The 144,179-nt window shown below is 39.5% G+C and overlaps 1 long non-coding RNA gene and 1 pseudogene across 1 annotated transcript; one reads left to right on the top strand and one right to left on the bottom strand.

The window, feature by feature from the left end:
• Positions 1 to 65,824: 65,824 nt before the first annotated feature.
• On the bottom strand, positions 65,825 to 138,134 carry LOC104002008 (uncharacterized). The gene is made up of 3 exons (XR_001709105.1): positions 136,921 to 138,134; positions 131,778 to 131,952; positions 65,825 to 66,399 (listed from the first exon to the last, which is right to left on the bottom strand). It is a non-coding gene; the product is annotated as an uncharacterized LOC104002008 (long non-coding RNA).
• On the top strand, positions 75,054 to 76,268 carry LOC100608004 (interleukin enhancer-binding factor 2-like; annotated as a pseudogene).
• Positions 138,135 to 144,179: the final 6,045 nt, after the last annotated feature.

Genomic DNA, 144,179 nt, shown 5'->3' with positions numbered 1-144,179 from the left:
GACTTTTATTTTCATCTCTGTCCCCTTTTATACAGAAGTTTTATGTTTCAGTGTATCAGAATGTATTAATTTTTCCTTTTGTGTTTTCTCTAAGAATTATATCTTAGGAGTAAGTTCAAGAGAGCTATTGTACAACATGGTTGTATAGTTAATAACATTTTGAAAATCACTGACTAGATTGTTTTTACCACAAAAAATGATAAGTACATGATGTAATGTATGTGTTAATTAGCTCAATTGAGCCATTCCACAATGTATACGTATTTCAAAACAATGTTGTACACAATAAGTATATAAATATATGCAATTTCTATTGTTCAATTAAAAATATATTTTACTAAAGGCATAAAAATATTCTCCCATTTTTTGGTTGAAAGTTTTAGAGCTTTGCTGATCACGTTTAGGTCTTTAAGCTATCTGGAATGTATTTTTGTGAATGATGTGATATAGCAATCTTATTTTATCTTGTACTATATAATGGCCAAGTTCCTCAGCATCATTTATTGATGATTTTATCCCCTTTCTCATATAAAAAACTCCCAAGTATACATTGGTCTGTCTTCTGTCTCTTCTTTATCAGTCAATTTGTCTAGCTGGGAAAGTATCTCACAGTTTTAAATGAGGTTTCGTATTACTGCCGAGAATCTGGTAAAATGATTCATCACATTTTGTTCTTTTCTCAAGTTACCTTGGCTAAGGGCTTAGGCTTTTGTATCCCTGTCCCTCCAATCAGTCAGCATTGACTGCAGGCTGCCCCCAGGGTAGGAGGGCCTAACTTCCCAAGCATTTCTGAGCAAGGTGGCTCCCAGGGGCCAAAGGCAATTCTCTGGAGAAGAGTGCAACTGTAAGCCATAAGCAGCCAACAGTCACAGTAGCAGGAAGACAGGTACACTGGCCTGGTAGAAGGGATCTGGGTGGGGTGCCAACAGCTTCCAGTACAGGATCCAAAAGGAAAACAGATGGCACACTCAAATTAGGATAATTTAAAGATAGTATATTTGCAAAGGACTAGTGATAAAGGCGTGCTTGGGGTTGGGTAAACTACAAGAGATGGAACTGTTACTATTTCTAGAGCTGGGGGATGAAGGGATAGCGTGGCTGCTGGAACCAAGAATGAGAGGGTCATGTAGAAAGAGCTACCTTGGGAGAAGAAATGACCTTCAGTCAAGAACTACAATCAGCCAAGGTGACCACTGAGGAGAGTGGAGCAGAGAAAGAAATATCCCAGTCTCACTCTCCTTCCACCCTCTGATCTCCTGCTGGGCTCCTCATTTGCTAAGCCCAATGAGAAGCCAGAGAAAGTGTTTGTCGCAGTGTCTATGGGCCAGCCTCCCAGAGAGGAGCTCTGTGGGAAGGGCAGAGAGTGAACCTAGAGGGGCAAATGCACAATCTCCTGCACGGAGGCAAATAAAAGGTATTTCCGACAAACAAATGTCACCTCTTCTGAGCAGTCTTACCAACCATGCTGTCTAAAATAATGTGCCCCCAACCTCTGTCCTTTGTTGGTTCTCCAAACTCTTACCCTGCTATTTGGCTTCAAAGCACTATATTCACATGAAATGATATTAAAAACTTCCACACAATAACGAAGAAAGCCAAGCACATGAATAGAAAGATGAGCAAAGATGAACAAAAATAAGCAATTTGCCAAAGAAAAGTGTAATGTTTAATTACATTTGTAGTCAAAAACATAAAATATATTATAAAATACATGATATAGTTTCCACCCATCAAATTGACAAATATTTTAAAATAATTTCCAATGTTAGGGTTTGAGGAAAACACACTAAGATTGAAATAAAAAATTGGTGTAATGTTTCTGAAGAGTAATTCGAGAATTTATATTAAAAATTTATGCTATTTTATCCAGCCATTTTACTTTTAGGGATGTATTCTAGGAAATGATTCAAGATGTTCTCCAAGATGAGAATTATTTATAAAGGCTAAAAACTGCAAACAATTTGTATGTCCAACAAAAGACAATAGCTTGCCAATGTTTCCCCAACTGTGTTCCTTAGGGCACTAGTTTCATGAAATTCTGCTTGAAAAACTGTTCCACAGTCAACTAAATGTGGAAATACCCTTGGAATGAAAGGTAAACTTTATAATGTAGCCTAACGTAGTGTAACCTGTGATCAGGACAAAAGCTAAGCAACTACTTGGCTTCATAAGTGGGTCAAAAATTATAAACTTAGCCTCATTAGCCCTGTGTTCCAACCACCAGGACTCATTAGTCTGAGTTCAGTTTAATTATCGTTTTAACTTAAATTTATGTTATAAATGAGGTAGTTCACTGTTTATCATTCATTGTGTAACAGATAACCCCACATTTAGAAGCTGAAAACAGTGAAAATTTATTATCTCACATTTTCTGTGGGTCAGGAACCTGGGCATAGCTTAGCTGGATGTCTCTGGCTCAAGGTCTCTCATGAAATTCCAGGGAAGCTGTCATTTAGGTCTGTGTTCTCATCTGAAGGTTTAACAGAGGAGGATCAGCTTCTAAGCTTAGTCATGTCATTAGCATGCTTTGGCTCTTCACTGGCTGTTGGTCAAAGGCTTCCTTCTGTTCCCTTCCATAGGACAACTCAAAATGACAGCCAGTCTCCCTCAGACAGAGCAAGCCAGTGAGAGAGTGAGAGAGAGCCTAAAAAAGAAGCCATGGTCTTTTTGCAACCTAATCTCAGAAGTGGTATCTCATCATATTTGTCATATTCTATTTGTTAGAAGCAAGTCACTAGTTCCAGCCACACTCAAGCAGAAGGAATGACACACAGGGACAAACACCAGGAAGTAGGGATCACTAGGGGCCATATTAGCAGCTGCCGACCACAGTCACAGTATGAAGGCCCTTGAAATTCTCAAGTGACAAAGACTTGCTAAGTAAGAGCTTCTCTAATCACAATGGAGGTCTGTCTGACAGAAGGGGTGTGCCAAAATGAGAAGCTGAAATTATAAAGTAAATGAGCAAATAGCCAACATCAGTTTCTTTCCAATTTAGTTTGGTGAATATTCTGGCTGACTAGGTGGGGTTCCGGGGTTCTTGGGTCCCAGGGTGGAAAAGCAGGGGGTAGGTGGGGACTAACAGGAGAGAGAAAGGGTGGAGAAAAGGATGGAAATGTCTCCAAAACCAGGAGAAGCGACAAGAAGGACTGCTCCACAATTTTGCCAAGGGCGAATTCAGCTTTATTACTACAATGTCACTTCAACCTTTGAGGGATAAGGGGTTCATTTCTGATGTAAATTATCTAGGCCTCTTATGTCTCATCAGCTTCTTCCTGATTTTATGTACATTTTTGCTATTTCTTGCTTCTTCTCATTGCCTCTGGAAAATTTAGGAAGGAAAGGAGAAGTAGTAAAATTCAAGTAAAATTCAACAAGCCATTGTTATATTACATTTTATCTCCAGAGAGAATATCATTTTCCTCTCAATGCTTATGTACTGACCCACATAACTGGATACATTAGTAGGAAAACCCTACTTGATTTGATTGCATAATTCAGCACAATCAATTTAGGGAATGTTACAAATTTCTTTTGATCTTAAAGTCCTCAAACATGGGACCTCAGTCAATAAATTTGTCAATAAATTGCTACCCCTCTTTTTCAACATTTGTAGAAATACTGTTTTTCCTCCTGAGTTGACACAAACAATCTCATCCTCCCTCCGAGAAATTACTCCGTGAGGCATGTGAAGACAGTGGCCTATTTTGGACTCCCCAAGAAAAGCTGCATTAGGATATAATCTTTTTCTTTGCCCTTCCTGGGATGGGCTAGGTGACATAGGAAGTCTTTTCTATTTCCAATTTTACAACTCCTCTCAGCAAACAGCAGGTAAACAATTTTAATACAAGGCCATTTTCATTATGTGTCTACTAGAGAACATGCCCCTGCATTAAAATAAACAGTAGTAATACAAAAAAAAAAAAGTTTGCTCATACAGTAATAGCAACCTTCCAGAATTACAGTGATTGTGCTGCCCAGCAGTATAATACAAAATGTGGTTTTTATCCCAGAAGACACAGAATTTATTATTTTCCTCCTACCTGGCTTTTTAAAGCAATTGGAGCCAGATTTCCGAAAGAACAATTCACTACCTTAGCTCTCAAATACAAAAAAAATACATTTTCAGCATTGAAATGAGTCATTTAAAGCAGCACTTCAACAAAATGCTGTCCACCCTGCCCTGGTAATTATGTCATGTCTGGTGTGTACTAATTTACACAGTGTATTCCTGCATAATTAAGGCTATTAAGCCAAATTCAGAGGCTGTGATATACCTACAGTCTTTAATTAATTAAACAAGCACACAGAGAAGTTACTGACAGGGTCAGAGCCTGGTCTTCATGCTCCTGGTGGGAAAGATGCTAAAGAAATGGGTGAGAAGCATTGTCACCTGGAATGTTCCTTCATTAACAATTTTGGATTCATAGAGATTTGAATAGAAGGGGTGGGAGGGACCCAATCCAAAGTCATTTCCCAGAAAGTAGACATTTTCATTCAGTCCTTCACAACCACTTGCCATTAAACCATCAAACGTGAGAAAGTATTTAAAAACAAAAGCAGGTAATAAAATTGACCACCACTTCCAATAATTTCATTGAAGTGAAGGATTTTCCAATATACTTACTTTGGGCTACCTTTACACCAGGGGTGTCCAATCTTTTGGCTTCCCTGGGTCACATTTGAAGAAGAATTGTCTTGGGCCACACATAAAACATACTAATACTAATGATAGCTGATGAGCTTAAAAAAAAAATCCTAATGTTTTAAGGAAGTTTACGGATTTGTGTTGAGCCACATTCAAAGCTGCCTGGGAAGCATGTGGCCCACAGGCTGCAGGTTAAACAAGCTTTCATTAGATAGTACCGTGGGTCATAAACTATATTAAATCTGGGAAAGATGATTTCTCCAGACTTTTCATTCTCTTTGAAGCCACCAAAAAACACCATATTCATCCAGCCCACTAGATCTAAGCATTCTGTGAGTCAGCCACTAGCAACCACTAACACATAAGAGAAAATCTCAATTGGTGTGGGTTTTAAGGTCCTAAAAAAAATCATAACACTTCTACTTTCTTTGGAATTTCACCCAATACCAGTACTGTGCTTTGTACCCAATGCACCTGTGGCCGGTTGACCGCCCCAAAGGCAAGGAAGGGATACCCAAGAGCATTGATCTTGAATATCTTTTCTTCATAGTTATAATGTGGTCTTTTTCAAGCATGTCCTCAAAAACTTTCTTAAAAATCTTTAAACATATCTTTTAAAATTCTCCATTTAAAAAGAAACTTTATATAAATGCAGATTTCTATTGCAAAACAAAGGTGTATTGGGTATTTCACAATGACTTCATTTCTGGCAAATTTTACTTCCCTCTTTCACTACTCCTAGTGATTATCTTACTGGTGCAACCTATGTTCCTGAACACAGACGCTCTGTCAAGAGAAGAGAGGAACCCACTGTAGAGAGAAATGCTATCAACCAAGTGCCAGTATACGGTACTATTCTGTGTATGTTCCTGCAATGTAATTAGGAGCTAAGTATAAGAAGATTCAGAACTCTGAGGGCAGTTCCAAGATGGCCAAATAGGAACAGCTCCAGTCTACAGCTCCCAGCGTGAGTGACACAGAAGAAGGGTGATTTCTGCATTTCCAACTGAGGTACCGGGTTCATCTCACTGGGGTGTGTCGGACAGTGGGTGCAGGACAGTGGGTGCAGCCCACCGAGCAAGAGCCAAACCAGAAGCTCAAGGGGTCAGGGAATTCCCTTTCCTAGCCAAGGGAAGCCGTGACAGACAGCACCTGGAAAATCGGGTCACTCCCACCCTAATACTGCACTTTTCCAATGGTCTTAGCAAACGGCACACCAGGAGATTATATCCCATGCATGGCCTGGAGGGTCCTACGCCCACGGAGCCTCGCTCATTGCTAGCACAGCAGTCTGAGATCAAACTGCAAGGTGGCAGCGAGTCTGGGAGAGGGGCACCCACCATTGCTGAGGCTTGAGTAGGTAAACAAAGCAGCAGGGAAGCTCAAACTGGGTGGAGCCCACCTCAGCTCAAGGAGGCCTGCCTGCCTCTGTAGACTCCACCTCTGGGGGCAGGGCATAGCCAAACAAAAGGCAGCAGAAACCTCTGCAGATTTAAATGTCCCTTTCTGACAGCATTGAAGACAGTAGTGGTTCTCTCAGTGCGGAATTTAAGATCTGAGAACGGAGAGACTGCCTCCTCAAGTGGGTCCCTGACCCCCAAGTAGCCTAAATGGGAGACACCCCCCAGTACGGGCAGACTGACACCACACACGGCTGGGTACCCCTCTGAGATCAAGCTTCCAGAGGAAGGATCAGGCAGCAACATTTGCTGTTCAGCAATATTTCCTGTTCTGCAGCCTCCCCTGCTGATACCCAGGCAAACAGGGTCTGGAGTGGACCTCCAGCAAACTCCAACAGACCTGCAGCTGAGGGTCCTGACTGTTAGAAGGAAAACTAACAAACAAAAAGGACATCCAGACCAAAACCCCATCTGTATGTCACCATCATCAAAGACCAAAGGTAGACAAAACCACAAAGATGGAGAAAAAACAGAACAGAAAAGCTGAAAATTCTAAAAATCAGAGTGCCTCTCCCCCTCCAAAGGAATGCAGCTCCTCGCCAGCAATGGAACAAAGCTGGATGGAGAATGACTTTGACAAGTTGAGAGAAGAAGGCTTCAGACGATCAAACTACTCCAAGCTACAGGAGGAAGTTGGAACCCATCACAAAGAAGCTAAAAACCTTGAGAAAAGATTAGACGAATGGCTAACCAGAATAACCAGTGTAGAGGAGTCCTTAAATGACCTGACGGAGCTGAAAACCATGGCACGAGAACTACGTGATGAATGCGCAAGCTTCAGTAACCGATTCGATCAACTGGAAGAAACGGTATCAGTGATTGAAGATCAAATGAATGAAATGAAGCGAGATGAGAAGTTTAGAGAAAAAAGAGTAAAAAGAAATGAACAAAGCCTCCAAGAAATATGGGACTATGTGAAAAGACCAAATCCACACCTCATTGGTGTACCTGAAAGTGAGGGGGAGAATGGAACCAAGTTGGAAAACACTGCAGGATATTATCCAGGAGAACTTCCCCAATCTAGCAAGGCAGGCCAAAATTCAAATTCAGGAAATACAGAGAACGCCACAAAGTACTCCTCAAGAAGAGCAACTCCAAGACACATAATTGTCAGATTCATCGAAGTTGAAATGAAGGAAAAAATGTTAAGGGCAGCTAGAGAGAAAGATTGGGTTACCCACAAAGGGAAGCTCATCAGACTAACAGCGGATCTCTCAGCAGAAACTCTACAAGCCAGAAGAGAGTGGGGGCCAATATTCAACATTCTTAAAGAAAAGAATTTTCAACCCAGAATTTCATATCCAGCCAAACTAAGCTTCATAAGTGAAGGAGAAATAAAATCCTTTACAGACAAGCAAATGCTGAGAGATTTTCTCACCACCAGGACTGCCCTACAGAGGTCCTGAAGGAAGCACTAAACATGGAAAGGAACAACCGGTACCAGCCACTGCAAAAACATGCCAAATTGTGAAGACCATCGAGGCTAGGAAGAAACTGCATCAACTAATGAGCAAAATAACCAGCTAACATCATAATGACAGGATCAAATTCAAACATAACAATATTAACCTTAAATGTAAATGGGCTCAATGCTCCAATTAAAAGACACAGACTGGCAAATTGGATAAAGAGTCAAGACCCATCAGTGTGCTGTATTCAGGAGACCCATCTCACATGCAGAGACACACATAGGCTCAAAAAAAGGGATGGAGGAAGATCTACCAAGCAAATGTAAAACAAAAAAAAAGCAGGAGTTCCAATCCCAGTCTCTGATAAAACAGACTTTAAACCAACAAAGATCAAAAGAGACAAAGAAGGCAAAAAAGAGACAAAGAGACAAAAAAAAAAAAAAATCATTGAATCCAGGAGCTGGTTTCTTGAAAAGATCAACAAAATTGATAGACCACTAGCAAGATTAATAAAAAGAAAAGAAAGAAGAATCAAATAGATGCAACAAAAAATGATAAAGGGGATACCACCACCAGTCCCACAGAAATACAAACTACCATCAGAGAATATTATAAACACCTCTACACACAAATAAACTAGAAAATCTAGAAGAAATGGATAAATTCCTGGACACATACACCCTCCCAAGACTAAACCAGGAAGAACTTGAATCCCTGAATAGACCAATAACAGGCTCTGAAATTGAGGCAATAATTAATAGCCTACCAACCAAAAAAAGTCCAGGACCAGATGGATTCACAGCCGAATTCTACCAGAGGTACAAGGAGGAGCTACTACCATTCCTTCTGAAACTATTCCAATGAATAGAAAAAGAGGGAATCCTCCCTAACTCATTTTATGAGGTCAGCATCATCCTGATACCAAAGCCTGGCAGAGACACAACAAAAAAAGAGAATTTTAGACCAATATCCCTGATGAACATCAATGCAAAAATCTTCAATAAAATACTGGCAAACAAAATCCAGCAGCACATCAAAAAGCTTTTCCACCATGATCAAGTTGGCTTCATCCCTCGCATGCAAGGCTGGTTCAACATACACAAATCAATAAATGTAATCCAGCATATAAACAGAGCCAAAGACAAAAACCACATGATTATCTCAATAGATGCAGAAAAGACCTTCAGTAGAATTCAACACCCCTTCATGCTAAAAACTCTCAATAAATTAGGTATGGATGGGACATATCTCAAAATAATAAGAGCTATCTATGACAAACCCACAGCCAATATCATACTGAATGGACAAAAACTGGAAGCATTCCCTTTGAAAACTGGCACAAGACAGGGATGCCCTCTCTCACCACTCCTATTCAACATAGTGTTGGAAGTTCTGGCCAGGGCAATCAAGAAGGAGAAAGAAATAAAGGGTATTCGATTAGGAAAAGAGGAAGTCAAATTGTCCCTGTTTGCAGATGACATGATTGTATATTTAGAAAACCCCACTGTCTCAGCCCAAAATCTCCTTAAGCTGATAAGCAACTTCAGTAAAGTCTCAGGATACAAAATCAATGTGCAAAAATCACAAGCATTCTTATACACCAATAACAGACAAACAGAGAGCCAAATCATGAGTGAACTCCCATTCACAATTGCTTCAAAGAGAATAAAATACCTAGGAATCCAACTTATAAGGGATGTGAAGGACCTCTTCAAGGAGAACTACAAACCACTGCTCAAGGAAATAAAAGAGGATACAAACAAATGGAAGAACATTCCATGCTCGTGGATAGGAAGAATCAATATTTATAGATTCAATGCCATCCCCACCAATGACTTTCTTCATGGAACTGGAAAAAACTACTTTAAAGTTCATATGGAACCAAAAAAGAGCCCACATTGTCAAGTCAATCCTAAGCCAAAAGAACAAAGCTGGAGACATCAGACTACCTGACTTCAAACTATACTACAAGGCTACAGTAACCAAAACAGCATGGTACTGGTACCAAAACAGAGATATAGACCAATGGAACAAAACAGAGCCCTCAGAAATAATACCACACATCTACACCCATCTGATCTTTGACAAACCTGACAAAAACAAGAAATGGGGAAAGGATTCCCTATTTAATAAATGGTGCTGGGAAAACAGGCTAGCCATATGTAGAAAGCTGAAACTGGATCCCTTCCTTACACCTTATACAAAAATTAATTCAAGATGGATTAAAGACTTAAATGTTAGACCTAAAACCATAAAAACCCTAGAAGAAAACCTAGGCAATACCATTCAGGACATAGGCATGGGCAAGGACTTCATGTCTAAAACACCAAAAGCAATGGCAACAAAAGCCAAAACTGACAAATGGGATCTAATTAAACTAAAGAGCTTCTGCACAGCAAAAGAAACTACCATCAGAGTGAACAGGCAACCTACAGAATGGGAGAAAATTTTTGCAATCTACTCATCTGACAAAGGGCTAATATCCAGAATCTACAATGAACTCAAACAAATCTGCAAGAAAAAAACAACCCCATCAAAAAGTGGGCAAAGGATATAAACAGACACTTCTCAAAAGAAGACATTTATGCAGCCAACAGACACATGAAAAAATGCTCATCATCACTGGCCATTAGAGAAATGCAAATCAAAACCACAATGAGATATCATCTCACACCAGTTAGAATGGCGATCATTAAAAAGTCAGTAAACAACAGGTGCTGGAGAGGATGTGGAGAAATAGGAACACTTTTACACTGTTGGTGGGACTATAAACTAGTTCAACCATTGTGGAAGACAGTGTGGCGATTCCTCAAGGATCTAGAACTAGAAATACCATTAGACCCAGCCATCCCATTCCTGGGTATATACCCAAAAGATTATAAATCATGCTGCTATAAAGACACATGCACACGTATGTTTACTGTGGCACTATTCACAATAGCAAAGACTTGGAACCAACCCAAATGTCCATCAATGATGGACTAGATTAAGAAAATGTGGCACATATACACCATGGAATACTATGCAGCCATAAAAGAGGATGAGTTTACGTCCTTTGTAGGGACATGGATGAAGCGGGAAACCATCATTCTGAGCAAACTATCGTAAGGACAGAAAACCAAACACCACATGTTCTCACTCCTAGATGGGAACTGAGCAATGAGAACACTTGGACACAGGAAGGGGAACATCACACACCAGGGCCTGTCGTGGGGTGGGGGGAGGGGGGAGGGATAGCATTAGGAGATATACCTAATGTAAATGACGAGTTACTGGGTGTAGCACACCAACACGGCACATGTATACATATGTAACAAACCTGCACATTGTGCACATGTACCCTAGAACTTAAAGTATAAAAAAAAAGAAGATTCAGAATTCTTTAATGCACTTAAAATTGCTGTCATGAGGCAATGGATGGCATATTTGCATGTGAAAGGACTGTGAACAGCACGTAGGAAGAATTGTGAAATTACTATAGTATTTATTATTATAACTTGGTGTCATGCTAGTCTCATTTTAGAATGAACTATAAGAATAGATTAAATTAGTGCCATTTTCTTTCCTTGTTAACATCTTTGTCACAAGAACAAGCTGTCAGAATTTTCGTATCTAAAATAGTCCATGGATTATTCCTCATGATACTTGGCCATTTCCAAACCCTGGGTTTTGATTGGTTGCTCTCAGCCCTGTCCTTTGAGACATGTGGGTTGAACACAGGGAAATAATAATATTTTAAGCAACTAATCAGGTTGCAGACAACCTGATAAAGGTAGGACAGACAGTATGTTACAATTTTAAAACAGAATTTGATCAGAAAACATTCTCTCTTAAGAAAATGCTTTTGACCACTGCTGAAAAATATTTTTTGATGTGTGACTTCAGAATAGAGACTACTGAGAGATATGTAATCTTATTAGTGTCTGTCTGAGTTTTTTCACGGTCATAACGTACAATGAACATTTCTCTGAGGCATCGGGAGCACCATAGTCTCGTCAACCTTGAGACAAGTCGTGATCAGAAGTCTATGATCTGTTACTTCACATGTCTGTAACTCGCTGGTTCTCTGGCCTCAGTTTCTATATCTAACATGGATTCCTCTTTCCACCGTGATTTTTCCTCAACTACTATTCTCCATAACCAGATGACTGCTTGGTCCTGGTGTGCCCGAGGCTGCCCCACTTTATGTCTGTGGTCTTAGCATAATTATTAAAAGCATCTTCTTTCACTCTCAGAGTGTGCCAGTTTAGACAATACTTGATAGTATCACTCTACCCATCATGCTTCCTCAGAGCCTCTCTAGGATGTGTCACTGTTTATGATATAGTACTAAGTTATAAATACGTCTTAGCAGCCCTGCTAAACTATGACTTGAGGGAGAAATTTGGTCTCACTCATCTTTTTGGTTCTTACAGGACCTTGAACAGAGCAGGTACTCAATAAATTTTTTTAAATTTATGAAATCACAGAGTGCTTAATTGCCTCAATGCCCAAACTACAGTCATTAAGTCTTTTGAAGATTCATATTAGAACTGTGGTGTCTAGAAGAAGGTAGTTTTACTTTTTACTGAGATCAAACCCACTCAAAACATCATATATAGCAGGTGACAGGGCTGCTGTGTAGAATTTATAATATGGACTTTGTGTGAGGTCACCCAGCCCAGGGAGGGAGCGCCTGAAATTCAACTAGTTCATGTGTCATGCCATGTGCTACGTGGATTAGTGGAGATCCTGCCTGATCTCTAGATGCAAATCCAGATTTTAGGGAGCTTATACAATTGGTGTAGAGAAAAGGGATTTCTTTAAGAAAAATACTTATAAGGAGAAAATTAGATATGAAAGTAGATTTTTTTTAGAATAAGAAATATTAAATTTGGAAAAGTTACCAAGGTACCACAAAATCCATTATAATAACATAATATTTATATTACATAAGGCCTCGATACACCTCTACAATACTTTTCCACCTATTTACTGCCTGAAGAATACTTTAGTGGTACTTTGGCATATGGGTGCTCAGTTTTCCTAGAACTATCTGTTGAAGAAACCATTGAATGGTCTTGTTGCTCCTGTTGGAAACCAATTACCACATATGTGAGGGTTTGTTTCTAAGTTCTCAATTCTATTTCATTGGTTTATGTCTCTCCTTACGCCATTGCTACACTGTTTGACTACTGTAGCTTTGTAATAAGTTTTGAAATCAAGAAATGTGAGTCTTCCAACTTTCTTCTTTATCAAGACTGTTTTGGCTATTCAGGATTCCTTGGAATTTCATGTTTCATTTCAAATTTCAAATCAGGATTACAGTAGCTGGAATAACTTAAGTATATGCAGAAGTGACTGCAAGCCACATAAACGGATCCCACTGAATCCAGACAATATGCATGTCCAAATCCATTTTCCCTTAGTCGCACCCCAGAAATGTTCAAGGCCATCATGACAATACTCTACCTGAGGGGAAGTGTGACCAATGGGAACTCCAAGTGGAAAGGGAAAGCACTTTTACAAAGATATATGCCCATGTGAGCACATCTCTAGGGCCCTATGTGAGTGAGGTACCTTAAAATTTAGCTTCACTATAAATTTGCCTCTTATGGTCTTCATGTTTTACAGTAGTGGGAAATATGAAATAAAGCCAAATGAATTAGAAGAGAGAAGACCTTATGGGGACCTGAAAACAGCCTTCAAATACCCAAGTGACATCATATAGAAATTGAATAAAGATTTAACTGAGTGGAACAATTCTGAAGATATTGAATGTATTTGTTTCAAACTCTCAGCATGATTGACTTCATAATCTGTATCCTGGGGTCTTCACACTAAAGCAGATTTTTGGAAGGTGAGAAATAAATCCAGTCAATTATCCAAAAACCAAAGCTCAATTGACTATAGCAACTCCACAGTCCTGAATACTGGATGTGTAAACAGAGCTTGTGGCTCCTCAGCATGGAATACCATCAGTGAAGAAACTCCATTTTTGCATCTGTTTATGTATTTGTCTCTCCCCACTATTCTTGAGCTTATTAAGACGATGAATTTTTCACCTTTTTATCTCCAACACCTAGCTCAGAGCCTGGCAGCATACAGTAGTTCCAAATATATGTTTTCTGAGTCAATCAAAGGATGAATAAATGTTTAGAGTATCAATCCATAATTTTTATTTAGTGCTTACTATACACAAAGCATTATACAGAAAAACTTCTTGTCCCCCAAGGAATCACATGCCATTGAAGAAAATAAGAATTATGGGAGGACGTGACGCAATTCAAAAGTAATTGAATGGTTCTAAGTAAAATAATAAACAATCAGAAAATGTTGACCATCAGTTTCTGGCTAATGCACATGTGCTCAAGTTTATCTAAAGCCTATAGAGAGCAGACACTCCAGGCCTCCTTTAGTTAAAGAAGAATTTTGCCATCGATAATAACTTGTGTGTCTACTGGTTGTTAGGTACTATGCTCTGCCCCTAGGAACACAGTCAGATTGACACCCTCCCTTCCATGTGGAACTTACAGTCCAGCTGAACTTTGAAAGATGCATGCAATCACAATCACGAGGTGGCGCTGACATTCAGCTGTGCCATTTGAACCATCTAATGTTCTTTCACTGTTAAGTTGCTGAGGTCTGTATCTCATGGAGTTTTCAGGTGGCAGTAGATGCCCAGGTAAAATCTGAGATCCCATCTAGGAATGAGCTATGAATACCAGACAGTGCCACCAGCCTGTTCTACTTGGGTGCTGACTGAAGACCCAAAAGGCAGAACAATGTGGTTGAATTCTTCTCAAATTTTCTTTAATTTCACCTTTTTTAACTGTCAAATTTTGTCCTTCAAATATTAACCATATTTGGTCAGTAGACATTACTTTTATAAATAAGGACAAATAAAATATTAAAAACCGAAGATCAATTGACTATATAGCAAGTTCAAACCAAGTATCAGATATACTAAGAGTAAGATTAAGAAGGATAAACAATAGAAGAATAAAGCAACATAAAAATGAAAGTTGACTATTTGGGTTAAGCCGAAAAGAGACGGTATTATTAAATTCCCTAAAATAAATTTGATATATTCAGTAAAACAGAATTTTAAGAACCTTAGTACTGTAAACCTCAATAGTTTAAAGAGAAAATTTTAATGTGTAGCATAAAAAAAAGATGTTTGTTAAGTTTAATTGAAACAAGAAGAGGCAGGTGTTATTGGAGTTTAGAACAAAAAGTGCCCTCAGTGGTAGCTCGTAAGGCCAAGAGGATGTGTGCAGGCTTTGGCAAAATACAACCTGGGCGGGAATCCTGGCTCAGCCCCTTTCTAACTATTAGTTTCAGCATGTAATTTAACCTCCCTGTGCCTCAATTTCCTCATCTGCATAGTGAGGAGGAAGGAAGATAATAATATCTGGACTCCATATTACTATATGTAATCTCCTCTTTCTATTTTCATATGCTCATATGGTGTTGTGAGGAGCAACTTAGTTCATGCTATCTGCCTGGCACGGTACCTGGCTGGCACTTAATATAGACACTCAAGAAACTCTCAAAAGAAAATCTGTCAGATTTTACTGATATTTTCATCTGGTTCTACAAACTCAAAGTTTTACTTTTCTGAAATGAATTTTAAAAGACCACCATTATTATCAGAAATATTGAGTGCCTATCAGTACATTATAAAGTAGGGAAGAGCATCTGAGTACACTAGACACCAACGTTCAGCATCTTATCCAGATGAGGACTCCCAGACTCTCTTGCAATTTTCTCAGTATAGTAATTTGTTATTAGGTTCATCTGGAGGCACAATTTGTGGGACCCCCACACAACAAAATCATTAATCAGAATTAATCACGCAAGTAAGATAAAAGCACACGGCCAGCCCTGGGCGAGAGCAGCCTATTACACGATCAGAATGCATTAAAACCATGGACACTACAATTTTTTTAAAGCCCGGGGGTAGGGGCAAGAAGCAGACATGTTTTAAAGATCACAGACAATACACTCTTCAAATGAACCGAACTTAATGCCTCTTGCAAGGTCAGATCAAGGGTGAAGAAATGAGAATTGACCAAACACTAGAGCAATTTCCAGCTAAATAAAAAGCCAGATATTCTTTTCTTCACTGACAACAGAAAACACACTGGGAGACGAGAAGGGTTGATCATTGATGCCAAAAATGTACTCTCCATTCTTTGAGGCTTGTAAAGTCTCTCCTTTTATCCATTTTCTATTTTTCCTCGTATTGCCATTCTCGGTTTTTGTCAATGACCTTTCTTCAATCCAACACAGCCTCTGTCTAATGGCCTGAAGAGGACTTCTTCACTTGATGGAAAGCTTCAGATTTAAGATCCCCCTCCTTCATTAGAGGGAAAAGTGAACAGCCTCTATGTGCCGGGTGTTAATGAATGTGAAGAAAGATTTTTTTGTATGTGTTTTACACATTATGTTCTTGACTCCTAGAGGTGCTACAATAAATTGCCGCGCTTCATTTACAAGGAGCCATAACAGGAGAAAAATGAGAATCTGGCGACAAATTGCTTCTCAGTCACCCTGGGTCAGGCTGTTGGGGCTAATGAGAAGAGGGGCTCTAATTTTAAACTCCTCCTCAACCAAGCCATTCCTGCATTAATGTTCACTGTTGTGAATTGTAAAGTCAAATGAAGGAGCACTGTTGAAAATTAACCAGTATTTTTATCTTTCGAGTACTAAATAGAGCATATTTTGGCTTCTGTAGCTGGTGGTTATCAAAGGCAGCTCAGCCTACACCGGGGTGCCAGCTCCTCAGTAGAGTACCCCCTCCCCACACAACAGCACTCTTCTAATTTCTTCTCCTTTGACACCAAAGCCTTCCTTCTACCTTCACAAAGAAAAAACAGCCGGCAGAAGGAAGTAGCGCAGGTTTTCAACAAGATTAGAATTCGGCCCATAGGAGCAGTGTTTGAGACCAGCCCCTTTGTGGGTACAGTTAACAAGATACTGTATACAGGCATTAAAAGTCAGAGAATCATACTATCCAGTTAGGCCTGCTGCATGCTTAATGATCCATACTTGTGTATGTGGAGGAAGAGCCAGTAAATCACTGACCCCGTGAGGGCAGGAAGCACTTTGTCACTGGAAGCCTAAAGCAGGATTTGAGCAAATAATGAGAAACCAATGTAACACCTGCCTCTCACAAAATACTCTCCTAATTCCACATTTTGCCAGTTTATAAAAGCAGGCGGCAGGCAAAAACAGGGGCAAGAGAAAGGAAGATGTTTTATTAAACTGGGCAGAATTTTGGTCCCACATGGATGTCCAGGAAATAACTCAAATTTCAAGGTGGGATTTTTTGGGGAGTTTTGGTAATGTGTTTTAAGTATGTATGAATGAAACGAAGTTCCTCTTGTGTGTAATGTGTCTGTCCGGGTGCATTCTTCCATGGAATCACTACATAAAATACAAATTAACCACACTACCCTAGTCTAATCATTGTAATCAGTTATGTTTTCATGTGTACATTACTGATATATAAGGCTGTTGTAGTTCTTGTGTGTGGTTTAATTGCTTGTTTTTGCATATCTTGTGTGATTGATGATGTTCTAGAAATCTTTTCCCCTAAAGGAGACTTTGTAAATTACTTTGTTTAGATGCTAATGATTGTATTTCATTAGTGGCCCTCTCATCCAGAATCATCTTTAAATGAATGAATATGCCATAATTAAAAATCTGAATTATGAATTACTTTGAAAGGAGACAACATTGTCCCGATTTCCCACTGCGACACAGTGTTATTTCAATTATGTAAATATGTTTAATCATTCCCCTTTTGTTTTTCTAATTATTTAATATTAATGTTGCTTTACCCCTTTATTGCTACAAGAAGGGATATGGCATCTTAAATGAGAGTACTTAGACAAGTGATACACAGATGACTAGATTAAAGCAGACATTTATCAGAATGCATAACCCATTTCAAAAACAAACATGCTATTAACATTCATACTAATATAGCAATACTAGCTATAATTGCACTTCATGAATGTTTTGTCTGTAGAAATCTAATGTATTCACAATGAACAATTTCCAATTATTGTTTTTTTTTCTTATAGAAAGTCCAAAACCCCTGGTGAAAGTTTCAATTATCTTGAGGTGTACATCTGAACCATCCACAAGACCATCATTTTTTTCTATAGTAGGAAATTTGCAGCTGCTCAAGTACTATGAAATGTGACATATTTGACTTTCACCTCTCCACTTTTGAACCTTCCAAAAATATCTGCAAAAAAGAAATGTTTTAAGCCCCTCCCCACCCCACCTACCCCCCCCTTTTTTTTTAACTCTCTACCTGAAGCAGGAGAAATATTAGGAAATTTACCCTCACTCTCAACAGCTCTCACACAAGCCTTCAAGAAGCTACATTTATAAGAGAAGCATGAACTGAGCACTGGAGAGCTGCAGAGGTCACGGTGTATGACAGTCAACTTTATACATTCACACTTCAGGCATCTTATTCTAACTAACTGCATAAGCCTGATTGGTTCCTTAGAAAACATGGCACCGACTTTAACTGAGACATTTCTATTTTAGTGCAGGCAGACTACATGGGAGTCTGTTCCTCTACCATTTAGTAATTTAGATACTTTCAGTATTATTGCTAACTGACTCTTGAGGTATAAGAGCCTTAATTATGTTGGTTTAATATTTTATGCTTAAATATTGTTATTTATAAACTAACAGTGGGAAATGCTACAACTTCCCTGTGTTTCTTTTTTATTTCAATGCTATAATAAAATATGATATTGTTGATTGAGGGTTACATTTTATTAATGATACTTGTAATTAGGATTATGATTTAAAATATTTAGTCTTTATCTACACATTATAGGAGTGAGCAATCTTTAAAGACCTCTCTTCCCAACCACCATCTTTTTCTAATTTGAACCCATAACTTTAGCAACCACAAAGACGGGGACTAAGGTGTAATATCATATCTGGGTATAACTCGAACACAAACATACAAATTACCTTGTTCATCAAGGGCTATGCCTACAAAACCCTCCATGACATCACAGTATTTAGCATTCTGCATAGACAAAAATAATGTGACATTTATTTGCAAGTTATTAAGAAAAATGTGTAAACTATATGCCACTAACACTTCTATTTCTATTTTTTCCTCAGTGAGAGAAAAAAAAGATTCATACTCAGGTAACTATTGATTTTCCCATAATTTAGATAAATCTTTCTATTAAGAAAATGTTTTATGATTAACAAGATAAAGCTACTGATTGTCAAGATCAAAGAAAGAAAATTCCAAAGTTTTGTGTAAGTGATAAGAAATACAAAGTCTTTTTGTCAATAACACATTGATTTTAATGGCTTTTTGAATAAAGATCCCTGTTGAATTTTACAGATTGGAAGGAGTTTCTAATTGTTTCTAATTAGACACTAATTTAAAATTATTTTTTCCCATACATCTAACTGGAAATCCTGAAATATCATAATACTAATATAGAGAAAATCCAAACAACCCCTTGAAATCAGTGTTTGAAAGCTACTGAAACATTTTGCTTCTGATTAGCTCAATATTCTGTCAATGACCTTGGAATCCACAGGAGGGAAATTCACGGGAGGGGAGTGGGAGATGGAAATTCATGAAAATCTGCAATTTAGTTTTTTAATCATGATTCCAGTGGATTTTTTAAAAAGTAGATGATTAGGATTTAGTCTAAATATTCATTATCAGGAACAAAGATGAGGGAAATATTGGGAAAACTATGCCTACGTTATCACCTAAATTACGTGAATATTGCATTTTAAGCAAAAATGCAGCATAAAAAATAATATGGAAAAGGTTTTCACTGGGAGCTGAGGGCTGCTGCTGCCCAAGACAGAAGACAGGATTGGAGAGGCCTTGAAATAGCATGAGGGTGGCAGGTCCAGGAACTCAGTCATGGCAAACAAACTATGTCCCCTTAAAAGCATATTTTTATTTCACAACACATGAGGAAACCGCATTGCTTTTCACTGGTGAAAGCTTAGAATGCAAATGGTTTTTCCATTCAGATCTTCCTCAGACCAAACTACCCTAGTGCCTTGACTTCAGTAGTTGGATGGATGGACACAGGCAGTTAAAAAACAAAGTTGCACTAAAGCCAAGCCTGTCATTTCAGGAAGGTGAGACTAAGTTACAGACTCTTACCTGCTATGATCTGAATTCAAAACAAAGCCAGAGAAAGCATCCTAACCTCAGATCCCTAAAAAAATTCCTCCCTTAGGAGTAGAAAAGCCATGAAAAATGATTTAGAAAGATACAAGTTCAGACACCCACTCCTTCCCATTCACACTTGAAAAAGTCAGCATGAGGCAGTTATACCCTGATTAATTACCACAGATACGGGAAAGCAAGATAGAGGGAAGTTGTTTTTCTTCCCTAAGTTTTCTTTCATTTATTCAACAAATATACTGCGTATCTACAATGGGGGCAAAGCCCTTTTCTAGGGGCTTTGGAGGCTACATAAATGAAAATAATAACAATTCTAATTCCATTTACAAAACTTACTCTAATAAAATGTAATATGTGCAAGTGTCAGAGATTGGTTGGTATGAATTCTTATGTACATTTGTATCTAATTACGAGGTAGTTTTTCTTGTTGTCACCCTTCAACATATATTTACTTTGCTCAGCACTCAATGTGTACTTTCATTGTGAATACTAATGTCCTTCTTCAATTCTGAAAATTATCAGCTATTATCTCTTTAGCTATGGCCTCTCCACCTTTCACTCCATTCTTTATGTCTGGGCTTCTCACTAGACATGTACTGGAGTCCCTCAACCTATATACTATGTTTCTTCATTTTTATTTCATATTTTTTATCCCCTTATCTGTCTTATGTTTGGGATTAGTTTCTCAGCATCACTTTTCAATTTACTTTCTTTGGGTTTAGTAAAAAATGTATCCCATATGTTGAGTTCTGTTTGTTACAATGACTATCGTTTTTAAAGTGTTCTTGGCCGGGCACGGTGGCTCACATCCGTAATCCCAGCACTTTGGGAGGTCGAGATGGGTGGATCACTTTGAGACCAGCAGTTAGAGACCAACCTGGACAACATGGCAAAACCCCCTTCTCTACAAGAAATACAAATAATTAGGCAGGCGTCGTGGCACACGCCTGTAGTCAGGGCTACTCAAGAGGCTGAGGTGGGAGGACTGCTTGAGCTCAGGTTGATCAAGGCTGCAGTGAGCCATAATCACGTCACTGCACTCCAGCTTGGGCAACACAGCGAGACCTTGTCTCAAAAACAAAAAAAAGTTCTCAAAATAATTATATTCACCTGTTTTCATCATCACCAATTTTCTTTTTGTATTTTCCTTTGAATTTATTTTAAAGCCCATTGTAATGTTTGAGCATTTTATGGTTTATCAAATAAGATGTTTTTAAGTTTTCTTTTTTTGTATTATACTTCAAGTTCTAGGGTACTTGTGCACAACATGCAGGTTTGTTACGTATGTATACATGTGCCATGTTGGTGTGCTGCACCCATTAACTCGTCATTTACATTAGGTATATCTCCTAATGCTCAAATAAGTATTTTTAAGAGCACCTGGGATTCATGTAAAGATATTTTCCCTTTTAGTTGATGTAATAATTGTGCATATTTATGGGAAAAAGAGTGATATTTCAATACATGTATACAACATGTAATGATAAAATCAGGTAATTAGCATATCTGTCACCTCAAACACATAATTTCTTTGTGTTGTGAACGTTCAAAATCCTCTTACTGCCAGTGAATCCAACAGGGCTTAGAGATTTCTCTTTCAGAACGTTTTTAACTACAAATTCAATTACTTCAATGGTTATAGAACTATTGAGGCTACCTATTCATCTGAGGTGAGTTTTGGGAGTTTGTGGTTTTTAAAGGACTAATTCATTTCATCTAATTTGTTGAATTTATGTGAGTAGAACTGTTTGTCGTATTTCTTATTTTCCTTCTAATGTTAGAGTTGATAGTAATGTCCCTTCTTTCATTCCTGATATCAATCATTTGCATTCTCTGTTTTCTTGCTAGAGCTTCACAAATTGCATTGATCTTTTCAAAGAACCAATTTTTAGTTTCTTTGATTTTTCTCTATTTTTTGTTTTCAAGTTCATTGATTTCTGCTTTTGTCTTTATAATTTCCTTCATTCTTATTGATTTGAGTTTAATTTGTTCTTTCTCAAGTGTATCATGGTAGAAGCTTAAGTTCTTTAAGACCATTTTTCTCTTTAAAATATGCATATTTAGTGCTATAAATGTCCCTCTAAACATTTAACTTCATCCTACAATTTGTATTTTGATTTTCATTTACTTCCAACTATTTTCTAATTCCTTTGAGACTTTCTCTTTTGCCCATTATTTTAAAATTTGATGACTAATTGCCAAGAATTTAGAGATATTATCTTTCTGCCATTACTTCTGGTTTAATTTTCTTGTAGCCTCGGAAGATACTTTGTACTATTTCAATGAGGTTCAATTTTTAAGGCTTATTTTATGATCTATGTGATGGTCTGTCTTGGTGAATGTTCCATACACTTGAAAAGAATGTCTATTCTGCTGCTCTTGGGTAGAGTGTTTTGTGACAGATCCAGTTGGTTGAAGCATTCTGCAGTTCTTCTATATTCCTGCTCATTCCCCATCTACTCATTATACCTAATGCTGAGAGAGGAATGTTGAAGCTTCTAATTATAATTATAGATGTGTCTACTTCTCCTTTCATCCCTGTTAGTTTTTACTTTATATATCTTAAAGCTCTATTATTAGTGGCATATACATCTAGTATTTGTATATTCTTCTTGAGTTAATCCTTTTAGCAGTATGTAATAGCACTTTTTATTTCTAGTAATTTTCTTTGCTCTAAAGTCTTCTTTATTTGAAATTAACATAGCTACCCCAGCTTTCTTTATAGTAGTGTTTGCATGGTACATATTTTTCCATTCTTTTACTTTTAACCTACTTATGTATCAAACTGAAGTGAGTTTCTTGTACACAATACGTAAGTTAGGTCATGTTTTAAAATCTATTCTATCTGTCTTTTAATTGGTGCAATTAGATCGTTTACATTTAATGTAACTATTTATATGTTTGGATTTAGGTTCCCATTCTTCAATTTATTTTGTCTTTTTTTTTTTGATTCCTGTGTTTTTTCTGCCTTCTTTTGGTTATTTAAGCCTTTTTAAAATATTTCATTTTAGTGTATCTATTCTTATTTTGTATGGTATTTGTAGTCATTTCACTTGAGATACACATTTAATTTTTTGCGGGTTTTTTAGACTCCATATATCACCATTTCAATTGGAACACAGAAACCCTACCGCTTTGTATATTTCTTTAGCCTGTCCACTTACGCTACGGTTGTCTTGAATTACAACTACATTCATTGAGAACCTCATCACACAAATTCCAATTTTTGCTTTTAACAGCCAAACATATTTTTAAGAACTCAACAGGATAAGAATATTCTATTATTATATTTACCGAGATGTTTTCCACGTCTTTTTAATTCCTGATGTTCTACCTTTCCTTTCAGTATCCTTTCACTTCTGTTTGAAAAGCTTCCTTTAGCAATCCTTTTAGAATAGGTCTTCTGCCTATAAACTCTTTTTTTCTTCATCTGAGAAATTTTCATTTCACCATTAATCCTGAAGAATATTTTAGCTAGAAACAAAATTCTAGGTTGACGCTTCTTTTCTTTCAGTACTTTAAAAATATTGTGCCTCCTCCTCCCTGCCTCCTTGCTTTCTGATGACAGATCCAGTCATTCACATCATCATTCCCCTACATGTTAATGCATTATTTTAATCTGGCTGTTTTAAGACTTTAGCAGTCTGATTACAATGTCTCTACACATGGATTTCTTTGAGTTTATACTGTATGAGGTTTGCCCAACTTCTTAACAAGTATAAACCTAAGTAAGTTTTTGTCTTTTAACAAACTTGCAAGATTTGGGACATCATTTTTTCAAATGTTTTTCAGCATTGCATTTTTCCCTTTCTTTATGAGACTCTGAAGATCAGAAAACTCGATTATTTTTATTGCTCCACAGGTCCCTGAAGCTCTACTAATTCTTTTTCCAGTTGTTCAAAAATCTTTTTCAGATCCAGTAATCTCTATTGATCTATCTTCAAGTTCACTGATTCTTCTTTCATCTCCATTTTGTTATTAAGTCTATCCAGAAAGCCTTTTAATTTTTTTGGTAATTGTATTTTTTAATTCTAAAATTTCCATTTTGTTTTTGTTTATATTATCAATTTCTTTGCTGAGGCTTTCTAATTTAACTGTTGTTGCAAGAGCACGACTGTTCCTTCAAAAATTTTTGAAATAACTGCTTTAGAGTCTTTGTCAGACAACTCTAATGTCTGTATACTTTTGGTATTAACATATATTGGTTGTCTTTTTCCATGTGAGTCAAGATTTTTGTGGTTCTTTGTACACTAAGTAATTTTGGATTACATTCTAGACACTTTGAATATTATATCATGGCACTCTGGGTCTTGTTTAAGTTCTGTGGAGAATATTGATATTTGGTTTTGGCAGGCAATTGACTGAGTATGTACAAGCTACAAGTTTCAGTACACTCTCTATAGACTGTGATGCCAAAGTCAGTTCAATTTTCAAAGCTTCTGTCATGCTTTTTGGATCTTTCCTAAGTGTGTACTGCCAAATGGTCAGTCTGAGACCTGGACAGTCTATTAGTTCAGTTCTCAAAGTCTTTGGTATGCAAATGAGGATCAGACCTATATTTGTGCAGCTTAAAGGTGAGCTTGGTGCTCATGAACAACTTTATAGGGTTGATTTCACAAGCCCCTCCCTTCCCAAGATCTCTCCAGTACTTTCCCGTTCCCTGGGCCTCCCCTACATGGTCCACTAGACAAACACTTGGAGTTCTAGTTACCCTGCTGTGTCACACTCTGTGTCACACACTTTTATGACTAAACCTGTGTCCTGGCCAAAGCAGAAGAACAGAGGCAGGGAATCAACAGGGGTTTGTCCCACTGTCTTGGAACAACAGCTCCACCAAATGGAAAGGAGTGGTCCTCTTCCTCAGAGTTTTGGCTTTTGGGGTTTTCATAGCTGCTGCCACTGCTACCATTCAGAATTGCTTGAGTGGGCTAGGAAATAAAAGAATGAAGAAAAGAAAAGATAGGAAAACAGGAATGAGGGCATTTTCACATTCTCCCTGAGCATTAGGGGCTTCCTTTCCTAGGCTTCAAACCAAGGACAGAGGCTTCTCCTGAAACCCTTTCCATCTGAACTATAGTGCTCACTTCCAGGTTAACAGGCACATTGAGTTCAAGTTGGGGTACATCGAAGAGGGAAAATAGTAAATTCACCACGAATTAGATTATGCTTCAAATTCTGTTTTGTTCCAATCTGCCTGCTCCTATTTACTTTCCAGAATCTTCCAATAATTGCCCTCATGCATTCTATTTGGGTTTTATAGTTATATTCAGTGGGAGAGAAAAGGTGAAACATGTTTACTCCATCTCATCCACAACCATAACTCCAGTTTCAGCCTTTTTTATTAAAATGTCAGACTGAAAGTGATCTAAATAACTTCCTGTCTAGAGAGAAAAAACAGTGTGGTGAATGGGCAGGATTTTTCTCTGCCCTTCTGGTCACTAAAATATTTCATTCTTCTTTCTACACTTAAAACTCTCCAACCCAAAGAAAAAACCTAAAGTCTCAGCCAATTACTGCAACCAGCTTAAAATCTAGGCTCTCCAGTTGGTGTTCAGTCTTTTCCTGGGTGCTCCCCTTGGTCTGATAACCTATGAATTAAAAAAGACAAGTTCCTTGCTTTCACCGCACTTACTATACAATAGAGAAACAAGGACAGGATACTCACGATAATGTTACTATTTAAAATGGGAAATAGGCTGGTGGCGGTGGCTCATGCCTGTGATGCCAGCACTTTGGGAGGCAGAGGCAGGCGGATCACTTGAGGCCAGGAGTTCGAGCCCAGACTGGCCAACGTGGTGAAACCCCATCTCTACTGAAAATACAAAAATTAGCTGGGCTTGGTGGTGCACACCTGTAATCCCAGCTGCTCAGGAGGCTGAGGCAGGAGAATGGCTTGAACCCAGGAGGCAGAGGTTGCAGTGAGCCGAGATTGCGTCATTACACTCCAGCCTGGTGACAAAAGCGAAACTCCCTCTCAACAAAGAAAAAAAAATTAATGGGAAATAATAGGAGATATACAGCATTTTCTGGTCCACAGCAATTCTAAAAAAAAATTGGTAAAAATTGTGAGGCCATTCCACTACCCATCCTGTAGGAAGGGAAAGCTCCTTGTATGGAGCCTAAACTTGCACTCTGAGAAGTGCTCCCTTGTCCATTTTCCTCCATCTCTTTCCAAACTGCAACTTTGGCCAAGTACTTTCTGCAACAGCAGCAGATGGGTTCCAACCCACCAGTATATCATGCTAGAAAGTGAATGGTGTTTGCATTCGCCATTGGTTCCAATTAATCTGAAATAAGACTTCCTTACAGAAGAAATCCTTTATCCTAGTAAAGTGTTCATCTCAACAAGCCAGAGGGAGAGGAATAATGGAGTTGGAAAAATGTATTCTGCATTTCGAAAAATGAGCCAAGTTCTTTTAAGAGTGTGTGTGTGCATGTGCATGTGTGTATCTATATCCTCCAAAGAAGAAATGCATTTGGTTTCAGAAACCTTTCCATAATTTTGAAACTAGCTTTAGGACAGCACTGAAATAATTTAATTCTTTGAAACAAACATTCAAGTGTTCATCTTGATATTCAGGACAAACATTTCTGCTTATAAAATAATTTTATAGTAAAAAGTTCTTCAAAGCTTCGGTTCAGCTTTATGGAGAGTATTTATATCTTGTATTTTTTTCTTTTCTAAATGTGAAATTATGCTATGTATGAGAATTAAGTAAAATAGGTGGATTATCTATTTTCATTTATTACTCTTCATTTATTTTTATGAGTATTTGGAATGAATGTATTCTGTGAATCGTTTCGCTTGTATTTCACATCTTAGTACTCGGCACTATTTACTATGTATTATATCATGTGAGGACTAAACATTAGGAAAAAATTGACTTGGTTTCACAAAATCTATTCCAAATACAAAAGCAAAACAATGTGTAGCAATTACGGATATGGTACTTTTTATATTGTCTTATACTGCCTCTTATGCAAAAACACTAGAAACTTCAGTTTTGTATTTTTTTAACCACATGAGTACAGTTTTACTTCACATGCTACAATCAGGCTGTCACATATACTTAAGATAAAAAGAGAAACCAGATCAAGCAGATCCTGTGAACTGTACTGACTCTTCCATCCACTGACCAATTGTTTTGCTACACAGGTGGGAATGTTGATTAGTCTGCACACATTCCCTTAGCTTAGCTTAGAGCTTGTGAACAGTGAGGTAGGGTATTGATAAAGAGAAAATAGGACAAGGTTTTTGCAACTGGCTAATGTTTTCCTGGTTATATTTTTAAAACTTACAAATAAGTTGCTTATTAATCTCTGTCCTATTCATCAGCCAACCAAGCTTCTAGTGATTTTCTGAATCAGTTGATTAATCTACTCAGCAGTCAAAATGGAGTTGTGTCAGTGGAAAATTAAACTAAATTCAAGTATGTATACAATCATGTAGGAGAAAATAGAAAAAAAGTTATGTCCTAAGAAAGTATTCCTATCACCAAGGTGGAAAATAGTATGATTCCATGGTAGAAATTAGTATGATTCCATCCTCTATTGCTATGGGAAAAATAGTCACATCTTGAACAGAAGATAGTAATAGTAGTTTTTATTTGCCCAGCATTTGATACATTTTCTAGTACTTTTACATATCCTGATAATAATGGTGTGAGGTCAGAAAGAAGACCCTTGGGGTGCACATTCTAGAATATGGTAAACTAAGTAAGGCTCAGGGAGACCAAGTGGCATGTCAAGTCACAGAGGGCCTAAGGTGGCTCCACATTCCACTCGCTGCTGGCTCCCCCCTGCACTCTGATCCCATCCAATCATCCTTCTATCTTAAATGTCAGGCTTTATTTCGAAACAAATCCTAGGATAAAAGTGTGGAAATAAGTTAATTTCCACTTGATAAACTCTATGGCAGTATTCACATTCTCTCTTTTAGATTTGGATTTGTTTTTTTTTTTAATCAAATATGTTCAAAGTTACCATGTATGCCTCAAGTTTTCAACTAAAAAACTGACCATGTTTCAACCATTTGCAGAAACTGAAAACCTGTCTCATTCTCCAGGCCATAGACTTAACTGGCGTGGCATCGGGCCAGTTGCCTAACTCCCTGAAGTCTCGGTGTTCTGACCTGCAAAGTAAAGATCACGATAATAACGCTTCTCATATGGCTGCTGTGGGGTTTAAATGTGATATTGATTGTTAGGCCCTCAGCTCAATGCCTGATGGCAACTGGTACAACTAGGGCTTGATCCAAATTTCTCTTGCTTTCAGTCAAATGCTTAACCTCCACACTCTAGCAGATTTGCAGGGACATATTGAGAAATAAAAATAGAAAAATAAGTTGGAGACAAATTGAGGAGAACATGGCACACTAAGCTAAAATATTTGGGCTTTGATCTGTAGGCGATTAGAGCCATTGCAGATGTTTGAGCAGAAACTAAAATGTTAAATAAGAAATCTAGAAAAATTACTTTGTAGACATGCATAGGATGTATTGAAGAAATGCCGTAAGAACTTTGATTTATTGGAAAGATACTTTTCCACTTTTCTTAATTCCTACTAATACAGTCAAATTGATAATTATGAGCAAATGAAAATTTTTTGTAACATGACAATGTTTTCCTAATATTGTAACAGGTCAAAATTAATTTATAACCTCCCTTAAATATCAATTTTTGCCTTTAGTAGTTAGTCCATGAGTATTCTCTATACCACAAAAAAGCTAAGGAGAGAACAAACAAACACAGAGATATCTCATAAAAAGAAGAACCAAACATAATTTTGGAAATGGCCTTGAGTTAAGAAGCCAGTCTCCATGAGGAATGTAAAAATACAATATAAAACTAGAACATTGATACCTAAAGATCACTTCTATTTTAATAACATTTCTAAAATTAATTTTGTGATAGTTAGAAGATTTAGTTCTCTTTTCACCATTTAAGTATGAGAACCATTTTTTCATATTAAGAATATGTGAAACAATTAGAGTGAAGGTATCTGCTGATAGAGGGAAAGCATAATTATATAAAATTACTGTGAAATTTATTCATGCTACTAAATAAATTGGCATTGTTTTATTTACAGTAGCATCTACATATATTTTTTGAATAGTGTAGATATGTACACATATGTAAAGGCATGTCATCTACTCAATCTACACAAAACGCCAATTTTTTTTTTCTTTTTGAGACTTGCACTGTCCCCCAGGCTGGAGTGCAGTGGTGCACTCTCTACTCACTGCAACCTCCGCCTCCTGGGTTCAAGCGATTCTTCTGCCTCAGCCTCCTGAGTAGCTGGGATTACAGGCGCCTGCCACCACACCCAGCTAATTTTTTGTATTTTTAGTAGAGAAGGGGTTTCACTATGTTGGCCAGGCTGGTCTTGAACTCCTGACCTCGTGATCTGCCCGCCTCAAACTTCCAAAGTGCTGGGATTACAGGCGTGAGCCACCGCGCCTGGCCAATATTTTTATAAATTCAAGAATCCTTTGTGATAAATTCAGGACCACCAGGAGCTTGAAAACTCCAAGTTTTCGTTTGTTTGTTATTTTAAATTGGTGGGGGTTTTGTTTACTTTTGTTTTTTAGAGACACTGTATCACTATGTTGCCCAGGCTGGCCATGAAATCCTGGGCTCAAGCAATTCTCCCGCCTTAGCCTCTCAAATAGCTGGGACTACATGCATGCCCCACCATCCTCCACTTTTATAGAATAATACTGTCTTCAAAAAATATCAAAAGTACCTATCATTGCAGAACTGTGAAAAATATTTAAAAAGCAAACAGAAATCTCTTTCCAACACAATGAAACTATTAAGAATACCAGCAAGTGATATGCTCTCAGAGTTCTTTTCAAATAGCAATATTCTTCACTTATTCTCCCACTCTCATCCCATCTTCCATCAATATTTATTCTGGGGACCAATTAAAAAATCTAAGGATCATTCATTTTATTCATTCTCTGAACATTTACTGTGAGCTTAATACGGGCCAAATAGAGATAATGAGCTAATGCCTCACATGAGATAATGCCTCACAGAGATCACATTCTAGAAGAGACAGACAATAGTCCAAGGATAATACAAATAAATGTTTCTGATAATGCTAGGAACCAAAGTGCAAGGTACTATGAGTGTGTGGAGAAAGAGGACTTGACAGAATTTCAGGTCAGGACTTAGTCAAGGAAGAATTCCCCCAAGTTAAAAAGGAAAAAAAAAAAAAGGAAGGTGGGGGAATAGGGGGAGAGAGTTACTAGAGTGGGAAAAAGCATTACATGATGGAGAAATTAAAAGAAGGTCAGTATGTCTGGCTTCAGTAGTAAGATGGGTTCATAGACAAGAACCAGATCATATGGGATTTTGTAAGGCACATTAAGGTATTTGTTATCCGTCTCAAAAGCAATGAGAAATCATTGAGTCTTGCATTTACTAACCATGGGATCGGGGCAATTTACGCTTTCTGTGACTTCTTTTATTTAAAAAAATAAAAAGTTTATTCTTTTATTAAATAAAACAAATAACTTATATAGCTGTAGTGATGATTAAATGAGACGATATGTGTCTAGCTTTTGGCACAGTGCCAGTTACATAATAAACACCATTACATGTTGGCTTTTTTTCTTTTTTTTTGAGAGGGAGTCTTGCTCTGTTGCCCAGGCTAGAGTGCAGTGGTGCGATCTTGGGTCACTGCAAACTCCACCTTCCAGGTTCAAGCAATTCTCCTGCTTGGCCTCCTGAGTAGCTGGGACTACAGGTGCATGCTACCACACCCAGCTAATTTTTGTATTTTTAGTAGAAACGGGGTTTCACCATGTTGACCAGGCTGGTCTCGAACTCCTGACTTCAGGTGATCCACCCACATCAGCCTCCCAAAGTGCTGGGATTACAGGCATGAGCCACTGCGCCTGGCCATGTTAGCTATTTTTATAAGAGGGCTATGCCTTTTCACACTCTCCTTGCTTATAAGCTAGTTTTGTATACCTTTTTCCAAGGACACCAATGAGATGTTTTCCTTCCATCCTGCTGTATTGAATATTCAGGGATCCACCTTCATGTTCTTTGATTCACAAAAGACCAGGAAACTTCTGTATTTGGGGAGGGAGGAAGTAAGAGAGAGAGGAGTCCAACTTATTTATGTTGGACAGTAACCAGCCAAAGTTTTTATACAGAGAGAGAGATGAGGTCTCACTATGTTGCCCAGGCTGATCCCGAACTCCTGAGCTCAAGTGATCCTCCTGCCTCAGCCTCCCAAAGTGCTGAGATTACAGATGTGAGCCACCACGCCTGGCCCCAGACAGAGTTTTGAAATACAGATGAGTGTCACAGCCAGTCATCTGGGGGGACCTACTGACTACTGGGAAAAGAAAGCGCTCACAATATGCCAATAGGACGGACAATAAACAGCTCTTGTTGAACGGTAAGGCAAAGTTCTCTTAGAAGTAGACTGACTCTGAACATGGTATGCTCACCCCCAATCCCCGTCTCTCAAGCACCACAACCCTTCTATCTCATTTTATCCTCTCTGTTGCTTCTCCTCCCTCCCCCAGACTAAAAATCTCTTACAAGTATCAAGAGGCATATTAATTAGAATTATTAATGATTATTAATGCTAGCCATTGTAACCACAAAAATCTCAGTGGCTTCACATATCAAGGTTTTTTGTTTTTTTTTTTTTTTTTTTTTTCGCTCTTTCACAGTACAGTCCCATATGGGTTATGTGGCTCTCTTGGGTGACTATCCTCCAAGCTCAGGGACCTAAACAGCTTTCATCTTGTGACTACCCCATCTGGAGCATGTGGCTTCCAATGCTACCAGAAAACGGGAAGAGAAGGCTAGCAGTTGATGCAGGATGGTGCTTGTTTGTTTGTTTGTTTTTGAGATGGAGTCTTGCTCTGTCTTCCAGGCTGGAGTGCAGTGGTGCGATCCCTGCTCACTATAACCTCCGCCTCCCAGGTTCAAGCAATTCTCCTGCCTCAGCCTCCTGAGTAGCTGTGATTACAGGCACGTGCCAGCATGCCTGCTAATTTTTGCATTTTTAGTACAGAAGGGATTTCACCATGTTGGCCAGGCTGGTCTTGAACTCCTGACCTCAGGTGATCCACCCACCTCGGCCTCCTAAAGTGCTGGGATTACAGACATGAGCCACTATACCTGGCCAATGCAAGATGTGTTTAAGGATCAAGTCTGGAAATTATATCATCATTTTAACCTACATTTCATTTTCCAAATCATATCATTCCAGCCCTACCCACCTACAAGGAAGGTTAAAAAATGTAATCTTATGTGCCAGGTGTGGTGGCCTCACACCTGTAATCCCAGCACTTTGGGAGGCCAAGGTGGGTGGATCATTTGAGGTGAGGAGTTCGAGACCAGCCTGGCCAATGTGATGAAACCCCATCTCTACTAAAAATATAAAAATTAGGGGTGTGCTGGCACATGCCTGTAATCCCAGCTACTGGAGAGGCTAAGGCAGGAGAATCGCTTGAACCCAGGAGGCAGAGGTTGCAGTGAGCTGAGATCGATCCACTGCGCTCCAGTCTGGGTGACAGAGCAAGACTCTGTCTCAAAAAAATAAAAAATTTTTAAAAATTTATCTTTCTGCATGGTGAGTAAAACACAGTGTAATGAACATTGAACATAGTCTCTGCCTGGTGGGGAGGAAGGCTGGCTCCTACCGAGGATGTTTTGTATATGCCATTTGTCTCTTTATTTCCAGCAAAGCACACTGGGAGAGTCACTAAACAGCCACACCTGTAGCTCACTCTTACCATTCCTTACCCATGACAGATGTTTTATCTCCACTTTAAAAGTGGGAAAATTAAGATTCAGAGAGCAACACAGAGTCAATGGCAGGCCTACACATGTCTGAGGAACCCCAAGTCCTAAGAAGAAAAAGAACCCTAGCCTTCTCCATGAATGGCCATTCTCATTTTCAGAGATCTTTTTGTGTGACAAACTTGATGTCAACTTGATACTTGAATTCCATTTATCCAGTATTTATGGTTTGCCAGCTCTGTCTAAAACCTGTTGGCAACTACAGTTATACAACTGTACATAGGTGAAACATACATAGACAGATATAGTTTAGATATTTGTCCCTGCCCTAATCTCATGTTAGATTGTAATCCCCAGTTCTAGAGGTGGGGCCTGGTGGGAGCTGTTCAGATCACAGGGATGGATCCCTCATGGCTTGGTGCCGTCTTCATGATAGTGAGTTCTCGCGAGATCTGATCATTTAAAAGTGTGTGGCTCCTCCCCACACCCCATCGCCTTTTGCTCTCTTTCTCTCTGTCACTTGCTCCTATTTTCACCATGTGAAGTGCTTGCTCCTACTTTGCCTTCCACCATGAGTAAAAGCTCCCTGAGGCCTCCCGAGATTTCAAGCAGTGTTGGCACCATGCTTGTACAGCCTGCAAAACTGTAAGCCAATTAAACCTCTTTTCTTTATAAATTACCCAGTGTCAGGTAGTTCTTCACAACAATGCAAGAACAACCTAACACATAGACCCTGCCTTCAAGGAATTAATAGTCTAATGGGAGAGACAACATTTAAACAGCTAATGTTTAAAAAAGATTATTTTATCATTATTTAGCTGAAATATTTATTTCTATATTATAATCAGCCAAAAATATACAGAGAAGCGCTTATCTCTAAGGCCTTCAATTTATTGAATATTCTTCAGGGCTCTTGGTAAAAGCTTCATGATAAGGAAATATCTTAAAATAGGAGTACACTTTTTTTAAAAAAAAAACCACCCATCTCTAATTGATATCTAGAATGCAAAGTTGAATTCTACATGACTAGGAGAACAAAGGAGAAGCTCCAGAGTCCCATTAGACATCTATAGAAGGGACGTGAGGGCCCAGGGCCAGCTGAGAACTCATCTGTGAATCTCAGCTTCTCTTCCTTTAAGAAAAGAAAGCTTATCATTGCTAAGTCAGTACCAAAAATGTAAGTTTTATTAAATTCTTCTAAGCTTTGAGTTCCACCAACCAGTGAAAGCATACAGCTGAAACCAAAGAAACTAAAATGCAAATGTCTGTAGGTGCTAGTTCCACAAAGTGTGTCTCTATCCCAGAAGCATCAGCAGCATGTGGGAGCTTGTCACAACTGTATCATCTTGGACCCTGCCCAGGACTTACTGAATCAGAATTGCATTTTAACAAAAATCCCTTTGGTGATTCATAGGTACATTAAACTTTGAGAACCACTGGCATAAAAAAACTATGTCTCTATGGGAATTTTGGATAATTCTTCTAAGAACCTACAGAGATTTATAATCCCCAAACAGGTAGACTGTATTTTGCTTCAATATAGCATTTTGCTTTTGGTGTTTCTCTTCTATTATGAAATAGAATGAGAATTTCCTATACCAATAGACAATATGATTCAATTAAAGTTGGCTAAATTTTAGCATTTCTAAAAGCAAATGGCAAAATAAAAGAAAATATTTTAATTCATGCAAATAGAATCAAATAAAAGCAAGCATATAAACACTAATGAAAATAGAGGATAGTGCTTCCAGGCAGACATAGAAATTTGTGATCTCAAACACTGTATATATTTTAATAAATGTTATTTTTTCCCTTTGATGGTCCTATTTTATTATTAAGGGCACAGACTTTTTAACAAATGCACAACTAATTAACCTTAAGTGTTCAAAATTCCATAGGGATTTGTGGGCGATGGCTGAAAGAGCCTTAAGTTGATAAAATGTTAATGTCTTAAAGCATCTTTCTCTATTGAAGCCATGTACTCAGACAGGATGATGAAAAGGAAAATAAAAGGGAAATGTTTTCAAAGAGAGATTCTTTTTCCGGGGAGAAGAGGGTGAGGGGAGAAGGGAATGGCCAGAAGTGTTGGAGGCCACCGGCCAACAATTTCCGATCCCTTTCATCACACCTCAAAAAGCAGCAGAGATTATGAAGTCGGTAGAGTAGATATTTCTATGGAGGCTTTTTACAACTTACTTCCACCGTCACATTGCCAGCTGAGTTCCTCTTGCTAACATGACACATTTTTTTTTTTAATTAGAGCAATTTGTTTCATAGGATGAGCGGTACCTTTCTCAAGATCCCATTCCTGCTGTTTCTGAGCCTCTTTGCCTTGAGGGCCCTTCTGTACCAGTGAGCCTCCAGTAAGTCTTGCTTTGCAAAGAAGCAGAGTGCTGCATTTCAATACTACAGACTACTTCAAAATCATGTTTTCATTTCCCAGAAAGAGTTTTTTAAAATGCACTACACTTCAGTGGCTGTATCCTGCCAGAGCCCAGCACCAAGGAGCCAAGGAGCACCTAAACAAGCTCTAGAAGGAATTCACTTTCCTCCTTTTGTTGAAAACTAAAGGCAGGTCAAGCCGTGGGCCAGAGTGCGCTCTTGGAGAACACACAGAGTGATCCACATCAGGGAGGTTGTGTCTGGTTCTTTCAGAGGTCCCTGCCTTGCCCCAGCAGCAACTGCAGAAATGGCTAACCCCACCCCACTTTCCACAGCCAATAGGAGCAGAGCCAGGGGACAGCCGCTCTGAGAGCCCCCTATGCACAACTTCTGAAAGAAACCCCCAAATTTCACCCTATCTCCCCTATCTCTCCCACCCCTTTCACCTCTGCCCCAAGGGGATGCCTTAAAATCTTACTTAGGAATAGGCTCTATGGGAATTAAGCCTTACACCTTTAAATAACAAGAGAATGGTGAAATAAAATACTTTCATTCTAAAGAGTCTATAGTGCCTTCAGGTCTATTTTCTTCAATTGCCAGTAGAGATGTTACCATTTAACATTTAGTGGCAGGCAGCCCCGAAAGAAGAAAGCAAGGAGTGAGACAGATCTACATTTTAAATGAAAGAAGGGGCTACTTCAGATTCTCCTGGCTATTATGCCTGTTCGGTAACAGTTTATTTTAGATTCGTGCTTCTTTATTCACAGAGACAGAAATTTACAAAGCATACAGTATTAAAAATTAATCAATTTTTACAAAAGGATTTTCACAGATTTCTTTAAATAGTAAGTTTCTTTAGTAAATATAAACCTTTACAAAATTGTTGAGTATCAAGTAGCAGAGTATAATCTCCCAGCACTGGCAACATCTAAATAAAATCAAATCTAATACAAAATTATAAAGATGTATGTTTTACTTCCAGGTATCTGATCAGCAAAAAGCTATTAAGCACCTACTATATGCCAGGGTTACTTAGATGCCAGAGAAACAAATCTAGTAAGATACCCTCCTGCCTTCAAAGCATTCACAAGGTTATGCGGATTCCCAGCATCTCAAAGGCTGGTACTTCTGAGTGTTGCCAGGTCACCTGTATTGTGTCTACAGCTAGTTTTGAGGGAGAACCACAGCAGCCCAACACACCTGCTCTCTCCCTGGGATCCTTTTCTTCAGGCCTCTCCATCAACACTATAAGTAACGAGTTGAGACACTAGGATAAAGCCCACATGTCCTTTAGGAAAGGAAGTTAACCATTGCACTGCCAGTTCTCTTCACCTCTGGTGCCAGTTGTCTGCCATCTGTTTACTTCATTAGGAAGTTAAAAAGGAGAAAGGGGAAAATAAAAACACCCATATTTATTAATTAGCTTCTACTATAACAAACCTGAGGGTGGGTGTTAGAACTAAGTACTTAACAGTAATTTAGAACGTTAGATTATCGGCGTGGTGCTTCTTTCTGTCATTTATTCGTGATAGTGCACCCTGTAGTTGAGAAACTGCTTCGAAGACCACGGGGTACTGAAAGAACTGTTCTTAAAATGAGGAATTGAACTATATTCAAAATGTGGTACTAGACACCCAAATTCACTAAATTTACCAATTCACTAAAAAAAAAAAAATAACAATTTTAAGCCTTAAAATTAATATTGTCACATTTGTTGAACAAGTATTGTGTGTCAAACTAAGCACTTTACCTACCTTTTAACTGTCATGAGAACTTTCACATATCTCAGTCAGTCTTTATAAGAACCCTATGAGGTAGGTACTATTATGATCTCCATTTTACAAATGAGAAAATCAAGGCACAGAAAGGTTAACTAACTTGCCCCAAGGTACACAGGTAGAGGTTAGTGGAAGATGTTTGGGCCCAACCACGAAGGTATACTGCCACATCATAAAAGAATATTTCTATGGAACCCCAGTGAGTCTGAGATTTGAAATCATCCACAGAAAAATACTGTGAATGCTGCCCTTCACAGAATATCTGAGCAAAGAAAAGCAGAAAATCATCCCTGACATTTGTTGAGCATTTACCATATTCTATGGTAAGCACTTCACATGCTTCATCTCACTTCTTAAAACCCTATTAGAGGCCAGGCACGGTGGCTCAGGCCTGTAATCCCAGCACATTGGGAGGCTGAGGCAGGCGAATCACCTGAGGTCAAGAGTTCAAGACCAGCATGGCCAACGTGGTGAAACCCCGTCTCCAATAAAAATACAAAAAGTTAGCTGAGCATGGTGGCAGGAGCCTGTAATCCCAGCTACTCAGGAGGCTGAGGCAGGAGAATCACTTGAACCCAGGAGGTAGAGGTTACAGCAAGCCAAGATCGTGCCACTGCACTCCAGCCTGGGCGACAGAGCAAGACTATGTCTCAAAAAAAAAAAAAAGAAGAAGAAGAAGAAAGAAAGAAAACCCTATAATGTACTATTATTACTCCAGTACCCATTTTACCAGTAAAGAAACTCAGGTATGGAGAAAGATCTTGGTGGCTCAAGATCACAGGATAGATTTGAACTCAACTCTAACTGAGCCCAGAGCCAGAGGTTTTACCACTGTGCTAAATAACACACCAGAATAAATATTTTAAACCAAAGCATTCGTGAGTATAGATGGTGTTGAGTTTTGGGATATCTCAAACACTCCAAGATTTCCTATACAAACTATTTATGTTTTCTTATTTTTAAACTATTGATACTTACAAGCAATATAATCTCTTCCTTTCTCTTTCATTTAACATTCAAATAACCAGATTATTGCCTTTGGAGAGGCCTCCTATATCTAATAAATATATAAAGACATGTTTTTAAAACAAGAAAGTTGCCTAACCCAAAGTTCCATCTCTGACAAGAGTTCACTGCTGGTTTACAGCACTAACTCCTGTATGTCTGGTCAACACACGGATCTAGAGGCAACAGATTACATCAGAGGCAGAGGCTCTAGAAACAAAGCAGTCTAAGAAGAATGTCTTATTTTTGTTAGGCAATGTTTTTCCTTTAGATAAATTTAACCAAGAACAACACAATCTTTACTTTTTAAATAATATTTAAAGATGATAAAATTCTCACGGAAACATCTAAGCATTGAGTGGATAGAACAGACTCTTATTTCCCCCTAAGTAGCTAGAACAGTCTCTCATGTGAGCACCTAAACACCTATTTAGATCATTTAAATGCTATACACGTCAAAACACTCCAACCTCACACTTCCTTTGAAGTCACGACAATCAGTTTTTTCTTAGTGTCATTTTTTAGCATTGCTATGGCACTTCACTTTTGACAAGTGTTTTATAATTATTTCTACTCTTAGTTAACTCCTAGTTATTCATTTGCATGCAGTTAACTTTCCCAATGAAATACAGATTTTTTGGCAAAAATGAACCTACCCATAACCAAGAGGTTCATACATCAGAATTGCAGATAATTGTGTACCCACAGGATGAATAAGGTAGATAGATAGGTAGGTAGACAGACAGACAGACATAAGAAACTAATTCCAAGGACCAGTAACATTCTTGTATTCTTGTCTTACTGGAATTATCAGTCACATCCCTATGTTGCCAATGAGAACATGAACGAATGAGAGACTGGTATTCACATGTGAATTAATATTGATTGAGGAGTAAGTAACTGGCAGACACTGCTAGTTATCAGCCAGTGCCCATTCTCTTTTTTTCCTTTAAGTAACAGAATCCCCCACTGCCCATCTAGACAGTACGTTTCCCAGCCTCCCTTCCAGCTAGAAGTAGTAACATGAAGTTTAGGCCAACGTAATGTGAATAGAAGTGTTGTGTGTAGCTGCTGAGTCACCTACTTAATGATAAATAAAGCTCCTTGCCATGGACCTCCTCTGCCCTCTTCCCTCTGGCTGAGAAATGTCAATAATTAACACAGCTACCTTGGATGTCTAAAATGGAAGCCACATGTTCAACAGAGCAGAGCTGACTCACCAGCCCAGTCCTCAAATGACCTCATAGGACAGAGCTACTGCATTTCTGGGTCTCTGTTACAGCAATTTAGCCTGTATCACAACTAATGGAGTAAACAAATGAAGAGGGAAAAAATATATAAACACACGCACAAACACATACACTATGAGATTGGTTTGACTAGCTCTTGATAACAAGGGTAGATAATGATTAAGGGGAATTTTAAAGGAAAGTAGCTGGAAACATGACAGAAATTATTCTAGATTAAAGTAAGAACAAACTTCTAACTAAATACAAGTAGAAAGTCCTATAAAATATATTTTATACCATTACAAATGTAAAACAACTTCAAATAAATTAACAATTCTCTACTGAAGCTGAGATGCTCGTAGAACAAATGCACCAGTGTCCAAGATTTCTATCATGTTGATGATAGGTCTGAGCCTGTAAGCTCCCAGAAGGCAGGAATAATATCTTGTTCATTTTTGAATCTTTCCCTTCTTCCTACCTCGACCCTAGTATGTTGGTAAGCACCACCATCTTAGAATCATGTAAGGATTAAAAACAAATGCATGCTCTTCAGAATTCATTGCTGTTAACTTCATCACAATAATCCTCAACTTCTGCCACTTTCTGGTTTTGAGAAACACAAGCATTTTTTTTTAACATTTAGAGCTATTGTAGAATAGCTACAGAACATTAATATTTTTAGATGTAGAATTAACAAACATTTATTCAACATCTAGTTTATGCCTGGCTCTGTGTTTGCTTCCACATAATACTTAAAGTTAACATCATCACCTCCATTTTTAAAAATGAAGAAACGAAGATACAGATTAAAGTGATTTGCCCAAAATGATATAGCCAGTACAAAGCACAGCTTGGACTAGAATTCAGGCTTCCTGAGTTACAGTTTAGTTCTGTTTCTTTCTTTCTTTCTTTTTTTTTTTTTTTTTTTTTGGTTTTGTTTTTTGTTTTTGAGACAGAGTCTCGCTCTGTTGCCCAGGCTGGAGTGCAGTGGCCCAATCTCGGCTCACTGCAAGCTCCGCCTCCTGGGTTCACGCCATTCTCCTGCGTCAGCCTCCTGAGTAGCTGGGACTACAGGCGCCCGCCACCATGCCTGGCTAATTTTTTGTATTTTTAGTAGAGACGGGGTTTCACCGTGTTAGCCAGGATGGTCTCGATGTCCTGACCTTGTGATTCGCCCGCCTCGGCCTCCCTGGGATTACAGGCGTAAGCCACCACGCCCAGCCAGTTTAGTTCTGTTTCTGAGAGGTCTATTCCATTGCCTCATCCTTTTATGATACATTTCTACATATCAAATATTAGACCAAACAACAACAAAACACACACAAACAAAACACCTGCCAGCATAGTAATGACTGCTACGTACTGATGAACAGGAAAACATAGACATATATACTGTCCTAGACAGTATATCAGGATCGGGAAGGACTACAGGTAAACATATCAGAGTAATTCCTCTGAATAAAAATAGGGAAACTTTCCAAGATGAAAATGAGCAACTGGATAGCACCATTAACATTAACATCTTATCCACTTCTGAAAACTATTACTTAATTCAACGTAATTCTTCACTATTGGTCTAACCAGAACCTTTTTGGATTCAAAGATACAACAAATATGATTAAGAATAGATACACCAAGGTTAAGAAGTATCCAGCTATATATTTAGGACTGCAAGTGGTTGAATTAATTGCACATCTTCCCATAAAACTTTACACTTTCTTAAGGAGAGATTCCATGTGCTCAGTTTAAGACCCCTTGATCTGAAAAGGTCCAGGGGTAAGAAAGTTAGCAAGTTTTGAATCTCCAGTTTGATGTTGTTTTGTTTGCTTATTATTTGTTATTTGAATTGGCTGTACTTAAAGCTAAAGAAAGTTAGGCAGAAATGAGACTGAGACAACCAATGCAATGAGTTATTTATTCAGTTCTTGGCCCTGATAATGGAAACATAACAGTATCTAAGAATTTCGGGTGCTAAGTAATTAGCAACTTGGTCTCACATCTCTGAGATTAAACTTCTCACTGTCCAGATAGGAAAATTTGATGTGAGACCACAGGCAAGGCTTCCTAAAGGAAATTAGAGTTGGAGATGTTAAAATCCACGATTCCCAGCAGTGTCATGACATGGCTTATAGCAGTGACTTTCACCCTTTCCTAACAAAAAGCATCACTCTAATCAAGAAGTAATCCCATACCCTTTACCCACTCATGTGCTAAGGGCAAGTCTGCCTTTCACAGAAGAGAGCTTTAAGAATTTTAAATAAACACAATAAAGCATTCCCAGTAGCGAGTTAAATGCAATATTACAGACCTTCCTCCAACTGTGTACTTAAATAAGGGCGGGGCTAGGAGATAAATGTAGGGAAATAGCTGGATCACATGGAAAGACCTATGTGGGAGGCGCTTTGTTTGATGGACCCAGTGAGCACAGAGTCCCCTCCCATTCGGGGTATCTAGAGCACACCCTCGATTCTTAGTGCTTCTGATGAAGTTTCTGCTTCAATGGGACAACGGCTTTCTATCAAAGAGTGTCATAACATCTTATAAAAGACTGTCATAACACAGAACCCTTCTAATTGGTGTGGAGAGCTCTGCAAGAGCACAGTAGTTGTAAGCCATAGCATCACCTCTCTTTAGGGAGAGGGAACAAAATTTAATACACAGGGCGGCAGAGAGATAATTAATTGCCTTCTTGGCAACCTACCACTCTACTGCCAATGGGATCACTGTGACAAGTTATGAAATTCAAGTCAAAATATTTAACTCAGCCACTTACTCAAGTGGTAGACCCAATTTTAGGCACCCCACAGTTAGGGTGCTCATAAAGAAAAGTCTTCTCTTCATTATTCTGCAGTAGCACATGTAACTGTTGGCATCTATGGGTGTTCTGTTGCCTCTATGAAGGATATATCTGTCTGTAAAGTATACTCACATATTTCTATTAGTGTAAGGAAGGAATGAGTAATACAGAGAATTATAATAAGCTGAATAGTTCCAGGAAAATGCAAGAACTAGATCAAAAATGAGAAAAGATTAGTACTGAAAGTCTTCGAAAATAACCTGATACAAAGTGGTCCAATCAAAAGTGTGTAAGAGGATGAATTAGCCAATTTTCCCAAAAGAAATACTGATTACACCAACTAGATCCACAGCTCCTGGAAGATGACGGGCCACTCTAATAAAGTCTAAGGATGTGAATTATACAACCAAGGCAGGAAATTCTGTGACCTAAGATTCAGAGGTCAGAGCAGAGGACAGAGGAGGCCCTAGAGAATGAGTTGGAAGTAGGAAAGGGGAGGAAGGAAGGAAGAAAGTCATGTCTCTGTATTGACTAAGCCAGGGTCTTCACCTCCTCACTGGGTCAAGGCTGACAGAGACAGATTACATGATTTTTTTTTTAAGAGGTAATAGCTCCCTAATGAGAATATACAGAAAGTATTTCCTGCTATGTTTTTAGATTCGCAAACAATAAAATACACTTATTTTGAGTGCACAGTTTGATAAGTTTAGATAAACGTATACATCCATGTAGTCGTCACCACAGTCAAGATATATAACATTCCCATCATTCCAAAAAGTTTCCTCAAGTCCTCTACAGTCCCACCCAAAACCCCTAGGCAACCACTCATCTGCCTTCTGTTACCATCAATCATTGCCTTTTATTGATTTCCATATAAGTGGAGTTCTGCTTTATATACTCTTTTTGTGTCTATCTTCTTTTGTTAAGAAAAATTTTTATATTCATTTGTACTGTTTATAGCAGTAGTTCACTCCTCTGTATCGCTTCATAGTATTTCACTGCATGAATACACTGTAATTTACTTATCCATTTACCTGCTGATGGACACTTCAATTGTTTCCAGATTTTGCTTCCAGATTTTGGCTATTATGAATAGTTACTATGAATATTTGTATACACATCTTTGTATGGACATATGTTTTTATTTCACTTGCCTAGCAGTGGATTGCTGAATCATATGGCAAAAAAAGTAAATATTTTAACTTCATATGAAATTGCCAAGCCATTTCCAAAGTGGCTGAATCATTTTACATTCCCACCAGTGATGTGTGAGAGTTCCCTCACTTCACATCCTTGTCAGCACTCAATATTGTCTGCCTTTAATTTTAGCCATTATAGTGTATGTATGGTAGTACCTCATCATTGGTTTAATTTGCATTTTCTTGACTAATAATGTTGAGCATCTTTTTATATGCTTATTGGCCATGCATATATCTTCTTTTTCTGAAGAGTCTGTTAAAATCTCTTATTTTTTAAATTGAGTTGGTTCTTGCTATGTTGACTTCAACGTTTTTCTAAGAATGACAGCACTTCCCATCAATTTGATTTAGAGCTAGTAATTTGAGGCTCTCTAATGGCACTGCCAGGCTAAAAAATTGCTAGCCAAAGTTCAAGTGAAAGGGTCAAAAATGGATGGAATGCATAAATCAGATCATATCACTCTCCTGCTGAAAAATCTGCCAATGGCTTTCCATGGCAATTAAAATAAAATCTGAACTCTTTATCTTGGTCCCTAAAGCCCCATGTGATTTGACCTCTGCATCCTTCTCCAACTTCATCTCTTGCCATCTCCCCTCACTCACCATGCTCCTGACACCTGCCTTTCTTTTTGTCCCTTAAACACATGTATTTGTTCCTGACGTTATCCCCTCTGTCTGGAATTCTACTCATGTAGAGCTTGATATGCTGCCTCCTTCTAATCATTCAGTCTCAACTTTAATGTCAGGGCTTCCCCACCTAATCCCGATAAACAGCACCCCCCAGTTCCTCTGTATCTTAGCATTTGTCACTACCTGAAATTATTTTATATTTTTATATGTGTTTATTGTCTGTTTCTTCCCAATATAATTCAGGCTTTATGAATACAGAAACTTTGTCTGGGTCATTGTTTCATCCCTGGAACCTATAAGTGATGCCAAGAATATAGTATCAGCTCACTGACTACTTTTTAGGATGTTGGTTCTCTTCCTTCTCAGTTGTTTCTCCTGACAAAAGTTCCCAGCCTCTAGCATCAGAGCAGCCTTTGCTGGAGTCATAGAAGCCATCACTAGAGAATACACCAAATGTATTCAATTTGAAGGCATCATCACCTCCCTCGGCCAATCACAGGTAAGAGCAATTTGACTTGTAAGATGAGATGAGTAAGAGAAAGGGGGGTAGCTTTCGGCCAGAGGAGGGAAAAAGGACATTTCAGATATTATTTTATAGACAATAAGTCATTTTTCTGGATGGCCTCGAGTTTCTGGGGCATTCTCTCTTCTCATTGTGGCAAAAGCTTTCAGTGTTCACAATGTTTTGATCGTTTCCTTTGAACCTCTTCACTAGCAGAAAGCTTCAGCTTGCTTTCCAGGCCAGGTTCCCATCTGTCACTTCTAAACTTCATTTTTATTTCTTCTAATTCACGATCTGATCGCTTTGATCCTTTGTAAAACGCTTTAAACTCCATGTATTTTAATTCAAATTGGAAACGTAGAGCAAACATGGTGTTTTGGTTTTGGTTTCAGTTTTTTCTCCTGTCCCTCTGGGTTTCCCATCTTTTGCTCCTGGTCACTTAAAACTATGATAGATTAAATTGATTGATTGATTGAGACAGACAGAAAGATATCCACATATTATTTGTGTTGCTGTTTGAGAGCACCTTTCAAGGCCCTCATGGCTGGTGACCACACAGAACCACTTTCCTATTTCCTAAGTGTTATTTTTCCAATGCCAGATCTGGAAAGCACACATTCTCTGCCCATATCCCAACTAATGAACAAAGTTTCCTCTGCTTCCAGTTGTTATAATCTCTAGAAAGCCACAGGCCTTCTGTTTATGTGTTTAGTAACAAATCAAAAAGAAAAATTAAATAAAAACCATTCCCAAGTTTTGAGTCAACTTTATGTAACACTCCCTAAATTACATGAAAGCCTTTTCCTTTAAGACCCCCCTCTGTAGCATTCATTTGTGAATTTTATTTATTTATATTTTTTAGATGGAGTCTTGCTCTGTCGCCCAGGCTGGAGTGCAATGGCGCTATCTCAGCTCACTGCAACCTCCGCCTCCTGGGTTCAAGCAATTCTCCTGCCTCAGCCTCCAAGTAGCTGGGATTACAGGCGTGCACCACCACACCGGCTAATTTTTGTATTTTTAGTAGAGACGGGGTTTCACCATGTTGGCCAGGCTGGTCTTGAACTCCTGACCTCAAGTGTTCCACCTGCCTCGGCCTCCCAAAGTGCTGGGATTACAGGCGTGAGCCACTGCACTTGGCTTAATCATCAATTTTATAGGTAGTTAGTGAAAACCTGGCATATGCTAGATGCTGGGTATAGGTAGGAGGGGGAGGCTAACACATTCAAGAAACAGTATATAGTTGCCACCTCTAAAGGCTTTTGTTCTTAATGATGTACTAAATAATTACACATTGTATGTTGTATTAGGGTTTTCCACAAAAACAGAACCAATAGGATGTGTATATAGAGAGAGATTTGAGGAACTGGCTTGCGTGATAGTGGAGGCTGGCAAATCCAAATTCTGCAGGGTTGGCCAGCAGGCTGGAGACTGCAAATGTTTATTAGCCATTTAGATATCCTCTTTTATGAAGTGCCTGCTCAAGTCTTTTGCCCATTTTTCTATTGGGTTACTTTTTCATCAGTTTGGATGAGTTCTTTATATATTTTGGATTTGAGTTTTTTGGAGGGTATGTATTAATATTTTGCAAATATCTTCTCCCACTCTCTGGCTTGCTTTTTCAGCCTCTTTATGTTGCCTTTTGCTGAACAAAAGTTCTTAATTTTAACTTAGTCATATTTATCTATCTTTTCCTTTAGAGTTAGTGCTTTTTAAGTCCTGTTTTTTAAATCCTTGCACTCTCAAGGTCATGAAGATATTCTTCTTTGTTTTCTTCTAGAAGTTTTATTTCTTACTTCTTGCAGATGTTTAATTTTCACATTTATATCTATAATCAACCTGGAATTGACATTTCCATATGATATGAGGTACTCATTATAAAGTAAAACATAGATGCAGAAAATATCACAAGGCAAATGTATAGCTTAATGAATTATTATGAGTCAAACACCACCTACGTCAAGAAATGGAACTTAACAACACATGCACTCATATGTTCATTGCAGCACTATTCACAATAGCAAAGACATGGACTCAACCTAGCTGCCCATCAGCAGTGGATTGGATAAAGAACACGTGGTACGTATACATCATGGAATACTATGCAGCCACCAAAGGAATGAAATCATGTCCTCTGTAGCAACATGGATGCAGCTGGAGGCCACTATCCCAAGCAAATTAACAGAGGAACAGAAGACCAAATACCACATATTCTCACTTACAGAAACATGGCAACAATACATACTGGGAACTACTGGGTGGGGAGGGAAGAAAGGAGACAAGTGTTGAAAAACTAACTGTTGGGCAGTATGCTTACTACCTGGGTGACAGGATCAACTGTACCCCAAACCTCAGCATAATGCAATGTACCCAGTTAACAAAGCTGCACATGTATCCCCTGAATCTAAAATAAAGATTGAAATTATTGGAAGGAAGGAAGGAAGGAAGGAAGGAAGGAAGGAAGGAAGGAAGGAAGGAAGGAAGGAAGGGATGCAGGGAAGGAGGGAGGGAACTTTTAGAATAGATTGTTATGTTGCAATTAAAATTATGTTTATGAAGAGTGGGAAAAAAAAAAGAAATAGAACTTTGCCTGCCAGTACTGGAGCTCCTCCATGTGCCCCTTCCCAATTTCATTCCTCTCCCAGAACCTGACTGTGGAATGCTGTCAGAATTCTCCCATATTGTGCCAAAATGGTCAGGAGTTTATATCTCACCTCATTCCGTCATTGCATGTGGGCTGCCCTGGGAATGTATGATCCCAGGTAAGGCAGCTCTCTGCAGCTGAGACAGCTCCTAAAGTAGCTAACAAGTCCTTGCATCTAGGCAGCTAGTCTTCCCTGGGTGGCCATCTCCATCCCTCACACACCATGTCACCTACTTTTGTTATAAATACTGTCTACTGCAACTTTATTTGAAACCACACTGAATCTACATAGATAAATTTGGAAGAATTTATATCTTTACAATATTTCGTTTTCCAGGCCAGGCACAGTGGCTCATGCCTATAATCCTAGCACTTTGGGAGGCCAAGGTGTGTGGATCACTTGAGATCTGGAATTCGAGACCAGCCTGACTAACATGGTGAAATCCCATCTCTACCAAACATACAAAATTTTGCTGGGCGTGGTAGCGGGCGCCTCTGTAATCCTAGCTACTTGGGAGGCTGAGGCTCAAGAATCATTTGAACCTGGGGGGCAGAGGTTGCAGTGAGCTGAGACTGAGCCACTGCACTCCAGCCTAGGTGACAAAGCAAGACTCTCTGACTCACCAAAAAAAAAAAAAATAGTTTTCCAATACGTAAAAATGACATGTCTCTTCACTTATTTAGTTTTACAGTTTTTATAAAGTTTTATAGAGAAGTCTCACACATCTTTTGCTAGATTTTTCTCCTAGTTATTTAATGTTTTTGATGATATTGTGATATTTTTAAAATTTTATTTTCGAATTGTTTACTGCTGTTTTATATCGACATCATACGTAAGATCCTTTCTAGATTCACTCATTAATTCTTAGCTTTTCTGCAGATTTGTTTGGATTTTCTACACACATAATCATGCCACCTGCAAATAATGAAAGATTTATGTTTATTTATTTTTAATTTGTATAACTTTTATTTCTTTTATTTGCCTTTTTCTCTGTCTAGGATTCCCAGAAAGTGTTGAATAGCAGTGATGAAAAGCAGGCTGTCTCATTCCTGATGTCAAAGAGAAAGCTTTCAGTATTTCACCAATATGTATGAAGCTGCTATAGGGTTTTGTTTTTTTGAGATGGAGTCTTGCTCTATCACCCAGGCTGGAGTGCAGTGGCGCAATCTCAGCTGACTGCAGCCCCCACCTCCCAAGTTCAAGTGATTCTCCTGCCTCAGCCTCCTGAGTAGCTGGGACCATAGGCATGCGCCACCACGCCCAGCTAATTTTTTGTTTTCTGAAGACATATATTTTCAGATTAAAGAAGTTACCTCTATACCTAAGTTTTCTTAATAATCATTGGATCTTGTCAAGTGTTTGTTCTGTATCTTCTAAGATAATCATATTTTTTCTTTATTCTTTCATGTTATAAATTACCTTAATATTAAAGCAACTTTGGTGTAAAAGTAACTTGATTGAGATATATATATATATTGTTTTATAAATCAATAGATTTAATTTGCAAATGTTTTATTTAGAATTTTTGCATCTTAGTTCACAGAAAGATTGAGTATACTTTCTTACAATGTCTTTGTTACGTTTGGGTATGAAGGTTATGTTGGCCTTATAAAACACATTAAGCAGAATTACTCTTTTTCTACTCTCTGGGATAATTTAAGAATGATGCTTTTTTAAATGAAGGTTTGAGCATCTAGGCTTAGCGATTTCCATTTGGGAAGATATTCAACTTATTTTAATGGTTATAAGGCTACTCAGATTTTCCATATCTTGCTGTATTATTTTTGCTAAGCTTTTATTTTCTAGCACTTTGTCCATTTTATCCACCTCTTCAAAATTATTCACATAAAGTTCTTTGTAATATCCTCCTATTTTCTTACTAATTTTGTAGAATCTGCAGTGATGTCCCCTTTTTCATTTCTGATATTAGTAATTTTGTGCCTTCACTCTTTTTCTTTCCCCAATCAGTCTTGCTAGAAGCTTATCAATTTGTTAATCTTTCCAAATAACCAAATTAGGCATTTTTTATTCCGTTGTATGTTTGTTTTTTACTCCTTTAATTTCTGTTTTCATCTTCATTTTTTCCTTTTTTTTTTTTTAACATTCTCTGGGCCCAATTTTCTGTAGCATTTCTAATTTCTTTAAAATGACACTTTGATCATGACTTTTTCAGTGAAATAATATAAGCATTTTAAGGCTAAAAATTTTCCTTTCTGCATGGTTTTAGTTATATTCTACAATAAGTTGTGCTATATCATATTTTCATTATCATTCAGCTGAAAATATTTTCTAGTTTTCATTGTACTGTCTTCTTTGACCTTTGTGTAATTAAGTAGTGTATTTCCAAACATTTGGGCATTTTATTGTTATCGCTCTGTTATTATTTAGCTTAACTGCACTGAGGCCTAAGAACATATCTGTACAATGTTTGTCTTGTAAAATGTGTCAAGAAATGCTATATGGTTCTGCATATGTGCAATATTGATGATGTTCCATGCTCTGCAGTTGCTGGTTACAGTATTCTATCTGTGGATAACATTGATTTTGTTAGTTTCATTAATCATATTAATAAATCTTCTATATACTTAGAGTTTTGTGAGGTTCATCTTTTAGTTCTGTCAATTACTGATGGACTTGTTTTGGAGTTTCTCACTATAATTTTGGAGTTTCTCACTATGATTCCATTTCTCATTTAGTTCTAAAAAATTTGCTTTCTATATTTGAAACCTAGGTTATTAGATGCACACAATTTTATAATTGCTTTATTTTGGGGTTCTTTGACCCTTTATCATTTTAAAATGTCTTTTTTTCATTTATAGTAATGTTTGTTTTTGGTTGATATCAGAATAACTCCTTTTGCTTAGGTTTTCTATGGTGTTTCTTCTAACTTTTTTTTTTTTTTTGGGCGGGGGATGGAGTCTCGCTCTGTTGCCCAGGCTGGAGTGCAATGGCGTGATCTCGGCTCACTGCAACCTCCACCTCCTGGGTTCAAGCAATTCTCCTGCCTCAGCCTCCCAAATAGCTGGGACTACAGGCGTGTGCCACTATGCCTGGCTAATTTTTGTATTTTTAGTAGAGACAGGGTTTCACCATGCTGGCCAGGATGGTCTTGATCTCTTGACCTCGTGATCTGCCTGCCTCAGCCTCCCAAAGTGCTGGGATTACAGGCGTGAGCCACCACACCCAGCCTTCTTTTAACTTTCAATCCTCCTTTGTATTTAAATTCAAGTTGTATCTCTTCTAAGTATAATATAATTGGGCAGAATTCATTTTTAATATGGTTTGGTAACTTTTCTTTTTAAATTGGAGATTTAGTCTATTAATATTGAATGTACTTACAGATAAATTTGGGTTTATATTTACCAACTTGTTTGTTTTCCTGTTTTACTTAACCGTTTCTTCAACTTGTTTTATGTTACTTTTTCTCTTCTTCTTGTCTTTAATGAATTACATATATCGTTGTTCCATTTTCCCCTCTATTAACTTGTTAATTATATATTATTTTACTATTCTTTTAGTTGTTACCCTCCTTGACAGCACGCATTCTTGATTTTTTTTTAGAGTAGAAACTAATTCTTTTATTACTCCCCAGACAATGTTATGTCCTTAGCATACTTTAACTCCATTTAACCCACCACCAACCAACTTTTTAATTATTATTTTCATTGTACATACATTTTAAACCTTATGAGCCCTTTTTTTGTTTATATAGCAAACATTCATTTATATTTGTTCCATTTCCCTCTTCAATCACTCTTCATTTATTCCTATGCTTCTGTGTTTCTGTCTGGAATCATTTTGCTTTTACCTAAAGACCTTCCTCTGGTACTTTATTTTTAGTAAAGCCTGTTTGTGAACAATTCTCCCAGGTTTTTGCCTGGAAATATCTTCATTCCACCTTCTCTTTGAAGGATACTTTTGCTGAGTAAAGAATTCTAGGTTGGCAGTTACTTTCTTCCAGTTCTCCTGGAGATTCTGAAGGCTACCTAAAACTTTAGCTGATTTTAGGCAGAAAGGAATTTATTAAAATGTGTTTTGTTGTCTGCAACTAGGAACTTTGATGACTATAGGGTTGAAAATCACTAGTCAGGTGTTCCATTCAATAATAATTGATGAGTTAATAATAATAATTATGAATTGTAATTACACTTTTATCACATACAAATGTCTTATACATACTAAACTCTGCTTCTGGGTTTCGTATTACATTTTACTTATTATTGTTGCTATGGAAACAAGCTGTTATTTATTTTTAATTTATAATACATTAAATATCTAATAATATACTCTCACTTCACTGCTTTTCTTTTTCAAAATTTTACTTATATATTCCCATCCATTTCTTCTTTCAGGTAATCTTAAGAATTATTCTACAAAGTTTCTATATAAATGTTATTAGGATTTTGATACAAAAGTAACATATTTATAAATTAATTTACACTCAATTTACAATATGTCTTTACTCCAGGAACATGTTGGCTTCTGAATTATAGAAGTTGCATGTCTCTGAGAAGACGTGTGTGTGTGTGTGTGTGTGTGTGTGTGTGTGTGTGTATAGCCTGTACATTGCATCTTATTTTTGTTTATAAGTACAGAAGCTTTTGTAGATATAAATGAAGTAGTTTTCAAAATGTTTGCTAACTGGTTGGCATACAGGAAAGTCACCATGCAGAACTCTCTAGTTATAATCATTTTTCCGTAATCCTTTTGGCTTTTCAAGACACACAATTCTATAATCAGAAAATAAGGATGATTTTACCTTAATTTCCCAAGATTCGTGCTTCTTTTTAAACTAAACTAGTCACAACTTAAAGGAAAATGTTAAATAAATATTGTGAAATATGGTATAATCCCACAATGTAATATTATTCAGCCATAAAAATAATGAAGTACTGATAAATACTATAATCATGGATGAAACTTGCAAACATTAAGTGAAGGAAGCCAGTCACAAAAAAACAAATATTGTATGATTGCATTTATACTTAAGTCCAGAATAAAGAAATCTATGGAGACAGAAAATAGATTAATGGTTGCTTAAGGGTGAGGTAGAGGGAGGAATGTGGCGGGGAAGGGATATGGGATGGAAGGTACAAAGCTTCTTTTTGAGGTGATGTAACTGTCTAAAATTGATTGTGGTTGCACATTATCCACGAATGTATGGTATGTGAACTAGATATCAATACAGCTCAAAAAAATAAGAGTTGTCTACAGAATGAGAGAAAATTTTTGCAAACTATGCATCTGACAAAAGCCTACTATCCAGCATCTATAAGGACCTTAAACAAATTTACAAGAAAAAATCAACCCTATTAAAAAGTGGGCAAAGGACATGAGCAGACACTTTTCAAAAGAAGATACACATGTAGCCAACAAGCATATGAAAAAAAGCTCAACATCACTGATCATTAGAGAAATGCAAATCAAAACCACAATGAGATAGCATTTCACAACAGTCCAAATGGCTATTATTAAAAAGTCAAAAAATAACAGGTGCTGGCAAGGTTGCAGAGAAAAGGGAACACTTATACACTGTTGGTGGGAGTGTAAATTAGTTCAACCATTGTGGAGATAGTGTAGCTACTCCTTAAAGACCTAAAAACAGAATACCATTTGACCCAGCAATCCCATTACTGGGTATATACCCAAAGGAATATAAATCATTGTATCATAAAGATACATGCACTTGTATGTTCGTTGCAGCACTATTCACAATAGCAAAGACATAGAATCAATCTAAGTGCCCATCAATGGTAGACTGGATAAAGAAAATGTGGTACATTTACTGGATAAAGAAAATGTGGCTGCAAGAATACTATGCAGCCATAAAAAAGAATGAGATCATGTCCTTTACAAGAACATGGATGGAGCTGGAGGGCATTATCCTTAGCAAAATAATGCAGGAACAGAAAACCAAATACTGCATGTTCTCACTTATAAGAGCTAAATAATGAGAACACAGGGACATATAGATGGGGCCTCCTGGAGGGTGGAGGGTGGGAGGAGGGAGATGATCAGGAAAAATAACTAATGGGTACTAGGCTTAATACCTGAGTGATGAAATAATCTGTACAACAAACCCCCATGACATGAGTTTACCTATGTAACAAACCCGCACATGTACCCTGGAACTTAAAAAAATAAAAAAAAAAAGAGTTGTGATAACCCGAATCTTTCGCTTGTCCCTGACTTTTAAAAAGCTAGAATTTCAGTTATGTACGGCTTTGGTTATAGGTTTTATATAGCCAATCATTTTGTTCTAAGGCCTCATTCATGACATTTTGTGCTTTGATATTTAAGGAGACAGGAACACCGAAAACTGAATCTTCCAGCCACTCTTCTGGCTGGCTTCCGGTATGTTCTGCCAATGGAAGGCACTGGGAGAAGACTGGAAGACTGGAGGATGGAAGAAGCCATCCTCTTCCTATTTCTGGTTTCTGATGGTATATCTGATAGTGGCAGCAGCTGCAAGGACAGTCTAAACTTGATGCAGCGGCAACAGTAATACCAAAAGCAGCGATAGCCAATAGCAGCAGCAACAGTGGGATGGCAGCTGAGGCACCTGGATTCTTTCCAGCAGCTAACTCTTAAAGCAGGAGCCTCTGCAGCATGATGCCCCTGACTGGGGGAAACCTGTGCCTAGAATACTAGTTGTTTACAGCAGTTACTTTTTTCAGTAAACTTGTCTTCCTCCAGTCCTAGTTCAGATCTCCCAAAAAGCAGAGCCTGATATAGGCACATTAGTACAGTAATCTACTTGAAAGGTAATCCCAGGAAACTGAAGTGAGGGAGTGGAGAGATGAGACAGAGACAGAGGAAAAGACAATAAAGGGTACATTGATGAGCTGATGACTACTGAGGGCAACTGGGGCTCCATTCCCCTTGGGAACCCTCAAAGGAATTGTGTACCATGCACACCGGAATGCCTCCTTATTGAGTTTTAACCCCAGTGGCTGATAGTTCTCTTTGGGGACACTAACTCATCCACACTCCTGGGCTGCTCCTGCACGCAGGCTGACCAAGCTCCCAGGGATTGGGGAAGTCTGAGGCAGAAGAAATGACAGACTGGCTGTGGTTAAGTCAGAACCCACTCTTGCCCCATGGGACGTGGGCAGGGCACTAAGGCATCTTTGTATGGAAGTTTTACATGTTGTTTTCTTTGAGCATCAGAGTGATTATAAAATGCATTGTGAAGCTTTGAAATATTTAAAATAGTATCTCCTTCATTGAAGTTTTAAGGAATTGGCTTGTAAAACTATGAATCCAGTGCTTTTCTGGAGGTAGATCTTTGATGACTTTTTACATTTCAAGATGGGCCTCCTTTTACTGCATTTAAATCAATTACGGAAACAGGATGTGATTAGTCGGAACCAGAATAACTGACCACATAACCAGAGGCTGTAAAAACTGCAATTATTTTTGCATCAACCTAATAAAAAGAAATCACAAAGCAAAATTTTCAACTGGGGTTAGCTGCAGGCAGACATAGATCATAGACATAGATTTGGCTTTTAAATGTGCTCATCTCTATCAAGCAAAAGAATACGGAAAGAGTACCCAGAGATCCTGCCCACCAAAAAGGCCATAAAGAATACCAAATTTCTCAGTTTATAACATTCACTAAGGATAACTGAATTAGTCACGCTTGTTATTTCTGATATAGCACATCAGGGCATATAGCATATTCTCTATATGAATAAATAGAGAAATATACCTGAGGAAAGAGACAGCAAAGGTAGAGGGATCCCTGGGGCACAAACAGAAGATACTTACAGTTAGAGAAAGTTCATTTTGTTTTTCTTATTTAAAAAAACAACTTATTTAAGATTTTGCATGAGATGTTTTGACTTTCCCTTCAGCGCAAAACCATTTTTCCCTCAAATGATTTACCTAATAGACATGAAGAACTGCTATCAAGCCTTTGCCCACGCAGTTATAACAGTGAGAAAATTATTTCACATCAGCTGCTGACAACTAGTCCCCCTCTCAGGGGCACATAATGAGAGAACTGTCAGGCAGATGAGTGTCCAGCGCGGAAATATTTAATTAATGAGCTCTTGTCTTGCCTCTAGGTAATTCTTCACAGTCCTAAGGATAGAGAGCGAGCACCCTCTGATCAATCCAGGGAATTAAAAAAACACACACATTCACTGCTGAAAGAATTTCAGTTTTCATTTTTTTAAAAAATCCAAGTTACCTATAAAATTTCATGGACTTATTCTTTTTAACATGCTTAAATTTTTAAAGGAGGAGACTGCCATATGACCTAGACTTAGCATTTCATATTTTAGATCTTAGGTCTTTAAAAAATATATATAAGAGAAAGCTACTATGAATTCATTCCTTTTATTCATACTTTTAATAACTGTAATTTGGTCATTTAAACAGCACTTCCATAGATTAGAAAACAGTAGCACAATACGTGCGAGGTATTTATTCAGTGCATTCACAGGGTCTGTTGTGTGTTCTAGAGCCACAGATCCCTGTAATCTATTTCCACGATCCCCAATCTTGGAACCACACCATACTTCAGACTGGAACAATGCCAGGCTGCTCTGGAATCCTGCTTTGTTGTATCAAGGCCTTTTGACTCTTTCTTGGAGAATCTTAGCCTCTGAGCTTGCAGCACGTTCCCTTTAAGAATAACGTATAGCATCTTATTCCTAGAAAGAGCCTCTTCCCTCTGATAGACTCTACTAATGCTGTTCTACAACAAAAGAGTGGGGCTTCAGGGCGGGCGGGGGAAGCAGAAACTGAGAAGGTGAGGTGGGGGTGCAGAGTGGAATTCAGGGAGGTGTCAGACTAAAAGCCGGATCTCTGGGCTTCTAATGCAATGCTCCCACCTTTAAACTAAGTAAGCAAAGAAAGCATTAAAAGAGTGACTGGGCCTAAGCGTCTCCAGGATTTTTCCATCACCATTATTCCCCTTGTCCACCAATCCACAAGCACAAAAATTTATTCCACTCCTGGTGAGATTAATAGAGTATTTTATTTTTTTATTTGCGCAAATTTGTGGGGTAGATCAGACATCTTGTTACACATAATGGGTAGTGAGTGACTCAGGGTATTTAGGGTGTCCGTCACCTGAGTACTATACATGTTTGTTAAGTATAATCATCCTACTCTGCTATCAAACATTGAATTTATTCCTTCTCTCTTACTGCATGTTTGTGCCTTTTAGCCCACTTCTCTTCATAACAGCATATTTTAAAGATAGAATACACCATAGTTGTAACTCCTGGAAACTGACTCTGGCTTCTTCTGGTATATTTTTAGCATGTTTAAGTAAAACCAAATTGTAATATCACTCTCGACTTCATCTAATATTCTAGAATTCCTAAAGATTAAAGGTATCCATTTTTGTAATATTAATCAGTTATCTACTTAATACATTTAGAATAATATAAGATAGTCCCATTTAAGTAAAGGCTAGGGATATTAAAATTAATTTTATAAGAGAACATTCTGAAGATTATTCTAAAAAAATGAAGATGATCACCTGACATCACAATGAATTAACCCTGTGTAAAAATATTGGGGGAAAATGGAATTTTATAATTTATTTTAAAAAAAGGTAAGAGAACATTGTATCTTTTAAAGCATTAATGAAAGCCTCCTTAGCAAAATTATATGCCTAAAGAATGCAGGCATATAACTCACAACACAAAAATACTGTAGATCCTGTACCTACTACAAATGGCATCCAGGTGACCAAGGCTGGCTTTCCCAGAATGTCACTGTGGCTGGTGTCTGTTTTGACTGGTCAGCATCCATGCCATGCTAATTATTAAATATTTTAATATTATTCTTGCAAGTCTCCCTAAAATAACCTCAGTATCTGTTCTGTTCCCAATGGTCTTTAGCAAGAGTTGCAAAGCGCCCTCCTGTTACAGTAAAGAATTCTCCTTTATATCAAATCTAAATTACTTCTGTATTAGGCAGAACCCTTTTAATTGCAAGTAACAGAAACTATACAAATTAGCTTAAGCATAAAGGGACTTTATTGGCTTGTGTTCCTGGATAGAGCTGGCCTCCAGAACTCAAAGTACATCATCCAGTCATCCTTGTTCTCTCTCCCCCTTCTCCTTTCCTCTTTCTGCAGCTCTCAGTGAATTGGCTTCCTTGCCTCCTCCTGAAGCCAGGCTTCTCCTAGGTATATGAGTTGGGAGCAGGAGAACCAAATTCCAGATAAGAATCATATCTAGTCAAATCTGGATCACATGACAACCACTCCTATGCAGAAGGTAGAAGGAATGTGATGTGGAAGGTACTGTCTCTGGCAACCCCACACCCAAGCAGGATGAGGAAGGTAAGGAGTCCTGCCACTCCCAGCAGGCCGCACACCAGCAGCATTAGTAGCTGGTTAGAAATGCAGAATCTGGAGCTGCATCCCAGACCCACCAAATCAGAATCCAGAGTTCAACAAGATCCCCAGCGGATTCCATGCACCTTATAAATGGAGAAGGTTTTTCTCCTAGGAAACATGCCGTGAAGGATGACATCATCACAGAAAGGGGAAGGAGAAAAACAACAGATGTTCACTCACACACAACTGTGATATCACACAACTTCCTTTTGCTTAGTCTTCAGTAAAAATGATGAACTAATTATTGTTCTAAGTATCACAAACATCACTACTCATTTTAAAAAACAGGCCAGGTGCAGTGGTTCACCCCTGTAATCCCAGCACTTTGGGAGGCTGAGGCAGGCAGAAAACTTGAGGCCAGGAGTTTGAGACCAGCCTGGCCAACATGATGAAAACCCATCTCTACTAAAAATACAAAAATTAGCTGGGTATGGTGACACACGCCTATAGTCTCAGCTACTCAGAGGTTGAGACATGAGAATCACTTGAATCTGGGAGGCAGATGTTGCAGTGAGCTGAGATCATGCCACTGCACTCCAGCCTGGGAGACAGAGTGAGACTCTGTCTCAAAAACAAACAAACAAAACATCTGTAGGTCTCCCTACAGTTTCTTGTTCTTTATAATTCCTATTCTCCTTTATCAAGGCCAGTAGCTAACTTAGCTATTTTTAGTCTCACTTTTTATTTTAGAAATTATTTGCTATATAATGGCCAGGCACAGTGGCTCACACCTGTAATCCCAGCACTTTGGGAGGCCAAGGCAGGTGGATCACTTGAGGCCAGGAGTTCAAGACCAGCCTGGCCAACATAGTGAAACCCCGTCTCTACTAAAAATACAAAAATTAGCCAGGCATGGTGGCATGCACCTGTGGTCCCAGCTACTCAGGAGGCTGAGGCATGAGAATCGCTTGAACCCAGGAGGTGGAGGCTGAAGTGAGCCGAGATCGTGCCACTGCACTGTAGCCTGGGTGACGGAGTGAGACGCTGTCTCAAAAAATAAAAAGAGAGAGAGAGAGGGAAAGAAAGAAATTATTTGCTATATAAGGATTGTTGTTAGGAGGAAATCAACACTATAACTGTTTGTTTCTGTCTTTGACTCTGGTTAAATTAGTCTACGTCCCGCCAGCATACCTGATTCCTATTGATAGGGGTAGCACAGCCTCGTAGTTATGAGCATGGATCAGAAGCTAGGGGCTGGTTTAAATCTTGATCTGCCACTTACTAGCTATGTTTCTTACCTCTCTGAACCTTGATTTCCTCATCTGTAAAAGGGGCTCATCATAGTTGTGAGGAGAATTAAGTGAACTAATATTTGTGCCTGGTATGCGGTAACCACTATGTATGTTTTTGAAATAAATAAATGTTGTTGGAGTGAAACCTCCCAACACATCTCTAATGCCACCTTGTGACTAGTGGATTAAGTGAGCACTTTGAAAATATGTATTACTTGAGTGATTAAATTGCCAAGCTTCCCCATTTCATTTACATCTTATTTCCATTTCTAGTGAATCATTCCTTCTAAGCACAAGGTTGTGAAAGGAAATCTTGTACACTAATAATAGCATTACAAGCTACTATAACCAGGGCTTGCTTACATGATTATCACCAAAGCTCCAATACATTTCTCAATTTAAATATTAAAAATCAGTCAACGATCTGTTAGCTGGAAAATATCTGGGGTGAAAGAGTGATTACCACTAAAAAGTAGATTGAAGTCATTGCTGCTTTTAGAGCCTAGAAAAATACAAAGATCTGTTATTCTAGGTAAGTTACTTACTCTCTCTGCCTCCTTTATGGGCTGCTGGAAGGATTAAACGATTAATGTGTGAGAAATGCTTAGAACAATGCCTGGCTCAAAGTAAGTAATCAATAAATGCCAGTTCTTATTATCACAGGTATTCTGAATATAGGTTGTGGCGATCAGGATTTATGATGACCATGGCAGGTGGCAATGCCCCAAAGTGCAGAAGATGTCAATTCCTCTTCCATATCCCCAGTCAATACACACATTCCCCTCCACAACCAAGAGAAGTGGGCATTAAAGAAAGGAAGGGCAAGAGGAACGACAATTCTAAAAGATCACCAAGGTGTATAGTCTGAATTATTTGGACTAGTTCTGCTGTGATCTTAGCCAATTGACCCTCTGCCCTAATTTCCCCACCTGAAAAACAAAAGGCCAATTTATTAAGGGTTTCTGATGCGTGGGTGAAAGAGGCTGTTAACACTCGAAAGTATTATAGATTAACAATCTTTCTAACCATTTTAAATATTAGCAAATGTTCCAGCTCACAAAGTGCCATGGTTTTAGTGGCCTGGAAAACGCTGCAATTTGTTCAAACATCAGTGGGTGTTATTTCTGGATGTTAATCAGTACCATTTACCTTGAGAACCTGGAAAATGTGTGGACTGTGCAAGTCCGCCATCTGCTGGTCCTGGAGACTCCGCGCCGCAGGGCAGAGATGCTTGTCCAACGCGGCCGGCACAGGAGCTCCTTGGAGAGCAGCAAACCAGCCAAAGCTGTTCCCACCACCTCAGGTCCTGATGCTGAATTATCACAGTGAACATGTTGCTTTCCCAAAGGGAGGTGATTTGTTTGAGAGGGTATGTGTGTGGTCTTTAAATAGTTTTGTTCTTTGTGCTTACATTATCATCTAGGAAGAAAAGATAATTTATTGCATCTCAGAAATGAAACGACTCTGAGATAGCATCTATTTCAAATGCCTCATTTTACACAAAAGAAAAAATGTGGCCCAAGAGTCAGACAACTTTCCCGAGTTACTCAGCCAGTAGTGGCAGGACAGTATCCCCAAGGCTCCTGCCTGGACACTCTCACTACCTTGGAGAAGGTGAAGGAGGGCAGAGGAATCTGCCAAAACAAAGAAAACTTCCCAGCCAGTGTCCTGGGTCACTGTATATGTCTTACTGACATGGGCACTTTAGCCATAGTTTGTAAAGAGCTTTAACTTCTCTTCTTATATCCATATAAAAATTTCACCTCTGATTGTAGCCAAAAGCCAAAGCCCTTTTATGCCCTATTGCACTTATGAAAGGGGAAAAATGCAAGTAAGGATACTTTATCTTGTGATTATTTTCACTTCCTGAAAAGCCAAAGATCTAGCAGTTTATTCACAAAGTCTGTCCTGTCATTCAGCAGCAGATGCCAGCCTCTTGCCTGGCAGCCACCAGAATAGAAGAACCCTACAGGTCAGAAAGTCTACACTCTTATTTCTCCACCAGAGAGAGGTCTCTCTTAGTTTATACAGGCCAACTATTTTTTTTTTAATTGGTCTTAGTCCAATAATGACATATTTGCCTGGGTCACCTGCCAGCCAACCAGGAGCGCTCATTCAGCTGGGGTGTGGATACAGAGAAATTCTAGTACCATCCAACAGAGGGCAGTAGTGCACAGACACATAACCACCCTGCTCAGCTCTCTCCTATCAGAAAAAAGGGGGTGGGGGACACAGGTGCATATTCTTACTGCTCTGACTCTGTCCTGAGAGTGGAGCCAAACATTTTTCAGATGCCAAAATCAATCTTAAAAGTCAATGATCTGACAAGGACAAATATTAATCGCTAATTCCTGTTTCCCCCACTTCATGACGCTCAGCTTCATACTCCGCCCCTGAGCCTCCCAAACCAAAGTTCTTTTATCACGTGACAGAGACACAAGCCTTGGATCCATCTGAAAACAAGGCTGACAAGTTTCTCACCACCTAGCAACACAAAAAACTCTAAACACAATCCAAAGAATCCCCAAGGGAAACAGCTTCAAGAATCTTGAAAATCATACCTATTTTTGTTTGTAATGTGTGAAATTATTACAAGTATGTTCACCAAGAGGACTATTGATGGATGACTCACAATTTAGCTAAATTCAATGAACCACACACTGTGCCTATCCCAGTAGGTGACTCATGCATTTTTTATTTCAAGTATCAAGTGTTTGCCAAAAACAGTATTTTTAAAAAGTAATGAAAATTGTTCTGAAAGAGCTCATGAATAGGGTAGGACTACCCACCGACAACCTCATTTGTGCTCTGACCACTTACATGGGATTTGGTGGGTCTGCTAGAGCAGTGCTCGACAGAGTGCGCTCCCCACAGCAACGGTGGCAGGCGGAGGGCAGGCTCTGCAACTCACCACACGTGGTTATCTCCCTCAAACCCACATCTCAGCAAGGATTCTAAAGCCCAATGATGTGTATGTGTTGGGGGGGGCAGGTACATATAGGTTTTGCTAAAACATATTAAAAATAAATGCATACATCCATTCAATTCCTGTTTGTCTTCTATTGAGCTTATCATTTCTCCCCCTACCTTTTTTAATTTAAGAAATCTAATTATCAGAGAAAAATGAAGGGAATGAAAGGTCACTGAGCAGAAATAATGAAAATGATTGCTGGTGAGGAACAGTTAAGGGGTGTAGACTTTATTCTGACCATTAGTGTTTTCATGTGCACCTGCTACTAGGCTATTCACAAAACCCTCAGTAAGAGTCCCCCTTTCTCAGCCTGCTTCTCTGACCAGCCAAAGGAAAAGTTTTTAGGTCCCACTGACTTCCAAAAAAACCCTCAAGTTCACTGACCACCTAATAATATCCTTGTAAATCTCAGAAAGACATTACTGATTTGGATGTTTTAATAAATATTTACAGCTTTGTGGTATTTCAAGGGGAAAGGATTTTAACACTTACAAATGCCTTTTCAAAGGATGTGAGGATGAGACAGAGTTCCCAGTGATGTTAGTATTTATTCCTAAAGCTTACTCTTCTTTTAAATCACAAATAATGACCATTTTTCAGGTTGTGTATTGACTTTTTAGTTTGCTGATCATTGCAGGCAAATTATGATGAAGTGTACGCTTTCCTCTTAAGGTCCCAGGAGACTTTCCTCCCCCCACACATTGTGGACATTGCTTCTTTTATAAGCAGGTTCTAAAAAATAAGTGCAGGAGGAACTCAGTTGGCTGACTCAATGCTTTGCATTATATGGTCACTCCTTATAGGTTTCTGATCTCTTGTTGCTTAGCAACATCTACACAGATATAATTTCCATCCGGTAGTGAAATCAAGTACTTTTGGCCTCTGTCAACATCAAGATTAGCTGATCTCTAGAGACCCCACACAGCCAAGGACACTTGTTGCTATTTTAAGAGATAGAAGAGGCTCTCTTCTTCTTGCATGCCTCTTCTCTTTTTCGTTTATCAATTGCTGCGTAACAAACTACCCCCAAAACAGAGTGCCCTAAAAAAACTCCTTATACAGTCTGTAGTTTGCCAAGGCTCGGCTGGATGGCTATGACATTTGATCCTTCATGAAACTGCAGTAAGATGGCAGCAGGAGCTAGAGTCTTCTCAAAGCCAGACTAGGCTGGACATCCAAGATGGCTTCTTCCCTCAAGTGACTGGTGCCTGAGCTGGGATGGCTGGAGCAGCTGGAGACTGGGCAGACATCTCCCTTGCCACATGGCTAGCTTGGGCTTCACAGCATTGGCTTGCAGGAGGCAGGGTGTGTGAAAGAGGCAGTGGGAGTGATCCACTCATGGGAAGGGATATGTTATCGCTGAGCCTTGTTTAGAATTGCTTGTGCATGCTGATAAGAAAAGGAAGACCAACTTTTAGTTGGTTTTAGTAAACTTTTTAAATTCTTTATAGACAATGCATCCCTTTAATCTCTGTACTTTTAAGTGGACCATTCCCACTGCCCCCAGCCTTGGTACACCACTTCCTCACAGCATGGCTGTTTCCAGAGAGTTGGACTTTTTGCCTCCTGACTAGCCTCCCCCAGAGCCTTCCAGGAAGAAAGGCAAAATCTGTGAGCCTTCTTATGACCTAGCCTCAGAAGCCACAGAGCTTTGCATCCCCTGCACTCTGTGGGGGCAAAAGCAAGTTGGAGGACCATCCTGGATTCATGGAGAGAAGACCAAACAAGTGTGAGTGCTGGAAAGGAGACTTCCCTGTGGGCCAGCTTTGGAGATGAGTGACCACATTCTCCATTACCATTTGCTCCACGTGGTTCAGAAACACATGATTATTTAACCAAAGCTGGGGTTGACTACACTTCAACTAACTGGAACCTACTATAACGGTAAGTGACTTTGCTGAAAGAGATTTTGAATTCAGAATTTCATTGAGCCTTAGGATCCTCTGATGAATTTTCTTTAACTATTTCTTGCTGAAATAACAGAACTTCTAGTACATAGGGCTAGACTATTGCCACGACTTCTGAGTCAATCAATGTAACTCATCTTAGCCTCAGGCCAAAATTTTTGCAAATGGCTATATTCGTACTCAATTCCATTTCTCACATGTACTCATCTGACCAATTGGAAACTTTCCAGAGCCAGCTCTGGAGTCATAACTCAAAACTTTTCACAGAGGTCCTAGGCCAGGTGTGAATAGAATCTTCAGGTTTCCTGAACCCACAAACTATAGCCAACCTGGATGTCAAGACCCTATAGGCTTAACTATTTCTTAAAATAGCAATAGCAAGCCCTTCTTATGTGCCAGACACTGTTCTCTGCTTTACCAATAGTAACTCATCTAAAACTCATAACAACACTATGGGTAGTAACCCTTATTATTATTATTTACAGATGAGGAAACTAAGACCCAAAGAGGTTAAGGAATGTGTCTCAGATTCCAAAGATAGCAAGTAGAAGAAATGTTATAGTCAGATTCCAGAAACCAAGCTCTTAATCATCATGCTATTATACTTCATAAGTTGTACAGTCAGTATTGCTGGCAATAAAGGACATTCATATAATTATGTACCATATCCTTGAAAAAAGTTATTTCAGTCAACAATTAAATCAGCCAAATGTCTTACACATTGTTTTAGTCCATTCAGGCTGCTATCACAAAATACTATAAAAGGGCTGGCTTATAACAACAGGAATTTCTCACAGTTCTGGAGGTTAGGATGTCCAAGGTCAAGGGACTGGTAGATTCAGTGTCTGCTGAGGGTCTGCTTCCTGGTTCATAGATAGCACATTCTCACCGCATCCTCACGTGGTGGAAGGGATGAATGAGTTCCCTTGGGCCTATTGTATAAGATCGTTAATCCCATTCACAAGGGTTCTACCCTCATGACCCAATCACCTCCCGAAAGGCCCCACCTCCTAATATTATCACCTTGAGGGATAGAATTTCCAGATATAAATTTGTAGGGGAGGAGACACAAACATTCAGACCATAGCAGATGTACTAAGGGATACTAATGATATGACTTGCTCCCCCAACACAAACAGTTCAGTATGTTCTGAGAGAGGCAAGACTGACACCCAAACAGTAAATGAACAGTATCAAATGCCACCATATGGAAATAAGACCTGAACTGTGTGGTGATTTAGACTGCAATATTCAGCTGAAGTCAGAAAAGGTATTGTGACACTGGACACAGCACTTTTCCATTCAGCCAAATCACAAAACTCATATTTTCTTTTCACACATGCAATGTCATTCATGCCTTATGGTCTCTGTATAACGACATGATTAATACAGACAGAGTGGTCCACAGAAAAATCAGATCCATGGCATTACACAGCAGCCTGCCTTCAATAGACTTCCCTCACGAAGAGGCTATCACTCTGTACTCTTAGGAGGCCATGAAGCAATAACAAAGATGAATATGTTTTTTAGATGTTTTCACAGGGGTCGTGACTTACTGTCCCAGAGAGCAGGTTTCTTGCAGAGGAAAAGCTGAGCCCTCAGTTGATTCCTTTACTGAGGTAGAAGTGTGGATTGGCTCAGGGAATAAAGCACCCTAAGGGCTATCAGATTCCAAGCTCCAAATCTGGCTCTTACCTTAGGCTAGTCACTTAACCTGCAGACAGAGCAAAAAACTAAGGGTAAAGAACCCACAGGTAAATAACAACATTCAAAACATATTATTCTATGGTACAAAAATACTAAACAGACACTGCATTTGGGTGAAAGCTATCTTTCAAGAGAACAGACCTACTCAAATGTATCTACTTAAAGGAATGTTCCGGGTTCAGAATTGAGTGTGTTTTAAATTAGGACACATATTTTTACTAATGAAGCACGAACTGAAAAAAACAGCATTGGGAAGAGAAAAATCAGATGTGTAGCATGCACGAAGACTGCTTTGCTGCCTCTGTGGGGGAAATAAAGTTATGAGCATCATGATAAAATTAAGTTAATTCATTCCTATCACATCTAATAGGACTACTTAAAGATAAATCATAAAGTGTCAAAAAAAGTGTCAGCAAATAATGATTCTTACTTCAATGGTAAATAAATACCTGTCACAATGATATTAAATTGCTTAAGACTAGACTCTGAGAGCATGATAAATTGTTACAGATCTTAAACTTTGAGCAAGAGCATATTTCAAAGAAATACCTTCTTTTAGGAGGAGATATAAAAGAATCAGTTATATTAACTGAGACTTCCTTTAAAATGAATTTAGCAAATGCTAAATTGTTCTCTGAATATCTGATTAGCATGGACAGTTAACAGTCAAAATTCAAAATTCATCAACAGTTTTTTATGACAACAGCTATCTTAACAGCAGATCTTCTAATATTATATCTTTGATGGCTTTTATGAAAATCCCCAGTTACTGAAAAAGATATACTATTTTTCATGCGATTAATTTAACAAAAGTCTGTCTCAACATTTTTGAAACATTAAACGCTTTCTCACAAAGAAATCAGGATAAAACTGTTGCAAAAACGATAAAAATATCTATAAGATCACTTAACCTATTAAACAACTACGTAATTGCATAATTTCTTAGTATAATAAACATAATTATATGTTCTTGATGCCATTAATTGTGTCAGCCCCATTAATTAACACTAAATACTATAGGGAAAACAATCTATTTATATTAAAATTTATAAAAGAACAAAAATCTTATTTTAAATCCCCAATAAACACCACACATCCTCAGTCACAGAGTTCCAATGGTCTTAATTGACCTAGTTTTAGTTAAAAGTCAAAACTACACTTAGGTTCAACCACAGAAAAGAAGAGGCCGCTTTTCTAGATTAATTATTATGCTTCAGTTATCTGGGAGCTGTTAGTTCAGCTCTCATAATTCTAGGAAAGAGTCCTAACACCGTGTCACAGAAACCTTAAATTATATTCTAGTCCACGCTTAGAACTGTCTTACTGTCCCTTCCATACTTTTAAAAGCTGCATTCAACACTTGTCTGTGTGGTCTTTTGCTAAGGATCCAGGAGGCCCACAGGTCTGAACAAACACATTGTGGTCTTCCAACTGGTACCTGGTTTCTGCTCCTGGATTTACCAAGTGACTCCTCCTGTGACTCTGGAAGCCTTGAAAAACTTGGCATCATTCCTTCCTCTGTAGATTAACAATAACTTTACCCATCTTCTTTCCCACAACTATGGAAAGGCTCTGAAAAAAAACAGAAATCATAACTTTGTACCTAATTTGTGATTCCTCGTGGAAGGAGGTAAAGTTCTCTGGGAAAATTAGAGATTGCACGGTCTTTCAAATACTAATAATCATAATCTCAACAATCTCTTTGCTATATTAAAAAACTTACAGGAATTTAGAATGCCTCAAACTGGAAACAAATGTCCATCAACAGGAATGTAGATTCATACAATGGAATATTCAAGCATAAAAAGTATGAACTACTAATACATAAAACAACATGGACAAATCTCAAAAACATTATGTTGAATGAAAGAAGCCAGACTCATAAGAGTACTCATTATATAATTCCATTCCTATGAAAGCCAAATACAGGTAAACAAATCTATGGAGCTAGAAATGAGATCATGGTTGCAGAAGTAGGGTAATTTTCTAGAAAATTGCACAAGGAAAATGGTGGAGGGTGGAAATGTTCCATATCTTTTTAAGGGGTGATGTTACACAGGTATCAAAACTCATCTGTGAGCACTTAAAATCTGTGCATTTTATTGTATGTTACTTATATATATGTTAATAAAAGAATCTTAGCAAAATGTCTCCTACAGGAGTTACAATTTGCTAAGGACTCTTCCTCAGACCATAAGAATTTAGTTAGAACTAATAATAGTATTAGTCTCTGGGGGAAAGAAATGGGGACCAGGATTAGAGGTATTGGTCAAAGGGGGCTCTAGCTTTATCTGTAATATTTTTCATCACTTTAGCAGCTTGCTCTTTTCCCTTTTATCTAGGAGATGAATTTATATTGGTATATGGAGCTGCTGCATTATTTTTTTTTTTTTTTTTTTTTTTTTTTTTGAGACGGAGTCTCGCTCTGTCGCCCAGGCTGGACTGCAGTGGCGCGATCTCGGCTCACTGCAAGCTCCGCCTCCCGGGTTCATGCCATTCTCCTGCCTCAGCCTCCCGAGTAGCTGGGACTACAGGCGCCCGCTACCACACCCGGCTAATTTTTTGTATTTTTAGTAGAGACGGGGTTTCACCGTGTTAGCCAGGATGGTCTCGATCTCCTGACCTCGTGATCCGCCCGCCTCGGCCTCCCAAAGTGCTGGGATTACAGGCGTGAGCCACCGCGCCCGGCCAGCTGCATTATTTTTTAAGGTCATGTAGTTGTATCAGCCAGAGTTTATCAGGGAGGCAAAACCACTTAAAGTTATGGGCTGAGAGAGACAGTATACAAATTAGACCTTGTACAAGTGTTGGGGGAGCTGGGGAAGTAAAGATCTGGGAGGGAGAGTTTGACATTTCTGAAGAGTTGCTAGTCAATATGAGAAGCCCCTACAGTACTTCAGGCCACAAAGCGGATCAACAAAGGGGAAGCTGGGGGGAATCTATGGGAGGCTGTTTCCTCTGTGGGTCTCCAGCAAGGTGCCAGTCAGGAGGAGAAGTTGAACATGGGGCAAAGAAGAGTGAGGGCTTGCCAGCAACCACCAGCCTCTCTGAGTCTGTCTCCCATCCAATCTCCATGCCTTTAAGAGAGAAACAGGTACTGTTCACTTCCACCTTTCAAATGTCCCACTAATTCCTCTTTTGGCCAATTATCACTTAGAATCCTACAGGAAAGGGGTTCTGGGAAATGTACTTCTAAGTTTACCCAGTTAACCTGGTACTGGTACAAATGACCATGATACGGCTTTACCGTATCTTTGTATTTTTTGTACGGCTTTACCGTAATTTAATCAGTCACCTATTGATGAGCACTTGGGTTGTTACTGAGCTTTTGCTATCATAAATGGTGTTGCAATGAATATCCCTGTCAATTCCCTCCCTCCACACATGCAGGAAGGCATCTGTAGAATACAATCCAGGTGAGGATTGGTCCAACTTGATCCAAATGTCCATACCGAGTCCCCCAAAATTGGACCCAGCCTTGTGGGTGCTCACTGTAAGAGTCAGAGAGCAGGTACTGTGGTTTGCTCTGAAGGTATTATGTAGGCACTATGACTTACATAGTATATACTATGACTACTAGGTAATTTGGGCTCCCCCAAAATTATACCATTCAAGTGATGGAAAACAGTCCCCAAAAGCAAAATAAACAGTTTTTATAGATTGGGGTTTTTCAGCCTCGGTGCTATTGACATTTAGAGCTGAATAATTCTTTGTTATCACAACAAAAATAGCTTCTGAAAGGCAAACTCATACGTACACCACCACCCACCAATTGAGAAGCACTGGAAAAACAACAGATTTTAAAATTGAGAAGTAGAGCTAAGTCATTTTGCATAAAAAAGGAAGAAAGGACTGGGGTTTGGGGGTGATAACCTAGGTAAAAAGGGGACTGAGCATGGTGGCTCCCCTCCTGTAATCCCAGCACTTTGGGAGGCCAAGGAGGGCAGATCACTTGAGGCCAAGAGTTCGAGGCTGGCCTGGCCAACATGGCAAAACCCCTCTACTAAAAATACAAAAATAAGCTGAGAGTAGTGGCGGACACCTGTAATTCCAGCTACTTGGGAGGCTGAGGCAGTAGAATCACTTGAACCCGGGAGGCGGAGGTTGCAGTGAGCTGAGATTGCACCACTGGACTCCAGCCTGGGCAACAGAGGGAGACTCTGTCTCAAAAAAAGTGGAGGGGTGGGGGTTAAGAATATTAAACAAGGAAAAAAGTAATTGAGAGGAGTCAGAGACAAAGCAGCTCACAAGATAGGAGAGTAATATTGGGAGTTGGAATGTGTCCAAAGAGGAACTATTTTTAAATTTTTGACATTTTAATTTTCCCTCAGGGTCTAAGAACAATCATTTCAAACACTGTGTTAATTTTTTTCCTAATTGTAATTATCTTCCTTATCCTCAGATCTTCAGGAAAAGTTCTCTACATATAACCAATTTATCTGTGTTAGTGGTACATTGAGGAGGTGTCCAGAGACAAAGAGACAAGATAGCAAATGAATGGACAAGATGCTGTGAGGGAGTAGGATTCAGAAGAATGTCCCAGAGCACAACACAGCCGGGAATTCACAGAAATACTGGGGAAAAGGCACAGTGGACTTCCCACTTTCCGTGGATGGGGTCTCGACCCATTTTAAGAGGCTATTAAAGGAAAAATTGACTGCAGGAGGCAGGTCAACTTGGAAACATGGGATATATTTTTTTTAATTTTAGGCATGGAGATATGGAAGGATGCATAGAGGCCTGGTATATAACTAAGAGCAGGGACTCTGGAGTCCGAGGGTCTGTGTTGGAATCCCAACTTTGCCACTTATAACCATGTACTTTTGCGCAAGTTATTAAAGCCTCTGAGACTCCATTTCCTTCTCTGTAAATAGGGAAATAATAACACCTCATAGGGTTGTCAAGAGGAGTAAATGAAGCACAATTGTAAAGTGGATGGACAGGAGCTTAGTGTATACAAATTGCTGTACAAGAGCTTGTTAAATAATATAAATAAATATGCATCAAAATGTTAAGTGTTTTTTGACGAATATAATTATGGGAGTTTTGAATTGTTTAAATTTAATATTCACCTCTGAAGTGTTTAAATTTCCTACAAAGAGAATGTGTTACTTATAAAATCAGGAAAAAATAATAAAAAGATTTCCATTTAGGAAAAAATGCAAAGAATCCATAAGAATCTTCATGATAAGCATCAGAAGCAAATTCTTTTCTACAACAAATGATAACAATCCACTGATTATAAAGTTTTCTGTTAAAATATAACCCCTATGTTTTAAAGAAGTTCAAATCTGGACATGTGTCCAGCTCAAGATTCAGCTTTTCTATCATCAGAAGACAAGACTAATGAACACATTTGTTCAGGCTCTGGTTCAATGATAAGAGTCTATTACCTTCATAGGATTCATTAGTGTCTGCCTGTAAGAGAGAATATGCTTGAATCATACAAATCTTGCATTTCTTAAGTAGGGACCAGGTTCATTCATTATGGGTGAATAATTAAAACTGCTGTAGCTGTGTCTTTACGAAGAGTATCATATGTCTATTATAGATCTACAATAGAATTACCAATAAATAGGACTCTGCCCTCTTATTTACACTTGGAAACAATAGCAATGTGCATACTGCATGCAAAATGCTCACATTTGAGGAACTTTAAAAATCACAATGTAACTCAGCTACATCTCTTTTATTTTTATACAGGTTAAACTTGGTTTAACATCAGATCTATAAATATGTGTTACACTTTCATGCTGTGTAAGAACCGTATTCAGAGATTCCCAGGATTTAAAGGCATGCATGCTATTGTTCTTGCCTCCTGGGTGGCTTGCAGTCTACTTGTGAGGACCACACATGTTCCTTGGCTGGTGAGGGCAGACAGGAGGGAGGAGTAGGAAGGGGACTTGTATTAGGAGACGCTCAAATCTTCTCCTGCACCTACTGCAAATACCATCTGTCAGCCTGTCCTTTCCCTCTTCTGTAACTCAGGCTAATCGATTACAAAAGCAGTAATAGACCCACCACATAGACAACTGTGGGGCCCAGGAAACACAGGCAGTTTTGTTTTCTAAGGAGTAGACAGTGCAAGACCCCTGCAGCTTATATCATAGGACTATAGAACACCTAGCATAGAATTCCCAACCTGCTGTAAGCAGTAGAGGGGCAAGGAGAATTAAAGCAAGGATAGGGTGCTACTCCAAACTATCTTATGGACCAACACATTGGGAGTCCTTGCCCAGCCACTGGCCTCCATCTTTTAGCAAATGTATTCCTCCCTCATGTTCAATTAATTTCCCCCTTCCCAACTCCAACCATGTGGTTACAGGAAAATGCGGCATGTTCTTATCTGATCCTGCCCTCCTAGTCACAGCTGGCATCCAAGGCTGAGCAGCCACCTGACCCGGCCACCCAGAGTTCTCCCCTAGCCTTTTAAAAAAATTAATCTGGGAGAGTCAGTCTGTCTCTCTGATAGAAAAAGTTGTAAAAGAACTCCCATGCAAGGTGTCAACAGCCCCATTAACTGCCAAGTGGAGAAAGCTGGTCTGCAGTGGGAGAAAATAGAGCCGGCACCAAGAGAAGTAAAAACCAAAAAGAGAGACAAAGTCCTGACAAGCTGGTTCCTGGTTTGAGGGTTCCTGAGGCCCCGCTGCATTCCTTCCTGCCCGGCTGGTGACTTGGTCATCCTACTCTTCTTTCAGTCATGTCGGCTACCCCAAGATCCTTCCATTAAATATCCCTTTTGCCTAAACGAGTTAAATATGGACTTCTGACACTTATCTAAAGTCTAGTGACTCAAATTAGTTTTTCTCAACCAAAATAAACTATGGAATAATCCTTAAATATGGCTTGGGTACAGACAGCATATTTCTTTACAAAACAAATTCAGAGGTATGTTGATATTCTATTAGATTGATTGTTGTAATGGATTTCTCTAATTTGCAGAGATTTCATACCAAATTTGTGTGACAGATTCTTATTACTGAGTTATTAGATTACCCTGAAGGACAAATGCTTGTATCTGTATTTTCTCTTCTTTCTTTTCAATGATATTGTCTTACATTAGTTGGCAAGCAAAAAACCTCAGGAACAACTTGCTCGACTTCATTTTCCAAGTGTAAATTGTCCTGTGTGTACATTACTCTTGGTCATATTTCATGAGGTTATAGTGTTTTAGAACTGGAAGGAATCTCATTATCTGTATAAACCTTTTGTTAGAAGCCAACTGGAGTCTGGTAAAAATCTTGAAGAATCAAATAAGTATATATTCAATCAATACAACCTCTTGAGAACACTTCTAAATTACTACTGTCAGTCCAAAAAACAATAATACTATTTTCAATATTAATACTTACATTCAGTTTGGGAACCTTAATATCCCTTCTTTCTCAGTCCTTTAAGACAGAGACCAATCTGCCTTACTATAAAAGGAACAATAACAATATTAAAACAAATTGGTAGCATAAATAAAAACCATACAACCTCATTATCTTTGTGGAGTAAGTGATTACAGTGCTGCTGGTTACCTGCAGAGGCAAAATGCTACCAGCGGCAATTTTGGTGAATTAACTGGGGTTTATTGGCATACTGTCAAGAATTTAGAATGACTCATGGAATGAGTGTTAATGGAGTGAAACCTTCATTCCATCTATTTGGCAAATGGCAAGGCAATCTAATTGTTTTTCCCTAAAGCAACACAACAATCAGATATTTAGACAGCACATTACTTCCTTTCCTACTGGAAGAAACAGGAGTCATGAGATAAGAGAAGAGATCTAAAAAGCACTGAGATTTTTCTTTGAGTTTTATTAGATTTGCTGAACCTGCACTACATGTTTGAAATGCAGGACTGAACAAAAACGACTGCATTTCTAAGGTAAGCAGAGTATCCAAGGGAGAAACTTGACGTGAATAAACAAATGTTACTGAGTACCCACTGTGGACTCAGCTCTGTGCTAGATACTTCTCAATCGTATTACCTAATAAGAAAACAACTATGAAAAAAAAAAGTATGAGACCATAATTAAAACTAGTTTGTAGAGTGCTCATATCACGGAGGCACGTAAGTCATACAACCCCTTACCGCTCAAAGGGTGGTCTGCTGACCCTACCATCGCCATCGCCTTTGAGCCTGTTAGCAATGCAGAATCTCAAGCCCTGCCCCGACCCATGAAATCAGAGCTACGTTTTAACAATCTCTCCATTTGCACATTAAAGTTTAAGAAGCACTGATTTAACCAACTGTCTTGGCTTATAATTGAGAAAAATAAGGCTCAGGGTGGTTAAGTGATGTGTCTGACCAAACAGCTAGTTAGGAACCCAGCTGGGACTCCCAGGTCTCTCAGCCCGCAGGCCAGTGGAACTCAGGATACTGCAGGATTTCAGACAAGAGGGATTTAAGTGTGTGTCATTCCCTCAAATGACCATTGATTGTTCCCATCTTCTCTGTGCAAAGCACATACGTACAGAGAGCCTGAGTGAGCCCAATCATCCTGCCTCCTCCCAACACCTCCTCCCACTAATACTCCTGCACAGTCCTCCCTGGAGGGACTTCCCCTTTGCCTGTCCTCATTCTAACCTTTTCCGAGGCCCTGTTAAAGAACCAGCTGGCCCATGAAGCCTTCCCTAATGACTCCAGTCCTCTTCAGTTTCTGCATTTTTAATTCAGATTTGCTTCTACATTCTGCATAGGGCATTCTAAAAAGTTACTTATTACACCCTGACACATTTTCTAATACTATGTACTAGACATATTGGCATATGGTTACATAACAATAATATAGATGCAATCTTTTTCTCTATTGTGCTTTTCAATAATTGTATCTATGTCTCCTTTCCAAAATAGATTACTTGCATTTTATCATATTAGACCATCACTTAACACAATAACAGAAATAATACGAAACCCTTGGTGGTGGAAGGGATCCTCTCTAAAACATCCCTAAGACATAGACATGCAGTTTTTTACTTGCATGCTTCCTGTGTTAGGAGGCTCACTACTTTTTAAAAAACAGTACTCTTTTAATTCTGAAATTTAGTTATTAGAAAATTCTAAGCCAAAATCTACTTCCCACTAACTTCTACCAGTGTCCTCAGTTCTGCCCTTAGAGGTAGTTTTGAACTGGCTGAATCCGTCTTCTACAGGAAAGCACTGCAAGTATTTGAACTAACTTAACAAAAATAATTTGGAGACACAGAAGGTCTAGCAGTTAGGAGCAATGAAGACCTAAGCCTGTATTCTGCATTTCCTGTCTGTATGCTTCTTAATGAATTCATGGTATCCATAAATTTTTGTTGAACACCTACTATGTGCCGGACTGTATGGAGCACAGGCCTTGTGGAGAGATTATAGGACAGAGGAAAGATGACAAGATCACACATACCCCTGAAGCTGCAGAATGGAAACAATTTCACAATGGAAGCTTGAGATCATTTCATCTGACCTTCCATTTCACCCAGGTCTTCCTAAGCTGCCAAAGTATAAGCCTCTCTAGTCATCCCACCCCTCCCACACACGCACTCCAATTTGGTTCTACGTTCTTCCTTAGCAAATCACCTTCCTATAGCTGCTCTTCTAGAATTCCAACTCCCAAGTTCATAAACTCTGCTGAACTCTCAGTCTTTTCCCAGAACACTAACTCCAACTGCATGGCAGGATTTCCACTGAGGATGCTGCCTTCCCCTCTACTAAAGTGAAGGCTGCTTATTTTCCCAATGATGACTCACAGCAGAGCCAGAGAAGGAGCTGCCATTCTTTAAGCCTCCCAATGGCTTTTTAGATTCCTCACTTATTCATTCATTCATTCATTCAAACTAGGATCCCTCGCCCAGTATACAAACACCTCTTCTAAGGCTAATGCATTCTAGTTACAGGAATAACTAGAGAATCTTGTAACAGACCCTCTCAGCTCCAAAGGCAATTTGCCCTCTCTGGACAATTGTAACACTGAATCAGGAATGGCTGAGCTGAGGACAGATTCTAGACTGTATTTCTGAATTCCATATTTCTTCCAAGGGGAGAAAAGTGAGATCTTTTCTGCTATTTCATCATCACATTACAATTTGGAGAGGAAAATTCTACCTTCATAAATGCTAGAGAATGAAAGATAAACAATGGAATGTGTAATGCTAAAGGCTTATAAAGTTTAAGCCTACCATGATTTAAAATGAGGTATCTGAGAGGAAAGGGGTGGTTAGTGCAGCCTCCAGTGTGGGGGATTTAAGGTGCCATGAGAGATGACAGAGGCCATGGTCGTGGTGGGCGCTTTGCTTCCAGAAGAGGCCCAGGAGGAGGGTTCAGGCTCTTTGTGCCACATATCCCATTTGATTTCCATCTGTGTGAAATGGCCTTCCCAGGGGTCAAGCCAGCACCTGATGAAATGTCCTTCAGTGAGGCCTTGCTGAAGAGAGATCAGTACCTGGCTCCCAACTCTGCTGAACAGGACAGTGTCCTTTCTCTGGTGACAAAAATAAACAACATGACTGATCATTTGATTGTGGCTCTAATTTGAAGTGCAAATTCAAGAAGTCTGACAGGTGGGATCGTACTAAAAGAGAAAGATGGCTACAGGCCACAGTGCAGCTGCCCTGGTGGTAATACTAAAAACTCTGCCAACACTGGAAGCTGTTACTGCCCTGGGGAACAAAGCCTTGGAAAGCCTCAGAGCACAAGATCCTTCTGAAGTTTTGACCGTGCTGACCAACAAAACTGGCTTGAAATCAGTTCTTCTGATGCTCCAGTGAAGATTCTCATTACAATAGTGTCACTCAATCTTGGAAAACTGGACCCCAAAGTCTATTTGGATAGCAAGGTATTGCAGAATGCCTTGGCAGTCATCTGCCCTGCCTGCTGGATTGAGAGAAGTGCCTCTCAGTCCATAAAGTTCTCATCAGACTACTCAAGGACTTGAGGATTTGTTTTCCTGGCTTTGAGCCACTCACATTTTGGATCCTTGACCTACTGGGTCATTCTGCTGTGATGAACAACCTCACCAGACAGCCTTTGGCCCTAAATGTTGCATATGAGCATTGCTTGCAAATTCTGGCTGCAGGACAGTTCCCGCCAGGGTCACTGGGTGTCACTGACCCCTGTGAGAGTACACACAGTCATGACCATGCAACTGCAGGACATGGTCTGCCACACAGCTCTGACTCTGGTCTGAATCCTCTGGTGGCTTTAGGAAGATCCTTGGCCAGGAGGATGATGCCAGCCATCTTGCTTCCAAAATATCTACCTGGGATGGAGTGATAGTAACACCTTCAGAAAAGGCTTAAGAGAAGCTGCCAGAGAAACAGGGAGGAGAGGAAGAAAAGGAGAAGACAGAAGAACCACCTCAAGGAGAGAAAGAGGAAAGCATGGAAACTCAGGAGTGGCCTTCCCTTCACTCCCTTTCCTACCCAAGGGGGGAAGACTGGAGCCTAAGCTAGCTGCCAGTGGGCTTTACATGGTGGCAGGCATTTCCGTGGGACAGGAAGACAACAGGAAGGAAAATAAACTCTGTAGAAGGAAATGCCAGTCCAGTGGGTTTTTATATTGGCTTAGCAGCCAGAGTCTCCCATTTATGACCTATGCCATCCATCTATAATGAAGCGGGATACCAACATTTCTTCCTCATACTCTAGAATCCCCAACTCCTGAAAAGCCTTCTCTCAACTAATAACTTTGCTGTTGAAATGTTGTGAGCTGTTAGTGTCTGGAAAACTTTTTCTAAGAAAAACAATGAAAATACTTCCTAATAGGGCATAAATAAATAAATATAAAAGGAGATACCTGAGAGCAAACACTGCTTTGAAGATCTACAAATTTCTGCTTTTTCCTTAGAGATTTAACTCCCAATAAAGCTGTTGTTTATAGATTTTCCTTTCATTAATTTGGATGAAATGAGCCCGAAGACTAAGGGACTCGGTAGAGAAAGAGAGCAATGACTATTGATGACTTTTTGTGGACTTTGCAAATTAACAAAGCCATCTGGTGACAGAGAACCCCACTGGCTGACACTCAGGCCATGTCAACTCCTATCTTTAACCAAGCTTTCACAACTTAAGAGGTCTTCCAGCCTAACCTCACTGCCCGACCTGGACTTCAGAAAGTATAGCTATGTAATTTGTTTATTGCATTCTATTTCATATTCTATTTTTATCCCCAAATAGACCTGCCTGAGAACAGAAACTGTTCTTCCTACTTCTTTTGCCTACAAAAAAAGGCACAAAATTAATACATGTTGAGACCTTTTGTACTTTCCTCATCAGAATATACAGTGTTTTAAGAACAGACTGCAAATTTTATCAGTGGAGTGTTACATATCAAGGAGGCCCTCTTTTCTCTCACCTAAGATAGGGCTACATTAAAACAAGCACTTGATAAATGCCTTTTAATGACAGTATAATAAAAAATCATTATAACATTTAATAGCTGCTTGTCACATGTACAAATATATACAGCAGTTTTAAAACAGTAGGTACAAAATAGAAAAGTTCCCATATCTTACCAAGTTGATAGCTAGCTTTTAAATAACTGCAGCACACTGGTAGACATTATGTAAGTGAATCTGTACTTCCAAATAGGCATGTTTTACACTTCTGAATATGTGAATAAAGGAATTGTTCTAAGGTATTCACTACACACACATGTGGACGCACACACACACACACACACACATTTTCATCATTGGCAACTTTTTCCTGGATTCCTCAGGCTTGAGTCAAGTGTGTTCACCCGCTCTGCCTTTCACCACTGCCATCTCTTCATACACCCGTAACTATCTGGCACAGGGTGAAATCATGATTTAGCAAAAGGGCAAGTAGGAGGCAAAATGGAGTGCTATCTTCCCTAATTGCTATTTAAAGGAAACAATAAAAAGGATGAAACAAATTAAATTAGCAAAGAAGCAAGAGCATCCCAATGAACTGGCCAAGATAATCAACTTGGAAAATTAGCTATTAAACCTTCATGCATACTCATTTTCATAATTTTTTGTGTGTGCTTCTGAAACGCAACCCCCCATTGAAATGGCTGGGATGAAGTTGCTTCATTTCTCTGAGATAAGTCATTTGCAATTGGTCTTAATGAAATTAGAAGTGAGGTTTTTTAAATGCCCTGGTTCATCATTTCCCATTTCAGTACTGGAGTGTTCTGATTGGAGTTGGGAAAGTATGTAAAGGAGGTGAGAAGCTGGCTCAGACTAGTCACCTTTCTGAATTCTTCCACTTTATTTTATTATCTTTTCCAAATGTATGTGCAGAGTATGGATTTTGGTTTTTATTGTCATTACCTTTATGTATCATCATCATCACCATATCATCATCCTCATCATCATTTAAAAGACCTGATTTTTACTTATTTGCAGACTATCTTCCTTAAATGTTTAAGGGTGAGAATTTCTATGCATATTTTTTATCTTTTAATCTCATCATCTTGTGCTCTCAATGTTAGTCCTTCTTATGTACAGGTCTTCAACCTCGTAAAAGGCTAATCTTTATTACTCACAGCAGTCATTGAAAAGACCACAAGCATTAATAAAATCTATAAAGAATAAATATTCACACTTACTTTTACCAAATAATTCTAATTTTTCAGTCTGTGAGCTGTTACTAAAGTACAAAATAAGTAGCCAAATGCATTTATTTAAGAGTCTTCTTTGGAACTTCCTTTCTACTCATGGGTTTGCTAAATTGCTACCTGGGGCAAAACAGGAATTAGAGCACATATTTAAACAGGACAAATTTTAATAGGAAGAGAAGCAATGAATTTGGATTATTCATCATCAAAAATTGTGAGAGCCAATGTCCTGAAGATTAGCTATTCACATATGAATGTTTCAATTGAAGATTAAGAACATACCTTTATATAGTGGATTATTAGTGTGGTCTACTCCTCTTTTCCTTGATTTCGCTTTTTTTAAAATAAATATTTTAATCTACTGCTGAAGGAAATAATTTCTATAAACCCTTTTCTCCACATGTGAACAGTGAGTGGCACTTCTGAACTCAGGCAAGATTTAATAATCCCAGAACTCTCAGACCAGAATTTCAGAGGCCCCTAGATGTGTTATGAGGCAGCTTAACAATATGATTTCACAGGCCTTGGGTGGCAGAAGGAAATCCAAATGTATGCTTGGTACCTAAAAGGCCAATGTTCAAGCTAACTAGTGCTCTGCATGTTCAGTCTTATTTATTCTTTATTTCTGAGAAAGAAATAAAAGACCAAAAGAGAAACTCTAAATCAGGGGTGTCCAATCTTTTGGCTTCTCCGAGCCACATTGGAAGAAGAAGAATTGTCTTAGGCCATACATAAAATACACTAGCACCAACAATAGAGGATGAGCTAAAAAATAAAAATAAAAATCACAAAAAAATTCTTGAGGTTATAAGAAAGTTTACTAATTTGTGTTGGGCCATATTCAAAGCCATGTTGGACTGCATGTGGCCCGTGGGCCGCAAGTGGGACGCGGCTGCTCTAAATCAAACTAAGTAGATGGAACTTCAGGCCAAGTATTTGATATTCGTGTTAACTTTAGCTAACTTTAGCTAAATGGAAAATGCCTGATGGCATACAATTAGATTAAAATACATTTTCACTAGAAAGACAAAGAGGTCTTACCTTTTGAGGTGCCAATCAATAGCCCTTGGTAGATATACATCTTCATAATTGTGCATTAATATTAACTTTGTATATTTTAAATTTATCAGAATAGGATGATGTGTGCCCCTTGTTTACAATTGTGTTAAAACATTTAAAATGAAAAACACATGTATTAAACTGTCACACCACCTGATCCATTTTTTCCTTTGTTAGGAATCAACACGTTAGATTTTCAAGTTGTTTTCTTGCCTGTTAAATTTCATTCCTGAAACATTTTTGAGTGCCTACTATTTCCCAGGTTACTGTATTTACTCTGGGAATTCAGTATAAGGGATGAATTAGACATAGGCCCTGCCCCTACTAAAAAAAACCACAGATATGGAGTTTGATGACAGACAAGGAAATGTTACTACGCAACTTGGAAAATGAAATGTTTATGCTGTAAAAGATAAAGTAGACTATTTGGGTTTTATTGTTTTTCTGTTTTTTGTTTTTGTTTTTGAGATGGAGTCTTACTCTATCGCCCAGGCTGGAACGCTGGGGCACGATCTCGGCTCACTGCAACCTCCACCTCCTGGGTTCAAGCAATTCTCCTGCATCAGCCTCCCAAGTAGCTGAGATTACAGGCACATACCACCACACCTGGCTAATTTTTGTATTTTTAGTAGAGATGGAGTTTTGCCATGTTGGCCAGGCTGGTCTTGAACTCTTGACCTCAAACAATTCACTTGCCTCGGCCTCCAAAAGTGCTGGGATTACAGCTATGAGCCACCATGCCCAACCGATAAAGTAGAATATTTGCACTTAGAAACAATCCATTTTGTTCTTCTGGGTTTTATTTGTTTATTTATTTAGAGACAGGGTCTTACATTGTTGTCCAGGCTGGAGTGCTATGGCCAATCATAGCTCACTGCAGCCTGGGGCTCCTGGGATCCAGGAACCCTTCCACCTCAGCCTTCCAAAGCACTGAGGTTACAGGCATGAACCACTGCCCCTGGCCAAATTCTTTGTTCTTTTTTTTTTTTTTTTTTTTTTTTTTGAGAAGGGATCTCACTAAGGCACCCAGACTTGAGTATAGTGGCATAATCATGGCTCACTGCAGCCTCAACTTCCCAGGCTCAATCAATCCTCCCACATTAGCCTCCCTAGTAGCTGGGACTATGGGCACACACCACCATGCCTGGTTAATATTTATATTTTTTGTAGAGACGGGTTTTGCTTAAGTGGTCCTCCTGCCTCAGCCTCCTAAAATGCTGGGATTATAGGCGTAAGCCACCACACCTGGCCCTAATTCTTTGTTTGTTAAATCTTATGGTTGCTTAAAGCAAAAGGAAAAATGACAAACATATATAGAATCCCAACTCTGTTCTAGGGATTTTATATTTTAAAATAATGCACCCTTGTCTCAAAGAATCATAAACCATAAGAGTTGAAAGAAAACGTTTTTTAAAAGTTAAGCTTTTGGCCAGGTGCGGTGGCTCGCACCTGTCATCCCAACACTTTAGGAGGCTGAGGCTGGCAGATTGCTTGAGGCCAGGAGTTCAAGACCAGTCTAGGCAACATGGCGAAACCCCATCTCTACCAAAAAAAAAAAAAAAAAAATTAGCCAGTATGGTGGTGAGCGCCTGTAGTCCCAGCTACTCAGGAGGCTGAGGCACGAGAATCGCTTGAACCCAGGAGGTCAAGGCTGCAGTGAGCTATGATCATGCCCCTGTGCTCCAGCCTGGGCAACAGAGCAACACCCTATCTCTAAAAAGAAAAAGTAAGATTTAAATTAAAACTAACCTGATATAGGAAGAGGTTAAACATAAGTTTTGAGGAACATTAATCTAGGTCACATGGTAAATAAGTGGGCTTTTATGGTCTATTTGGGGTACCTGTGGTAGATTAAGGATGACTGCAAATTCTTTGCCACTCTTTCCACTGAGAAGCAGAGCACCTCTCCTTGGATCTAAATGGCCTCTATCACAATTTTGACAAACAGAAATAACACTGTACTAGTTTTCCAGGCCCAGACCATAAGAAATTGGCAGCTTCGACTTTATATCTCTTGGAACACTCACTCATGGAATCCAGCCACCATCCTGTGAGGAAGCCTAAGCAGGCCCACAGAAAGCCCCTTGTCGAGAAGAACCAAGGACCGTGGCCAACAGCCTCCATCCGGTTCCCAGCTGACAGCCAACACCAAGTTGCCAGCCATGTGAGCCCTGTTGGAAGTGAATCCCCCAGCCTCAGTCTACAGCTGACACCAGGTAGGACAAATGTAAACTGCCCGGATGTGCCCTTTCTAAATTCCTGACCCATAAAATTGTGAGTAAAAAAAAAATTTGGCAGGCAGAAGAGGGTAGATTGTTATACGATAACAGATAATCAGAACAGAATCTAATTATGATTAATACCATCAACTCTATGTACAAAGTAATAATACAGGTTCTAGAGTCAAACTGCCTGGAATCCAGCTGTGTCACCTTGAACAATTTAATCTCTCTGAGCCTCATTCTTCTGCAAAATTAGGTTAACTATAATCTAAGTCACAGGATTTTTGAAAGAATTAAATGAGACAATTCACATAAGCACTTAGAAAGGGCCTAGCCCATAGCTAACATTATTGAGAATTCACTATTATCATTGCAGGAAAATGTGCTGAAAAGTTAGAGACTACCAATTTTAAATGGACTTTGAAAACACATGTATTCACAGCTTGAGACTTGTCTATCTATCGGATTTTTCAGCTTTACTCTCCTCAGCTTCCCATATAAAATCATGAACATGTCAATGACTGTCTCCCTCAGGGTTAATTTGGTGTTATCCCAAGCTCTTATATTTCACGTACTGTGAAAATATTGTTTCAAGAAATGGTCCGCTCATCAAAATCGTGTATCTCAATTGTGTTAAGTATATAATGACTTGCCATGTTAGCAAGATAAATCCAGGGTTAATTTAATGTGAGTATTTGAGATTTGTTTTATTTTTTCTGGTTCTGGGAACTTAAACATTTATTCCACTTGATTTTTTTTCTCCCTTGTTTTTAGTTAGAAGCAGCATTCCAACAAGCAGATCCACAGGATGAATTTGCAAATAGCAGTTTCCAAACTTTTGAATTGTTCAACCTGAGCAACAGTTCCATCTCCATGAATACTTCACATATTGTTTATCCTGCTCTTAAACGTTACCTGATTCTGCTACTACAAATCAATCAAAGAACTGGTGATTTGTCTTGGGGTCTTAAATTAATTTTGAGCAGCTCTGCAAGCTGTGTCCCATGAGAGAGCTTGTGGGGAGGAAAATCAAAGAAAAGCTAAAAAAAAAAAAAGAAAAGGAGAACAAAAACAAAAGAACACCCACAGGTTTGCAAATTGAGGTCTGAATAATACACCAGTCCCATTAAATTATGTTGTTAATCCCAAGACAATTAGTCTTCCTGTGAGAAGTGTATGTAGGAGCACATTCTAAGTACATAGATGGTTGTCTGAAACTCAGAATAGTATCGCATATCAACCCAAAATGATCTCTCCACAGATCATAAATGACATTACTTGAAATATCTTAATTTGTATATCAGGTTCTTTGACATGGGAAAATTCCCTGAATATTTATGCAAAATGAAAGCAAAGAACACTATAAATTGAAATGCAATAAAAGGAGTTTATTTCCAAGCCACAGCTTGGAATCATCTCCGTTTTGAATGTTGCTGGCAAAGAATGTATTCTTGATTAGGCTTTGTTGATAGGCAAAATGTGGAGCACATTTCCAGTTCTAATAAGTCTCTGAGGCTCTAGAAATTCATTTCTGAGCTACATAAAATAGATCAGCACAATTTCTCCTCTTCTCTCCTACCAAGAGAAAAAGAAGCACCCAACCAGAATAGAACTGACAGTATACAAGAGAATTCACAATGTCTAGGATGATCTCTGAACGTATATACAAAGATGAAATGCCATGGAGGGGAGAAAAGTTAGAAGGTCTTAAGAAAGGGTTGGCCAATGCCAATGGTATAGGAGAAAAAGATGGAAGGAATGGGGAAGCATAATTGGGAGGGGAGCAGGGAGAAATTCATGATGATATTACATCCTGTGTTAATAGAATTGCTTCTAGAGGCAACTGTACCAGAAGTTACTGCCCCCAGAATTTGCAGATATCTTATAGAAGGGAGAATGAGAACCCCAGGGGTCAGTTCCCCATTTTGCCACTGGCCAGCTGCATGATCTTAGAAATATTAAATATTCTGCATTTGTTTTCCCAGATATGTAAAAACAGAAACTACCATGTTACCTACTCGTCCTACAGAAATCTCTGAACTAGAATTCTTTGAAAGTCCATGCGACTTGTAACTTATATGATACAATTTCACAGTTAAAATTTTTGTCATCCCCATTCTAAGAACCTATCCAAGGTGTAAACCTCATAAGCACTAAGGCCATACCTCAGCATCTTGGTTCTGCTTCTTACCTTGCAGGCAGGCTCAAAACTGCCACAGAACCAGAGAGAATGTCATTAGTTTTCTTACTTTTATGGTTATTATCGACCCTTAACTACATGTCTCCCTCTTGGTGGGTTCTCTCCTCCATGGCTCCTCATGTCATGGGGCTACATTTTTGTTGTCAGATTACCTCCAAACACACGGTCCCCCAGCAAACATTAAGTCTAATGAAAACATTAACCAAAAGGTATTAAAAGTTCAGCCTGCATTTTTACGTTTCCTCTGGAGTCTTATTCTTGATAATTTACATAACTGCTTCAGAATACCGAACATGCATTTTTAAATGTCACTGCTTGCAGGGATTATTTGTATATTGCCTTAATTAGGTTCAACTTCAAAATCTGGTTGATCAGAATCGGGGTTTTTTGTGCATTGTATCTCCTGGCGTCTCTAGCGCTGGTTTAATTAGGTTCCCAGCTTGCTTTCACCTAGATCAAAAGCGCGAAGAGGGGACTTGAGGAGGATTATCATAATAAATAAAATACACTTGCTTGTTCTTTCGTTCCTCATTCTGTACGCATTTTTGCATTTTTTGGTTCATATTGTAGAAATAATGAATGCACAACATGCTATTCTACATATGATTGTGTATCTAGCATTCTGCAGACATTTAACTTTTTTTTTTTTTTTTTTTTGAGATGGAGTCTCGCTCTGTCACCCAGGCTGGAGTATAGTTGTGCAATCTCGGCTCACTACAACTCCATCTCCCAGGTTCGAGCAGTTATTCTGCCTCAGCCTCCTGAGTAGCTGGGACTAGAGGCATGCACCACCACACCCGGGTAATTTTTTTTTTTTTTTTTTTGTATGTTTAGTAGAGATGGGGTTTCACCATGTTAGCCAGGGTGGTCTCAAACTCCTGACCTCAGGTGATCTACCTGCCTCTGCCTCCCAAAGTACTGGGATTACAGGCATGAGCCACCATACCTGGCCTGACACTTAACTATTAAACCAAGAACTGTGTATTCAAAAAACTAAACCTACTTTCAAGCTCAACATTACGTCTCAAGGGAATGCAGGACAAATAACTCATACTATGTTTTTAGTGGTCTACACTTTTTCAGAAATGCTGATATCAAGAAAGAAATGTCATCCAAACTATTTACTCAGAAAGTCATATTAATTTTCAAATTGACAGAGAAATCACAAGATGGAATCATCTATCATCAGAACAGGCAAAGAGAATTGGGAAAGATCTCTGATTCATAGAAAAATGAAATCTAGATAAAATATTAGCTAGAGGAAACCTATGTATATCATTCAATCTTTTGATGCTCATTTGGCCATTTTTCAAAAAATATAGAAGTACACAGTATAAAAAGTAAAAGTTTACCTATTCTGCCACAATCCTTCAACTAACTCCTCCTCCACTTTCTTGGACAGCCATTGCTCAGAATTTAGTGTGTAAATGTTTTGAAAACATTCTAGTACCAGATACACAATTGATATGTATATATATAAGGTTTATAAATATAATCATGCAAATAATATCTATATGGATGTACATGGTTATACATTCATTTAATGATTTTCCTTTTGATGAATATTTAGGTTGTTGAATGTCCTAGCAGACACATCTCTGGACACAAGTTTCAATATTTTTGGAGTACGTATTCCTAGGCATGGGAGAGTGGGGCTCCTGTTGGGGGATTCCAGCTGGAAAGAGGAGAGAAAATATTAAGGAACCAAGCAACTGGTGGTAAGATGAGAGAAAGCAAGTTCTACTATGGGTACAAGAATGAGAAGAGGCTGGGCGCGGTGACTCACACCTATAATCCCAGCACTTTGGGAGGCTGAGGCAGGTGGATCACCTGAGGTCAGGAGTTCGAGACAAGCCTGACCAACATGGAGAAACCCCATCTCTATAAAAAAATACAAAATTAGCCAGGTGTGGTGGCACATGCCTGTAATCCCAGCTAGTCAGGAGGCTGAGGCAGGAGAATCGCTTGAACCCAGGAGGTGGAGGTTGCAGTGAGCCAAGATGGCGCCATTGCACTCCAGCCTGGGCAACAAGAGTGAAACTCAGTCTCACACAAACAAACAAACAAACAAACACAAGAATGGGAAGAACCCTAAAGTTTTCAAATGTTGGAAACAGGAGCAAACATCAGACTTTTTAGCAAGATGTGCTAGTGTCTAAGGATGTGAGCCCTCTTTAATGCTTGACATTGAACAAATGAAGTGCAATGATCTGTCTAATCCATCAACAAATCTTCATTGACCATCTCAGACATACAGGCTTTAATCTGTGCTTTGCAATAATTTTTTCACTAATTAAAATAAGTGTAGATAGCAGGGCATTTAAATTTTAAGATACTATACTTTAGACCTGATTATAATTCAGTTGCAAATAATGTCTGCTTAGCTGAGGTGTACGACACTCTACGGAGAGGGCCCTGGTATCTTTTGCCGCATGCGATGAGTCTGTGCTAAGCAGAGTTGTGATCCCAGTTGTAATTTAATACAATTTTTATCACCTTAAACTTCCTTACTATCAATTTCTAAAATACAAACGGTACTTTTTTCTTATTATATAATTAGAAAACATCCACTCATTAATTGTCAGTGAGTTACCTTGCTATTTTAAGTGGTGAAATAATCAGTGGTTGTTAAATGATTTCATAACTGTGCCAGAGCCTAAATCACAATGCAGAGTGTTACAACCTATACATCGAGTATTATTTGCACATTAGTCAAGCATACAATCATTTGTTAATGCTCTCAACAAGTGGTTTCCAGGATCTTTTTCTTAACTGAATTTGTCAAAAACAGACCTCAAGACATCCAAATCAAGAAAGTTTAAAAGTATTTATCTCACTGAGCAAAGAAATGTTTATATATATAATTTCATATATATGTAATTTTACATAGTTTTCTATTTAGCATATTTATTAGCATCAAATAAAATATGTTATTTTATATATTGTTGCAAAGCATAGTATAGTAGTTGTTTCATTGTAGGCAATACTTAAAGTGATAGTTAAGATTCTTGAGAATTAGCTAAAAATCAGTACCTAAGAATCAGATATATGCAATAAGTATCACTGAGACAAAACCTTTCCTGGGGCCAGGCATGATGGTTCATGCTTATAATCCGAGCACTTTGAGAGATCAAGATGTGTAGGCCAATCTTATTGTACAGATAGCAAATTTTATTTGCTAAACATTGTTATTTCTTATATCACACAACTGGTGTCTTCCTGTTTCTAAAATATGCAGTTCTACCACACACCATTGGCAGCGCATATCAGTATACAGGTGTACACTAGTGGTTTTCCTTGTCTTGGACTCAAATACTTGGCCTTATATCTCTTTTTGTAAAACTCATTTTGGAATATTTTTGCCATTCTGACCATAGCCAGCTCTTAGTTACTTGTAAGAATAGAAGTGTAGAAGTAAGGATTTTTCAGTTTTGTTTTGTTTGTTTGTTTTTGAGACAGGGTCTTGCTCTGTCACCCAGGCTGGGGTGCAGTGGCACAATCACATCTTGCTGCAGCCTTGATCTCCAGGAGTTCAACACAATCCTGAGCAACATAGAAAAACCCCATCTCTACAAAATATTGAGGAACCAAGCAACTGGTGGTAAGATGAGAGAAAGCCAGTTCTACCATGGGTACAAGAATGAGAAGAGGCTGGGCGCAGTGACTCATACCTATAATCCCAGCACTTTTTTTTTTTTTTTTGAGACGGAGTCTCACTCCTTCGCCCAGGCTGGAGTGCAGTGGAGTAATCTCAGCTCTCTGCAACCTCCGCCTCCCAGGTTCAAGTGATTCTCCTGCCTCTGCCTCCTGAGTAGCTGAGATTACAGGTGCGCACCACCACACCTGGCTAATTTTTGTATTTTTAGTAGAGATGGGGTTTCATCATGTTGGTCAGGCTGGTCTCGAACTCCTGACCTCGTGATCCGCCCCCCTTGGACTCCCAAAGTGCTGGGATTACAGGCGTGAGCCACTGCGCCTGGCCAAAAACTTTTTTAAAAAATTAGTGGGGTATGGTAGTGCATGCCTGCAGTCCCAGCTACTCAGGAACTCAGGAGGCTGAGGTAGGAGGATCACTTGAGCCTGGGAGGTTGAGGCTGCTTTGAGCTGTCATCATGCCACTGCACTCCAGCCTGGAGGACACAGTGAGACCTTCAAAAAAAAAAAAAAAAAAAAAAGAATGTCTGGGCCAGAAATAGGAAGAAGTAGGAGTATAACTATGAGCAAATCAATGGTATAACATCCCTAAAGAAAGAAACTGTTGGTCAGAAGGAAGAATGGTTAGGTTGGAACACAGAAAAATGAATGCTTATCCACACATTTGACCAAGGAAAAGGATGGCCCACTCAGGGACTTGACCAGTCCTAAGAGAAAAATTTATTTATTATGGTTGCACATTCTTCAGACTCCCTGGCACTCTTATACAGAATTATGAGCCCTCCTTGACCGAATTCCAAGTTTCTGACTTTAAACCTTTCAAGATACTTCTACACGAAGAGTGTTCCCCATCTCTTATATTTCTTAATGCAGATTATTAAATATTCTATCTATACAACCATCAACAGTTTGGTTAATATGACTTTTTCCACGAGAAACTGAACCACTATTAGTATACTGACATAATCCTGGGAATAAATCACTTACACATATGCATATGTGCACAGTATTTAATTTTTTGTAGGAGACTGATTTAAATATTTTAAAAGGTCTACCATGATAGACTTCAGCAATTTTATAAAGAACCCAGTTAGCCCCCTGTAAAGCCAGGGTCTAAAAGAAATTTCATTTACTTTACCTATACTTTGCACCTAATTATTCGTTTGGTTGAAGTTTTAGACTTCTATGACCCTTAATGGAAACAAAAACAGAATAATCATCCTTGCTTCAAAGTGCAGAGCCACTTCAGGATAGAGACAGCAAAATGTAACAAAGAAGCAAGCAGTGTGGAAAAAAATGCAAAAAGGAGAACTTTCAGAGCCTTCGGAATCAGGTCTCCTTAGAATGGCTTGAAGAAAATATTAGATGTAACCATATAAACAAACAAACAAAAAAGCTGGGCGCGCAGTGGCTCATGAGTATAATTCCAGCACTTTGGAGGCCAAGGCAGGTGAACTGCTCAAGTCCAGGAGTTTGAGACCAGACTGGGCAACATGGCAAAACCCTGTCTCTACAAAAAATACAAAAATTAACTGAGCTTGGTCACACACACCTGTAGTCTCAGCTACCAGGGATGCTGAGGTGGATCACCTGAGCCCAGGAGGTCAAGGCTGCAGCAAGATGTGATTGTGCCACTGCACCCCAGCCTGGGTGACAGAGCAAGACCCTGTCTCAAAAAAAAAAAAAAAAAAACCCAAAAAAAAACCTCACTTCTACACTTCCATTCTTACAAGTAACTAAGAGCTGGCTATGGTCAGAATGGCAAAAATATTCCAAAATGAGTTTTACAAAAAGATATATAAGGCGAAGTATTTGAGTCCAAGACACAGCAAACCGCTAGTGTATACCTATATACTGATATGTGCTGCCAATGATGGTGTGGTAGGACTGCATATTTTAGAAGCAGGAAGACACCAGTTGTGTGATATAAGAAATAATAATGTTTAGCAAATAAAATGTGCTATCTGTACAATAAGACTGGCAGGGTTTTTTAAAGTGCTTTTAGCCTAAATAATTTTTGGAAAACTCTAAAGGAGAGTGGGGGAGGTTAGTGCTGCTGAGAAAGAAAAAGAGAGAGAAAAGGACACTTAAGGCTTAAAGTTATTTAAAAGTTAAAAATATTTTAAAATATCAAGAAGAGAGAACAAGAAACTCAGAAATGTAAAATGGTAAGACTAGGACTCTGCTAATATATTAAAAAGTGACAGGTATTTTAATGTAAAGGCATAAAAAAATTAAAGGTAAAACTAGGAATAGATATAGGCTGGGTGCAGTGGCTCACACCCGTAATCCCAGCACTTTGGGAGGCCAAGGCAGGTGGACTGCTTGAGGTCAGGAATTCAAGACCAGCCTGGCCAACATGGTGAAACCCTGTCTCCACTAAAAATACAAACATTAGCCAGGCATGGTGGTGCACACCTGTAATCCCAGCTACTCCAGAGGTTGAGGCAGGAGAATCACTTGAACCTGGAAGCCGGAGGTTGCAGTGAGCCCAGATCGCGCCACTGCACTCCGGCCTGGGAGACAGAGTGAGACTCAATCTCAAAAACAAACAAACAAAAAGAATATTAAAAGATAAAATCATGATGCCTTAAAAATCAAAAAACAAGACAAATTAAAATGGGTCAAATATATTCAAACAACAAAAATTCCAAAGCAGGTTTTTAAAGCATTTTGGGGCCAAATTTTTTTTTTTTGAGACGGTCTCCCTCTGTCGCCCAGGCTGGAGTGTAATGGCATGACCTCAGCTCACTGCAACCTCCACCTCCTGGGTTCAAGAGATTCTCCTGCCTCAGACTTCTGAGTTGCTGGGATTACAGGCACGCACTACCACGCCCGGCTAATTTTTGTATTTTTAGTAGAGACGGGGTTTCACCATGTTGGCCAGGCTGGTCTCAAACTCCTGACCTCAGGTGATCCGTTTGGGGCCAAAAAATTTTAACTTTTTATTATAAACCATTCACATATAAAAAAGGAAAGAAAACAGCAAGGTGCACTTATGTACCCCACCTGCTCAACAACCATCAACCTATAACCAACCTTATTTCACCTGTACTTCCTACTTCCTTTCTCCTCCTCACTCTTCTACCTTCTTCCCCCGGCTTCCCCTAACCCATATTCTTTTTTGAAGTGCTCTGTTAAACACCGCTTCTCTCTGGGTGGTGTGCTCATTTAATGATACTTAAATGCCCAATTCCTCAAGCTTTCACTGTTCGATTATCAAAACACTCTCATTCTGGTTCTTAACACTCTTGTTCATCATAAAACTCCACTCCCATTTTCATTTTAAGACTTCCCTGCTACCCCACACCATTTTTGCCTGCTCTCTGCCCCTTCTTCCCTAGTGCAGACTAGTCTTGCCTCCCAAGGCCTGGTGTGGGAGGAATCGTGGCCCACCCTCTCATAGCCAGTTCTTCCAGATGCTTACCCAGCTGTGTTGGCAACATTTGAACAAAAACAGATTCCCATTCCCCAACTTAGTGAGGCAGGGAACCATTCCAGAATTGCCATTTCTCTTGGGGTGGAGGACAAGTGGGATGACCTTCACCACTTGAGACAGGGGAAAAGCGGGGAAAGGGTTGTTACTCCTCGAACTGTGCATTCTCTCAAAAGGCACTCCCTCCTTGCCCCTAGTCCTCCTGGGAAGAGGTTGGCTGTGATGCTTCCGTTCGATGGCCACTATTCTCACTTAGAAGCGAATGATTCTACACCTTTTCCACTCAACCGTTACAGGACTGACTGCACAATTTGTAAGGCTCAGTGAAAAATAAAAACGCAAGGCCCCTCATTGAAAAATGATTCAGAATTTCAAGGTGGAGGACATCAACAAGATGGCGGAATAGGAAGTTCCTGGCTCTAACCCACCTCACAAAAATACTGCCTAGCAACTCTTCACAGACATGAATGCCTTTGTGAAAATCCCTGAACCCAGGGATGAAGTGGCTGAAGCATCCACTGTGGAGCTCAAAAATGCAGAAAAACTACCTTAGAAGGAAAAGGTCAACTTCGCTTTGACTATGTCACCCCTCCCTGAGGCCACACAGCACCACACCAAGTAGAGTTCTTTAGACCTACAGTTTCTCCAGTGGGGAAAAGAAAGCCTGAGGCAGACATCCAGCTTTCCCAGTATTCTGGGCCCAGGGAGTCTAGCAGATCCACTGCCATCCCACCTCACAGGGAATGCTAAGGGAATTGGCAGGGCTGGACCACCTAAAGTTAGGTAGAAATAAAGAGAGAGAGTGGGACTCACAGCATCCAGTGTCAGGATCTTGACAGTGGCACCAAGTCCCTGCCATTAGCATTGTCCAACCAGAGAGCCCAGCCAGCCTACACCCAACTGCAAAGCACAGCCTGCAGCTCTGCCTGACCAGGGAGCCCAGCCTACAGCCCACCTAACTGCAAGGCCCAGACTGCAGCCATGTCAATCTAGGAGCCTAGCAGCAACCCTGATTAAGTACAGAGCACAGCCAGCAGCCCCATACAACCAGGGAGCCCAGTCAGCAGCCTCACCCTACCTTGGGCATGGGCAGCAGCCACACCCAACAGAGACCCAAGGAGCAAGCCCCACTGGCCCACAGACACTATCAGCTGGCTGTTCCACAACCCCAGGCGGGGCTAACTGGTGAAGGTATTTCCCTACCAAAGCAAACCTGTAAAGGCTGAAAGAAGGGACTGCTTCCTCAAATGCACAGACACCAATGCAAGGATAAAAAGATCATGAAGAATCAGGGGAGTGTGACATCACCAAAGGAAGCTAACAAAGTTCCAAGAGTCAGCGCTAAAGAAACAGAGATCTATACATTGACAAGCAAAGAATTCAGAATAATCCTTTTAAAAGTTCAATGAACTACCAGAAAACACATATGCCAAAACAAAATTAGGAAAACAATATATGAATAAAATAAGAAGTTAACAAATAAATTAAATATCTAAAGACTGTCCCAGACAAACAAAAGCTGAGGGAGGTCGTCACCACTAGACCTGCTTTACGATAAATGCTAAAGGGAATTCTCCAATCTGAAATGAAAGAACACTAATTACTCACATAAAAATGTATGAAAACATAAAACTCACTGGTCAAAATAAGTACATAGTCAAATTCAAAATACTCTGATTCTGTAATGGTGGTGTGTAAATTACTTATCTCTAGTACAGTCATACCTCAGAGATATTGCAGGTTTAGTTCCACACCACCACAATAAAGCAAATATCTCAATAAAGCATGTCACATGAATTTTTTGGTTTCCCAGTACATATAAAAGTATTATTTATATTAGGTTGTAGTGTTTATTAAGTGTGCAATAGCACTATGTCTAAAAAAAAATGTACGGACCTTAAAAGTACTTTATTGCTAAAAAAAAATATTGCTAACAATCACCTGAGCCTTAAGCAAGTTGTCTTCTTTTTGCTGATGGAGGGAGAGTCTTGCCTCAATGCTGATGGCTGCTGACTGATCAGAGAAGTAGTTAACTGAAAGTTGGGGTATTTCTGGCAATTTCTTAAAATAAGACAATAAAATTTGCCACGTTGACTGACTCTTCACAAAAGACTTCTCTGTAGCATGTGATGCTGTTTGATGCATTTTCCACACAGTAAAACTTTCAAAATTGGAGTCGATTCTCTCAAACTTTGCCACTGCATTATCAACTAAGTCTATGTATAATTCTAAATCCTTTGTTGTCATTTCAACAATGTTCACAGCATCTTCATCAGGAGTACTTTTCATTTCAAGAAACTACCTTCTTTGCTCATCCATAAGAAGTAATTCCTCATCTGTTCAAGTTTTATCATGAGGTTGTAACAATTCAGTCAGATCTGTAGGCTCCACTTCTCATTTGAGTTCTCTTGCTATTTCTGCCATATCTGCAGTGACTTCTTCCACTGAAGTCTTGAACTCCTCAAAGTCATCCATGAGAGTTTGAATCAATTTCTTCCAAACTCCTGTTAAAGTTGATATTTTGACCTCCTCCCATGAATCACAAATGTTAATGACATCTAGAGGGATGAATCCTTTCCAGAAGGCTTTTAATTTACTTTGCCCAGATCCATCAAGGGAATCACTATCTATGGCAGCCTTATGAAATATATTTCTTAAATAATATGATTTGAAAGTTGAAATTACTCCTGGTTCCATGGGCTGCAGAATGGATATCGTGTTAACAGGCGTGAAAATAACATTGATTTCCTGTACATTTCCATCAGAGCTCTTGGGTGACCAAGTGCATTATCAATGAGCAGTATTACTTTGAATCAAATCGTTTTGCTGAACAGAAGGTCTCAACAGTGGGCTTAAAATATTCAGTGAACCATGTCTAAACAGATGTACTGTCATCTAGGCCTTGTTGTTCCATTTAGAGAACACGGGCAGAGTGGATTGAGCATAATTCTTAAAGGCCCTAGGATTTTCAGGATGTTAAATGAGCATTAGCTTCAACTTAAAATCACCATCTGTATTAGCAGATGACAGTCAGCCTGTCCCTTAAGCTTTGAAGCCAGGCATTGACTTCTCCTCTCCAGCTACGAAAGTCTTAGATGCCAACTTCTCCCAATATAAAACTGTTTCATTTGCATGGAAAATCTGTTGTTTAGTGTAGCTGCCTTCATCAATGATCTCAGCTAGATCTTCTGGACAACTTGCTGCACCTTCTCCATCAGCACTTGCTGCTTCACATTATACTTTTATGTTATGGAAATGGCTTCTTCCTTAAACCTCATGAACCAACCTCTGGCCAGCTTCCAATTTTTCTTCTGTAGCTTCCTCACCTCTGTCAGCCTTCATAGAATTGAAGAGAGTTAAGGCCTTGCTCTCCATTAGGATTTAGCTTAAGGGAATGTTGCGGTTGATTTGATCTTCTATGGAGACTACTAAAGCTTTCTCCATATCAGCAATAAGCTGTTTCACTTTCGTATCATTTGTACACTCACTGGAGTAGCACTTTTAATTTCCTTCAAGAACACTTTCTTTGCATTCACAACTTGGCCATTTGGTACAAGAGGTCCAGCTTTCAGCCTGTCTCAGCTTTCAACATGCCTTCCTCACTAAGCTTAACCATTTCTAGCTTTTGACTTAAAGTGAAAGACTTGTGACTCTTCCTTTCACTTGAGCACTTAGAGGGCATTGTAGGGTTATTAATTGGCCTAATTTCAATATTACTGTGTCTCAGGGAATAGGGAGGCCCAAGGAGAGGGAGAGAGAAAAGGGAATGGCCAGTGAGTGAAGCAGTCAGAACACATGCAACATTTATTATATTCACCATCTTATATGATGCAGTTTGTGGTACCACAAAATAATTATAACAGTGATATCAAAAGTCACTGATCATAGACCACCATAATAGATATAATAATAATGAAAATTTTGAAATATTATAAGAATTACTGAAATGTGACACAGAGACACAAAGTGAGCACATGCTGTTGGAAAAATGGCACCAATAGACTTGCTTGACAAAGGGCTACCACAAACCTCCCATTTGCAAAAAACACAATATCTGTGAAGCACAATAAAATAAGATGTGTTTATATAAAGGTTAAATTACAAAACCGTTAAAAAAAACTATAGCTACAATAATTTGTTAAGGGATCTACAATAAAAAAAGATGTAAATTGTGATCTCAAAAACATAAATGTTGAGGGAAGAAGTAAAAGTACAGTTTTTGTATGTGATCAAAGTTATCAGCTTAACATAGACTGTTATAACTACAAGATATTGTATGTAAGCCTCATGATAAACGTGAGCAAAGATCTATAATAGATATACAAAAGATAAAGAGAATGGAATCAAATATATATATGATTATATATTTTGATATATATCAAAATATATATAATATATAATATATATATTTAATATGTATGCTTTGATCTGAAGACAGCAAGAAAGAGAGAAACAAAAGAAGTACAAAACAGCCAGAAAACAATTAACAAAATGGCAGTAGTTAGCCCTCACCAGTCAGTAGTTACCTTGAATGTAAATGAATTAACTTCTTCAATCAAAAGACATAGAAGAGCTGAATGGATTTTTTAAAATAGGCCAAACTATATGCTGCCTACAAGCAAGAGACTCATTTCAGCTTTAAGGATACACATAGACTGAAATTGAAGGAATGGAAAAAGATATTTTATGCAAATAAAACCAAAAGAAAGCCAGGATAGCTATGTTTACACCAGACAAAATAGACTTTTGGTCAAAAACTGGCACAAGAGACAAAGAAGATCATCATATAATGATGAAGGGACTAATTCACCAGAGGATATAACAATTTTATATATATATATATATATATATATATATACATACACTCGGGCCTGGCACAGTGGCTCACACCTGTAATCCCAGCACTTTGGGAGGCCGAGGCAGGTAGATCACAAGGTCAGGAGTTCAAGACCAGCCTGGCCAAGATGGTGAAACCCCATCTCTACCAAAAATACAAAATTAGCCAGGTGCGGTGGCAGGTGTCTGTAATCCCAGCTACTCAGGAGACTGAGGCAGAAGAATTGCTTGAACCCGGGCGGCAGAGGTTGCACTGAGCCGAGACTGTGCCACTGCACTCCAGCCTGGGCAACAGACTGAGACTCCGTCTCAAAAAAAAAAAATACATATATATATAATATGTATAATATATCATATATAAATATATATGATATATTATATATTATATTATATTGAGTGTATATATATAATATATATAAACTCAACATTGGAACACATAAATGTATAAAGCAAATATTAATAGATCTGAAGGGAGAGATAGAAGCAATACAATAATAGTAGGGGATTTCAACACCCGACTTCCAGCAGTGGACAGATCATCCAGACAGATGATAAGGAAACGTTAGACTTGGACTACACATTAGACTAAATGGACCTAACAGACATATACAGAACATTCCATCCTATAGCAGCAAAATACACACTCCTCTCAAGCACGCATGGGACATTCTTCAGGACAGACAATATGTTAGGCCAAAAAACAAGCTTACCAAATTCAAGAATATTAAAATCATTGAGTATCTTTTCTGAACAAAATGTTTACCAGAAATCAGTAACAAGAGGAAAATTCACAAATGCATTAAAACAAAACTGCACACTCCTGAACAACCCATGCGTCAAAGAAGAAATCAAAAGGGAAATCAAAAACTATCTTCAGGCTCCAGACTGAGAGACACCAGACACAGAGCCAGAACTGAAAATGAAAGAATTAAGGAAGGTTCCATACAAAATGGTGGTACCCTCCGCCCAAGTTCTCTTCTCCCACAGAACCTCAGAAAAGCAACAGCCAGAGTTCTACCTCTTCTCCCCAAGCCCAAATCTACCGTCCCAACTAACACACACCCAGGGCAGAACGTGGAGCACCTGTCTCTGGAAAAAACTAAACCCAGAACTTCAGATCACCAAAAAGTCTCACAGGGAAGCCCACTAGCCAACAAGCCTTACCACCACCAACACACACACACACACACACACACACACACACACACACACACCTCTTCCAATCAGCCTTCTGGTGTCTAACTAGCTCTTATAATAGACAGCCTCAGAGACCAAAACAAACAGGTAAAAAAGAAAGAAGCTGAAAAAAATAGACAAAATATAGAGCTGGAAATAACTTCAAATAAATTATAATACCTCACAGAGTTAAGAAAATACACGTATCCGTGAAGCAAGAACAATGGACAATCAGAAATTAAACAGTTCTTGAAAATTAAAAAATATACAGTAGTTGAAATGTTTAAAACTTAGCAGATTTGAAAATCTGGGAGAAATACAGCACTTTGGGAGGCCAAGGCGGGCAGATCACAAGGTCAGGAGATCAAGACCATCCTGGCTAACACAGTGAAACCCCGTCTCTACTTAAAAAAAAATACAAAATAATTAGCCGGGCGTGGGGGTGGGCGCCTATAGTCCCAGCTACTCGGGAGGCTGAGGCAGGAGAATGGTGTGAACCTGGGAGGTGGAGCTTGCAGTGAGCCGGGATCGCGCCACTGCGCTCCAGCCTGGGTGACAGAGCGAGACTCTGTCTCAAAAAAAAATAAAGAAAAGAAAAAAATAAAGAAAAAAAGAAAATCTGGGAGAAATAAGTGATGCTCGATGCTCAATAAACATTCATTAAAGCATTTATGCATACATGAAAAAAATGAATGAATGACTACCAGTTATTTTCATCCCCATTTCTCTCATAAGACTTCATCTTGTATTTTAGTCGCCAGCTAAATATTCTTATCTCTTTGTTTGGCATATCAAATTCCAGAGGCATAAAACGAAAATTTCCAGCAAATGGCATTTCTCAGTTTCTCAAGTGCAGCTCACCTTCTGAAGTCTACATTTCTGATAATAGTACAATCCCTCTCCCAACCCCATATGCTAGAAACCTTGAGATTCTCTGGGACTGTTTCTTTCCCCTTTCCCTCTACTTTCATAAGTCACTGCGTCTTCTCAGATCTTCCGCCACGGCATTTCCCATGCTTTCTTCCTCTTCTCTTACATCTCCATTCTAGTTCTTCCATTTAGTCTCACATAAACTGACACTCAGGCTAATGTAACTGAGCCCTAGCATCATCTCCCTGATGCAGGCTCAGTTCATTCCAAACCATCCTAATGTGGCTGCTGGACCATCTTCTCCACATGTTGACTGTCACTCTATTGCTCAAAATCCTTTCATTAAACTCCCTAGTACCATTCCTTTAGTCTGCATGACATTTTCTATATCTTTATCCATCGACTCAGTCTATCCATCAGAAATGCATAGGATGGAAAACTATGTATAAGTTTAAAATGATATTTTCTAAAACTGTTTAATAATAAAGAAATGATTAAAATATAATTGAAATGAAAAAATAAGTCACCTAACTATATGAATAATATACTCCTAATTATGTATGTCTGTGTACAACAAAAACTAGAAAAAGATACACCTGAGAACAGTGTCTGTGTCTGAGTTGTGTCATTATGGATAATTTTGTTTTCTTCTTTATGGTTTTATATACGTTCCAAGTTTTTAAATGAGCTGTTACTATTGGATTTTTAGATTAAATCTATCCATCCTTCAAGGCCAATTGAAACATGACTCCATTCATAAAGCCTCCTTGATCACTCATGTAATCAAATGGAAACATCTCTTTTATCTGATTTCTTATTATTCTTTTTTTCATTCTTAAGACATTTGTCACAGACTGCCTTATACTATAGTTATTTTTTACAAGTCTTATATCACTTATTATATATGAAGCACATTATGCATCCCCTAAAGGGCCTGGCACAGTGACATGCATAAATAAACCCCTCAATAAATATTTATTAAATGATTTAGAGGATTTTCAGTTTATACAAAGGAGTACCAAATAATTCTCAAGTTGTATTATATCACTAAATCTCTGATATTTATTTCCAACAGCATACAAGTACAGAGTCAGCACCTAGTTTCATTTTATCAAAAGCCAAATTTGGATATAGAAACACTGCTTGAAAAGAATAGAGTTTCTGCTGGGTGTGGTGGCTCACACCTGTAATCTCAGCACTATGGGAGGCCAAGGTGGGCGGATCACGAGGTCAGGAGTTTGATACCAGCCTGGCCAACATGGTGAAACCCTGTCTCTACTAAAAATATAAAAATTAGCTGGGCGTGGTGGTGCACACCTGTAATCCCAGCTACTTGGGAGTCTGAGGCAGGATAATCTCTTGAACCCAGGAGGCAGAGATTGCAGTGAGCTGAGATCATACCACTAATCTCCATCCTGGGCAAGAGAGTGAGACTGTCTCAAAAAAAAGAATTGAATTTCTTTTTATAATTCAAAAAATTGTGTCTTATTAAGAAATTGAAAAATCTGGAGAGAAAAATATTTTTTAAAGTCTAAACCACCATATGAAGAAAGACTTATTACAATGGGAATCACCTATGTATACAATTGTTTGTTTGTTGTATATTTTCCCACCAGATTATAAGCTCCATGAGAGCAGAGATATTTGCAGTAACAATAACCAAGAATTAGTTTGGTGGCAAGTACAATTTACTAGGGTGTTCAGTAAAATTTACAGCAATCAGCAAAGGGATAAGCTGCCCATCCTACAATGTCTTTGCATAGGCTTACAGATCAGTGCTCAGCACTTTAGTAACAACAGAGTAAACCTTTGTGAGTTCTGTATTTCAGCCATGGCTTTTCTTTTTTTCTTTTTTTTTCTTTTTGACAGAGTCTTGCTCTGTCGCCAAGACTGGAGTGCAGTGGCATGATCTCGGCTCACTGCAACCTCCACTCCCAGGTTCAAGCAATTCTTGTGCCTCAGCCTCCTGAGTAGCTAGGATTACAAGTGTGTGCCACCACGTCCAGCTAATTATTTTGTCTTTTTAGTAGAGACCGGGTTTCACCACGTTACCCAGGCTGATCTCTGACTCTTGAGCACAGGTGATCCGCCCACCTCGGCCTCCCAAAGTGCTGGCATTACAGGCGTGAGCCACCATGCCCGGCCAGCCATAGCTTTTCATGAAACATTAGCAAAGGGCATTCCTCATAAGATTAAAAGTGAAAAAACGAGTCAATTATCACATATATAATGAGAGCACAGAAAACTAGACTTAGTCTAGTACATATTTGCCTAGGCGCCTCCACCTGAAGAGACATAAAAATGCACAACACTCACCCCAAAATCACCAACAAAAGCATCATGTGGTTCCAGAATATGTGGAAGTTTAGAGTTACAGTTAGCATACCCGTAGGCTAGTCTAAATAACTGTGTGCTATATTTGGATTCCTTGCTGGAATACTTTTCCCTTTTCCAAGAGTATCAATCAGGCATATCACAAGCTATTTAGTTGAGGCCAGACATGGTCTCACCAGGTCCAATATGGGGAAAAGCATACAGGAAAGCTTGCTCGTTAATTGCTTGCCTGGGCTGAGAAAATAGAAAATGTCATTTTCTAGTGGTGTATATTTAGCCACCCTCACCACCAATAAAATCATATCTTTTCTTTTTTCTAAGACCTAAAGGGGTTGGAAGGAGTCAAGCAATATCCAAATAATTAACACCATTTCAAGGTGCTGAAAGTTTCAGAGCTGCAGCAGGCACCTTGTGAGTCAGGCTGGGACACTGGGACACTCTTAGAAGCCAATTTGAGACCTGCCAGCTCTACCTTTTCCTCCACAAATGCTGTCACACCTTGCTCCCACCTCACCAAAATTCATCACCCCAAGGTCACAAGAGCTCAAAAAAAAAAAAAAAAAACTAAGACAAAAAAATTAGGTCAGTGCTTTTTGTGATTTAAGAAATCCAGTTTACATCCTGTAAAGAAAAAGAGCTTCTCTCTAGAGCACGACCCGGACAAATTAGGAGACGTTACTCTCTTGTTAAACAGCTCAAATATGAGTACAACTTCAGAAAAATACCACTAGATTTACTCTGAAGCTACTTTATTAAGTATCAGAAAAATTATAAAGTCTTTGCCTCCCATAGGAGATTTAACAAACTATGCACTAACCAAGGAACTATTAGGCTAAGTTGGGCATATTCCTGAGAGTAGTTGAGAGTAACTCAATTCCCTGCCCACACTATTAAGGCACCATGCATGGCTGAGGGTGGTTAATTGACTGCTCCCTGAAAGAGCTGTTTTCTTTACCCAAAGGATGGAGGTCCAATTATATGGGATCCTTAAAACAAATTGGAATCAAATACCAGAAAGTATGCTGCAGAAAGCAGCCTTAAATGACAACCCAGGAAAGAACATGATAGATAAATGTCCTTTGCAATGACCATACTTTAGATGTTGCTACCCCATCGTTAAGACCTGTGTGGCTGTTGTTGTGGATGTACAAGGCCCCAGAATCTAAGAGAGGTTGAAAAACACAATCACTCAGACTCACTGTTAGTAACCTGGATGGAAAAAGAAATAAATAATGGTACATGACGAAAATTTGAAAAAAAAAAAAAAGAGGCCTAACCAAAATACTGAAGAGTCAAAAGAACCTACTAGGAGAACAAAAAAAGCTTAAAAAATCATTGGCAAAAAAGCAAGGTAAGCGTATTAATCTACTCTTTAATTTGGCACCACTAAGCAAAAAGTTAATATAAATGTCACCTTATTTCCATTCTAATCTTGTAAGTGTGTTGAAAATAGTGAAAGATAAGAGACGTGGGCATGATTTTTTTTTAACCAGTTTTACTATCATCACTACATGACCAGGCCACTTAAGAGAAATGAGTGATCTGAGGAAAAGATAGTAAGAAACTGTTTATCAACAAAACACTCCTTCTCTATAAATTCTGGATTATATCCCAACAAAAAGAATACGTGGGCTAAAAGAATCATATAACAAATTTGATTGTCTTACTCCATTTGGGCTGCTATAACAAAATACCTTAGACTGAGCAGCTTATAAACAACAGAAATTTATTTCTCACAGTTCTGGAGGCTGGGAAGTCCAAGATCAAGGCACCAGCCAATCCGGTGTCTGGTAAGAACCCATCTCCCCTAGATGGCGCATTCCACCTGTCCTCACAAGGTAGAAGGGGCAAACAGGCTCCCTCAAGCCTCTTTTATTAAGGCGGAGCCCTCATAACCTAATCACCTCCCAAAGGCTCCACCTCTTAATACTCCCTGATTATGAATTTAGGCTTCAACATATGGGGGTGGGGGCGGGGACACATTCAGGCCATAGCATTAACCAAACTCTGCTTGATAAGAGGAATATCAGTATTTTTCTAAAAGAATCAAAATATTTATTCCTACAGTTTCCTCTAAGTGGGATTGGAAGAATTAGAGTATTTGCCATGATCAGATTTAGATTTTTATAGGAGCACTAGAGGTGCTAGGAAGAGAAGAGACTTGAAGGAGGGAGAAGCAGCAAGAGTAGAAGCAGCAGGGAGACTAGTTAGGAAACCAATGCTAAGTTCCAGGAAAAAGATAGGGGTGGCTTAGACCAGTGTACCAGAAATAGAAATGGTCACAAGTGATCAGATTTGGGATTTACTTTGAAGGTAGCACTACCAACAGGATTTTTTTTAATGGAACAGATACATGATGTAGAAGAAGAGAAGAGTCATAATGATCTCAGATTTATCTATTTATTTATTTATTTTTGTCATGTGAAACCAGGTAAAGAGTTTTGCCAGCTACTGAGATGGTAAACAGTGGGTGAAAAGTAGGTTTAGGAGAAAAAATAAATCAACCTGTGTTTTAAATGTTAAATATGAAATGTCTATTAGACATATAAATGAAGATGTTTAAAATAGTGTCTACATAAGGGGAAAAGCAGGGGTTGAAGATACAAATGTGAGTCATCTGCATGTAGATATTTAAAGTCATGAGACTGGACAGATCACATGAAGAGCAAGTTTAGATATGCAGAGAAGAGGCCTCCCAAGCATTTGGCATCACTAAGAGGAGGAGGATACGGCAAAGAGAACTGGGAAGGAGCAGCCACTGAAAGAAAGGAAGAGACAGGGAAAGAAAGAAACCACAAAACTAAGACACTACGATTCTCTGGAAACCAAATGAAGAAAATACTTAAAGAAGTGCGGAAGATTTTCCATGTTAAATGATGCTGAGGGATTCAGTGTGGTGAATCTGAGCATTGGATTTGACACCTTCCAGGTCATTGGTAACGTTGACAATAAAAAGAATTCTGTGGTAAAATATACAAATCATAAAATTTACAGCTTTAACCATTTTTAAGTGAACAATTTAATGGCATTAAATACATTCACATTGTTGTGCAACAATTACCACCTTCTATCTCCAGAACTTCATCTTCCCAAACTAAAACACTGTATCCATTAAACAATAATTCCATATTCCCTCCCAGACAACCACCATTCTACTTTCTGTCTTTATAAAATTTGACTACTCTAGGTCCCTCGTATAAGGGGACTAATACAATATTTGTTGTCTTGTGACTGGCTTATTTCATAATGTCTTCAATTTGAGATGTTTTCACATTCTGTCAAAGTGAACACTGGACCAGGCATGGTGGCTCACGCCTATAATCCCAGCACTTTGGGAGGCCAAGGTGGGTGGATGACTTGAGGTCAGGAGTTCAAGACCAGCCTGGCCAAATTGGTGAAACCCCGTCTCTACTAAAAATACAAAAAATTAGCCGGGCGTGGTGGCAGGTGCCTGCAATCTCAGCTACTTGGGAGTCTGAGGCAGGAGAATTGCTTGAACTTGGGAAGCGGAGGTTGCAGGAGCCGAGATCGCGCCATTGCACTCCAGCCTAGGCAAGAAAGTGAGACTCTGTTTCAAAAAAAAAAAAAGAAAGAAAGAAGAGAAAGAAGGAAAGGAAATTTGAAGAAAGCAAGTTTAGGTGACTTTCAACATTGCATAAATCATCAAGAGCGGCAAGATCAAAACTGGAACCAGGTTCCTGACCCACAATCCTTCCAATTTAAGCCTGAGTGATTTGCTTTCTCTGAAAAACCTGTATATTTTCCCAAATAGGAAACATTTTAAATTGAAAAAGCTCATTTGATTGTTCTGAAATAAAATAATATTATATGTATACATAAATCTTTTAAATTGAAGCAATAATAAAATTCTCACTTTTGAGCCAAACAAGTACCAAAAATAGTAACTTTCTTTTCACCAAGTTTTCTAACTTCATGCTTAAAAATAATGTTCATCTTGGCCGGGCGCGGTGGCTCATGCTTGTAATCCCAGCACTTTGGGAGGCCGAGGCGGGTGGATCACGAGGTCAGGAGATCAAGACCATACTGGCTAACACAGTGAAACCCCGTCTCTACTAAAAATACAAAAAATTAGCCGGGCATGGTGGCGGGCGCCTGTAGTCCCAGCTACTTGGGAGGCTGAGGCAGGAGAATGGCGTGAACCCGGGAGGCAGAACTTGCAGTGAGCCAAGATCGCGCCACTGCACTCCAGCCTGGGTGACAGAGTGAGACTCCGTCTCAAAAAAAAAAAAAAAAAAAAAAAAAAAAAATATATATATATATATATATATATATATATTCATCTTATAGACTAATGGAACAGAACAGAGAACCTAGAAATTAATCCATACACCTACAGTGAACTCATTTCAACAAAGGTGCCAAGGACGTACATTGTAGAAAAGAGTCTCTTCAAATAAATGGTGCTAGGATAACTGGATATCCACATGCAGAAGAATGAAACTAGATCCCCATCTCTCTCCATATACAAAAATCAAATCAAAATGGATTAAAGACTTACATCTAAAACCTCAAACTATGAAACTACTAAAAGAAAGACATTGGAGAAATTATCCAGGACATTGGTCTACAATAGCAAAGATTTCTTGAGTAATACCCAACAAGCACAAGCAAGCCAAGAAAAAATGGACATCAAGTTAGAAAGCTTCTGTGCAGCAAAGGAAATAATTGACAAAGTGAAGGGACAACCCACAGAATGGGAGAAAATGGGTAGTTTGCCAATGACCCATCTGACAAGGGATTAATAATCAGAATATATAAGGAACTCAAACAATGCTGTAGGAAAAATGTAATAATCCGATTAATAATGGGATTTTTAAAAATCTGAATAGACATTTCTCAAAAGAAGACATACGAATGGTAAACAGGCATATAAAAAGTTGCTCCACATCATTGATTATCAGAGAAATGCAAATCAAAACTATAATGAGATATTATCTCACCCCAATTAAAAAAGCTTGTATCCACAGACAGGCAATAACAAACTCTGGCAATGGTGTGAAGAAAAGGGAACCCTCTTATAATGTTGATGGGAATGTAAATTAGGTAAAACCACTATGGAGAACAGTTTGGAGGTTCCTCAAAAACTAGAATATAATCTACCATATGATCCAGCAATCCCACTGCTAGGTATATACCCAAAAGAAAGGAAATCAGTATATCAGAGATATCCACACTCCCATGTTTATAGCAGCACTATTCACAATAGCCAGGATATGGAAGCACCCCAAGTGTTCATCAACAGATGAATAGATAAAGAAAATGTAGGACATATACATAAGGGAGTACTATTCAGTCATAAAAAAAGAATGAGACCCTGACATTTGTAACAACATGGATGGAACTGGAGGACATTATGTTAAGTGAAATAAGCCAGGCATGAGAAAACAAACATCACATGCTCTCACTAATTTGTGGGAGCTAAAAATTAAAACAATGAACTCATGGAGATAGAGAGTAGAATGATGGTTACCAGAGGCTGGAAGGGTAATGGAGGGAGAAGGCAGGGAAGTGGGGAGGGTTAGTGGTTACAAAAATATAGCTAGGTAGAATGAATAAGATCTAACATTTGCTAGCAAAACAGAGTGACTATAATCAACAATATTGTACATTTTTAAAGAACTAAAAGAGTGTATTTGGAATGATTTTAACACAAAGTAAGGATAAATGCTTGAGGTGATAGGTACCCCATTTACCCTGATGTGATTATTATACATTGTATGCCTATATCAAAGTATCTAATCTACCCTATAAATATATATGCCTACTATGTACCTGTAAAAATAAAAATAAATCAAGAGAAAATCTTCCAAGTGATCACCTAGAAGTGATCTTTCTAAAAAGCACTGAACTCTTTAGAAAAAAAATAATGTTAATCTTAACAATCAATATTTGGGCATAAGTTTTGCTTTATTATGTTATTATTAATTAGATATAATTTTTCTAAGACTATTATAAAATAAAAACAGAAAATGCTCCATATTTTTAAATGAAATTTTATTCTGGCCAAAGGATTACTTCAATCTTCTTTTAAAATGAAGAACAAATTCTGGGTTAAAAGAATAATATGTAATTAGATAAACTGAGAATACAAAGGAATAGATTTGTTTCCAAAACACTTATACTCCACCAATGAATGTCATTAAATCTGTATTGTAGGCCAAAGTTACACCATGAAATACCAGTATTTGAAATAATTTTGGACTAAGCATGGGGCTATAGAACTCACTTTAATTTGGGAACAAGTAAATGCCTTTGTAAAAGTCTAAAATTCCTCACCCACTATATATTTGCAGTTTAAAGGAATATGCTTTGAGATCTCCTTAGTGATCATCATAGAATATTTTCTCAACTTACATATGAAATCAGCAAAAAATATAGTACAATTTGTCACAAGGTATGCCAGATCAAGAGGTAGCAGGGAGAGAAATTAAGGGGGAAAGAAAAATATACATATGTTTCAGATACTGTAAGGTTATTCATATATAGGTCAAGAACAACCAAGCCCAAATCACTGTATAGAAACAAAGACAGGGATTCTTAATAGAAACTTAAAGCTCAAACAAATTATTGCTGGTCAAATGTGTTTATTATCTCTTGTATCACAGTTTAATCTCTGGATACTCTATGGTTCATGTAAACAGACTGTTTCAGCTCATTTTACTTTCTCTAGTCTAATGAGGTCCTGGGGTTTAGGGTTTACCGTTCGTAAAAGGTTTTTAAAGACAGCACTATCAGATTCAAACCTAATGGGCCTATCATATGTAAGATAGATTTCATCTTAAATATCCCTTCACCACACACCCACATAAACACACAGCTTTACTAATAGTGTATTTGAAAATACTTTCCATCTCAGTGCTGGTGAACACTGAGAGTGGATAACTGGCTACTTTATACATGCACAGCTGTATATATGCCCTTTACACTGAGCGTAATTTGGAGGAAAAAGCATCCTAGACAGATGTCTGCTCCATGGTTTATAAGAGTATGTGATACCATCCGCACTTTTCACAGCTAAACCCTTGAAAACTGGGAGACAGACAAAGGAACCCAAACGTGAAGAGCATTCATTAAAAGATGTAAATAGCCAGGATCCGTGCTGTTTTGTTTCAATCTTCTTTATACTGCTGAAAACAGGAAAGCCTCCTGTCACGCAGACTCCGGGATTCTCAGAGCCCAATAAAGGTTAGTGACATTTTCAATTCATGTTTGTTTTCATTCTTCTAATCATGAACCCTGTGTCAGCCTGAGAAACCAGCTGAGAGTAATCCATAACCTTTTATAAGTGAAACATTAACTCACAGCTCGTTCTGATGTCTTTTTAATGTAATACAAAAGCAAAAGCAAAAACACAATAATATACATGATAGAAACACGGTAGCCAAATGAGAAAGTTTGTTGGAACTTTCACAGCACAGAGTACCACCTAATTTAATGGCCAAATGTTATTTACTAACTAGCTTAGATTGAGAATAAATATAAATACACCAACCAGAGTAACATCCAAATAGATAATCAAGAAGAAATTACTAAAATCTTTCAAGATTGCCATTAATTACCAATGCAGTGTTCATATTAGAATAGGCATGCACCACAGAAAATACTTTTTTCTTAATCCATAATTTGTATTAATGCATCATTCCTTGGAAAGTAGTAGTCTTCACTAAATGGGCGAGTTTCGAAGCTGATCAGAAATATATTGCTGTATCATCTTCCCTAATACCCATACCCACTGTTCTATAAGATGCTCAGCAACACAGACATTTAGGCTGAAATCTAAATTGTAATACAGAATATGGTTCCTGATTGTTTTGCTGATTTCAATAGTCTGCCAGACTGAAGTTGGGTCTCCAAAACTATCTCCTGAGAGACATCAGTGTAATTTCTCCTGGAGAGTACATTCCTAATCAGATATTTAAGAAACTGGCTTTGCCATCCCAGTTGAGACTCTCTGTATCTGGGTACTAAGTGGCATGATCATCAAAGACTTAAGGACACCAAAGAAGTGTCTAATAAGCAAAATCCAGTTGAATTACACAAAGGAGAGGCACTAGACCTGAGCAGTTAACTCTCCAATATGTCAAGAGAGATCAATGTTGACACCAAGAAGTACCAATTTTCTAACCCAGGTAAAGAAAAGACAGTATATGAAAGTAAAAGTAAAAGCTCTTTGGAACAAGGCATGATGTATTCATCAGAGGGAAAGGGGTACCTTGCCAAGAAATACACCAGACCATGAGGAGCCTTCTACAGGGCTGACAGCAAGAAACATGCAGATAACGAAGGTTTCTATTCATCCCTATAGCTTCCAACATACAAAGAAACAAGCATCAGTGGCTGAAAAGATTCCAGTGAATACAACACAACTCAAAGTTTGGAGGAATTAGAAGGAGAAGGGCAGAAATGGGCTAGGGATCCTAGTCTTTATTAACGTTTATTTCATTAGCTCTAATTGCTTCATTATTATAAACATTATTATATTCATATTTGTTTCATCTCAAACTAATTTAATTGGTAGAATTCTGTGTCCTTGCTATTATGTGATACAATTAGCTCTCATTAGTTCACATTTCACTCATTTTCTCCTGACTGATTGCACTACATACTGATGCTCACTAATATCAATATGTAATGTAATCAGTCAGGAGTAAAATGTTGTTACAGTGTCTCCAAAACTATCATACTTATCATTCTGATTGTTTTCAAAGTACCAATATTCTTTCAATAATTTCTGTCTTAATAATGTGAAATTTGGTGTTAATAATACAATTTTTACTATACTTATTGACACAATGGTGAACCATCATTTAAGTAACTAGAGAGAGCAAATGATTAATAAATTTAAAAAGACAAACTGCCATTTCCTCATGTAGCCTTTAAATCACAGAAAGTGAAACCGATTTTTTTTTGGTTTTCTTCTGAATCATTAGGTTTTCCCCTTCCCCTCCCTAATCTTTTATTTTTCTTCATTGTTATGATCCTTCTATAACCATGTGGAGAGCTTCAGGACAGCAAGAACCTGCAGCTGATGCTGTCTATGGGAGGTGAAGAGGTCCCTTGAATTGTGCTACTGTTAATTTGCCCTTTGAGCATGTACAGCAGGGAGTCTATAAAGACAGAAGCAAAGCATGGAGATTTGTCTATCTGATTAGTACGTCAGAAATGCTAAAGACTAAAAGGGAAGAAAAGGGCAAAAGGCTTTTTGTAATCAATTTTATAAAATCCATTGGGCTTTCAGTGGGGCCCATTTGGAAATGCCCTGCTAGTTTACTCAGATGAAATACACACAGAGACTCTACATTCTCCTCCTGGACTATTTTAGCGCTATTACTTAGAATGTGAATTCATACATACATTTCTAAATAAAACACTTGCTATCCCTTTTTCCCTTACCAAGAATAACACCCTGTGGTTCCCACTAAACTACAGATCATTCTGAGAGAAATAATGGCACAACAAACTCGACTATTTTATTCCTCGGAGCAGAGCTTCCCAACAATACATGTATTTAACAGTCTTTTCAACTGGTCTTGAACAAGATCGTAAGATATAAACACACACACACATACACACACAATACTCAATACCAGAAAATTTAAAGCAGCAAATGGCTTAATGGTTTTGATTTTTGAAAAGTTCAAAACAAAAATCATTTTAAGTAAATTTTAAAAAGAAGATGAATCGACGTTACTTTTGCCAAAGCTAAATCCTACCTCAAATAATGGCAGAAGACATTTAAATACCAGAGTTGCTATAATAATCCCTGTTTGAATCATGGTTTCCCTGAACTGGGTTAAGCCTTTAGACAGAAACTAATTGCTACAAACACTAATTTTCAAGTCCCTTTTGTTTCCCTTTGCAGGCACCTCTGGACACAGAAGGTACCCAATTAGCAGAATTCACGGTCCTGATTGTGTATTGTGGGGCTAGTGTGTGGGCTGTATAAACACTGTTGATTACCATTCCTCTGTAATGGCTGATTTTTTGATTGCTTAATAAGGCCATCTATTCTGCATCAGGGCCTGGCAAAGCAGTTGGTGAAATCAGTTAGGTCACTTTTTTTTTCTGGTCCGAAGAGCAGGAGGAGTCTGTGATGGTGGCAGTTGACTAAAAACATAATTACAGGCTATTTAATTGCATCTGTTTCCCCACTTAACATTGTTTGTTCAAGTTAGACATAGTTAAGTAAATCAAAAGGACAATAATGGCAAAAACACTAAAAAATTACTATTACATGGTTAGAACTCTAGGGTTTGATATAATTACAGAAAACATAGCTTGCAGTGATTTTTTAAAGGTACTAATTTTTATTAGGTTCTATACACACATTTTGCTTGTTTGGTTGTTTTTTTTTAGGATTTTTTTAAGATTTTGTGTTATGTAAATAACTGTTTGTCTGACAGGACTGATTTCATGTGAAGGGTTCTACAGGGATGATATTATTTATGATGACGATTTTTATGTGCTCATCCAATGTTATAATTAGCAGTCAAGTAACTCCTATCCTGTTTTGTGATTAATAACTAATCCCATAAACACACCTTCCACTACATAGAATTGTCTAGATGGATGAATCCAAGTGAGCATCAGACCCAAGGGCACCGCCATTCACTCTGAGCTGGCCCCATCCTCCCTCTGAGTACCATACCTGTAATTTATCAATAACGCAAAACTGCTTGATAATCAAAGGGATAAAAATGAAAGGCACCCAGACAGCCAGAGCTGTCAACAGGCAGGCATCAGGCCCATGTTCCAATGCAACTAAGCCGGCCATTGAATCCAGTAAATACGATGAATCAATATAGGGTCAGATGAAATGAGAGGCAGCTGCTCTTTCAGAAACATACCCTGTTCTCAGTACCACATGTAGCATGTTCATAAGATGACTTACAACCACATCCGGCAGATATTTTACTAAGCGATCTGCAGTACTTGTTTTAGAATAACTGTCTTTTGTAAGCTGATGCAACAGAGAAAGTTGTCTTTTGTAACCTCCAACAAGACTGTTACAATCCAAGGCCTAACAGAGAAGGATTTGTAACTGAGAGCTACCCTCCACTCCTGGAGAGTCTGAAAGGAATCCTTAGGAAAGGAGGGTCATCTCCCTCAAAGTGCAATCGTCTTTATTAAAGATGTTTTTCAGGATAAGGAAACTACATCTCAGTACTGATTTTAAATGAAGCAAGCATGATACACATTATGGATAGAAGTTCTTGAAATATGCTACCTGCATGACAAATCCCAAGATATCCATTATGGCAGAATATACAGTTTACATTATTTTTAGTATTTTTGCATGATTTTAACTATTAAATAGCTTTTAAATGTTTTTAATTATGTAAAGGTATCCTGAGGACAACTGGCACAGAGCATAGTTACCATAAATGCAATGAACAAAATCTTTCACTGATTTGCTAGCTTATACAAAGACACAGTGCCATTCCATGGAGCATCGTGTTTGGCAGCTACTCATTATTTGTTTAGTGTTAAAATATGTATTGAGGGCTTACTGCATATCAGGTACTGCGCTAGGTATTGAGGTTAGAAGAGTAGAATGTTGAAGAAGGCATAATCCCTGGCCTCAGGGAGCTTACAGTCTAGTGATGCAGACAGACAAGTACATTAACAGGTAAATCATTGCAATCTGTGATAAGGTCTATGATGGAAACGTATAATGCCCCACAGTGGAATGACCAGGATATTTGATTCAGAGAAGACCTACAAGAAGATTCCTTTTTAGTTGAGACTTCAGTGATAAGGAGGAGCTGGCCATATGAAGACCAGTGTGGATGGTGGAGAAGCAGAGCATTTCAGGCAGACCTATGGCATGTGCACAGGCAGGCCCTGAAGTGGGAAAGACATCAAGTGTTTAAGGAAGTGCCAGAAGTTCTTTGTGACTGTCTCAAAGTTGGTAAGTGGAGACATCACCAGAGGAAGAAGGAGAGGTGGGCACAGAAGAACCAAGCAGACCCCAGTAAGTCAAGGTAGGGACTCAATTAAATTCAGAGTCCAGCAGGAAGCTTCAAGTAAGAAAGCACCATGATCTCGTTTAGATTTTTGAAAGGTCATTCTTCTATGGGAGAATAGACTAAAAGCAGCAAGATTGGACATGCTGGAATGAGGTAGGAAGCTGTGGTAGTCCAGGCAAGAGGAGATGGTCTCTCAAATCAGGGTGCAGAGTTTGGATATGGAGAAAACTAGGGTATAGATTACGGAGATGGTAAGAAGAAAACACACTGGATAAATATTTTGGAGACAAAATAAAAGGTTTTATGTATGTGTATCTTGTCTCTCAACCAGATTGCAATCTCTCAGAGAGCAGAACCTGTCTTCAGGCTTACATTGGGAAATCTCTGTCCACAGTCAAATGTCAGACATTCACTTGGAACCAGGATTCTTTCCTCCTGGTTCTCACCTGCCTAGCCTTTCCATCACTGGAGCCAGCTGATTTGACCTGAACAAAACTTAATGTCATTATAATGGGAATATTCCAGGGCCTAAGGTACCTCAGCAACAAGCCCAATGAGGAGAGAGAGAGTGTGTGTCTTAGTGGCACAGAAGCCCCAGGAAGGTGGCCAGCAGTCCAACACCTACTGTCATGGGTTGCACACACTTGGACCATTACCACTGGCAGGAAAGTACTCTCTGGCAGGCAGTCACTGCCAAGGAAGATACGCAGGGTCAGGTTAGATTCCAAGTCAGGAGGATTAGGATCCATCATCCTTACATTTCCAATGTATTTCCTGTCCCTATGTTAATTAGAAACTGGAGTAACCCTAAGTAACACATGTTTGGAAGCATGATGGGAAGGCAGGGAATTCATTCAACAAATATTTCTTTTACACCTTCTATGTCCAGGCATTAGTCTAGGTTCAGGGGTACAGCAATGAGTAAAAGTCTCTGCCTTCAATGAGCTTACATCCTTGTAAGGAAGACATATGAAAGCAAAATAAATAACACATTAGATTAGAAAGAAAGGCACACCATAAAGAAAAATAAACCAGGATATTTCCATTTGGCTAGACATAGGATTTATGGTAGAAAAATAGAAGAGAGAAGACTTAAATGAAAGGTTGATGGAAGGCAAGTTTGCTGAGAAGAGAACTAATGAGCTGCAAAAGTACAGAGAACTGGAGGTCATGGTGATGGCAATGAGGAAACTCAGTTGGAGGTGAAGAATAATATAATATTGGAGATAGAGAGGGCCTTAGAGATTCTGAATCAACCCCCTAACTTTACAATAAGGTGAGATATAAAGGCTAGCTACCCAGCGGCTTAGCATATCTGCCATCTTCCTCTCCTCCTGTTGCTGTGATTCCAGCATCTCATGCCATCCTGCCCCCCAATGGTATGTTCTGGATCTAGACAGAAACTCCAGATTCAAGGTCTTGGAGGCAGAGCAAATCTGCGTGACAGGTGAGGCCCAAGGTGTGATTAACCCTGTGAGCAGCTGAAGCGTAGGGAAGGTAATGAATATCATTAGTTCATTATCTGCTACATGCTAAGTGCTTTACATGCATTGTCTAATTTAACTCTCTCAACAACCTTGTAATGTAGGTATTATCTTCCACAATGAACATCAAAACCCAAGGTTACACGGCTGAAAAGGATTTAAACCTGTGCACATTTAACTCCAAAGCCCCTGTTTTTTCTATTATGCCACACAGTCTCCTAGCATAGGCTCAGTAAGTTTAAAAGGGGGCAGGGTTAAGCAGGAAGGTTAGGGGTGGGGAGGTCAAGAGGCAAATGTCACTGTTTATGTAGTCATGACCTCTTAACTGCAGACAGAGGGTTAGGGGCAATGCTTCAAGAGGTTGGCAGAGTCAATGATATGGATATTAAAGTTCCTGAGGATGATGTCCTCAGCCTAAATTTCTATGTGGAATATGCATGCATGTGTACTTGTGTATGTATGCACACATTTACATGCACATGCAGGTGAGGGAGAACAAAGACCAAGATCAACATAGCGGGAGTTGAAAAGAGGCCTGTGAGCCAGATACTCAAGTTCTCTGTGACTGAGGATATTAAAGTGAATGCTAAAGGGTTTATCATGCTTTGATTTTGAAAGTTATTAAGAAACCCCAGAGATGTGTATGTAAGAAATCCAATTAAATAACAAATGTTCTGGAATAGGAAAGCAAGAAAAAAGCCCATCTGCTACCAAAGACACCAGTAAAAGTGTAGCTTTTTATGACTCTCAATCAAAGGGTAGGAACTTATTAACAATAACATGAGTGCAGACTCTTTATTCTCCAATATGAGAAGCCACTGACCAGAGTCCCACACAGCAGCCCCCACGGACACACAGGTGGCTCTGGACAATGTCCTCTGGTAATAGATGCCTGGAGGCCCAGAGAGTCTCAGTCCATCTTGATTGTTACTTTCTTTCTGGAGAGTAATGGAGAATGATGACTTTCTCAGTGACTCTCAAAATTATGGTCCCAAGCCCAGCAACATGTCCTATAACTTGTGTAAGGTACATGGATGTGCTTTATAGTCAAGGAATAGGCCGAGGCAGATATCCAGGCCTGCTTGACTCAGTGAGTTTGGCACGTAAGCGCACACCTCAACTTGTTATAAAACCTGTTTGTGTAAGTTCATACTTGGCTCTATGCCACTATTGTCTGTAAAAGGTATAACTGTCCTTCTGACGCTGTACAGGGGTTCTTGGGGGCTTGGCTCGACTCAGCTCAATATGGCTTAACATGGTAGGCCTGCTGATGCCCAGAGAGAGAGTGAGCCAGAGCTGTCCATCTTTGCAGACAGACAGAAGGGAGCCAGGACACAGCTCGACTCGCTCATGCCCAGAGAGAAAGAGTTAAGCTGCTGACCCTGAAGGCCAGGGGGAGCTGGCCACACAGCTGTGCATGGGGGTGGCCAGCTCAAGCAGCCGAGACAGGGCGGACGGTGAGAAAACTGTTGATGAGACAGCTTTTGGATAAAACTACATTTCACCTCCCTACAGCCCCCTAAGTGTTCTTGCTGCCCATCCACCCACTCCCTCAGACTTCAGCATGGGCTGGACCCAGACCCTGGGATCTGACAATTGGCGATGAGGATGGGATGAAGTGAGTGGGTCTTCAGCCTCCAGGGCTCCCGGGTCAGCTATGTGGCCGCAGCATGGGCTGTGGTACCCAGTGGCAGCCGTGCTGCTTGCATGAGCCCTAGTGGAAACACGGGAGGCAGTGGACATATGCCCCGCAAGTGTGGAGAAGGCGCTGAAGCACCTGGAAGTGCACAGCACTGAGAAGCAGCATGCCTTTACCAGCAGAGTCAGGGGGGCATTTGTGACTGTGCTGTGGGAACTGCATGCCCAGTCCCTGCAGGATGCAGCGCAGGGAGGAGGAAGAACCTTCATTGCAGGCCCGCCCAGTGATCCACCAGAAAATAGAGCATGAGCAGCTGTTGGGCCCCAAGGGTGGGCCCAGAGACCCCCCGTCATGGTGGAATACATTTCCTATGGTGCCTGTGCCCCCGTTAAGCAAATAATGTCTGCAGTCATGTAAAGATTTAGTCCAAGTCATTCAGGAGGAGGACGCTGCTGTGCTGCCCGGTCCCGCCGGACCATTCCGGTTCAAAGAGTACCTGCTGCAGTTGGCGGAAGTGCAAAGCCTTTTCTGTTTGATAAGAAACTGGCCAAGATACCCGGCTTATGGGGAGCACTGGACGACCACAGCCACCTGTGGACTTGGCAATCCACTGGTTCCTGCACCCGGGTAAGTTTCCGGGCAGAGCTGCATTTATTGACGGCTATGAAGACCGGTCAGTGAAAGTGAAACTGCCTCTTGGCATCTTGGCATTGGCCACTGGGCTCTCCACTTATGCACTGTGTATGTCTCTCCCATGCCTAAGGACATTCTGGGGGTGGATGTTTTGCACGGCTTGGCAGCTGTGCCGTCACAGACTTCATGGACCCCTGGACAATGGAACCGGGACAGTCCACTGAGAGCCAGGAAGAGTTTGCCTTCGTGGGAAGATGACAACGGGCTTTCTCAGTGTTGCTGCAGAGCTTGCATAGCCCCATCATATATCATGGTTTTGTTGATGATATTATCTGATTTGCTTGCAGGTTTAGAAGAGGCAGCACCCCTCTTGCCTGGGATTGGGATAATGCAGCTGAGACAGCCTTCCTGGTAGCCAAGCAGGCTATTCAGCAGGTACAGATCCTATGAGTAGTCAACCAGAGGTGCCCATTTAAGCTAGATGTGCATACGACCACAGATAATTACAGTTAAGGCCTATAGCAGTGCACAGAGTGCCTGAGTATGCTAGTAGGCTTTTGGTCCCAACTATGGAAGGGAGTTGAGGTCCAGTGTCCATTAACAGAGAAGCAGTTAGTAATAGCGGGATGGGTGCATTCATGGATAACCACCCCCCAGACTGGGAAAGCAGTTAGTAACTGCATATGCTGCCCTTCAGGCTCATAAAAGCATGTCAGGATGGTTACAGTCATTGTGCAGACAACTTACCCGGTAGCAGGATGGGTGTGTTCGTGGGTAACAACCCCCAGAGTGCAGACATCCACTTTAGTGAAGTGGGGCACCTACTTAGAACAGTGAAGTACACTGAGTACAAGTCCCTGAGCAGATTTACAAGAGGTTTTGGGGCCTGCAGTCCTAATGCAAGATAAGGCCATGGGACCCGAAGCATCCCTAGATCCTGAGCCTCCACTGTTAGGAAGGGCAGCCCCCATTCCTAACAGGGCATAATATACAGATAGGTCTAGCTGGGGTGCTACTGCTGCCTGGACTGTTGTCACAGTCCAGCCTTGTATTGACGCCATACAGTTTGAAACCAGGTGTAAACAGAGTAGCTAATGAGCTAAACTCAGGGCAGTGTGAATAATAATCACCAAAAGGGTGACACCTGTGGTAACCTGCGCCGATAGCTGGGCAGTTTATCGAGGCTTATGTATACCAGGCCTGCATGCCCAAAGCGTATGTGTCAAACCTGTGTATCCAAAACCTATGTCTCCCTCGGCCTGGGGGCTAGAGTATAAGGTACACGGATGTGCTTTGGTCAAGGAATAGGCTGAGGCGGATATCCAGGCCTGCATGATTCAGTGAGTTTGGCACGTAAGCACACACCTCCACTTGGTATATAACCTGTTTGTGTAAGTTCATATTTGACCCTACGCAACTATTATCTGTAAAAGGTATAACTGTCCTGCTGACGCTGTACAGGGACTCTTGGTGGCTTGGCTCGACTTGGCTCAACATGGCTTAACATGGCAGGCACGCTGGCACCCAGAGAGAAAGAGAGAGAGTGCCAGAGCTGTCTGTCTTTGCAGACAGACAGGAGGGAGCCAGGATATAGCTCAGCTTGCTCATGCCCAGAGAGAGAAAGGGTTAAGCTGCTGACCCTGAAGGCAAGGGAGAGCCAGCCTGTGTGTGGTGGTGGCCAGCTCAAGCAGCCGAGACAGGGCAGACAGTGAGAAAACTATGGATGAGAAAGCTGCTGAATAAAACTACATTTCACCTGCCTACGGGCCCCCAAGTGTTCTTTCTGCCCATCCACCCATTCCTTCGGACTTCAGCATGGGCTGGACCCGGACCCTGGGATCTGACAACTTGTTAAGAATGCAAATCCCGAGGCCCATCCTAGACCTACTGAATCTGAAGCTCTGTGAGGCCCAGCAATCTGCCACTTAACAAGCCTCCAGGTGAATCTGATGCCTCCTGAAGTTTAAGAATCACCCCCAAAACATCTCCCAGGAACAAGAGACGGTCTGCAGGCAGGAGAGCTACTGAGTCAGCAATCAGGAGTTACTTAGGGAAACAAGAAACCCCTATGTAAGCGTCCTGTTTTCAACAATTAAATCAAGGTTATAGAGATTACAAAAGGTATTTAATTTTATTAGACTCAGTTTTCAAGCAAAAAGAAAGCTAAAATCATTAACTGCCCACCTTACTCCCCCAAGAATGGCCATTATCAAAAAAATTGAAAAATAATAGATGTTATCAGGGATGTGGTGAAAAGAGAACACTTCTACACTGCTGGTGGGGATGTAAACTAGTACAACTATGGAAAACAGTGTGGAGATTCCTTAAAGAACTAAAAGTAGAACTACTGTTTGATCCAGCAATCCCACTACTGGATATCTACCCAGAGGAAAGAAGTCATTATATGAAAAGGATATTTGCACATGCATGTTTATAGCAGCACAATTCGCAATTGAGAAAATGTGAAACCAGCCCAAATGCCTATCAATCAATGAGTGGATAAAGAAATTAGGATAGATATAGATATAGATATATATGATGGAATATATATATATAGATGGAATATATATATGATGGAATATATATATATATGATGGAATATATATATGTGATGGAATATATATATATGATGGAATACTGCTCAGGCATAGAAAGGAATGAATTAATGGCATTCGCAGCAACCTGGATGGGATTGGAGACCATTATTCTCAGTGAAGTAACTCAGGAATGGAAAACCAAATATCATATGTTCTCACTCATAAGTGGGAGCTAAGCTATGGGTTGCAAAGGCATAAGAATGATTCGATGAACTTTGGGAACTCAGGTGGTGTGGAAAGGGTGGGAAGGGGGTGAGGGATAAAAGACTACAAATTGGGTTCAATGTATACTGCTTGGATGATGGGTGCACCAAAATCTCACAAATTACCACTAAAGAACTTACATAACCAAATACCACCTGTTCCCCAAAAACCTATGGAAATAAAAACTTAAAAAAAATTAAATTAAAAAAAATCCTTAACCACGTAGTGATCCCGCAAGCGAGTCTTCCAGTCACCTTCAGCAAGAGGCAGCACCAGCAGCTAGGAGAGCATGCTGGAGAGTGGAGGGAGAAGGGCCTGCTAGGTGGCAAAATGGTGATAAGAGACATCAAAATACACAGAGAAAGGAGGAAAGAAGCTAGAATTCTCCTAATGATGACTTGAGCCCTGCCACTCAATGGGAGAATCAGCAGAACCTGTAGGATCTTATTTGGAATTGACATTCTCTATTATAATTTTGTTCCTGTTTATTTTTAAATTTTCTTTTTGTTTCACTGGAAAGGAAAGAAATGTACAAGTTGCTTTGTTACAATAAAACTAAATGTGTACACACACACACACACACACAAAGAGACATCAAAATAAAACACAGCTGAGCAACTGAATGGCCACTGAATAGCAATCATCCTTTCACCTCAATTACTCCAGAGGGCAACTGTGGATTCCATGCAATCATGGCAAAATAACTGATGCTCATACTAACGACGCTACTTCCTCAAAGAAAAGCTATGTTCAGCATACTCTTTAAGAAGACCAGTTTCATTAAAAACGTTAAAGGGACGCTTTAAGGGGTAAACTTTAGCTATCCAGAAAGCTGATATAAAACATTTAAAACATGTTTCTCAACAATACCAGATAAACGAAGTCTTTTGTAATTTTTTGTTTAAATCCTAGGGGAAAAAGTGACAATGAAAATAATTGGGAAGGAATTTGAGGTCTGGCAACTAGTGTGACTCTAACACCAACAAACTGTGCGACAAGGGGCAAATTACTAAGCCCTTGGACTGTAATTTCTCTGGATAGATCGTTCATTTCTTGAAGGAGGGAGTCTAGGTAACCTCTCATATCCCATATTGCTTTAAAACTCTTAATCTATCGTATAAGTCTATACTTTAGTCTCACCCCAGGCCCAGAAATTTCTTCCCTTGAAACCATCTCACCTGAGAATCTACAGATTCCCTCAGGAAGCTGTTCTTCCCATACTCTCTGCCCCCAGAAGTTAGAGAATTTAACAGTTCACCTTAAGTGGTTACAATTCTGAAATTCAATATTCTTGGAAAAGGGATGTCATACTACATTGTATTTTTTTCCAAGAAATTGTTTAATCTATATAAGTTATTTGACGCGGTCATTAGCAATCTTTGTGCCAAGATAGCTCCTAATCAAATTCTGGCAGAATATAAGTACCATTGAGAAGAAAGCATACAGATCTTTCTTTTGAGAAGTACGTATTTTTCTTTCTGGTTGAGCAATGTTATGCAACAAATGCTTCCAACTGGCTTTCTATCAAGGAAAATCATTAAAGATGAAATGCTCTAAGGGACATGATCATAGAAGCCTGAGATGCTTGTAAGTAATTACATTCATGCTGATAATTAGAAGAAATAGTCTGTGTAGTGGATATAGTACAATCACCTTTCACCACTGGTCTTGGATTTGATTTCTCCAAGGAATGCCAAGAAAAGCCTTTATTTAGCTGCAGTTTATGCTTCCCTCAATCCACTTATTTTGTCATGTAAAAAAGGAGAATCTGAAAGAAGAGAATGGGCACCTTGACATTTTAACTGCTTTGTTTTTAATGAAAATTTGCTTCTTTGAAGTGAATATAAAGCAGGTATGGGCAACAAGCCAGCAAGTGCTTATTTATCACCGAATAGCCTCACATGTCCTCAAATGCCTTAACCCAGCCTTTAAAATATCCTCATTAGATTTCCCTGCTAGCTTGTATGCCATGCTTATACAAAGCAAAGCATTTCTTAACAGACACACAACAGCGCGTGCACACATGCGCGCACACACACACACACACATATACACTGTGCCCACAACCTTGGCAACAGGTCCCAATGCTCAGAACTTAAGAAGAAAATCTGCCTCCAAAGCCATCACTAGGTCAATGTACATACACGGATAGAACAATTTATCAGAATTGGTGTTTCTCCCCCACGAGCACATTGACTGTGGTGAGCTTGGAATAAAATTGACAGTAATTCTCTTTTTTATTTTATAGTGAATCTGTTGCCTGTAATCACTGTGGACGAAAATTTGTTATAATTTCACTTCTTAATCAAATGGATGCTCAAAGAGCAGAGAGGGCACTAAAGCAAAGAGATACTTCTAGGTCCTTAGCCTGTCTAAAATGGTTAATACCATTGCTCTCCCCCTGCTCTTGAAACTCTATTTTGGATTTCCAGTGGCTGTGTTTTCTAGTTCTCGTTTCTCTCTTCCGCTTCACTGTCTCCCATTGCCTGCCCCTTAAGCACACAAGTTCCTCCAGGGTTTTCTACCCAGCCCTTTTCTTTCTCATCCTATACTCTCTCCACAGGAAGAGGCGGCATCTTTCGCTAAAATCAAAAACATCTGGATGCGAATCCCAGTTTTACCGTCCACCTGTTACGTAATCCCAGGCCTCAGTTTCCACTCAAACTTTCCCTCATGAGGTCCCCATGAGGATCAAGTGAGAGTTCAGATATCTAAGCACTGAACAGAAAGCCCGATCATAGGCAGGTTGTGTGGGGGAGGAAATATCCTTTCTTCCCATCTTAGGTTCATGGCTGAGGCCCCTATGACAAAAGACAGATTAACAAGAGAAAAGCAAATAAATGTATTTAAGGTAAGTTTTACGTAACACAGGAGCCTTCAGAACTGTAGTCCCGGGCTGGGTGTGGTGGCTTACGCCTTTAATCCCAGCACTTTGGGAGGCTGAGGCAGGCGGATCATGAGGACAGGAGTTCAAGACCACCCTGGCCAACATGGTGAAACTCCCGTCTCTACTAAAAACACAAAAATTAGCCGGGCGTGGTGGCACGTGCCTGTAATCCCAGCTACTCAGGAGGCTGGGGCAGGAGAATTGCTTGAACCTGGGAGGCAGAGGCTGCAGTGAGCCTAGCCTGCACCATTGCACTCCAGCCTGTGCGACAGAGCAAGACTCTGTCTCAAAAAAAAAAAAAAAAACCCCAAAGAAAGTGTATTTTTGTATTTTTTATGGTAGGCTTGATGAAGCGGTGGACAGCCATGGAGAAGTATGATTGGCCAAAGGATGCATGAGCTAAAAGTAGTAAACTCAGGGGGGACTTGGCAAGGCCTGTTTGTTTAGATTCCTTTTGGCATCTCTGCGTTTTCCACTCCCTTCCTCCAGGTATAGGGCAGGCACTTCTCAAATGAAGATCTCATGGTCTGCTGCAGGGAAGAAGAGTAAGAAGAAGGCAAGAAGGGGCTTTCTGCTTCTGCTGTCTTCTCAAATGCTAATGTGTCATATTTGGGGACCACAGGTCCTCAGCCCCATCTAGGTACTCAATGAATTTATGTTCCTCCTCTATTTCTTCTTCCTCAGGCAAATGCTTCCTCTCCCACAGCTATGAAATAATCCATGGACAATTCTTCAATAGATGAGTGTTCCCTATATGTACATGATGACCAAATCTATGCACACAGTTCATATCCCCGTATCTATCAGCCAGCTCATGCTGGGCCCACAGGAACCTAAAACTTAGCACATCCAATTAATTGTTATCACTTCACATACCCCTGTTGAATTTAAATGTGTGCCCCCAAATACTTCATATGCTGAAGTTTTAACCCCCAGCATCTCAGAATGTGGCCTTATTTTGAAACAGGTTGTTGCAAATCTAACTAGTTAAGATGAGATCACACATGATAGAGTGAACCCCTAATCCAGTATGACTGGTGTGCTCATAAAAAGGAAAAATTTGTACACAGACACACATGCAGGGGAACACCATGTGAAGGTTAGAGTTATGCTACCACAAGCCAAGGAACTTCCAGAGGCTAGGAGTCAGGCCTAGAACAGAACCTTCCTTAGTGCCCTTGGAAGGAGCCAACTATGTTGACACTTTTGTCATGGACTTATAGCCTCCAGAAACCCCTGACACCAATTTGTGGTACTTCGTTATGGCAACCTAACACACCCACCCTGAGCTGCACTGCACAGCTCTGGAAGTTGAAGTTCCCCACTTCACTATGAACCACAAGGTCATCTCCCCAGCCACCTGAGCTTGGGTCACCTTTGATTTGCACTTTTCCCTCCACCATCTCATCTGTCTTGCACTAAATCCTTTCAACTCTGCTCAGGAAATAATTGTCTTTTTCCCTTCCTGCAGACATGGACAGAGTCTGCCTCATCATCTCTCATCAGGAGACAACATAATTGGTTTTCTGACCTCACTGTACTTAGTCTACTTTAATCCTGCTTCCACACTGCCACCAGAGTCACTTTTTGAAATCACAGATCACAGATTGTAATGGTCCTTACGATTTAACCCCAATCTATCTTTTGGTTCCATCTTACAATGTTCTCTTTCAACCTCTCCTCTCACCCTAGAGTCCGTGCTAAAACATCACACTGCATGTCCAGACACGTCTGGGCAACTCCACCACCCCTAAATCTCCAGCCCTCTGTGTCTTTGCTGGTGCTTTTTATCTGGTTGGAACACCCAGCATCTTTCAAGTCAAAATATTACTCATTTCTATTAAGGATAGAGATAAGGTAAGAAGAAAACACTGGGTATTAGTGAGAATCAATCAGTGAGTAATAGTTAGAAGTAAAAGGTGGTTGAGAGGTTTTCATTTTGATTATAAGTATTACAGAGTGTCTTTCAAACACCTAAATCTCAACTATGTCTGGGAGATCGTCCTGGTATATAACACTTTATAAATTAGCCAACTATGATAGTATATCGTAGTTCATACTTGAATGACACTGTCAAGGTTGAAACACTGAGTATAAGATATCTCTCTGCTCATTCAATGACAAAATCAGGTAAGAAAAATTCTAGCATGGCTAGAACTTAACAACTGTCTAAAGTGAAATACGCCTTCTTGTTAGCAGGGCAGCAGCGTATTTGCCTAATTACATTACAGGAAGTTACATTCTAATCCAACATTTTTTCATTAACACTAAAAATATAATATTCCTCTTACAAATTGTCCAGGTCCCATAGGAGGCATTCCATTTTTAGGTGTTATCCTCATGTTTCTGATTTTCCCCAAACTCTACCAATTACAAGGTGTTTCACACATCCTTCTTGAGGAACATCTTAAAGAAGTTGTTTCCCAAAACCTCTTTTACTCTTGTCAGTCCCTTCATTGCTCTCTCAAGCTTAATAAAAAATACACAAGTTGCTAAATCTAAAATCTAGACTATTTTACCAACTTAAGTTCCCATTTATGCTGTAGAACCCGGCTGCACTTCTCCCTAACACTTTGACCAACTCCATGTCATGGATTCAAGTTATGTTATCTCTGGGGTCCTTGAAAAAACCCAACACATATATACTTTACATGAACACACAAAAAGGATTTGTCACTCACATTCTACAAGCAGCTTTACTGAACTCCAGACTCAACCCCAAAGCCTCCAAATTGAAATCCAATCACTTTCCCACTGCAGGAAGGGAAACCATTGATATTGTCTTGCTCTTCACTAACCCCTCTCCCAGACATGCGCACTGTGTGTGGCCTGTGCCCACCCACTTCTGTATCCTCCGAGTCCCTGCATGATTCAACACCAGTAATTCCCTTTCGCCACTCTCAGGGGGTGGGGGAGAGGGGAGGACTGAAGAAAAACTATTTTCAAAAGTAATTTTTCAAAGTGGCACAGTCAAAGTGGCAAAAGGTAACTATTTATCATAATTATGGTAATAAAGAGCATTATTACACTGTTGACCTTTGAGGTTGGAAGAGAAGCTTTCAGCCTATAAACATGAACTAATGAACAATGAATTTTAAAAACACGTGCTCTTCTCATTCTCCCATCCCCTGGACCCCAGGCCAATGCTCGTTTTCCTCTTATTGGTTAAAGTTCAAGTGGGGGTAGCATTGTAAGCTTAAATTTGGTGCATTGTAAGCTTAAATTTGGTGCAAAATAAAACAGACATTCTATTAATTGCAAAATTAAAAGCTCTTCATGGAAGGGGTCCACCATTTTCATGGCTGACACCGTCCTCACTCCCCACACTGCAGAGCCTGCTTGTAGGATTATACATGTTCTTCTTTGTCTTTCTTCACTGCTAATCACAGAGTCATGAAGTTAGGAGAAATACTTTTTTCCTTCTTTTTTTGTAAATCCCATTGTTTAAATTATTTTTGGCACATAATAATTGTTCATGTTCATAGGGTACAGAATGATATTGTGATAGATACACATATACAATCTATAATGATCGAATCAGGGTAATTAGCATACCCATCACAGGAGGAATACTTTTGTTGTTTTTAATCCAATTTTTGCTCTGTCTGTAGGAATACTTTTTAATTCAATGAATTTCAATAATTTCATTTTTTAACTCAACTCAGGTATATTTCCTTTTTACGAACTATTTTTCCACTGGTATTTTTAAAAATCAGTTAAAAATTTTTCTGTTTTCAATACAGCTTCTCTCTGAATTTTTAAACAGCCCCTGGTTGCCAAATTGTAAAATCCTAATTTGTTTACATATAGGCCTTCACAGAGCCACCAAGACAAGCAAACCTAAAGTGTACTTCCACCTCACCATGAGGCAGTCTCAAACACTTCCTACCTTCATACTATACACAAACACAGGTGTACCCACATGCATATACATGCATGCATCTTACTGGCATGTTTGGATGCCTCAAAGTTTTCGAAGAAATTTGGTCAGGGCTCCAAATTGTACTAGATTTCACACCAACACATAATTTACTATTGTTGAAGATAGAAATCCAAATATAAATTTTTTTAATTGCCAGGATTTGAACATATGCTTACCTTAGACCTCTTATTACCTCAATAGACCTCAGTTGATCTGTAAAGTTATTTTCTCTTTTTTCCATTTCTCTTTCTACCTGCTGATGGGTGCAAATTAAATACAAGTACTATATTTTAAAAGACAACCATGCCATCATGCTTGAAGCACTCTGAAATGGTTTATTGCTTTTACTTTAACCTTTCATTCAAATTTACTTTCTCCAGTATAGGGGGACATGGTTCTTTATTTATTTCTGCCCTAGACTGCAAGGACCTAAATTGCAAGAATTAGTTATAAGAGGGCATTTAACAATACTGAAGTTTGCTTTTATACCACGCTCTACATCAAAGCACCAACCTTCAAGGGCCAGCTATATTCCTGTTATATAAGTTTATGAATTGCTCTACATTTTGTTATATCTTCAGCTTTAAATTCAACAATTTCCTCATATAAAAACACTGAGTGGTCTGTGAAAGATGTTGAAACATTCAGGGTATGATTCTTCATTGCAGAGCATGAAACTTGTCTATGCCTTGGGCTTATTAATATTTCATCTTCCTGTAAGAAATGAGGTTTGCTTTCTTTCCATAAAATAAATGAAATGGACCCATATGAGCACCATGTGATACTATTATGTCTGAAAGGGAGACAAATGGAAAAGGATAAACTTTTTCATGTAAAACTTTTAAACCAAGAGTTTAAAATGAGACCATTGAAAAATAATGCGGTATGTATTACTATCTCCATTTACATGAGGACACTAAAGCTCAGAGATGGGACCACAGCTACATAATTTACAGGGCCCAGTACAAAATGAAAACGCAGGGCCTCTTGTTCAAAAATTACCAAGAATGTCAAAACGACAGCAACAGAGTATTAAACAAAGCTCAGGGACGTGTGTGACTGCACAGATTGCGCACATATGAAGACACTCCAACTCAGACATTAAATAACTTCTGTAAGATCAAGAGCTAAAAAGTTACTGGAGTTTGAACCACGTAGGTTTGATTTCAAAATTTAGAACTCTCTTATCCTCCAACAATAAACATCATTTCTTGAATCAAGCCAAACATAAAGGTTATCTCAAGATAACCCAAGCAATAGTCTAATTACATCATCATTGATCCCCATTTTGCAGATGAGGAAACTGACTTACAAAGGTTGAGTAACTTGTCTACTGAACTAGACAGTTGCTATCTTTTGACTATCCAGCATCCACAACTCCTTCCTAATAGCACATCAATTCCCTTTTGAAGAATTACCTTTAGCAAAACATAAGCGCCCTAAGGGCAGGATGTTTTCCTGTTCTCACCTATATCCTCAGTGCTCATAACACAGCTATATAGTAGATTATAAGTATTTGCTGACTGAGGTGTGTGTACTGTTTTCCCACCACAGCAAGGGGCCTACAGCCTCACGTGCTCTCTCCCTCAGAGGTTCCCTCCCGTCACCTGTGCAGCAAGAGAGGGAGGACAGCACCTGCCCTAAGCTAGCACTCTCCAGAACTTTGATTCTTGAGTCCCACACAGAAAAGTTAGCGCCTGATCATTTCAGTGGTCTTGACCTGACAAGAAATATAATGGACCATGCTTTTGTACAGGTTCTGTCTTGATTCCAAGCCTCACTCTCTAGCCTTCTCATTACATGTATGAGCTACTCACTACAATGTATACACATACATATGCAGATGTCAGGGTTCCCAAGCCCACCCTCAGGTTTGATGATTTACTAGAAGGACTCACAGAACTCTGAAAAACTGTTATGTATACTGATGGTTATGGTTTATTACAGCAAAAGGATAAAGATCAGAATTAGCAAAGAAGCCAGGTGCTGTGGCTCACACCTGTAATTCCAGCACTTTGGGAGGCTGAGACGGGAGAAATGCTTGAAGCTGGGAGTTCAAGACCAGCCTGGGCAACAAAACAAGACCTTGTCTCTACCAAAAAAAAAAAAAAACAGTTTTAAATCAGGCATGGTGGCACCTGTAGTCCCGGTTACTTGGGAGGCTGTGGCAGGAGAATAGCCTGAGCCCAGGAGTTCAAGGCTGCAGTGGGCTGTGACTGTGCCACTGCACTCCACCCTGGGCAACGGAGTGAGACACTATTTCTTTAAAAATAAATTAATTAATTAATTAAAAGTAAAATAAAATCAGCAAAGGTAAAAGACTCCTAGAGTGGAGTCGAAGAGGAACTAGGAACAAGTCTCTAGTTGTCTCTCTGAGCAGAGTTGCATGGACAGCACTTAATTCTCCCATCAGTGATGTGAGGCAACACAAGAAAAGCATTGCCAACCATGGAAGCTCACCCAATTTTTGGTATCTAGGGTGTGTCTATTGCCAGCCGGTCAGATAGCTAGGCAGCACCTGTGTGACCACTGCTTCACTACCCAGTGTCCAGCCCCCAGAGATCACACCGGTACAACATGACACAAGGCCTCAGGAGTACAAAAACACTCGTCTCAAGCAGGATGTTCCAAGGGCTCAGAGGCTGTCTCCCAGGAACCTGTCAAAGGCCAGTCCTCCTAAAGACAGGCCTTTCTTTGGAATGTTCAGGGCTTGAGCAATCTGCACCTGCTGGGTTAACCCTTGACTGCACAACATCCAATAAACATCCTGGCTTTAATTAGCTAGAATTGATTTCTGTTGTTTGCAGCCAAAAACCTGTGCAATCAAACAGCTAATAATTATAGAAGCAGAAAGTTCAGGTCTTCCTGATTCTAAAATCTATGTCATGAAAAATTGGTTGTTATGAAAAATCATTTACCAAAGGAATTTATCAAGTGGAAGAAGACTAATGGGCCACAGAAGATAAGGCAAGACTCAGCAGTTGTCTCAGAACCCATCCCAAGGAAATAGTGAATAAATACACAAACATGGGTTTTAGTATAGATATATACAAATATATTTATTGCCATATTATTTTTATGGTACAATATAAGAATCAATTTACACACTCAACACATATGATTGGTTAAATCAGAAGCTGATAAACTTTTTCTGTAAATGGGCAATATAGTAACATAGCTGCACAGCTTTCAGCTTTCAAGGCAATACAGCATTGCAGCTTCTCAGCTTGCCCACTGTAACGCTAAGGCAGCCACAGACAATAAACAAACGAGTGTGGTTGTGTTCCAATAAAACTTTATCTACATGAACAAGTGAGGATTTGGCCTGCAAGCTGTAGTTTGCCAACCCTTGGGTTAAATTATAGTAAGTATTATTATACACAGCAGAATATTTCATTTTTAAAAATTAAGTACATCTATACATGCAGATATAAAAAAAGTAGGTCTACATGTACAGATGTGAAAAGATGCCTATTGACATATAACTAAGCAAACAAAACCACACATATATTGTTGAGAAAAAAGAGATTTGTATATGCACAGGGAAAAATGTAGAAATAAGACTGTTCATAGAGATTATCTCTGGAAAGCTGAAATTATGTGAAACTTTTACTTGCTATTTCATACATTTCTGTCCTGTTTGAAGTTTTTATTATAAACATATATATTTACAATCAGACAGAAAATTCTATTTCTTAAAAAAAATTAAGGCTGCAGCCAAGACATATACTTAATCACCTACTAAATTATTCAAGCTTCTAGTAAATTAGAAATCCTGAATCCAGGATGACTTCTGTTTGAGGTAGCAGCTCTTCCAGCCCAGGCATTAATGCCATCACTCCTGAAAGTTCCTTCCAAGCCATGGTTCTAGAGAATTTTTCAAAATCCTATTTATTTTTTCTCTTCCCATCACAATGACTATCCTACCAATAATCTTCCCTCAAAGGAATATATTTTTAACCACCTAAAAAATATATGAGCCCTGATAGAAGAAGTGTTATATTGTGAGTGTGGAATAATAATCTTTATATACAGCTCTGTCACACTACAAATTCTTGGAATTCCAGTTGTTTTCACATTTCATTTCGAAAATATTACATAAACTCCTGAAACCACCTTGTTAGAGAGAATTTACAGACCAGCAGCACTAAGACACCCAGAGCCCTTAGAAGTTAAAAATATAACACCTTCTTGAATTGAATTTATATGCTGCATAAATATAATTTATATGCCACAATACACAAAATATCCAATGCTAAGTTTCTTGGGATATACAAAAATAGATACAAACACACATAATCTATTTCTTTCTTTTAGTACCACTTCTTTTTTGTTTGTTTGTTTTTGCATTTTGGATGACTGCTAAGTTTCCTGATATTTACAGAGAAGAATAAAGTCAAAAAGACAAGAACGCAAGCCTTCCACAGACCTTGTTTATTTCCAAGGGATCATTTTGCACCAGTAGCGTTCTTTCATAAAGAAAGACCACTGCTCATAGAGGGTTGGGTTTTCTCTCTCAATCACAGTGTCATGTAATTTCAGACTAACAAACTGTGCTCTAGCATTACGTGTATCAGATATTCCTCAGGAAACAAGGATGGTCATATCTTTAAGTGCTTTTTTTTAAGATTGTTCCGAACTTTCTTACGTGTTCATCAAAAGATGACAGCTTAGTATCTGTTATTAACATAAGAAAACTGATTTGTAGATAGTTTCCTCAGATCCAATCAAAGGAAGCCTCCCTTTCTGTTAATTGGATAATTAATGGCATTTTTAGAACCAGCACTGATCCAAGTACCTTTTATGTTCATTGGCAGATTGATTATCCATGAAGAAGTTCTCTGTTATCTTTATTATCCATTTGGATGGGAAGGAAGGCCTTGGGGAAGGGACAAAAGGATTAGCTTTGTTTACTCCCCACTCTACCCTTTCAACATTCAGCCTCCTTTGTGAGTTGGCTGTGATTTGAGTCTTAGAAAGGATGAATCTTGACAAAAATCTTTAATAGAATTAAAATCTATTTCAGGCATCAAAAATAGAGTTTTATGTCTGTGCATTCACGGTTTCTTGGGGGGAGGGGCATAAAACTCTTGCCTATATTTATGTGCCAAGCCTTTTTTCTATATCCCTGTCTCCCGCTCCCCCCACCTCCATCTCTCTCATATTTCTATGACTAAAAGACAAAACCATGGGCTGGTTACTGCAACAGTATCATTTATTTGTGTTCTTCAAGCAGCCTGCAACACAGCCAGAAGATAATGGACACCTCATTTATTCAAGCTCTGAATGATCATATTTAATTCCCTGTGACAGCTGTCTTCCCCACATTAGCATTGCAAATATGTTCGGTTTTGTAATGGCCTTCTATTGAACATGATTCAATTATGTGTGGTCCGTATCGAGGCAGGATGCGGTCTTAGTATCTATAGCAATATTTCTGCAAGCTGCTGCTCTTTACACTGCTCACATTTAAGCTGGCTGTTTACCACAATGCTTTCCTTGAACTATGTTGAACTCCATACACTTTCAAATAAAATAAAGAGGAATGAATGTAATTTGAAAAAGCAGTTACTGGGTGTATAGATATTATATACCTCCTCCCCTTTACATATATAATCAACCTGGAAGCACTTGGAAAAAATTGCCAATTGTCCCATTTTACAACCCAGATAATAAAATCATTATGGCCAATTAAGTGATTAGACAATGCTAGACACACTGGGGTTCAATGCCTGGTTTTACATATCACTAACAACACACTATCAGGCATTAAGGCCATCAGTCTGAACTCAGAGTCATTTTCTTGTAATAGAGGTGAGAAACCTGCACCTGGAAGAAAAGCAGCTTCTTCATGGACTGAAGGAAGATTCTAAAGTAACAAGATCTTAGCAAGGGATGAAATGCAGCTCTCTGTCCTCAAAAACATACACCTCACCAATTGGCTCCTGCCTTCCAAAGTTCATCTGCAGATGCAGCCACCACCTGGATTTCCATGGGGTCCTCCAGCCCTGCCAGCTGTGGACCCCGCATGTTATGGAAAGAGGTCGCTGGGTAGGACAGAGAGGCTACTCACCCAGACTCCATAAGACATTATCAGAGACCCTATGTCACAGTGACTCTGAAGCCAGCTGAGCTGCCTGCCTAATGTGACCGTGGTCTCCAAAGGGACAAAAGCTCTCAGAGTTTTTACCTCTGATGTTAGGAAAGAGCACCCATTCCTCAGGCCTCGAGTTTCCAGGCGGAACAACTTACCTAGATAGGACTCCTGGTTTCCTCATTGCAAGGCGCGAGTGACCGGCTGGTAGGGCTGGAAGCAGGAACTTGGCAGCCTTGACTCAGCTCTTTTCCCCTTTGGCTCTCTCTGCCTGTCGAAAGGGCGCATTCTGGTCTGGTGCCTCGGCCATGTAGAGAGCTTAGTGGGGCAGAGCTGCCAAAGAGGCCAGATATTTGGGAGGTTACATTCAATTCCGGGAAGAGTTAATAACTGTACTTGACTCTAAGTCATGTTCTCCAATACAACCTTTCTCAGTTAAAAAAATAATAATAATAAGTTGTTATCATCCATCTATCTGATTCCTGGGTCTGTGTCTCACTCAGTTGGTTGGGAGATGAGGGAAAAGAGAGTTACCTATTGGGCCCAGCCCTTACACCTGCCAGCTCAATCCTTTCCCTGCTGTTTGACATTAGCGTAACGTGGGGCAGTGCTCATCAGACTTTAATTGCGCATGCACGTCACCTGGCGATCTTGTTAAACTGCAGATTCTGATTCAGTATGTCTGGGATGGCGCCTGCGATGCTACATTTCTAACAGGTGCCTAGGTAATGCCGATGCTGCTGGTCCACGGACCATGCTTTGATAGCAAGAATTTAAAATGTGGTCTCCAAAACCGAGAGAATTCACAGCAGACCCGGCTGCAATAAGAAGTGGGGGCAAGGTATTCTGTATCCTCTTCCTTCCCTTAAGGTGGGGATCTGCACATTTTATTGTGGATTATTATCATCTGGAAAGTTCGCAAACTCAGATTACTGAGACTCACTCCCAAGAATTTTTGCTCAGCAGGACTGGGGTTTAGGGATCTGCATTTTTAAGAAGGCTTTTCACGTGTAATCTATCTTCTAACAGGTTATTCTCATGCAGATGGTCCTAGAACCACACTCTGACACAGGCTAAGGAGTCAGAAGATTTTTGCCTAGAACTACTCAATAATTGCACCTTGCCCTGTATGGCTTGTTACATGTTGCAAATTTGCCAACCATATATCTGATAAGGGGTTAATATCCAAAGTAATTATACATAATGAATTCAAATAACTCAGTAGCAAGGAAAAAAACACCTTGATCAAAAAATGGGCAAAGGATCTGATCAGACACTTCTCAAAAGAAGACATACAAATGACCAACAGGTCTATGAAAAAATTATCAACATCACTAATCATCAGGGAAATGCAAATCTAAACCACAATGAGATATCACCTCACACCTGTTAGAATAGCTATTATTCAAAAGATGAAAGATAACAATTGTTGGCAAGGATATGGAGAAAAGGGGGCCCTTGTTCACTGTTGGCGGGAATGAAAATCAGTACAGCCATTATAGAAAACAGTTTGGAGGGTCCTCAAAAAGTTAAAAATAGAACCACCATATGATCCAGCAATCCCACTTCTGGGTATTTATCCAAAGGAAATGAAATCAGTTATGTCAAAGAGATATCTGCACTCCCAGGTTCACTGCAGCATTATTCACAATAGCCAGGATATGGAATCAATCAATCTAGTCCATCAAAGGATGAATGTATAAAGAAAATGTGGCATTTATGTACATAGGAATACTGTTCAGCCTGAAAAGGAAAAAAAATCTTGCCATTTGCAACATCATAATGAATCTGGAGGACATGATGATAAGTGAAATGAGCTGGACATAGCAAGACAAATACTGCGTGATCTCACTTATATGTGGAATCTAAAAACGTCAATGTCATAGAAGCAGAGAGTAGAATGGTGGTTGCAAAGGGCCGGGATGGTGGGGGTGGGGAAGAGATGTTGGTTAAAGGGTACAAAGTTTTAGTTAAATCGGATGAATAAGTTTTGGAGATCTCTTGTACAGTATGGTGACTGCAGTTAATAATAATACAAACTTTAAAATTAAGAATGTAGATCTTAAATGTTCTTACCACAAAAATGTAAGTATGTGTTAATTAACTTGATTTAATCATTTCACAACATATATATATATGAAAACATCACATTGTATACAATAAATATATATAATTTCATGTCATTTATACCTTAATAGAGCTGGGGGGAATCTTATTTAAAAAAGAAAATTCCCTATTATATTTAAATCTGCAAACTAGATGTTACTGAAAGACTTCTCATAATACTTTGCCCAAACTGTTATTTATACTCTCCAATGGCATCAGACAAAACTCTAGCCACAAGATTGCCCTTTCTTTCCTATGAGCTAGGGAAGCTTATTAGAGGGGCAAGGACACTGATATCTTGAAAAAAGGTTGCATTTTAACACACAAAGAATTACAGAGACAGAAGAAACATACAGCAAAAAGTAAGTGAGAATGTGAGCCTCTTTAACCACAGAGCATGAGTAAATAAGTAAATAGTATATAGACATTAAAATTTTACCATCTGGCTGTTCATAGCTCACTACATGCCATACTCACTAAGGGAATTTCTCATCCTAAAACAGCATGTCTATCAGAATAGATGAAATCGCTCTCTCTGGTAACTTGTGGACTTGGGGGATCCTTTGAAGGATGACTCCCTATTCTATCCTGACTCCTATTTCCTGTATTTATTTTCTGCAGCCATTTTCTTAGGCGTATAAAATAAATCATTCTACTTGGTTCCTCCAGACATCTACTGATAAGTCTACTCTAACTTGTTCAGTTTCTCACAGCTACACTACAATTCCTAGCAGAATCTTTAACTTTTCCAAATCTTCCTTTCTTTTTTCTCTTCTTGTGACTCTCTGGTTGTACTCTAGGTATTCTAATCACACTCTCTCTCGTTAGCTCCAATGATATCCCATGTCTCAAACCATCCTGTATTGTGTGTGTGTGTGTGTGTGTGTGTGTGTGTGTGTGTGTGTGTGTGACAGAGTCTCGCTCTGTCACCCAGGCTGGTGCAATCTCAGCTCACAGCAACCTCTGCCTCCCAGGTTCAAGCAATTCTCCTGCCTCACCCTCCTGAGTAGCTGGAACTGCAGGCAAACGCCACCACACCCAACTAATTTTTGTATTTTTTGTAGAGATGGGGTTTCACCATGTTGGCCAGGCTGGTCTCGAACTCCTGACCTGGAGTGATCTGCCCGCCTCAGCCTCCCAAAGTGCTGGGATTACTGGAGTGAGACACCACACCTGACCCATTTTGTTCTTTCATCTCAGAGTTTCTCGCATCCCAGGATGGCATCATCCCAATGCCTGAAGTAATACATAAACAGTCTCTCCTTTCTCAAAAGGAAAAACACTTTTTTATTTTATTTTATTTTATTTTATTTTTGAGACTGAGTCTCACTCTATCGCTGGAGTGCAGTGGGATGATCTCAGCTCACTGAAACCTCTACCTCCCCGGTTCAAGCAATTCTCCTGCCTTAGACTCCCGTGTAGCTGGGATTACAGGTGCGTACCACCACACCCAGCTAATTTTTGTATTTTTAGTAGAGACAGAGTTTCATCATGTTGGCCAGGCTGGTCTCAAACTCCTGACCTGAGGTGATCCACCTGCCTCGGCTTCCCAAAGTGCTGGGATTACAGGCATGAGCCACCACGCCCAGCCAGGAAAAACACTTCTTGAAAGGAAAATAAACATAGTCCCAAGGTGAACTCCTACAGGATAAATCCAAAGTGTTTCTGCCATGTGTTTTACCATAGTGCCTTAGTCCAATTTGTGCTGCTATAACAAAATATCTGAGGCTGGGTAATTTATAAACAGCATAAATTTATTCCTTAGAGTTCTGGAGTCTGGGAAGTCCAAGATCAAGGCATCAGCCAACTCAGTGTCTGGTGAGGGCTGCTCTCTGCTTCCAAGATGGTGCCTATCGCTGTGTCTTCAAAGGCAGTGGGCAGAAGGGCAAGAGGACAAAAAAGAGGCCAAACTGCCTCCCTCAAGCCCTTTAAAAGGGTACTAATCCCATTCATGAGGGCATTACTCTCATGATTAATCACCTCCTAAAGGCCCCATCTTTTATACTATCACCTTGGTAATTAGGTTTCAACATGTGAATTTGGGAGGAACACATAATTCAGACCATAGCATACAGGAAGGGTGAGATATGCATATCTCTCTGACAGCCATGTTCTCCAATATGGACAAAGTCCAGTTGTCCATAGCCCCTAATCTCCACCCCATCTCATTGCATTAAGCTGTTAAGTCAATTTAGAGACTGAAGTTAAAGCCAGGTGCGGTGGCTCACACCCGTAATCCCAGCACTTTGGGAGCCTGAGGCAGGTGAATCACCAGAGGTCAGGAGTTCAAGATCAGCCTGGCCAACATGGCGAAAACCCATCTCTACTAAAAATACAAAAATTACTCAGGCGTGGCGGCGCATGCCCAGCTACCTGGGAGCCTGAGGCACAAGAATTGGTTGAACCTGGGAGGCAGAGGTTGCAGTGAGCCGAGATCATGCCACTGCACTCCAGCCTGAGCAAGACACCGTCAGAAAAGAAAAAAAGAGAGAGAGAAAGAAAGAAAGAAAGAAAGAAAGAAAGAAAGAAAGAAAGAAAGAGAAAGAAAGAAAGAAAGGAAGGAAGGAAGGAAGGAAGGAAGGAAGGAAGGAAGGAAGGATAAATATGGTCATTCCTTTACTTCAGTGTCACTTAATAAAGGCATTCCTTTTGTTGATTACATTAGCAAACAGAAAACACAATAGGATAATGGGAGTTTGTTGGGTAAAAATGCAGAAGTCATCACAGAGAACATTCTAAAATTTGCATTGCATGGGTAACCACTCACCCTGTAAATCCAAAGGCATTTTGATTTTACCTCCCAACCATTACACCCCAGCTTACCCTTCCCGCATCTCACTGCAGCAAACCTTGGCATCTTTGCCTCATGTCCCAATCCTTCACTTCTTTACGCTTTCCCAAAATGCCTGAACTCAATAAATTGCATGCTCCCTGGCTTGCAATTACCCTTGACTATGGCTTCTTCTGCCCTGGAAGTGACCGTGACTGGAGTCTTTCCCAGACCCATCTCCTGCCTTTGCACTTCCATCACTGCGCATTCCTCCTCCAGGTCCCCTGCTCTGCCTTTCACATTCCTCTCCCAGTGATTGGGAGGTGGGCCATGGAGCTGAACCTCCTTTTCCCACACAGTAACACACAGAAGCTGTCTTAGCAACAGGGCCTGGCATGAGCACAAGGCCTCATTTCAGAACCTACCTCTGAGGCCAAAGGAGTCCCTGACAGGAGTCACTGTACCATGCCCATGAGACTCTGGGCAGCCCCAAACCACTTCAGAATACTCCAAACCAATCTTCCAGGCACTTCTCAGGAGGCTGGCTCCACTTCAGCAAAGTGCCTTGCACTGAAAGACAAATTTTCCATTGGTAACTAGTGCAGTTAATGAGAGCGCTGGACACTCTGGCACTAAGGAAATTAGCCAGAATTTAATTCTGCCAATAAATTGCCTTGGGCTTGGTATCTCACCACATGCATCCCTCTGGCCTGCTTTAAATTGTGGGTGTGTTTTTAAGTCTTCAAATAATCAGACTATGTTGGCTCCAAGACTGTAATAAAATGTCTTTGCTATATAAAGCAGAATCTGTTCAGCACTTAGTATCTTCTCTGTAACAATTTGCCACACCCCAAGACAGGCACCTTTGTGATGGGTGTAAGACCAGCCAGAGACACACAGTGGCAATGTGTGCCACATGTTCAGTTTCATCCTTGGCCTCTCTCCATTTTTATTTCCTTAACCATCATCTCATGAGAGTACCTCTTAATGCGGTGAATGTGATTTGTTTGACTTAAAATCAGGTACATTTTCCATAGGTTAACAAATTGTTCGTAGTCATCACTTGGAAATTTCCTTTACTTTTCAATAATTTTTTCTGATTATGTAAATTTTATCCAAGCCTCAAATATATAGTGCCGACAGTGTAACAACTAGAAATAAATGAATACACTGCATACACATTTTTTTATTTTGAGGAAAACAAGAGGGTTCAATTATTTCAGGCCTCCAATTTTGCATCATTAACTCCTCCTGGAAAATAACATGACATCCAGCACTTTAAGTTCATCAAAAGGTCTCAGTTACCACCCTCATCTGAGAAGCATCATGCTCTTTATTTTTAAGAACCTACGCCCATCTGCCCACACATGAGAAGTACCTGTATCCAGGAAAACAGTAAATGCAAGAAAGTCAGTAATAAATGAAATGAAAATCTCAGCATTACTTCCAATCACTTTTTACACACCTAGATACATGCAAATGCATCTCTGTATATCTGTATGTAGATATATTACTTATTTGTTTTATAAGTTTGGGAATCACACGATATGTATTATTTTATAACTTGCTTTTTCCATTTAACAACATCTATGAGGACTTTTTTCATGCATGCTTATTTTTTATATGTTTGCCTATAACTAGAAAATATATTTAATAAAGATTTTTCCAAAGCAAAATCAATATACTACCTTAGCCAGAAATATATGACAAACCTAAAGCAGATGATTGTTCCATTAACTAAATTTTAATTTTTTCTTTCTATTTAATAAATGATTAGATAATCAAGTTTGTTTTTTCTGTTAAAAAGAAACAGTGTTCAGAACAGGTTATTCTCCCAAGAAGGCCTGGTTATTCCGCAAGTTAAGAAAAAAATGTTAAAACTTTTATGTAAAAGTATTTAATGAATTTATATAAAAAATTATGTAATTAAATATCTAGTAATCCATGCATTATACCATATTATCTTATGTGAATATAAATCTTTCTGTGAAACTTGTGATAACATTTAATAATGCTTCTAAAATCATCCCCTGCCTATATACAACATGATATCCCAACATGAAAAAATTATTCAGAAATGGTTACATACAGCAGGTACAAAGTGGAGCACGTTAACTCTGTAGACTTAGAGTCAGAAGTTATAGGCAGGTCAAAAATTATGTGTCCCTGTTCACTTATTTTTTTTAAGTTGGACAAATAATTCAGCACTCTTGGAGAGACCCCCAAATCCATTCAAACATGGATGAAAAAATCCATTGTCTCTGTAAAAGAAATCCTTTTCTTGAAACAGCTGCCAAAGAGAAGCCACCAGCTGGCCTGATGGTTTGGCCAGCAAAGCCAGCTAATGTGGAGATGATTATCAGATGGCAATGTCCCAGGGACCTGGGCATTGCCAGCCAGAGCCTGCTGAGTAGGTGACAAGCACCTTGAGTCCCCCAGGCCAAGTCCCCACCTTTCCAGGCTGTCTGGCATACAATACACAGAACTGTTGGCAGTCAGCTCTGGTTATTGGCATCTTCCAAATAATTTTCCCACATGTGAATTCTGAACAGGGGCTTGAGTTAGTGAAGCGAAAGCTGGACACTCTATTGTACACAGTCTCATTCTCTCAAAGCAACTGGGGGAACATGTGGGCTTCAGCCCAGGGTCCAGGGTGCAGCTTCTACCAAAGGACAAAGAAATTATCATGCCATTTTACTGCCTCAAATATTATGTGCTTGTTCAGGATATGATGCCATTGTCCAGATTTTACTCTAAGGAAGTTCTTTACCAAACTGTATCTAATATAGGATATTCCTCATCAAAAACTACAACTTCCTACCAGACCACAGTGATTCTCCAATTTGACCACCTTGTGCCCAGGAACAAAGCAGAGAGACTTAAAGCAGTCAAGATGTTCACTCTACACACAGCCCTGCCCCACATCTACTCACCATTTTCCCTCACTGATTCACACAGGGTCTCCTCAAACTAGTGCAGGAAATGGCCCCTTCTCTCTCAGAACAAGACCTCGTCTCCCACTTCACAGAGAAGATATGAGTTCCCTCAAGCCTAGTCATACTCATGCACACACACTCACACAGGCATGCACACACACACACATCATACTCTGACCACCTCCACACACATCTTTATCGCTTTCCCCCATCTCAGAGGAAACATCCTCTCCCCTCAGGCCATGCTTTTTTTTTTTTTTTTTTTTTGAGATGGAACCTCACTCCGTCACCCAGGCTGGAGTGCAGTGGCACAATCTCAGCCCACTGCCTCCGGCTTCAAGCAATTCTCCTGCCTCCCAGCCTCCAGAGTACCTGAGACTACAGGCGTGCACCACCATGCACTGGTAATTTTTGTATTTTTAGTAGAGACGGGGTTTCACCATGTTGCCCAGGCTGGTCTTGAACTCCTGGCCTCAAGTGATCCGCCCGCCTCAGCCTCCCAAAGTGCTGGGATTACAGGTGTGAGCCACCACGCCTGGCCTAGACCATGCTTTTGTTCTTCCCCTCCTTCAGGATCCCATCAAACCCTCCCTTAACATTGATCTTTTCCATTCTACTGGTTCCTTTCCCACTGCCCACCAATGTATTCAGGTTCCTGACCCCCAGCTACTTTGAGCCACCAGTTGGTTTCCTTCCCTTTACTGCCAAGCTTCCTGGGAAAAAAAACCCTACATGAGCCCTTTGTCCTTAACCCTGCCCTTACACCAGCCCTCCATCCTTAATCTCTGTTCAAACCACTCAAGTTGAATCCTGCTTCCTGTCAGAGCCCTGAAGGTACACATTCTAAATCTCACTTTTCTCATCCTTAAAACCAGGATAACAATACAGCATTACTTAGGATGAGGGCTAAGCCATTGTAACAAACAGACCCCACATTAGAGTGGCTTACCACAGAGGCTTATGCTATTCTTGCCGTAACACTCCTCAAATGAGAGGAACAGTCATCAGGGAAGCCATGCTCCATGTGATCACTCAGAGAACCAGGATTTTTCTACACTGTTGGTTCATCAAATTTTAATGTGCGTGTGAATCATCCAGCTCTTGTTAAAAATGCAGGTTCTGATTTGATGTCTGGGATAGGGCTTGAGAGGCCGCATTTTTTTTGAGATGGAGTCTTGCTCTGTCACCCAGGCTGGAGTGCAGTGGTGCTATCTCAGCTCACTGCAACCTCCACCTCCCGGGTTCAAGTGATTCTCCCGCCTCAGCCTCCCGAGTAGCTGGGACTACAGGCATGCACCACCACGCCTGGCTAATTTTTGTATGTTTTGGTACAGACAGGGTTTTGCTATGTTGGCCAGGCTTGTCTTGAACTCCTGACCTTAAGCAATCCACCCACCTCGGCCTCCCAAAGTGCTCAGTTTACAGGCGTGAGCCACCACGCCTGGCAAGAGTCTGCATTTCTAACAAGCTCCCAGGTGATGCCTGGCTGCCCGGATATGAAGCATACTCTGAGTAGGAGGAGTCTAGGGTGTTGCCCTTTCCTGCTTGATCAAAGCAGAGTCATAGGCACCTCTATATTCCAGCTCTCCAGAAGGGAAAGACGGCATGTGGACGAGTGCATGCTCAGTGTCCTAAGGCCCAGACTTGGGAGACCCCATCTGCTCACATGCCGCTGGCAAGCATGAGTCATATGGCCACACCTAGAGGCAAACAAGAGTGGGGACCTAGACATTATTTTTATCTATCGTGGAATTTTCTGGGAGGCACTGAGAACAAAGAGCAGATGTATTTGAGTGTGGAACACTCGCCAAAACCAAGACAATTATTGGAACACCGTCAGCCATTCCAGCTGCTGTGGAGTGAAATGGCGTAGAATGGTGATGGCTGGAGCTGACAGTGGTTGGGCAGCGGGGTAGAAGAGTGAAGGTGTGGCTTGAAGCACTGCACTATGACCCTAGGAAGGCAAGTACATCTCTAATAGAAATGACAGCCTGGGACACCACGCATTCAGAAGTAGATATAGGAGTCATTTGCCCTCGCTGGTCTATTTTTGGCTCTCGTGGAGGTCCAAATGTTTCTGTATAATTCTGGATATTGTTCAAGATGCAGGACCCCTGCAAGACTTGGTCCCATGCTGCCCGAGCTGAAGGCAACCAGAGTATCGCTATGGCATTTCCCTAAATGTTAGCTGTACGAAAGCGCATGTTCTGCAGCAAGACTTTCTAAGTTTAAATCCCAGTTCTGCCACTTCCCGTGTGACCTTAGGCAACTTACTTCATCTCTCTGTGCCTCAGTTTTGTCATCTGTAAAATGAGGATAGCTACATTACTCGTGTCATAAGATAATTTGAAGATTGAGAGTAGTGATGTATTTTAGAAGCTTATACAATACCTGATACACAGTGAGTCTTTAAATATCATGCTATGTTTTATCTCAACTTTATTTTCTTAAACTGCTGTAACCACACAATGGGTTCTCTTTGTTTGCTGCCTAGACAAAGCTGATTTATCAAGACAGGAGAACTGCAATAGCAAAAGAGTTTAGGCCAGACACGGTGGCTCACACCTGTAATCCCAGCACTTAGGGAGGCTGAGGCGAGTGGATCACTTGAGGTCAGAAGTTAGAGACCGGCCTGGCCAACATGGTGAAACCCCATCTCTACTAAACATACAAAAATAAGCTGGGTGTGGTGGCTGGCAGGCGCCTGTAATCCCAGCTACTTGGGAGGCTGAGGCAGGAGAATCGCTTGAACCTGACAGACAGAACAAGACTCCAGCCTGGGTGACAGAGTGAGATTCTGTCTCAAAACAAACAAACAAACAAAAAAAAAATAGAGAAAGATTTAATTCACGCAGAGTCGGCTGTAAGGGAGAATGGAGTTTTATTATTACACAAATCAATTTCCCCCAAAACTCAGAGATTGGGATTTTTAAGGATAATTTGGTGGGTAGGGGGGTTGGAAAGTGGGGAGTGCCGATTGGTCAGGTCAGAGATGAAATTATAGGGAGCCAAAGCTGTCCTCTTGTGCTGAGTCAGTTCCTGAGTGGGGGCCATAAGACCACATGAGCCAGTTTATTGATCTGAGCGGTGCCAGCTGACCCATTGAGTACAGGGTCTGCAAAATATCTCAAGCCCTAATCTTAGGTTTTACAATAGTGATGTTATTCCCAGGAGCAATTTGGGAAGGTTCAGAATCTTGCAGCCTCCAGCTGCATGACTCCTAAACCATAATTTCAAATTTTGTGGCTAATTTGTTAATCCTGCAAAGGCTGTCTAGTCCCTAGGCAGGAAGAGGATTTGTTTGGGGAAAGGGCTGTTATTGTCAGCTGTAACTTTGTTTCAAAGGTAAACTGTAAACTAAGTTCCTCTAAAAGTTATTTCACCTACACCCAGGAAAGAACAAGGGCAGCCTGAAGATCAGAAGCCAGATGGAGTCAGTTAAGTCGGATCTCTTTCACTGTAATAATGTTCTGAGTTATAATTTTTGCAAAGGTGAATTCACTTCTGACTTCCTCAGACCTGTCCAAAATTCACTTCTCACCATTCTAGCTCCTTTTTTCCTCAGTCGCCCAAAGTTGAAGAATGAGGCAGCTCAAGTTCTGTGATGATCCTGGCAATCTCACATACCCAAGTATAATGAGTGTGGAAGAAACCCACCTCAAATTACACTGGAGCACAGCACACGAGAACAACTTCTCATGAATTGCTCTTATGGTCAACCCTAAAAGAGTAGAAAGAAAGCAGCACCATCAGCCCTGGAAACTCCTTAGGGCCCAGATGCATTCCTAATAGTTCATGATGAAGTTAAATCATCTCACTGCTCCCCTCCCCTACACTTGCCCTCGTTGAAGACATTTTGTGCTGTTGGGTTAAAATTCCAAGGGCAATCCTGAAGAGAAAAAGAATTACCAAAGGATTCAAGTAAACATAAAAGGGAGAGTTTGATTGGACTATGGAGAAGTCCTAGCTATGGAGAATGCCAAGGAGATAGAGCAGGCCTGTGCTTTGGGGACAATGGAGAGTACAGGGCTGATTGCCTATGGAAGCATTCTACTTCTTTTTTTAGCATCTTCTGACAAAGCCATCTCTTTACTCCTCTCAAACTTCTTCCTTAAACCACTACCATTCCCAGAAGCATGCTACCACCCAAAACTGGAGCCCCTGACAATCAGAGCAACTGGAAGTGTCCATAGAAAGCTCTACATGACAGACAGCAGATGTCCATTCATTACGGAACTTTCTCCATTAGGAAGGGGAGCCCTGTAAGAGGATATGGATTGAATGGTTCCATCCAATCACTTCATTTCACGGATTAATTCTTTAATCTAGACAACAAATATTTACAAATTCCTACTGTGTGCTAGGCACTGAGAGAGAGGAACTAACCCAGAAAATCTCAAGTCACATCGTTTTGAACCCTGGACCAGAGTCCATGTCTTTTGATCCCTGGCAAAGCATTCTCCATCTACATCCTGCTCCCCCTAAGGGTCCCCCTTGCTCTGAGAACATGGGTTAATGTCTGCCACAGCTTTCCATTCTCAGGCAGGCAAACTTCTGCACAAGCAAAACCACAAGCAAATTTACAGAGAAGGTCCTCTTTCTTCAGGGCCCAGTTAAGCAACTGAGAGGCTGATAGAAGCAAAACCACATTTGTTGAGCGCTGCCTATGTGCCAGGGCCTCTTCTAAATATTTTACCCACACTGTCCCATTTAATCCTTACAACCCCCTCACAGATGGGTACTATTGC

This window comes from Pan troglodytes, chromosome 15 (genome assembly GCF_028858775.2).
Source record: "Pan troglodytes isolate AG18354 chromosome 15, NHGRI_mPanTro3-v2.0_pri, whole genome shotgun sequence".
Classification (NCBI taxonomy): Eukaryota; Metazoa; Chordata; class Mammalia; order Primates; family Hominidae; genus Pan; species Pan troglodytes.
This window is presented reverse-complemented; position numbering and strand designations above follow the sequence as displayed.